The 116,321-nt window shown below is 38.8% G+C and overlaps 7 protein-coding genes, 1 long non-coding RNA gene and 1 other non-coding gene across 11 annotated transcripts; 4 read left to right on the top strand and 5 right to left on the bottom strand.

Moving 5' to 3' along the window:
- Window positions 1-13,446: 13,446 nt before the first annotated feature.
- Window positions 13,447-16,128, bottom strand: LOC110068156 (forkhead box protein I2-B-like). Its single transcript, XM_089298194.1, has 2 exons — window positions 15,307-16,128; window positions 13,447-14,674 (listed from the first exon to the last, which is right to left on the bottom strand). Exons 1-2 carry the CDS (start codon window positions 15,929-15,931, stop codon window positions 14,454-14,456), a joined length of 846 nt encoding a protein of 281 aa, XP_089154320.1. The 5' UTR covers window positions 15,932-16,128; the 3' UTR covers window positions 13,447-14,453.
- A 12,870-nt stretch (window positions 16,129-28,998) lies between these two features.
- LOC110068247 (forkhead box protein Q1-like) lies at window positions 28,999-35,481 on the bottom strand. The gene is made up of 2 exons (XM_020775626.2): window positions 34,291-35,481; window positions 28,999-31,489 (listed from the first exon to the last, which is right to left on the bottom strand). The coding sequence occupies exons 1-2, from the start codon at window positions 35,003-35,005 to the stop codon at window positions 31,290-31,292; spliced, it is 915 nt and encodes a 304-aa protein (XP_020631285.1). The 5' UTR covers window positions 35,006-35,481; the 3' UTR covers window positions 28,999-31,289.
- Window positions 35,482-41,271: 5,790 nt separating this feature from the next.
- On the top strand, window positions 41,272-48,336 carry LOC110068214 (uncharacterized). Its single transcript, XM_020775591.2, has 5 exons — window positions 41,272-42,037; window positions 44,337-44,525; window positions 46,228-46,360; window positions 46,750-46,994; window positions 47,557-48,336. Exons 1-5 carry the CDS (start codon window positions 41,531-41,533, stop codon window positions 47,878-47,880), a joined length of 1,398 nt encoding a protein of 465 aa, XP_020631250.1. The 5' UTR covers window positions 41,272-41,530; the 3' UTR covers window positions 47,881-48,336.
- Window positions 48,337-49,198: 862 nt separating this feature from the next.
- Window positions 49,199-66,664, bottom strand: LOC110068215 (GDP-mannose 4,6 dehydratase-like). Of its 2 annotated transcripts, none has more exons than XM_020775592.2 (14): window positions 66,517-66,664; window positions 60,021-60,065; window positions 59,753-59,840; window positions 58,765-58,826; window positions 57,294-57,341; window positions 56,385-56,495; window positions 55,712-55,793; window positions 54,899-55,003; window positions 54,711-54,778; window positions 53,872-53,931; window positions 53,077-53,195; window positions 52,303-52,399; window positions 51,093-51,161; window positions 49,199-49,840 (listed from the first exon to the last, which is right to left on the bottom strand). In XM_020775592.2, the coding sequence occupies exons 1-14, from the start codon at window positions 66,607-66,609 to the stop codon at window positions 49,778-49,780; spliced, it is 1,110 nt and encodes a 369-aa protein (XP_020631251.2). In that variant the 5' UTR covers window positions 66,610-66,664; the 3' UTR covers window positions 49,199-49,777. The 2 variants fall into 2 exon arrangements, with proteins under 2 accessions (XP_020631251.2, XP_020631252.2); XM_020775593.2 differs by lacking the exon at window positions 66,517-66,664 and adding an exon at window positions 64,280-64,482.
- Window positions 66,665-68,963: 2,299 nt separating this feature from the next.
- On the bottom strand, window positions 68,964-72,346 carry LOC149106188 (uncharacterized). Its single transcript, XR_016209952.1, has 2 exons — window positions 72,112-72,346; window positions 68,964-69,523 (listed from the first exon to the last, which is right to left on the bottom strand). It is a non-coding gene; the product is annotated as an uncharacterized LOC149106188 (long non-coding RNA).
- Window positions 72,347-72,425: 79 nt separating this feature from the next.
- On the top strand, window positions 72,426-78,296 carry LOC110068185 (uncharacterized). Its single transcript, XM_020775565.2, has 5 exons — window positions 72,426-72,667; window positions 72,931-73,119; window positions 75,324-75,467; window positions 76,780-76,973; window positions 77,602-78,296. The coding sequence occupies exons 1-5, from the start codon at window positions 72,490-72,492 to the stop codon at window positions 77,725-77,727; spliced, it is 831 nt and encodes a 276-aa protein (XP_020631224.1). The 5' UTR covers window positions 72,426-72,489; the 3' UTR covers window positions 77,728-78,296.
- A 114-nt stretch (window positions 78,297-78,410) lies between these two features.
- On the top strand, window positions 78,411-92,234 carry LOC110068184 (DNA replication licensing factor mcm4-A-like). Its single transcript, XM_089298518.1, has 21 exons — window positions 78,411-78,539; window positions 79,484-79,787; window positions 80,053-80,134; window positions 80,276-80,482; window positions 80,559-80,738; window positions 81,822-81,876; window positions 82,011-82,082; window positions 82,367-82,537; window positions 83,143-83,227; window positions 83,553-83,699; window positions 83,908-83,996; window positions 84,660-84,762; window positions 84,899-84,959; window positions 85,600-85,715; window positions 88,338-88,431; window positions 88,781-88,935; window positions 89,362-89,479; window positions 90,299-90,398; window positions 90,786-90,927; window positions 91,324-91,534; window positions 91,804-92,234. The coding sequence occupies exons 1-21, from the start codon at window positions 78,485-78,487 to the stop codon at window positions 91,897-91,899; spliced, it is 2,643 nt and encodes an 880-aa protein (XP_089154644.1). The 5' UTR covers window positions 78,411-78,484; the 3' UTR covers window positions 91,900-92,234.
- A 971-nt stretch (window positions 92,235-93,205) lies between these two features.
- On the bottom strand, window positions 93,206-93,278 carry Trnas-uga (transfer RNA serine (anticodon UGA)). The gene has a single exon. It is a non-coding gene; the product is annotated as a tRNA-Ser (tRNA).
- A 510-nt stretch (window positions 93,279-93,788) lies between these two features.
- On the top strand, window positions 93,789-109,846 carry LOC110068199 (uncharacterized). Of its 2 annotated transcripts, XM_089298519.1 has the most exons (12): window positions 93,789-93,937; window positions 101,942-102,002; window positions 103,387-103,525; window positions 103,947-104,034; window positions 104,140-104,227; window positions 104,791-104,888; window positions 105,604-105,700; window positions 106,278-106,380; window positions 107,025-107,071; window positions 107,669-107,782; window positions 108,592-108,709; window positions 109,376-109,846. In XM_089298519.1, the coding sequence occupies exons 1-12, from the start codon at window positions 93,844-93,846 to the stop codon at window positions 109,460-109,462; spliced, it is 1,134 nt and encodes a 377-aa protein (XP_089154645.1). In that variant the 5' UTR covers window positions 93,789-93,843; the 3' UTR covers window positions 109,463-109,846. The 2 variants fall into 2 exon arrangements, with proteins under 2 accessions (XP_089154645.1, XP_089154646.1); XM_089298520.1 differs by lacking the exon at window positions 101,942-102,002 and having other exon boundaries at window positions 93,796-93,937.
- Window positions 109,847-116,321: the final 6,475 nt, after the last annotated feature.

Raw genomic sequence — 116,321 nt, forward strand, 5'->3', positions numbered from 1 at the left:
GAGATAAATGACAGGAATCCATTAGAACGAGAGGATAATTTATATTAGGAAGGCTAGAAATCAGGACTACAGTATAAACATTCCACAAACTTTCTGACTCTCTTCACGAGATTAGATTTGGTTGAGTTGCAAACAAACTTAAACATGGCCGTCAAAAAACTGTGTCCTATCATTTAGTTATACGGAGAGATTTGATGCATAAAGTTCAGTTTTCCATAATTACGCGAACATTTCCTCTATTCATTACAGTTTCAAGGCAATGCCCGATGGCGTTTTTTCTCTCTTTAAAAGAGAAATGTTGTGACACTTTGATTCATCTTTGCTGAGCACAAAATTACTTTCGAAAAAAATAAAAGGAGCATTCAAAATTATACTGAATTTGCCACAGTAAAAAAAAAGTGAGCTCGAACAAGGATGGTCAAGATTGGGTGGGACAGATTGATATTGACTACAGCTAAGAACTTGATGAAATTTTCAAGATGGTCCAAAACGACCACCGACCTCACTTCTTGAAATATTTAGCCTAAATGTTTCAAGTTTCGTTTGCAATCCGTGTTCATCTTCTCCATCCTTAACCATCCTTGTACCTTAATGGTTTATTACTATCTCCTTGCTGTTTTTCTCTCGTAGTAACCTACTATTTTTAGGTGTCCTTCATTTTTAAGGTAATTTTGTACGTGGCCAAAATGTCATAATTGACCTCACTTAACGAGCGCCGCAACTTTGAAAGAGCTACGTCACGGACCGCACATCTTGAAAACAGTTGGCCAAGTTTTTCTTCAAATTTGGTGTTCGTAATCAGTCTAGATCGTTTTCAGTTGTGGCCATCCTTGTTTATTTTCGTTTTTTTTGTGACAGTTTTGGTGTTATTCTACCTTAGGAAATAATTATTTTGAGATTTTCTTCAATTTAAAAGTACTCAGAAACTCACTTGAAATATCGAGCCGCTTTCATCCAACTTTGCGGTCATGATTACTTAAAGATGGATGAAAAAACACCTCATCTAAAAACGCTCACGAACAGCGCTCGAAAACAAGTCCATCTGAAATATAACTTACAGGAGGTGATTAAGATCCCTGCTGGCTCCGTTTAACTAATTACGTTTGTTACAGTATCTTGAATTCCTTTATTTTCCTAAAACCAGTTACTTTTACTATGTAAACTTCCTTTCCTTCCCTTTTGTCTTTTCTTTATCAATAAACAGTCGCCTAAAGAATTCACTGAAGTAATCATTTCTCAGATGGGAACTGTAATTTGGCATTTTTAAACGTAAATTTGAGAACAGAAAATATCGACTAAAAGTAACACAAACCCTGCAAACAGACATTGTAAAACAGTTTCCGACAGTGATCTTTGAGAGAATAATACAATAACATTGCGAAAGAAAGAACCCTTTACCGTGAAATTGTGTGCTGTGCACGTGCTATTAGAACGTTTGAATTCCTTTCCAAATTTAGAATAAGCATTTCAGTATCATTGCACATTACTGACTCATTGCTGGTTATGTGTCTCTGCATGTTTGAAATTTGTTATGTTTATCAACTTCAATCATGACATATAAATGGCCTGGAAACGTGAAGAAAAATTATTTTTCTATGTAGAATGTTTCAATTGCTTTTTATGTTCGTGGGACATCATTGTTGAAAAACACATTTACTCCGTACCGGTCTCAGTTTACTAAGAAAAGACAGTTTAGATTAGAACTCGGTTTCGAAAAAAGAAGGGTCGGAAAATAAAGCTTTCATTGGATGGTCTGGTCCGGAAAAACTGTACCGCGAAAACTTAAAATCGTCTCAACATGATCAAGAGGATGATTGGCTACTAATTATATACACTCTTTTTTTAAGAGTGTAGGTAATAAGAATATCTAAGCTGAAATTTGCGAAATTTTAAGAATTTTTTAAGAGTAAACCTGAGGCTGAGATTTTGAAAGAATATAATTTTGTGTGTTGAAAATATAATTCTTCCTTTCTCTAAAAGGCAAAACAGACCAAAAACAGCACTACCGTATGTTCGATGCTAATACCATTTCTGCAAGAAGGTATGTGCTTCATATCAGGCTTGACTGCCTGCAGGTTGGCTCCAAAATTACTTTAACACCATCCAGACACAAAATACATTCGAAAACAGAAACGCCATACGCTATTAAGTGAGAATATTCACAAGAATATTTTCAGCCTAAAATCGGCAAAAAAAAAAGTATTCTGCGTCAGCCGGAAAAACAATATCAGTCTTATAAAAAGAGAGGGTATATAGAAACCTATAAACTGGAGAAGGTCGACCCTTGAATAGTCTAACTCAGTTTTAAAATCGATATTTTCATTTAATGTGTAACTGCTGGTTGTTGCTAAAGCAGTGAGATTGCACACTCGCGGTTTCTATCAACTTTAATAATTGACCCAGGTCTGAAGTCACTCGCCAGTTATCGGTCGAAAGATATGTATGTCGCCAATGGAAAGCTAAAAACGGAGCCAACCCTTTGCGTTTGTTTTTCGAAATGGTCTGACGTTAAACGTTGCTTATAGATCAGGAATCCTGGTGCGAAATTGAAGAACACTCATTCCTACTTTGGTCTTACCAAGAGAATATGATCATAATCTCTTGGTCTTACTTTGTGCATTGATTAGTTTAGTTTATTATTATTTTTGCCACATTATAGATATATTTTCGACCTATTAATCCATAAGGCCAAGAAGCCCAGGGAGGCCAATAAGGCTTATGTAAAGGACTACCTTTAGAGATACCTGATGCGTCATCGGCAGGCCAATTTATCTAAATTTGTGGATGCATGTATATTTTCTGACACACACAGGACACACAAAGTGATCATAATTTAGGATAAAAAATAGTTAAGCAAGCTAAACGCACAGATGCGCAAAAGCGATGGAAGAAATTAAAAGCAAAAAAAGCACACAAACACACTACGAAAAAGTAACATATGCTTGTACCAAGAAAGATGTCTTAAGTTTAGAAGTGAACACAGCAATGCTAGAGGTGTTTTGATGTATCTGTTACCTAAGGTTTTTACGTATCGTTTGCTCAGTTCGGTTGCTTAGTAACTACAAGATGTGCATTGCATGCTGGGGTGGAAGGATCGTCATTGCTTGGTTCTTCTTTTAGCTCTAACCTCACTTCTCAGATGGAAGCTGTAAATTAGCATTTTTAAACGTAGATTTCAGATCAGAATATATCAACTTCGAGCCACAAACTCTGATGTTGTAAAACAGTTACCAGGTTACCGTCGGAATTCTTTAAGAGAATAACAAAGTAACAATAAGAAAAAATAATCCTTCGGCGAGAAATTGTGTGCTGTGCATATGCTATTAGGACTTTCGAATTTAGAATTAGTATTTCAGTATCATGATACATTGCACATTATTAACTCATTGATGTGTATTTGTTTCTGCAGGTTTGAAATTTGTTGTATGTTTATGAACTTCAATTATGACTATTGCCAGTTGCTGTTGGAAGCATTTAATTTGTTAACCCGTCAATACAGTTAAACCCTTTAGTATCAGCTTCTTTGTTGTCATGGCTATTATTTTGAGCAATAGGATCACAGAACTGAAGAGATTAATAACCATGTTGGAGATCACTTATGTCCCATTTCTTTTGTGTTATTGTAAGACTTTGTATTATTTACTTTAACCAGGCCGCGAGTATTAATAAGTCGTCTCAATTTACACGTTGCCCTTCAAACACAAAAATGGTAGGCCCTGTCTCCTGCATCTTCAGTGTTACATGGTTAGCAGGGGACGTTTGAACCCACACACCTATCGCAAAGAGTAATGCACGGAGTTCACGGTGTTGTGATCTTGCCTTGTCTTAGGGGTTGGTGTTTCACATAGGGTTACCGTCATTGTGCTTTTGTCTGTGTCTATGCGTAGCGCTAGAGCTGACCCTTCAATAGAGAAAAAGACGAAATAACAGTGGGAAAGCCTAACGAGCTTCAGGGCTTAACATTCCTCTCGCCTCTCTTCTTTTCTCTCTTTTGCTGTTCTATTTACTCACCATCCTCGCCTGGAAGTTACACCGCTTCCCAGAATTAACTAACAGTAGTACCCTAATGCAGGGTTGTGTTCTCAGTGGCTGTGATATATCGAAAAATGTGAGATGCCGCTTGGTATCCTGGCTTCTAAGGCATACCTACCTTAAAATTTAACACAACCTGGAAACAGCCAAATGATTCTCCACTCGAAGAATCATCAGTAGATTTGACGATACATTTCTTGGCGTAAACCTGAGGCGTGGGAAATTTCACAGGATGAAATTAAGTTAAGAAAAGTTCCTTGATTTGCAAATCAAATGGTTATCAAAGATAACGGCGCGCCTTTAGAGTCACTTACAGTCCTTCCTGTCGTTAAATCAACCAACGATCGAGATAACTTAATCGGGACTGAAAAAAAAGGGCTTAATGAGCCAAATGGCTTCAAACAAGACCATGCAGCACTCGTACGGCGTCCAGGAGACTCCTGATAGATTGCAAACGACCTTCAATTTTCTCTTAATGTTCAGCTGTGCGGCCACCAGACATTTCGGCTACATCAAAGCTCCCTCCGTTTTTAGCTTTTTATTCCTTGTGATGAGCTTATAAATCTTTTAACATGCAAAGGTAACTTTGAGCCTGTTGAACAAGGCGACACGTTATGCTTTCTTTCCTTAACCCTCATTCATTTTCCTATACACCACAGGTAATTTATGTCCATACGTTCAGTTTATAACAAAGTGTTTGTTGCATCGCCAGTTTTCAAAAGTCAGTCGAAAAAACTGCAGGGGCGGTATTAATTTTGCATGAAAGAACTGAAACTAATACAAAAAATTGAAACTTGGTGATCTAGATTAGACAGATAAAAAACTAATATGTCCGGCTCCGTCCAGTCCGCCATACGAAATTAGGTAGATTTGTTTTAAAATCATTAGAAATCCAACTCTCCTTCGGTGTGCCTTTGATTTCAAAGAACTGAACTTATTTCCATCTGATTTTAAGACTTCAAAAGACTACGTAATGGAAGGTGTAACTGGATTCCCCACTTAGGGTTTGTTTCAATTTAGAATTAATCTTGTTGAATTCTTGTTTTTCAAAACAAACGCATGTTTTGAAAACACACGTTAATGAAGATGCTAAATGAACTAAACAAATTATAATCGCTTGCAGGTGTGCTGGAGTGTTTTTGAGCTTGTCAAATCTCTGGTTATCGATTTAACTTTATTTGCGTGATGGAGATACTATTTGGCGTTTTGAGCCATCACAATATGAGTTATTACTTTGGAGAAAAGAAGAATACGAATGTCAAAATTAGAAGCAGCTATTAAATCTCTAAGAAATGCTATACTTTGTTAGCTGTATTTTTTCCTTGTTGGTTGCAAAAATGTTGTAACTAAACAAAATCATGCCTTGTCAATGTAGGAGATTGGGTTCACGTTACAAGACAATGAAGGTATTAAACCACAAATACTAAGTTATCAACACTTCAGATACCGCTGCAGTCCATCCGCCTGTTCCTTTTCTCTCCCCGATCCCGCTGGTCGCTGATCCCGCTCGTCGTCCGCCCGCTTTTTCGATCGTCCCCACAGACTGAGAGCCTGGAACAGGCTACATTCAACGATAAATGCTTCTCTTAGAGCCAATATGTGTACAAATTTATATCTCTTATTCATCTATCTCTTCATCTATTTTCTTTTTTATTTGAGTGTCCTCGTTTAGGTATTTGAGCTAAATACTCCGACACTTAAATAAAGATCATACATTCAAGGCATTTTGTGTACTGATACGACAATAAACGCTCCTATCTTGTAGCAAGTAAATGTTCCGTTTTAATCGAACAGTTGTTTTTACAAAACACACAACCAACAAAAAGGTTCGAGAGAACAACTGTGTCGAGGAAGCGCGAGAAAGCGTTATGAGGAGTTTGAGCCTGCGTTTTCCGTTTCAGGGTCACATGACTTGTTGAAGCATGCGTGGCAAGCATGCCCGTACGAATGAGAAGTTTCCCCATTTTGGCCGAGCGAAAACTGGGCCGGGGTGAGGGCAAAGATATTGGCAGGAGGGTGAGGAAAGAGGAAGGAACAGTTTGCGTATTTTCTCATTTTTTAAAAGTGGTGCCGTTGTGAATTGTCTGAAAAAATTTATAATTTCGCGCCCGCTGATATATTGACAAGGTGATAGCTGAAATCGATGGGTGTTTTTCAGAAACGTGGAGTCCGCTGGCAAGAGTTCATTCTCTTCTTCGCCTCCCTCTGCCATTCTTTTTGTGAGTGTGCTCCCAAAATGCGGGAACGTTTTCTAAGCAGGCTAACCTTGTTACAGCCACATTTCCAATTCGTTTCAAGGAACTTGGAGATCGAAAAAAAGAAAAGCCCTGGAAGCGAGACTACCACATCTCCAATTTCTTTCGAATCGGAGAGCACGCATCTACTATTGACTTACTGTTGTTGGACGAAAAGAAACCAGAACAACATGAATTAACTGCATTAAATGGTAATTGTGGTATAAACTATTTAGGGCAACAACTGCAGACCCTTAACGTATTCAATAGGCTATTTCCGAGTTACCTTGTCCCTCTGTTTCAAAACAAGTCCTCGTGCAAAACCTTTCATATGAAAGTGAGTTTGATTTGCATAAAAAAGAACCTGTAGGGGGAACAGATTTTCATATGAATGGTTGCGCACGACGATTCGTCTTGACACAGGTAAAATGCAACTCGGAAATGGCCAATTAGAAACCGCTTTCTAATACATTTATGATAATAACAATAATCAGTGGAAACATATCACTTTTTTATTTCAATTGATATTAGGATTTTCGTTACAGGGATCAAACCTTCTTGTGCAAGTTACTCCGTTAGTGTTCCTCTCCTTGAAGTCGTATTCTCATTCTTATCGTGGCAAATATCTCATTTCAGTTTGAGAATAAATCTTTCGAGAGTAGCTATCACCATAGCCAACTTTGATTCTAACCACACTCCTACTACGCAATGCAGTTTAAAAAGTACTAAAACAAAAATATCACGAACGGCTTCGTCACAAAACAGGTCTAGTGTGACGTTAGCTTGTATTGAAGATTCTTGACATTGACCTTATTGTCGGCGTTTGTAAACCGTCATCTTTTGCTCAGCCTCATCCTTTTATCAGTTACTTAATAAGGTTTTACAATAACTGTAGAAATTCTCGCGCGCTCATTGGCTAATTTTCATTGTCGGTAAGCGGACAGACACATGAATTTCTAATTTATACGATGTTGTTATTGTAAAAAAAACAAATTGACGTCGGTTTTTCATGCATCTTTCCTGTTATTGATCATGAATTTCGTCATAACATTGTCAAATTAAGGACGGTGCCTACTAATTCCAAAGGTTTTTGCGCCAGGTTGGGACCACGCGGAAAAAGTAGATCTTTGCAAGGGCTATTGGAATCTACAAAGGAAAATGGGGATAGCCACGCATTTTTTCGAGATAATTAGTCTTGAATCTCAACAAAAATGCTGACATCGGCATTTTTCTGAAAAAAGAAGGAGAGGATATTTCTTCACAGATTTCCATAGAATTCGCCTTTACATACAGAAAAGCAAACACATTTAAAAAGATCTTTAAACTACATGGCAAATGGTAATAAAAAACATTTTTGATATGTTTTTAATGACAAAATCGTTGCAAAAGCGCTTTTAGCGTATCTGACAGCCTTCCTCTGGTTCAGCTAAAATACAGTCTAAATACCTTTTGCTCACAACCAGAAACTAATCACGTGTTGAATAGACTTGCCACTCCATTTCATAACATAAAATGTAGGGGTAACCACGCGTTTTTTAAAGTTGTTGATCTCTTTTGAAAACTTTTACGGTGTCCGTTACATTTTTTTCCTGTCACCTCCCCAGTAAGGAAGACATTTGCGTATCTCGCACTTGTCTTGCGTGCGCACTACGCCATCTGCAGGTACATGTTTACAGTTGGATTTCAGTATAATTTTCGACAGATAACAGTTAGGTTTTCAGCTGGAAGACTTAAACAGTTAGTGGTTAGCGATATGCTGCTATTCTGGTGTTCCTGGTTTAAGTACAGGTTCGTTAAACTTGATTTGGTCACAGTAGGAAATTTTTGCTTTCATTTTGTCGTGTACGTGATAGCGTAGTTGATTGCGTCGATGTCAGCCCCAGCGCGCGCGTGGAGCTAAACCATGGCTTGCGTGATGCGCAGAACGTGTGCGCACCAACAAAAGTAGGCACCGTCCTTTAGTAGTTTGCGGATCCACAACTTCTTTGACAATGTTATGACGAAGTTCATGATCAATAATCGGACAGACGCATGAAAAACTGACGTTAATTTGTTGAATGTTGGACTGAACTTGAGAAATTTGTCACACTCTTCTCAATCATCACAGAGGTGAGTATTTGGGCTTCCGCTGGTCACTGTGGGACCTGTGTCGCCGGTAGTTAACTGCTGCTAGCTGGTTGTTCGTCCGTTGCACAAAACAGCGTCCATTTAAGTGCGTGATAAAGCCGCGGGATAATTCGATTGACTTGATTCTAAATTTGATTTGCATCAAGCTTATGGACGTGCCAAGTTAAAAAACACATAGTTTTATTCAAGCCTAAAATCCATCTATTTGATTCGTTTTTCGTCCCGGGAAGCAATAGTTACTCAGCAGGTTAAAAAAGAGATGTGCTACATGTAGCGTTCTAGACCTATAGCCACCTAAATTCTCGGATAAAACAACCAATTTTTATTCTTCATTGATATCATGTTGACAAACAAGATTAAAAGCTGGCCCTGGTTGTCCCAGTAAAATTGCGATTGTGGACGTCCAGGCCCAAAATTTTCCCACGTATAGTTTTTTTAAAACTTGCCAAAAAATGGGGTTTCACCGTGCTCCTTTCGAGATAAGGCACATTAAATACCATTCGTGTTTACATGCTTTGGTTGTTTTAAGGCGATTTTACCTCACAACTGTCAGCAATAGAAGTATTTCGGCTAAACCAGAGTAGAGCTGTCAGGGGCAGTAAAAGTGCTGTTGTGACGATTTTGTTATCAAAAACATATCAAAATTGGTTTTTATGTTACCATTTGCCATGTAGTTTAAAGATCTTTATAAATGTGTTTGCATTTCTGAGTTTAAAGGCGAATTCTAAGGAAATCTGTGAAGAAATATGTTTTCCTTCTTTTTCAGAACTATGCTGACATCAGAATTTGTATTGAGATTCAGTGCTAATTATCTCAGAACAATGCGTGGCTACGCCGAGTTATCTTTGTGGATTCCAATAACCCTTGCTAAGATCTAAATTTTCCATATGGTCCTAATTTGGTAAAAAGACCTTTGTATTTAGTACGCACCGTCCTTAAGCTAATCTAGTGAAGGTTTCTGTGTATAGTCTGTGTCCTTCAGTTTTGACAAAGGAATCTCATACTCCATAACCTCCACTTCTCCAGGGCACATTAATTATGAGAAACACTTTCACAAAAGTAAAGTAAAATGTCGCTCACTTAGAGTTCCTGACTCAAAATGTCCCTATAACGTAATAGTTCGATCTAGCGCTCTCCTTGCAATAAGCGCCCCTCCCTCTAATATTAATAAACGCCCACTATTTGTGGGTGTTTCTTTAATACGTGACCCTATTCCAATAAACATCAGTTATTACGATAAGTGCATTTTAGTCGTACGGTCCTATCTATGTGTACCGACTTAAAGTCAGTTTTGAGCTGACAAAAATCGCTTTTTATAATTAAAAGTTAATTTAAACCAAGAGAGATTTGTATAAACCTATCAGAGCAGATTTTAAGGTCATCTCATGAAGTGTCTAATTTTGAGCTTTCGAAATGTAATACGTGCTCCGGGCGCTAAATTGAGTTTTGGAATAATAGTCGGTTTGCAAGTGGAACCTATGCTATTTTCAATGTTTCATACTTAATAAGATGACTGAAAAAAAAATTGCTTCATTGTGATTGGCGGACAGCAGGACAATTTATTGTTAATTTTGCAAATTGCAGTGCAAATAAATACGCGTGCGAGAAGTGTAGCTACAGATAAAAAATGTTTGGATATAGAGGACGACGCAACGATTGCATATATTCCTATTTTATCTGAATTGATTACATACTTCGATTTATAGTAGAGCGGTTTTCAATAGAGTATCTTAAAACCAAAACCAAAGTAATCACTCTAGCCAATCAGAAAGGACACAGGCAATCCAGCAAACCAATCAAAACTTCAAGTAATCATATGTAGCTGACGCAAAGCGCGGGAAAAAGCAAAATTCGAGCGAGTAAAGATTGATTTTGGTTTTGCGTGTTTTTTAAGCTAATGGTGTAGCGTAGTAAGTGCAAAACCAATTACTTTTCGACACTCAAATGAAAAACGCTATATTTTTTTTCTTTTTTAGTTTACCATTACTATTCGATATAGCTTTTGGCAATGTATGTATTTATCTTTTCACCCTACATCTACATGAAACGTTTACTAGTTACTGTAAACTTAGCTTAGAGCCGTTTTAAATACACTCTAACAGGCACCACACTAAATATAGTATTTAAGAAATAGAAAACATGTGCCGTGTTTCTATCGAGTTTTAGTGTAAATCTACTAGCGTTCTATCACGAATGCCTTTCGCTCTTGGCTACGCTACTCACTATCTATCTATCGACAGTTTTTCATGCGTCTGTCATGTTATTGATCATGAATTTCGTCATAACATTGTCAAAGTAACTGTGTATCCACGAGGCGATAGCCGAGTGGATCCGCAGACTACGTTGACAATGTCATGACGAAATTCATTGTCAATAACAGGACAGACGCATTAAAAGCTGATATCAATTTGTTTTTTGCGATAACAAATTGTCAAATTGTCCGCTCTCGCTCGTTGACGCATCGCATAAATTATAAATTCATGTGTCTGTCCGCTTATTGACAATAAAAATTAAACAACTGAGTGTTTCTGTCGAGGAACTATCGGCTGATAGTTGCCCCGCGGAAATTTGATGTTCTTAAAACAAATATGCTAGTTTTAAGAACATCAAATTTCCAAAGGCAACTATCAGACCGATAGTTCCGAGATTGTCTTTATTGTTCACCACTAAATTTTCTTCCGTGCGCCAGTTCAAAAATCAATTGAATTATTTCCAACTTTTTGAGATGAAAGCCGTGAAAGCCAAAGGTAAAATTTGAAAAAGAAAACAAACAAAAACCCTCTTAATACAAATTCAATTGTTTATTTTGTATAAGCCCGCTTGTTTACAGAAATATTTTCACGGACGAGTACTATCCATCCGGGTGTTTTCCTCGGACGGGCACTATGGGCTGATAGTGTCTCTCCGCAGATGAACACTATCGCGTCACGTGATCAATTTAATCCAATAAGAATCGGAGAATATTTAGTGGTGAACTATAATCTGTGATAGGTAGTGAGTAGTGCAGCAGTGTGCCCTTGTTAACAAAATGATGGCCGCTTGGCGTTTTCGAAGTGTCTGTGGAGAGGGGTTAGATAAATCTTTGAACGACTAGTAGATTTATACTAAAACAATTAGATTATTCGCTCGAGATTTCTATGCGTGATAGTTGACTCGGGCGCGATAGAAATCAACCTCGTTCCCAGGGTCTTTTCCCTGGCTTGGGGGTGGGGCGACCCCCAAGCCAGGGAAAAGACCCTGGGAACGAAGTTGGATAGAAATCTCGAGCGAATAATCTAATTGTTTAATGGAAACACGATTTTAAACCAATCAGCGTGCGTATATTCTTTGAGGTATTTTCTAATGTTGCTTTTGAATGTTGTGTTTTCCCATTTTCCCTTCACTCCTTGATTGGAACTAAAGGGCTGTACATTGCAGTTATATGGGCTGCCAAGACCGTTAAACCTAGGCCTCAGTCATCTACTTTCGTTTCTGTTGTTTATAGTCATCATAAGCACCCTAAAAATCTAAGAAGAGAATTTAACCGTGGACATTGCCTCAGTCATAGCGGAGCTCCGGCGGCCCGAAGGCCGCCAAGCGGAGCAACATACCCATACAGGAAAGAAAAGGGAACCCATGAATTGATTTTCTCATGGTTATCATGGTTAGCCGTGTTGCTCATGGGCACGTACGCACGACGACGACGGCGAAGGTGCCCAAGATGGCTGCCATACTCCCGGCTATTAGGTTAACAGAGGCATGCAGCCTTGGTTTATGGCGTCCTTCTTTGATATTGGACATCCATGTTATGGTCAATTGACACCTGTCAAAACAAGGCATCCGCTGGACAAGTATCACGACCATATCGCGGGCTCAAGTTTAGAGCTCATCGAGGTCTCGTGTCTGTTTTTTTCGCGTGCTCATGTCGGATGAACTTGTTGTAAACAGGGCTGGGTTGTTGGGACGCCGGTTAACGCTAACCCAGGATTAAAAGTTAACCAAAGTTAAATTTTTCTTGTAAAAAATGTTTAACTGGTTTTGTTTTTTGTAGTTTTTGATTATTCAAAGTCAAAATAGCCAATACACAGAAAACCTCACCGCAAAGTCACAAAACTCAAAATATCAAACTTCTCGCTTATCCTGGGTTAGCTTAATCGGGCTTTGAACAACCCGGCCCAGGAGCTCCGTTTTTAGGCTTGGCTAAATCTATATATTAATTTTTTCATGGACATTGCCTCAGTCATTATGTAATCTTTTTCTGGCTATGGCATTGGGCTCGCTGTCACCGGGGAATTGAAAGAATGCGGGCTCTCGGGCTAGGACAGGTAGTTGTTAGCTTACTGGCGGATCTGCACGGGCAACACGCAATCGTGTTGAGGTTTAGATAGTAGAACAGCTATTTTAGTCATTTACCTACGGTTTTCTACGTTTACGTTTACGCCCAGGACATATCAATATAATAAGGTTTAATTTATTTAGCATATGGGGATCAAACTGAAAACTTCAGGATTTCCTTTAACCTGACTTGCCACACACCTCGATAGTAAAGTTGAGGACCACCAAGGAATTCACAGTAATTAGCAGTAATTCCACCTCTTCCTTCTTGCAAACGAAGTATGGTAAATGGGAGTTGCTTCCTTATAAAGTTCTAATTTGATGGACTGTAGGCTTCTTTTATAATACGTGCGCAGAGAAAACGAAAACATCATTTATCTCTGAAGGTATTCGTATCTTCCAAATGGTTCTGAAAACACGGTTGGGAATGTAGAAGGCATCATTTGCACTGAAATACGTATCTTGCCCCCGGCGTTACAAATGTACTCTCTTAGTAATGAAAGGAAATTATCAAGAGCTAAATTAATTCTTAAACCACTTTTTCCGACCTTAACCACACCCAGGTGAAATTGACGTCACCCGCCGTCACCAGCACGATCCCAGTGAAACTATGACTTTTAATTATCATCGTGAAACGAAGAATTTCCCCTTACGAGGTTTAACGCTTTGTGCTTGAAAGAATAATGTACGACACTCTTGAAGTGGCACAGCACATTGTATTTTAGAAATGATGGTTGCACTTTGACAAGAGGACTAGGAAAGTATTTTTTGTGGTGGGATTAGTTCCATGTAAAATGTATTAAAATTCCACTATTGCGCAATAGCGATAGAGAGGTCTGCAGTGAAAAGCACTATTCGTTTCTTTTTCCGCTCTGTTGTAGATTAACAAGGAAAACGTCTTTAAATATAAAATTGATAATCTCCTTTTCGGATTGAAAATCAGAAACAACGTCGATTTAATTGTTTTTTTTTTTTAATTCTTAATGTCTTATAAAACGCAACATGGCAAATCTAGTTGATAAATAGGGGCAACATTGCGATTGCCTGAATGCAAAAAGGATATTTCTAATCTCCGGAAAAGTGCCTTTATTCCATTAAAAAAACGAGCCCACGATTTCCGACAGTGGTTACTAGGCAACACGATGAAGACAAGCTGCATTATGCAGCGACAACTGACGCCAGTTTTCGTTCCTAATTTGACTTCTTCCGCGACTTTTTCGGAAACGGCATTTTTACCCCCGACTATTTGTAACTAAACGTTTCTAAACGTTATTTTACAGTGACGAATTGGTTTCAGAGCTCAGAGTCTCTTGTCAGTGGTTTCCTGATCATGGACTTGAGCGTTTCCACATCGTCACAGCGACCATGTTGGTGTTCCCAGCAATGACATTTCTCTCCACTGGAAAACGAGTTTGTTCTAATGCCGCAAAAACTTCCTCTTGTTTTGGAACACCAACATGCCACCATGTAAACGCTTAATATCATGGCGCGTCGAGATCGAACGGAACAAAACACTATAAGAGAACAACTTCACCATCACTGTGATTGAGAGCTGCTTTAGCAGAACTCAAATTAATCTGAGGAAACTAATGAAATGATTACATATGGTTAGAATGACAAAGACCCAAAAACAGCTCGCAGTCAAATTTTGTTAGGATGAGGTACGTACTTTTCTAACACTTGAACAATTCAACAGTCCTAAAGTCATCCGACATCAAGCCATGCCGTAACACCAAGCAGATCGTGTCAAACATAATAAGTATGTGTGACAGCCTGACTCCTGGGAAGATAAGGAGAAAAGTTTTTGTTGTAATGAGGTGAGTCCATGCGAATCCAAGATGGCGGACCAAAGGGTGTGGTCTGTCCGTGCAAATGAGGCGGGTTGAGAAAGGGGCTGACTCTTCTTTCCCATACATCATGTTGAGTATCAAGAATGTTTTGGCAGTCAGATCCTAGCCGTGTGTTTCCTACAAATACAAAGGAAAATATTAATACCCCCGCTCTTGGATACAGCAATTGATGTTAATGAGGTTTGACATATAGTAAATTATAAATAAGGGACCAAGAGAAAATGGACAGTGTATAGCTGTTTAGTGTCTAGATTAAAGAACTAACGCAGAAATTTTAACTTACTGGCGAGGCATTTTAGGCCTTTTTGTGTTAGTACATCTTTTTTGTCTTCATAATTTTTCGAAAGATCAAGTGCTTATAGCTAGTGATTTCACTTCCTCAGAATGCACCTGTGCCGATTTTTTTCTCTCAGGAAGGGGTCAAAAGAGTTGAACGGGACATCAGACGATTGTTTAGTAGCTTTTAGTTTACAATACTTCGCCAGTTTTTGTGGCGCTTCAAACGTTTAGTGTCAGGAGATTTTGTTCCTATGATTTGCCGTCATATTATTTTATCTCCTGATAATACTATTTTCTCTTTTATCCATCGGTGCACAGTTTTGTTTTGCGCGCAGAGGTTGCTATCCACTCGCCCTGGCCCTTCAACACTAAGCCCCTGACACTCTAAAATAGTCTTTACCCTAACTACATAAAAGATAATTTAATTACTTGCTTTGCAGTTCAGATAATTGTCATTTCCCCCTTCATACCTTGAAATCTTGCGAGACCAGCAAACATGTGATGACTAAATTTCTCGGCGTCGTTTTGAGTTCCATCTTTATCCTTTAGCAATCTGTCAATGGAGAACCTGTTAAGATCAATATTTCCCTTGGCTAATACGTCTGAGCTGGACTTGACAAGAAGATCATTATCAACACCAGATCTTAAGTTCTTTCTGATTTCATCTGGTGTTGTAGGTAGCTTATCCTCGTGTCCCTTTACGGAAGAATTTTGAGAAAACTTCTTTCCTTTTGTTCGAGGTTGCCGCTTTCGTCTTCGCCTAAAATGACCGTCTTCACTGACATATTCCTTCAGCGAATCCAACAGAACTGTCCAGTAGTTATCCTTTCCCCATGGCCGCGACGGATCCTTCAATATTTTCACGAAGCACTTGTTAAACGAGAGGTTGTGTCGCACTGAGTTCTTCCAACCCTGGTACGTTCCGCGGAAGAACTCGTAGTTCTCCACGAGGTGTTTGTTTATCTCTGTTAGTGTGAGCTTCTTGTTAGGCGAGCTGAGGATAGCTGTTGTTATGAGCGCAATGTAGGAGTGTGGAGGCTTGGGTTGATCTGTCCGCCGGCGGCCCTTTCTGGTCTTCAGCAATCCCTCAGACATCTTTCCGTGGTGTTTTACTTGCGGATTATAGCTAACACGTCTTTAAGAGGCTCTTCACCGCCTTATATCAGGAACTGTGTACGCGTTATAAGTAAGCAGATCAAGCCGCTTGTTTACAGTTCTGTTTCAATACACAAATGACGCTTTTATGCTCATCGTGCTATTGCACAAACACAGGAAGCTGTCAAGCTTGCACACCACCCACAAAGTTTAATTAAAAACACGCTGCGTTTACACACTACTGTTTAGAAGAAATGCCGTAAGTGTCTGATGAAATTCTATACCTCTAAGCCGCTTAATTCATTCGCTAATGCAATTACATCTTCCTTAGTTTTCTTATCCCGTCTGCAATTTATTTATGCAGTGGTTTTAACCGTGCAACAGATAAATTGACAATTGTTGACCTGTTAGGTGGGTTGCCAGGAGAACGCTGACTTTAAAACTAACGATAGATTAAACATGATATTTTTGAATCATCAAATCATTTGTCATTTGGACTGAAAAAGCAACAGACCTTTTCATGAGCAAGTTTGAAAACAATTAACGCTAATCTCCAACAGCGATGTAAAGTTCCTTACTTCTCGTTGTATCTTTCTATAACAAGTTTAAATGATCATGAGGTAAGGTTTGAAAATGAACTTATCCAGACGGGCCTGATCATTTCCAACATGAAAACAAATACTATACGGTACTTCGAAACACAGAATCTCTGGTACAGTACAAAAAGAAAATGTGTGAACAGCGATTACAGAATTTCCGTCGTTATGGTGTGGAGGAAAAGCGGGCGTGTTTCCTGTCCTTGTTAATTACTTTCTTTAAAATAAATGAATCGATTATCGTTATCGAGTTATCGCAGACCATATCCCCCACGCCTTCTTAAAGATTTTGTTCTTAGAATGTTATAGCAACACACGTGATAGAAAAGGTTGAGAACCGATTCCATCCCGGACGGAAATCCTGCTCCGAAATTGTTAGGAATAAACTCACTTGATTACGTTTATAACTAATGTTTACAAGAGATTATGATCTGGATCATTGTCTCTTGGTGCTTACTATCGATATATATCTTCAAGAAATAAGCCAGGGTTGGCCAGGGATTTTAGATATATGACATACAGGGGGATTTTAAATCGTGTATTAGGTATTTGGAAGCCAAAATTGGGCCTTTCACTGGGTGTAGAGTATGTCTTGTCAGTTTTTGCAAATTTTGGTATTTCGCATGAATTTGAGGGGAAATTTTGGGTATAATGGGTTTCTCTTCAGGTATATTAGTATACCTCTACCCTCCATGACTGATCCTGATAAGTGCAATATCTTTCACTTGCACTGCTACTCGGGGTTTATGTGATTTTCAATGCTGTTCTATAACAGTTCTTGTTCAAATTCCTTACACGTAGAAAGAAACCTTTTTCATTTGAGCAACCATTATGCGATCGCATTTAGCTTATCCTTGGGCAAAGTCGTTTTTTCTCGTTCCGTTTTTCAGTATCAGCGATGTAACGAAAAATTGACGAAAAAAAAGATCGACTGTGTTCGGTTACCATTGGTCAACGGTTCTCCCTATTTTCAAAGAGGATGCTTTGAACTTTTCTTGTTATCTCTATTTTCTTTGTCTGGAGTATCAATTTATTGCATTACCTGGGACTATATATTTCAACACCAGTTTAACAATTCTAATCTTCAGTGAGTAGATTTGAAAAATATATTAGTTTTATTTCACTTTCTGGATTTCTAGATCTGTATATTGTAGGTAGGATAGGTTCTTGATTTTTCTCTTGCATTCTGTTTTCGTAAGCAGTATGCACTACAAAAGAATTGATATGAATGCGCGTTTTTGTTTGTAAACTTCTGCATTTCAGTATATGCTCTTGTAAATTCCAGCGAAAAAAGGAACCAAAGAAGAAATAATTTATCATGTTATGTCAAGGATAGGATGAGCTGTCGTTATTAATTAGAGGATACTAAAAAATCCGTTTAATGCTCAACATGACAAGTGTCGCGGGATCAGCCGGTATTTTAGAGGCCTTAGAGGCTGGCAACTTCTCCTTTAAATTACTATATGTTTTAGTGCCAGTCGTGTTGTTAGCTAACAGGAAAATATCTTGTACTATTCACTGAAGAAGGAGATGATGAATTCTTATTCTGGGATTAATCCTACCTGGTTAATCCTACTTAGAACGCAATATCAAGAGAAATACAAGGCAAAAACGTCGATTTAAACAAGCTTTAAACCATGTCTCGCTCTCTGGGACTCACAATGTGTTATGTAAATCTTTAGCGAAGCATTTCCAAAAATGTGCATTCGTTCCTTAATCGAAGGAATTCGATAATCAAGGTTCGTCATTTCAAACTTCAGTCACTATCAGTGAGAAAAGAACAAATGGCCACTCTCGTGCTAACTCGAAATGAAATTAAAGAAGAATTGTGAGACTTCGACAGGCTCGTTGAAAAAATTGCAGATTCCTCTGCAATCTATCAATTCTCTCGATAAGCGAATTTTTTATTGTTTTTGTGTGGGGAAATCTGGAAATATACTGCCGTTCTAAAGTATTAAATCATATTTAAACAGCACTGGTTTTAATTAATCTCTTATCCCGGGATATTCCTCGGAACTTTTGATGTCGGTTTGCTGCTAGGTCTCGGAAACCCTCATCCTGTTTCAGACCACAATGTCAAGACAGATAAGTAACATACAGTTGAGTGTAACCCCGTCAAATTGATGCAGCTCTAAAAACCAAACCCAGCCTTTTTGTGGTTAACATCGTAACTCGTACTTTATATACAGCTCACTCAAAAAGAGAGTTCTCTGGCTTGGAGAAGAGGTGCATGGGGAGTGGATCAGGCTCTCGTGTGTGATCGCAAAGGAGCTGAGCGGCGAGGTCAATCAGCGGATTTCCTTTTATCCCGTGTTAAGGATTTTTATCCAACGAATAGCTTTGAACAAGACAAACGTTTCCAGCAGATTAGATTTCTGTTTCCAAAGACAGTGATATACAGAAAAGGAGAAAGTTTCACGTGCGATTTGCAAACCTTTTTACCTTAGAATGCAACCCGAGTTGAAGTTTTTGAAGCACCAATTGAAAAACAAAAAATACTTGTGTGGTGATGGATTTCAGTAGAACGATATAACCGAACACCGGATGTGTTATTCCCTTGAAAACTCTGAAACCCTAGCGTCTACACCCTAATGACAAACCTTGTTTAAACCGGCCGGTCAGTTGTCATTGTGTAAAAACATTTGCCGAGCTACATTGACGACAACAACGCCGGGTTTATTACAATCTTTATTTGTGATTAACTACAAAGTTCTCACAGTGCACGGTGAAGGAAAACAAAGGTCATTAGGATCCAACACGCCAAAATCAGTTGAACGAAAACGCTTAACCTGGGCCGGGTTGTGCGAAAGCCAGTTAGCGCTAACCCAGGATTAGACGTATTAGACCGAAGTATCCATTTTCTTTATATTTCAAACTCAAACCTGAAGGAAAAACAATATAAACAGGAAACTGCACCCAAAAGTTGCAAACCTGAAATCAAAATTCTCGCTAATCCTGGGTTAGCTTAACCGGGCTTTGAACAACCCGGCCCTGGTTTCTAAAATTGTCAACGAAAAATTCGCTTCTTCCATTTAATTATAATGAAAATGTAGGCAAACAAAGTCAAAAATACTCAATGAAAATGAAGACAAAGTCAAAATACTCAAGTTTAAGTAAACATCTTAACTCGGCAAAAGACAGTCAAAGGCTCGAAGTAGGGTTTGGATTGTTCAGAATAATCTCCACATTGCCGAAACTTAAACGAAAGGAACTCGCACTAAACTCGACGGAAATGAAACTGCACACGTCATTTTATTGAGTACGGCCGTGCGGACGGCCGTGAATACATAAAGATTTTGTTCATGATGGCTCAATAGGAATTAGGTAGGACTAGCGCGCGCTATGTTATAAATGTGGCTGACGCATAGTGCGGGAAAAAGCGTTCGAGCGCGCGAGTCACGATCAGTTTTGGTTTTACTTCTGATCAAATGACAAGGTGACGTGAGTTTAATTTTCTAAGCCAGTCGCGTAGCGTTCTAAAGCAAAACAAAAGCAAACGCGAATTACTTTCGATAGTCAAGCAGGCACTGGTCTATAACGAACATCAGGTCAAACTTAACACATTTCTGGGACCTTAGACTAGCCATTGTATCTAGGTTGCTGTTGAATACCTTAAATTTTGAGCACTTGCTCCTTTTAGAAGAAGTTGAGGATATAACAACTTTGTTTATAGTATAAGGAGGGACTTAATAGGTTTTCGGGTCGACGAATTTGGCCTGAAAAAGCGCACGGATTGCGGATTTTTGCGGTATATCGAGCGGATTCGTGGATTTTGAAAACACAGTGGATCGTGGATCAGCTGTGAATTGTGGTGCGGATTCCGGATTGTGTCTGTCTTAATGTTCGGATCTTGGGTTCTAAACGAAATTTGGATCATAGATCTTTCTTCAGCCTTGGTCGGTGTGTTAAATTCATCCAAATTATTTATTCTTTACTCTTTGTGCGAAATTAACGGTGGCATTCACATTTACCAGTTTACTTTTGAATTTTTACATTTTGGTTTGCGGATGTGGTTGTGGTTTCGGATTTGAACAAAAATATTTGTGGATCGACGGATTTGGCAAAAAAAAAAAAGGCACGGATTGGCGGATTTGCATACCCCTATTCACCCCCCTCTTAAAGTCTCGTCGTATTTGATTTGCTGAGATAAAAATGCTGTTGAAATAAAAGAGTGATTGAATAAAAGAACTCTTGATAGTCGTCAAGCTTCGGTAGGCAAAAAAAGTTGCTAGCTGCTTGGTTTTTGTTGGAAAAGGGCGGTTTACTATAATTTTAATTGGGTGTCAAAAGTAATCCATATTTGCTTTAGATTTTACGTGTTTAAAGAACTAGTACTTGCTACTCAGCCAATCAGATGCCAAACTAAACCCTTCGCGCTTCGGCTGCAGGGATTTTCCCGTGCTTGCGCCGGTTACCTCTATCTGCTTCGTATTCTCATTGGGTTCATTTGTTTACTTAAGTCTTTGTGATTGACTGTTATGAACGCTTTGGTTTTAGTTTTATGCATACTTGATTGAACACAGCTCCGCCATAACGAGTTTTCTATGCATTGCCTCTTTTTGGAAAAATTTAGGTAACAACCACAACGTCATTTATAACAATGTTGCGACGCATGCGTTGAAAGGAGATTGACCCTGATCCCAAACCTAGAAAGAAAGGTTGTGGTTAGCAAGGTCTTTCGTTTTGAGCAAGGTGCAATTTTTATGTTTAGTACCTTATTTTTTTTTTTTTTCTTTTAGTTAAGTGTTAAGGTCGCAATGATTGCAACCGCTGTTGTTTAAATTGTATCGTCTTTCAGAAGTAAACAAGTCGCCCCCTATCTTAGGTATGTTTGTAAAATGAAATACCCTATATCCTGGATCATCTTATTCAAACGTCCTTACCCACCCACCTCCCGAAAGCTAAGCTTGTCGTCTGTGAACGTACCATAAATTTTGCAACTGAAACAAAATCATTCGCTCTTTATTAGCGGGGTCGTTGTTCCTTATTATATGTTCACAGTAATCATTACTGTTTTAGTTTTAGTTTACAAAAGGTTTTGCAACACTGTATGTCTTCATGGTCATGCAAATAAATCTATTTGTTGTTGCATACAACTGCAACAATTGTTCCTGTTCCAGAACAGTGTGCCCTCATGCTAAGTCCGGAAATTAAATTTTGAGAGAACTGAGAATTTTTTGGTCAACTCGTTGAAAGAAAAGGTCTGCGGTCGATCATTTTCCTCGATAGACAATGAAAATTGATCACACATTTGATAATCAACGATAAATGTAAAGCAGTATCTGAGGCAGTTGTAGTATCTGAATTCCCATTTAAGCAACGAACCATTTATTTTCCAATCTGGACAACTGCATAGTCCTGTTTTGTGTATAACATTGTTCTTATGCATGAAACTACATCCCGTCAAATTTGAATAGTAAATACCTTGGTAGCTGAAAATGTCTTTGATAGGTCAGTTGCCAATGGCCAATTCCCTCTATGGTCTGTGCCTGCAGGGAATCATGGTAGTTGGATATTTGATCTGCAGTAAATACAACTACCATGATTCCCTGCAGGGGTGTCTCATTGAGGGACTTGGCAGTTCTACATTTCGAAAACTTTTTGTTTATGATAGAAGTCTGATCCATCGTATGAGAATGATTTCACTCGATTTAGTCTTGTAGCCTTTGTTACATTTGGTTGTCTCTGGCAGAGAGGAGGGTCATATCAACGGTATAGTGTCAGCGTATTTCTTCTGTCACCTTCTTTTCTAGTGTTAAAAGAAGCTATGTCACGTTCTTTTACAGTGCCACTGCTTCAATCAAGGCCACTCTAGGAATTTTTTTTTTTTTTTTTGCAACTTGCTTTTGCGTGCTAAAACAATAAAATCGCCGCAGAATATTTACTAATATAGGATGCAGCTTGATTACATAGAAAACTTGTGGGGATTCAGGTTGCATGCATTGAGCGTCTCCCAGGGCTTTCGGGGGAAAAGGGAACATCATGTATTTCATGGGATTAGTGGGAATATTCTTGGATTAATTTTAGGGATGAAAGGACTGATCTCTCTACTATGTTAACCGACTTAACGCAAAATCTGGTGACAGTAGTCCCTCTTTCGCGAGAGAGGGACTACTCGTAGTCTATTTTCCAACGGATAAAGGGAACAACATGAATTCTTCCTGTGAGATCGTCTGAATTGAGACGAAAAAGCAAAACACGCTACTTGAAGTAAGCATTATTTTTTAATTGTTTGTTTCTTGTTTAATTATGTTTAAGCAATAGAGAACTTTTTCCGTGTTTACATAGCCTCATCTTAACACGAGGGGAGTTCGGAGAATTCGAGACAGTTATGCAAACCCCAGACGCAGTCCAGGGTTTACATAACTTTCGAGAATTCTCCTAACCCCTTAAGTGTCTAGATGAGGCTTTGTAAACACGGAAAAAGTTCTCCATCGCTTTTATGAATATCCTCAAGAATACGCGCGAATCTAAAACTTCACAACCATGTTTACATACTCTCATCTAAACACACCTATCGACCAATGAGAGCGCGCGTAGTATCTCAGTTATAATATGATTTACACAATTTTTCACGTGATTAAAAAGGCAGACATTAAAATTAGCATATTAGTATACAGTGCGAAGTGAATTACGGTACATACAAAGTGACAGATTTGACAGGAAATCTTTCGAACCTTGGCAAACCACATAGGAAATTGAAAGTTAGCAGTTCACTAAAATTTGACGTTTTAACGTACTGTTATATCCGCGTGGTAATTCCTATAAGGAAATGGTTCAATTATGTTTTCCTTTCAATGATCTTCACAAATCAAGTTGTTGTTTCGTCTGGAAATTGTTTTACCAGATGTGTACTTATGCAATGAGTCAATTTGTAAGCTGCTTGCTAAATCGAGCAATCGAATGAATCCACCACTATTCTTAACGACTGAATTATATTTCTAATTTTGTTGGGTTAACACTGCATTGTACCTTGCAAGACAGGGACCGGTCTGAGAACAATAAGACAAGCGAAATTCAATGGAGAGGAAACTTCCAGGGGTCATTTCCAACTTTAGTGGAATACACCCCTCTCCCAAGTAAACAAACTATAACAATGGACAGATCTTTTCCACACACGGAATTAAACAAAGAGTTAACTGTAAGTTCTCATATATGAAATGCTAAGTCAATTAATGAAGTCACGTTTATGTCCGAAACAGTTTACCCACAACTAGAAAATGTCGATGCTCTGACGCCGTTGACGGTGGCAGAATTTATAGATGATCTGAAAAATGTTTGCATTGCTATTTCTATCGATATTTCTAAGCTGACTAACCAGGTTTTAATTCTTGAGATTATCACAGCAGTCACTTCGATCCAAGGGGTAAAGTGTTTCAAAAGGAATTAATGAGCTGATAATTGCATCAACGTTTATCGTTCTCCAAAGGTGCTAAACTTAATTAAATAAAACTAAGAAAAGTATAACCCCATCCCTTTCCCTCCAGGTGTGTCTAATCGTTTGTTTTGTTTTGTTTTGTTTTTTTTTTTGCTATGCCTATCTGAGGTATATCATGCAGCTTGTGAATTTTGAACATGTGTTCATTTATAAAAGCTATAAGATTAATGCAAGGTGCTTTGGATGATTGCAGTTGCATCTAACCTGCTGGTTCTTCGGGTGACAGTACCTGCTTGATCTCAGAAATTTCAACCAATCGCAATGTTCAAAAGAGAATAACTGAAGCAAACGAGAGAACGGCGCTACAAAACAAAACTGCAGCACACTAAGATAAAAGCGTTCTGTTTTTCCAATCTTGTTAATCTCGTATTTCGGAAATACGATAATTTGATTAGCATTGCTCAGCTCTGCTAGATCACGAGCTGTTGTAGATCACAGAGCTCAAGGGGAAAACGCACGTTTGCTTAATAATCGAAAATGCTAAACTGTGAACATGTACGATTTGACAAATTATAAATAACTGATAAATTCAAACGTTTACTCGTAGTAAAGAGACAACCTCGTTCCCAGGGTCTCTCTCTGCCCCGCCCTCGAGAGAAACAACAACAGAAAAATAACAAGGCGACTGCAGTTGTAGCCTTATGCAAATAGCCAAGTGAACCAAGGGCGCCAGCTTTGGTAACGTTTTACTTTGTATCAGCAGTCCATAATGGCCTCCTGTTAAAGTGCACAAAAGATATGGGTGGAAAGGTTTTTGACATTGTAAAATAGTTACTACTGGGTAATATTGAAAATGTTAAATTCACCTGGTATTTGCTTGCAACCTCACATTTTTCTGCTCCTAAGTTTGTACTCGACGTTTTTAATCTATGGAAATATGACCAAATGCCAGCGAAAATCAGTTAGCGTTTTGTCCCAACAGCTCCCCCCCAGGTATCATCTCAGGAACGGCTTCCTGAATTGTTTTCAAAGAGTCCAGTGTGCTGTATTAAAACAGAACTGTCGAATCGATTAGTTTCGTGCAGTTCCTCCTTTTTTATCCCAGTCAAGTGCGCAAATCCAGCCAAGGAGCTTACTGAGTTGGCAGGCGTTGGGGTCCCGCGTGGAGTCCACACGCCTAACGTGTTCACAGCCGACACTGCGTGGGCCTCTCGCGGGAATTACTGGACTTAATGTCCACTGTAGGACAGGACTACTGGACCATTGCAAAGAACACAAGGATTTAGAATTATAGAAATCACAACTGACACGCGCATCTGTTTTACATTTAATTTTGACATCGCTAGGCTGACTGCTACTAAACTAGACTTGCACTGATTAAAACTAGCGAAACGTTACAATCTACGGAAGAGAAAGGTCATTGCGTGAGTTTCAGATTCGTTTATCATTGCCCGGCAGCAGCAAAAAGCACTCGACCTATATGTCCATAGAGAGGAAATTAGAAATGAAGAAATGCTCGAAGACGTGCCTAACAGACAGGATGCGCGTTTTAATATGATGCCAATCTTCTAAGCTCTCATTAAAGTTACATATAACGTTTTATCCGCCTGCAGTCGACCCCGTTGATCAGGATATGGCAATCTTTGGTATGCATCTCCGCTCGTAAGCGATGATAGCAATCTACCTTGTGTACGTTTTCCTATGGACGTGCCAAGTGATAGGCGCGGAACGTGACCAGCCAGCGGCGTTGCCTTAGCGTGTTGCACTCTTGACCGGCCCAGTGCTAATAATCAAGATTTCTGTGGGGCCTAAAGTCATTGGCAAAGACATTTCTGATGATTTCTCTCGATTTTTCAACATGGAACTTGAGGCCAGTAAGGGAATTGATACAACCTGCCACAGTCAACAACAATCGAGACAAACTTGAGCCAGTCGCAATTTTTCCTTGTAGCACGTCTCTGGTGCTTGCTTAGGAACTGGAGACTTTCGTACCGGTGACAAAAAAAGGTTTCAAATCAAAAGGCTGGCAATTTTTCCTGTATTAGGAACGAGACCTTCGTACTAGTAATTGACAAAAAAGAAGTTTTAAACCATTGATGCATGTATGAACTCTGTCCTGGATCAAAAGCATCTTTCTTCGTAGGCACGGAATCGTTATAAGAGTAGAAGGCACTAACGTATCTAAGAGGTACATTTGGTTACCATGCAAACGATATTCACAATAACACGGGCTCTACCTTACGGTTAAAGACGATAAGAGATGAGGGAAGGAAGGTATTTTGAGAAAACTGTGTAGAAATGTTCCAGAACAGCACAGTGCTTGCAACAATAGCCTGTACAGTCTCTTTCAGATAAATTGAGACAAGCGGAGAATTGCCATTGCCTGTTTAAGACTTAAATGCTCCATAACAGCTCAATAACAGCGGCATGTAACTATCAATTCAATGTATTTCAGTATTTTATTCCCCCACCTAACCTGTGATGGAGATGGGCAGGATTGCCGGTTACCCCGGCCCGGGACTTGACATCAGTGCCTACAGGGCCCTCATTGCTTTGCGCTATTGTTCGGCTCACTTGGATCATTCGCTCAGTCAAACTTAACTTGATTAGATCTAAGTAAACGGTAAATTTTTCGGTGTCTCCTTTATTACTTTAAGCAAGCGTGCGCGCGATCTATTCTCTATTCATCTTATGTCAAATCAAATTTTTATTGATCTCAAATATGATCAAACCGCGCTAAGGGTTAAATTTCTTTAGTGTGATGGCAATCAGATAGACTGGTCTAAACAACTACAAGGGTTCATAGATTGGTCTTTCTCCGCACTTCAGTTGCTTTTGTCGAATTTCTACCTAACGGGCCATTCTTAGCTAACGCCTGTCTGTGAAATCGTCCTTCTATTGTTCCTACAGAAAACAAGATTGGTTTTGGCTTTTTGGGAGTGGCTTTCTCAGCTTGTACAATTTTCAGCAGTATATTGTAGACTCGCTAGATCAGATTTGTACTTGGGCATGACAGTTTAGTCTTACAGTGCCTCTCTGCACCTAGGTGTATAAATCGGTACCGGCGAATTTAATGCTGAGGTTAGCCCTGCGCTGGACTAGCATCCCATCTAGCGGGGGCGGGGGGGGGGGGGGGGGAATAGATATACCCTTAGTCGCTTCATGCTACTGAAACCGGAGACAAGCGTCGGCTTGAGGTGCAAACTGGCTCGCATGCAGACTTTACCTTACTAGATCCGATCTCAACTGATACAAGAAAAGAGAAATCGTGATGCAAATCTGGACTCGAGTACAAGTAACCAGGTTCATGTCTTCATGGAAAACAATCTTGTCGGCGCAAAACATGGTAGTAGTCGATCGATATAAGCCGAGTACTGCTCTAAAGAGCTTTGTTTCTTGGATATCATCTAGGATACGATGTAATAATAAGCATATAGTTTAGTTTTACGTACTGAAACAACTAGCAGTCTATGACCGCGACTGAGATAGTCCAGGGTCCAGTAATCCAGTAGTCCACATTCCATTCGTCTGTCGAAAGGAAATTAGAGTTGATGTTTCGAACTTAATTCAGGGCATCATCCCAAATCAAGCCTTTTGAACCATTCTACAGATTCAGTCTTTCGATGCTGGCTATTTTAACAAACTCTATGACTCTAAAATGCCTTGAAAACATCACTTATCGTGCTATCAAACTATTTATCACTTGCGTCCAAGGCAAACTCGCATCAAACAATACCGGTGCTCTGAGCTTTTGACCTTTTGCTGTCAGAAAATTAATTTGTGTGATAACACTTTGATATCGAACGCTATTCAGGGAACGAGACCTAATGGAGCCTTCAAAAAGACTCTTTAAAAGATGTTATCTACGTGTTTAACATCTTTCGTGCCATATGTTTAGGAGAAAGTTTTTCCGGCATGTGTGAAGGTAATTTGTGTCTTGCATCGCATGCCAGTCGGAATTCGGCGTGTTTTCCGGTGAAAAGTCTTGGTTTCTGAGCTTAGTTTAGCGGTGAGACCACACACCATTTTGCATGAGTTCCGTGAAGCGTGGAGACGAGAGATAAAGGCAAGTTGCAGGATAATCCTCGCTGACAAGGAAGATGACATGTGCAAGCCATCTGCTCTCCCGGATCTCCGTCATATCTGTAATACTGGACAATACTAGTTCTTCTCGAGGATACAAAGAAAAGAGCCAGCACTTGATTTAAAAACGAAAAGAAAACAAATTTACCGTGCTGTGAGACTGTAAAAAAGTAACAGAAAAACTAGAAGCAATACTCTACCTGATGTTAATCATAAATTCTTAAAATTCTTTTGGTTGGTTTCAAACTGATTTTCTGAGACGATCACGTCTTTCTCTCTAGAGACTTGTATCCTCGAATTTGTTAGAAAAACATAAAAAGAGACTACTGCCAGAGGACAAGAGCAATACTTAGTTTTTCCCTCGATTTCCAGTGTGTCATACAAGTGTGATAGTCGTATCTAGGACTCCTTCGGTACAAAAGCAGTTATACCTATAATTTATGGACGGTTATCCCACCTTATCTCCAAAATTAATTACGAAGCTATCCCTAAAATTACGTCTCTTTGAAATTTGCCGATATATGTTGCAGATTTCATTGCTCTTGGGTTCAGAAATAGCTAATTTCTATATCTCTAAGTGTACTTCTAAGTGAGTACTTTGCTCCAAGTATGCTTTCTCATAAGAAAAAAAGATTAGGCTTCACATAATGGCTGTACTACATTTGAAATCATTAATCGTCTTCATACCTATCAGTTGTGCGACTAGAAACACCCAGGATTATTATAAAAAAAGCTAAACTGCTTATCACTTATACCTTTAATTCTGAGCCCAGTTATCCCTTATCCGTGTAATTATTTTCCTATCTATCCGTTTAACCCTTAAAAACCTCCGACCTGCATGTTGCTGGCGCACTCGGTGTGCGGTTAGCAGCGAACTGGTTAGTTGTCTCACCGCCAGCTAAAATATGTCCATAAGAGAATTAAGAGAAACTATCTGCGTGACCCAACTGTGAAGTTGTCACATATATATATTGCCGCATTTTTTTTTTTTTTTTTTTTTTTTTTTTCAAGCAACTCTCCTAATCAAAGTGCTTCGCTAGTTTGTGGAGCTGTTATTCTTATGATAAAATCAAAATTACCTAGTCTGAAGACCACATGGGACGTGTGCGTCTTATTTAGGTCTGGTAAAAGTCTTTTGTCCATGAACGGATCTTTATTTTTAGTGAAGCTCGTAATTTATAAATCCTTTGAGTATGACCTCCTAAGCAGCTAAGATCCTGTATAATATCGCATCCTGATAAGGTGGTTTACCAAATTGTGTCCTTAACGTTGTGCTTTTGTCAAGATAAAACAAATAACCCAGTAATCCTCTTAAAAACGAGAAATTGCTTTTTCTTTGATTCGTTCAAGAGGTGACTTATGAACATCGATTTCAAATCAAACTCAAGATTTCCCGATTGTTAAGGTTGAAGTTAAAAGTATTTCACTGCAAATATTAACTTTAGAGCAACGTCTCCAATGGATACAAGCTCGAATCATTACATGGGAAAGAAAATAACATGAAATAAGTGAATTATCGACAACTGGATGTGTTTATATTTGGACTCTAAATGAATTTCTCGCTATGGATTGACCTAACATGTCTCATCTTGATCAAAACCTCTAAACTCATCTTGTGCATATGTTTGTGTTGTGCTAAAAAATGACACCTTGTGCGCCAGTGAAACCACATTTTCTTTTGGTCTCATAAATTGTGTTCCACTCTCCTGAACTCTCCCTCGGGCCTAGCACAGGGTAGGGACGTGACTGGGGTGATATCAGGTCAGCTCACTGCTAGTCATGATATCGAGTCAGAATGAATTCAAAATTTGGCTAGCATGGCATCTCCAGTTTCTATCTAACCATAAAAAAAGTCTCTAATCCCTGAGTGTATGTTTGAAGAGTGAAGGCCAAGATAACTTTCGTCTAAGATCGATGCTCAGTCTTCGTTATTCTTTGCGCCCGTCTGCATGAAACTATAGACATTGTTTGGAAAATAGAGACTCTGATCACTGTTAAAAGGCATTATAAGTGAATTGTATCTGGGGAAATTGCAGTCATTCGACTAACTCTCACTTCTAAAGACAAACCTTAGTCAAGTATAATGAGTGTCTGTGATTGAGACCATACTACAATTTTGTTACCAATGTAAGAGAGCTGTTGTTGATCAAGGCTTTCGTGTGGTGCTGTTTGTTTTTCAGCATTTATTAAAACAATGTTTTTTTAAAATTTTGAACTTTGGCACTCTTTGAAGTGAAAAGGTTAAAATACAGAACATTTTTTATGTGGTTACGAAACCACCCAATGCTTCACAAAACACGAAAGATTCTTCCACCACACACTTTATTGTAAACCATGTGACAATTTATGAAATGGGGAAGAACTGTACAACTCGGTCTTGACACGAAAAATATAACTATATAATGATCTGTGAACTGTAACTTTTCAATCTGGAATTCTCAGGTAGGGCTATAAATCTTCTGTGATGTAATAAAGAATAGTTTAAATCCAACACATTCGTTGCGTGTATGGAAAGAAAGAATTCGAATAGGAAAATGTAAGGTATGCTAACAGATAAGAACATCGTCTGGCCTGCTCAACATATCGTTGACTGCTTGTCGTAGTTTAGAAATTCCGCCAAGTTTGTCTGGATCTTTGAGAACTATTATGAAATAGTTCAAAGACGAAAGTTACGTGATGCAAACACAAGAATTTTTTTCCTTATTTTTTTGGGCGTTGTCTCAAAGATTAGCTTTTCCATTCTAAAGTAAGTATCCCCATTTCGATAGCATTCAGCTAGGTCCACGAACATGCAAATTATCTTCTCCGTAGCCTTTCTATTTTGTTTCAAACAGAAATTCGTTACACCAATAAGCCTATCTATTAGAAGACAATACAGCCTGTCCGCGTACTTGTTTATTCATACTGTATAACTTGTTTACCATACCTCGATATTGTTTAGCAAATTCAAATTTTGACCTATTGTTACCGTACAAATGAAGCCTGTATTGGCAATGGTATTTATTGTGTTTTAAATTGTCATTAAGTTCTTTTAAACTTTTGTTACACCTCTTCATTGTTAGTAAAATTAAGGGTTAAACAAAACCTCATGAACTGAACATTTGTTGTGGAGTAGTTTAAAGTGAGTGCCCCCAGTTGAAACATTATTGACAAACATTTGGGCCTAGGAACCCTAGCTGCAGCCTATAACTCCTTTACTTTCAAATTGCACATAATTCCTTTACTGTCACTGCAAAGAACTAAACCTTAACCTCGTCTATAACGACAACCAAAATTCCTGAGAGCTTAGTTCTCTTTGTCATCAGTAACAAGCATGAAAGTGCGTCGTAGCAGCGCACGAATGAAAGCAATGACAAGCGTTCCACACCTCACAACCACTCGAGAAGCCTGCGTTGGGACTCATTGGTGAGCACAAGTGTTCCTGTCTCTGGAAGTGAAGCGGAACTTCCGGAGTTGGATGGCAACAGTGAACAATATTTCTTGGTCCTGGTAACTGAGAACCTTAATAAAAGAACAAAAGCAAGTAGTTAACATGATATTATAACACACATTCAGGCCCACTTGCTTGCTTCATACTTACTTTGCTCACTTGAGCAAGTGCGCAATAAAGGGATATACTCCAAGCGAACACGAATAATTTTTGTCTGTGAAAGAGGCAGGATTAATTTCATCCTTTGTATGTAGCAACTCTTTCACGCTTGTTAAAAGCTCAACGCGATCGTGTCATCGCTTCTTGGGAAAGATGTGTAAGGAGGTCTGATAAAAGGGATTCCCCTGTTTTAGGAACCAAACTGTCATCGCTTCTCAGTTCGGAGTGGAAGAACGGAGAGCTACAAAGCTTTCGTCGTTGCAGACAGAATTAGGGTCAAAATGTACAGGAGGTATCCCTTTCAGTGTGTCTTTAGCTTACAGCACTAGTCTATTGCGGGTTCCAAGTTAGATGAGCTTTGTATGAAAACCACTAATTTACATTACACTGATCAGTTGTGCTGTCCGTATAGGGTGCACTCCATTCAGTTGCATAAGTCACAACTTGTAATGAAGTCAGTCTGTCACCAGTTACTCATTTTGATTTATTTCATACTACTTTCATAGAATATTTACAGCTACAACTTAGATTTAAGCTGACAACTTTGAATGAAGCAAGTCATGCTTGCTGCTTGTTGTTACTGAACACTTCTTCGTGTTCATTTATCATGGTACGACCTACACATCAGGTGTTTGTTCTCAAATGTTCAACAGTAAACTTGATAGGTTTGCCAGTTGTATCTGATCCCGCAATACACGAATGCTTCACTTTGAAGGAACCTTACTTTAAGTCAAGAAAGCCTTAAAGAAATTTAGCTTTGTTTGCAAACACAACTCAGTTGTTTGGAAAGATTCATAATCGCAGTCCATAAATTGTTATCAATGGCTATGTACTCAGTGATATAAACGACTTTACATGATTGAAGCTCGAGGACCTCGAGAGAATTAAAAAGGTTTTATTATAATGGAATTCCATGGAACAATGATGGTCACCTTACTAAGACATAGTAAGTCAGTGTAAGAATAAAGCTGTTAGTTTAACATCAGCCGTGCAAAAAGTGAGTAATAATGTATAAAATTACAATGAAGTGAAAGAAATGGGATATAAAGTGCCAAGGATTCTTAGACAAAGAGGTATGTCTTGTGGAAAAAGTGCTTTCTTTCAGTCTTCTTGTTCACTTTTCGAAGTCTCGTAAGGCACGTTTTAAATACAAATGAATTTTGCCTAACATATCGAAAAGATTCTCGTTTGCATTGTAAATGTTACTTCAGTGTTTGCTGAATCAGCACACAATGAACTTTCAATGAACGTTTTATAAAACGCAAGTTGTTAACAACATTTAGTAAGTCTCATGCAAACCCCACAACTTACTTTCGAAACCTGCTGTGAGCGTTCAGTCAACAATGAGAAAACTAAAGTTTATTTTAGGTTAAAATGTTTAGTATAAAAGCATAAACTTTTCGCCCAGCTTGTGGTTAAATGTGCGGTTTACCCTTATTGCCTAAAAGTGAAAAGCTATTATGAATAATTTGGCATCATTTGACTTCTTTCTCAAGGATTTAGTTAAATTGCGTGCCCCGGGATTGATTTTTCATCAATTGCGCATATCTCGATAGATTACAGCTTGTGAAACTCCGCGTCTCACATTTCTCAAGACTTTTTTCCAAAATGCTGTCTGATTTTGGCAGCAAAACAGTCTGAAAGTTAGCTAAATGGAAATAAAATTACTTTCAAATATAAACAAAACTCAGTTACGAATTTGTGTTATCGCTGTGGAATTCAGTTTAGAACGGAAGTTCTCGATTTCTATTCTCTGGAATTTGAGATAGGTGCTGCAAGGTGAGTTGCAGTCGTACAAGTGTGCCTCAGCTAATTCGAGCCAAAACTAAGAGAGACTGATTTGCTGGACCGCAGTTTGATTTATAATACAACGAGCAGCTAATTTGACGACTGAAATATTTCATTGAGTAACGAAAACCGATGAAGGTATTGTCTCAATTTTTTCAGTGCTGCACTCGAAAACGCCTCGCGCATTCTTTCACTTCTTTCATCTTTCACTAAGAAGGGTGTCACTGGCTTAGGGAAGGGCTCTTCAAACATCAAGGCATTTAGCACGGTGGATATTGATATTACTTAAAGCGTGAAACGTAAACCAAAGTTCTCCTGAACTCTGAAAATCGGCGCTATAAGTGATTCCGCAAGCACAAAGTGGCTTCTTTAGAAGTGCAAGTAAAATTGTTTCTTTCACAATGTTTCAATCTCATTGACAAATAGGAGGATTAGCCCCAAGTACTCGAGCGCTCCACTCGAGTTTATAAGCGGAAAGCGAATATTTATTAAGGTCAAGTGTCCAAAACTCGATTCGACTTAAATTTTTCAATTCAAATCGGAGCAAATTCATCCGCTTTACGCCGAGTTTAGCTTCAAAACTCCTCTACTTCACGGTGATCCGTATGAGAGAGAAGTTGCGCTTTAATCTAGTGATGTAATTACTTGGACGATGCGACGTTAATGAAGTAATTTATTTTGTGATTTCAATAAGTTTACGATAAATCGCGATCATTTATTTCAAGCTTAAAAGGTGTTTATTCAGTGGGTGTTTGTGAACTGTGCCTAACAGGTTTACCGTTTGCACTGATCACGCGCACAGTTGGTTTGTTTGCGCTTCCTGTCTTCGACGCGTCCCGTACAATACACCTCATGAATTTGTACCCACAGGAACCTGGTAAATTTAAAGCAAACACCGGAAACTCCAAGTTGCTATTAAACTTACCTATGTTTGGATTAAGCACACTTCTCACAGGAAATGTCGTTTCACTCCTCCTTCTCGCGCCAATCGTGGTCTCCTTCGTCCGCGTCTTTCCTTCAGATAGAATGCTTTCGATAGAGAACGATCCACGGAACTGTTTGGGTGTTGGGGACTTGTTAGTGCTGTGTACGCTACTAGAAAGCGCCCTGTCTCCTCTGAACGACTCGTAAGAGGGAAGCATAAGAATGCTTCTGCGCGCAGCTTCGGGAACGCCAAACTCCCTCACGGCGTTGTTCGGCAGAATCTGCTCTGTGATAATGCTACGACTTAACTCTTCCCTCTCGTCCTTCCTCTTGGGTTTTCTTCTTCGCCTCCTCCTGAATGTTCCGTCCGCCAGCAGGTAATCGTGCAGCGAGCTAACTGTCCAGTAATTGTCCTTACCCCACGGTCGCGCAGGGTCGCGAAGAATCTTCACAAAGCACTTGTTGAACGACAGATTGTGGCGCACGGAGTTCTTCCATCCTTGGTACGGACCTCTGAAGAACGCGTAATGTTGCACTAAGTACTCGTTGATTTCTGTCAGTGTGAGCTTCTTTCCTGGCGAGTTTAAAATCGCGGTTGCGATGAGCGCAATGTAGGAGTGCGGAGGTTTTAGACGCTCTGTTTTGGACGATAGACACGACTCCTTTCTCTGTTTGCTCGCGGACAGGTCTAAATCTTCGCTGTTGAGTTGCTCCATTGTGTACGCCCTGGACCTCAATCTTTGGAGCTCTTGCAGATTGTTTCGCGCGTTCCTGTGGAACTCAAGTTTTAAGCAAATCTCAGCAATGCGCTTCTCTCGTTTCAGGCCTCGGAGAATGTAAATAATTCCTTTCTAATCTCGCTTCAGCAAATCGACCAGCAATGGCTCCGGCTTGCTAGCACCACCCACATAGGATCAATTAGTGTTTACAAACAGTCAGGCCCGATCAATTAGACAATCGATTAAATTTGTGTACCGTGTAAAGCGGATTTAAACGGGACACTTTAGCAAAGCTCTTGCATCAGTCAGCTGCTCATCCGAACGTGGCTGGCCGCGCTGTGTTCGTGTGCGGAGTGGCATTTTAAAAACCCTCTCAACAGACGCTATTGGCGTGCGCGCCTGGCGTTTGCATCTGTTCTATGTAAGTCAATCTTTTTCGAGGGTTGATTATTGAACATAAGCCGTGCTAAGTTTGGTTATCTCGTCAAGATCAATAGCTGTACGTTCTGATTTCGAGATAATTCGATCGGCGCCATGCAGTGAGACTTGTTCCTTTGTTTTTGGTGTTAAACTGATTCCGGTAACAATTTATCTTAATTAGTGTCATTAAGCGGATTGCAGGCGACAACGGCTTTCCTTAAAACGCTATATTTCACGTATTTCTCTCAGCTATTGGCAGTCGAGCCCTTGTACAGGATGTTTTATTACTCTAGTAACATATATTACACTCCCAATTCGAAACAAATTCACCGCACGATTAAGCACTTTCGCTTCTTTCCGAGCTGAATTCAATTGCGTGATTCTTTTAAATGGCAGCTGCGCAAATTAGCGAGTTCCATAACAAAAGCAGAAGGAAGGCGAAGAAGTGACGATCTCTTCAGAGAGCAGTTAGTTATAAGTGTAAAATACATATTCAATTTTGTTACCGTCCGAATGGGAAAGGTTGAAAGATGACGCACACAAGTTTTCTTCCTTTTAATGGAGCCGTCAATTGCTAGGTGATGGATACAACCTTTTCTTGGCAAGTTTAAACAACTGTGACATGCGCGCTATTAAGGAATATCATAAACTACACAACGTATAAAAGAACTGGAGATCTGTTTGTCTTTGTGTCGTCGGCTTGCCCGCGACTGAGAAAGAAGTCAAAATCGTTTTCTCTGGCGTATCGGCCCGCGCGTGTTGTTCTCGATTTGGGCCTCGCGTCATTAACGCTTGATAAGACTTAATGAATAAAGAGTAAACTTTCAACAGGGTCTATATGAGTAAAAGTTTGTTGTTTAGTCTCTTTGTTTGTTTAGCAAGCTTTTCACGTGGAATGCCTGGCAATGATAATCGTAGATCATGCCTTATCAACCAATTACAGTCAACCAACTTAGATGCCGCTTGGCAATCGACTGGCCATCCCAGCCAAGTCTGTTTACCTGAGAAGCTAAAATGTGGCAATTAAGAGCTTGTTCAAACGACTGTTTAGATTAAAACGTTCAACTTAGACCATCCTTGGCGAAATATACGGACATTCGAGAGTTGGTCGAGTGGTTGAAAACAACTGGTCATAAATTGTAAATTCCTGATGTGTCAGTACAAGAATACCTCCGAGCGCTGCTGTACGATTCTGCTATCTTTGGAAGATGGACAAAGATAAAACATGGAAACTTGAGAAGCGGGGGTTGAAAATTATCGCCATAAGAACAGCAATCCATCACTGTCAGTCATCCATACGGTCTGTTGGAATTTCTGCTTCGCCATGTCCCGCCAGCTGAGTTGATTTTGTGTCTAGTTTATAGTTCGAATAACGAAAATGTAAGCTTTTGAGGCATTATAGTAAGCAATGCAAAACGCTAGTTTGAAAAACGATTTGTTTTTGGTCGCGGAATAACTAGCCCTGGCAACACCCTTTAGTTTCTCGTCTCATTTCAAGAGTATTACCAGTATTCCTTTCCAATGTTTAGCCTCTTTTCATAAACTGTTTCTCTCAGAATTACTTGTTAATGATGATGACTCAAAAGTACACACTTCGCAATCCGTCAAGCTAATAAGCGTGCGCTGCAAACTAAAGAACACATCCACAATTTCGAACGCGGAAATTAAAGGTCAATGTCGGAAAATTGAAGAATTCTTAGGCAAAGAAAAAATTGTCGTTCTTACGACATGTAAAAATACTGTTATCTCAGTGCGCGATGACACACCGTGTACAGAAAAGGAAAGAAAGCCGACCAATTGACTTTTCCCGTTTTATTTCTGTTTTCTGACTCTTCTTTAGCTGTTTTATGACGAGAAATGGTTCTGTTGTTGTGAAGTTGTGCGTCATGTTATGTTTGCTCAAGGGTCAATCTTCACATACTGCATCCTCCTGTGTGCTTGCTTACTGTTTATTCGTCTTTTCATCGTAGATTATCCTCCCTCCTCCCATGTCATTACCCCGATGAATTTAATCACAGACAGCCTGTCTCCGAATCGAAGTTAATTTGAGAGGCCATTTAATTAAGTCCTGATATGTTAAACTTGCGGTCGATGTTATGTACCGAATACCTTTGAAGGAATCTGCCAAAACACGCGTATGCAAAACGAAAAATACTCCAATCTCGGATTCGAGGAACTGATCTCGCCGATCTTGTGCACTCAAGAGGAGCTTAAACCACTTTGCTCTCCGTAAAAAGTAGTGTTGTTTTTACAAGTGGTTCGCGAGTTTATCGCACACGAAAATAAAAACCAAAACACAGGTTGAAACGAGAGAATACATAGATCGTTAACTCTACTAATGAATTACCCAGGTGATCAATGTACTGCATTGAAACGCAACGAAAAAAATCTAGGAAAGTGGCTTTTATTTGCTTCCATAAAAGGACAGTTTTCTTTTTCATTTTTTCCATGTTAGTGGATGTGTTTAGCGAGTGCAAATACAGGATTATGGTACGTAACTGCTGTCATGTGTGTTTGCCTTACGTCATGAAGACACGTTCGTGCGTTTTTTGCTATCAGTAGACGCAGTAATTGAACTTGAGCCATGATGACTAAGTTAAAATCAGTTGGTCTTATCTTGATCACACGTTCGAAATATGTGCTAGGAACAAAAGATCGCAACTAAAATACCGCTCGCTTGGCCGCCATAAGTTACGGATGGGGGTAAAGTTCTTTGAATACTTTCGCATTGATTAGCAGAAACAATCGTTTGAAACTGACCGTCACCAATAATTTTTTTGATTTTCTTTAGTTTTCGAAATATATTCAAATGACTCTCTTATAGCGATGGGCATAATCACCTCATACACTCTAAGGTATTTACAGTTTGGGCAACATTATGATAAAAGTTGCCATAATAAAACTATATAAATCTTTGACTGTACTTCACGTTCTTGTAGCCTGCGTTCTGCTGTCTAGTAGACGTTTGCATGACGATATACTCTACTCTCCGCTTTCAACCTCGTCCCCAAGGCGCTTTTTCCTGGAAATGGAAGGGCATTTGACGGGAGTGGACTGGAGTGGGACGAGACTGATTTTTCCGTTTTAACAGAAGAAGTTGCGTACTCGTTCTCAGGACTTGAGAACTAATTAATTGTTCATAGAGTGGTTTTCGCTTGAGTGTCGAAAATTAACTGGTTTTACATTGCCACGCTATATGATTACCTTAAAATGCTCAAAATACTCGATCTCGCCGCGTTTTCATCCAATCAAAAGTGAAACCAAAACAAATCGTAACTCGTCCGCATGCTTTTTCCCGTGCTTTACTTAAGCTACATGTAATTACTTCGGGTTTTGATTGCCTTAGTGGATTATCTGTGTCCCTTGCTATTGGCCAGAGTGATTACGTTGGCCTTTATTTACGTCTCTCAATTAAAACCTGCTACAGTGTATAACACAATCATTCTCTCATTATTTGATTCCATCGCATGGAGTACTTTGCTACAACGAGACCAGGATAGACTACAGCGTCTGTCTGCCCGGATAATCTCATATTGGGCACGTTTCTCTGAGGCTCTCTCCTCCGCAGAGGCTCAGAGGAGCTCAGGGGATTTTTTTCGGGTGAGAAGAATCCGCCGAGCGATGTGAGTGCAGGTGCACTTTGATCAATTCGACTTTGCGTCTGCACTCACTTCGCGCAGCGGAGTTCTATAAAGAACGTTTAGACCCTCTGCGGAGGGTCCTGCGGAGGGAAGGAGAGACGCCATGAAGCAATGGGATATTTAAGCTTAGCATGTAGCAGGTGCTCCTACCGTAAAGCTAAACTTGTTTTACTCTGTCTTCATTCAATGGTTTCAGGCTACTTTATATCACATTTCACTACATTTTGCGACATTCATAAATACATTACACGTCAACTGAAGCATTCAGCTATCCCTACCAAAGGTTAAACTTAATTCTGAAAACAAAAAAACTTTCTTGGTGGCGCAAAAATTTTTAACAAATTCCCTGCAAATATAGTAACACACCAAAAAAAGTCTGTCTTTCTGCCCCCGAGGTAAACGTTTTTTCTTATCTTAACGTTCATTAACGTATTATATCGTATTTCAGTAATGCAACTGCATATTATAGTTTTCTTCTTATCATTATGTAATATATATTTTTTAGATGCACTGAGGGCCCCAACGGATTTCAACCTTTAAGCTCGAGCTGAATGGGGCACCGTGTTGAAATATAGTTTTACTTTACTACTCCATCTGATGAAATTAATTTAGCACATTCATTTCTGCTGCTGTAGTTTCTAATATTTCGGCGAAAAATTGAGAATCATATCCTAAGGTAAGATAGTAATAACGAGCAACGTACCCATGCGAACAACCTACTCGCCACTTCAAGAACAGCTTTCTCTGCTTGGCACATCGATGTTTATGTTCCGCCTCATTCTCACAGGTATCTTATCTGGTTAAGTTCTGTTTTGTTATGTTCTTGTATTTTTCTGCCTGTTTCTATCACTAAGTTTGTTTTTTCTTTTGGTCACTCCCTCTAATTCCCTTCCTCGGGGAACGAACAGTTGGCGGGCTCGTCCTTTCAACGAAACTCGCGGGGGAAGCACTCCGAAGCAGGCCGGTCAAAAATTAATAACTCTCCGCTATAATCATTGCAAGCGATGATGATCTGAAGAGGGTCTGTTTTCCAAACAGTTATTATTTTTTTATTTATACCAGTGACTGATGTCTGCACAAATGATGTTATCGCCAGGCTGCAGCTCTGTTGTCGTCGTAAATATAAAGCCCTGCAGATAGTAATTACGGTAACCAGATAAAATAACGAAGTACCAGGAGCCCATTACCCGCTGGTGTTTCTTATTGTTTCACTGCCGCTGGTGCTAGAAATTTACCCTCATTATCTGCCTTAAAGCATGATGTCTCTGGAGACTTTCATTAATTAATTTATTGTCCTTTCGGTTAGCCTTTTAATTTATTTATAACATTTTATTATCAGTAAATACACAGCTCTTAGTTTTATCCTTATCCGTAATCACTAAGAGTCTCACGAAGACCTTTTAAGTGAAGTTGGCTTCCTCAATTAAGAGTTGCCTGTTACCTGTTACCTAAATTGATGCTTCGCTTGCAAGTAAAGCTTCCTAAGGGCTGAAGGGTGCAGGTAGTTATAATGAATGCAATGAAGATAGACCAAGGTAATGCAGGTAGACAGGTGCTTTCTAGGGTTAGTTTACCCTCACTAAATTCTGGCCGGGTAGTCTCCTGTGAGGCTGTCGCGCATCATTTCGGCTCCCTTTTCTTTCGCCCGCCAGCTTTTTCGATCCTTCCCACTGACTGAAACACTTGTAGCTGGAGCCAGGTTGGTAAGGGCAAGGCGTACCCCTTTTCCTTACCAACCTGGCCCCAGCTACAACTTTTTGTTGCAGTCAGTGGGAAGGATCGAAAAAGTTGGTGGGCGAAAGAAAAGGGAGCCGAAATGATGGTCGACAGCCGCACAGGACACATTGTGAAACGTATGGTTTGTCAGGTTACCCAAACATTTTGCTGGCAGTCATTTATATACTCCTTAGCTTGGTTATTCAGAGGGTGGATAGCGAAGTTATTGTTCCTCGTAGTTATTCAATAGACCAATTTCGATATATTAAAATTCGGCTTAAAACAATAGACCTCATACGAGTCTCTGGGGAATAACTACAGAGTTTATGGCATTTATTCCCCAGGCCAGAGCCTCGTGCTGAGGTCTATTGTGTTAGGCTGAATTTTAATATATCGAAAAATTGGTCGATTATCAGTGATTTATCCAGTTGATGGCAGTTATACCCACACTTTGAACATGTTGAATTTGAACATTTTCGGCTCTGGGTGTTGAGAGTTCAGTACTATGAGAATACAGTACAAAGCTACCTTATCCGATGGCTTTTGTGTCATAATTTATTTCACGAAGCCAAATGAAGTCTTATTATGCAAATTGATTTTATGTAACGCGATTAGAAGAGAATTTGCATACAGAGGACAGTCGTGAATATTTTTCCGTCCGAGGGGTCGCTTGTGGTCATTGAACGTCGCTTTACTGTGCTGTTATTTACACCCTAAGCTCCAATCCTAAACTACAGTCGAAGAAATGTCAACACTATTTCCTCGAAACTTGTATTTGTTATTTATCTGTTGGGTTCATCTCCTCGATCAGTTCGCCGTGGAAGCCACAAGCGGAAGTGCTCTAAATCGCCTCGAAGACGTTGTTTTTCCACCGGAGTTTCTTCTATCTAGCGATCCTGACATCCCGGCCGGTCACTTACAAATGTTTGGCTTGCAAAGGCCGCCAAAAGCCCCCGTAGTGCAATACAACACGGTACTAAAACCTCAAGAGTTCTGGGAGAAACACGTCAGCAAATATGAACCTCTTGTGTTTCGCGGGGCCCTAGCGAACTCACCCGCGCTACAGAAATGGACAGACGAATATTTAAAGGAAAAATATGGCGACTTGGATGTATTAACGGAACTGAAAACGGAGAACAGAACTCATGGCATAACGGCGCGTATGTTGCTGGGTGATTTTATTGATGTATACAAGAAAAAAAATCTTTATGTGGTCACGGTGTTGCCTGATCCGATGAGACAAGATCTCCCGGTAAGTATTCATCATTGTTTGTTTTACGTTTGTTTGTAAAGTCAAACTGTAAGTTTTATTACCTTCTGCAATGGTAATCTTCAAATTTTTAACTGATTATCTTTTGTTTGTTGTAATGTATACTTAAACCGCAGCACCTGTCCCCATGCAGTCAAGTGTAAGAATCAACTGTTTCCTTCCCAGTCTTGCCCTCGTCCACCAAATAGCTGAAATGGTTTCCAGTCTTTAAACAAATGGAAAAATATATATACCTTTCCTAAGGGAAGGTATGTTTTTTCTTTGGGGGGGGGGGGGGGGGGAAGGGCTGGGGAATTTTGGTATTTTTTTCCAAAAAAAGTGTTGGCCCTCCCTTGCATTTTAATTAAAAAAAACTCCTGACCCCCCACCTTTAGGTGACTGATGAAAGTGTGACCCTCCCCTCACTACTTCATGGTATGTTCCACACCGACTAGAAACCTCAGAACATTTCGCTTGTGAAGGCAAAATGTTTGAATATATATTTATCTCAATACTGAATGTGTGCGAACTGAAACAAGAAAATGTGAACGATCAGTATGGGATATCTACGTTTTATTACTGAAGTTTGAATGTGGAAGTATAAACTTTGAGTATTATTAAAGTTTTGAACATATAGTATCAAAGGGAAAATACACAGGCTTCCTTCTCCGACTAGTCGGCATTACTGTTGGTTATTTTAATAAAAAGGTTTGTTTGTTTCATAGCACGCAAAATCTGACTCGCAAAAACAAATATTTCCTACATTTCCAAATTCTGTTAAAGGCAGGCAGGCTTCTGTTGGAAAAGGAAACTTCTTGCACATGATTGAAACATCATTAAGAACTTACCCATAAAGGCAGATATCTCGCTTGTAATGGCTGCCTACTTTGAGAACAATACTCATGATTCACCCTGGCTGGTCATTGTAAATATTACACCAGATATAAAATATTAAATTATTAAACCAGCGTATATCACATGATGTTTCTCACTTTCCAGGGAGGCTCTGCGTGATCTAGCTCAATTTCCCCTCTCTGAAAGTATTACACAAATCTTGTCGTACCATCATCGTGCGTTCTCAACCATGATCAGTAGTATGGGTATAGTAAGATTTTGACTTCTATTGTGCAGGACAGTCAGAACAACTTTCAGCTAGCCTCTGACTCAAATAAGAGTCTAACAGTGACAGCAACAGAGTAGAGCACATTGTTGGATTTAGTAGTAACTCTTGAGAACTAAATGACTCAGGAGATCAGGCAGCGGATAGTCAACAGGAGCAAGAAACTGAAGAAATGATACCTGAGTCTAGTACATCTCGATACAGACGGAAAAGGACATGAGTCCTCCGTGGAAACTATGTGCCATGGCATAATATACATGAACCTATAATAAAACACCAAATTAAATCAAAGTAGGTGAAAAGAAAAACTTAATCTGTAAGAAAAATGGAAAACATCACAAAACTCCTCGTTAAAAAAGTCTGGAAAAGATGTGTGACCCTCCCCTTGAATAGCTTACAAAGAGGTATGACCCTCCCCTTTTGGTGCTCACTTTCACTGATGACCCTCCCCTCTGAGACCCCAGCCCTCCCCCCCAAGAAAAAAACATACCTTCCCTAACAGTCTAGAATTGAATTTTCAAGAAACCAGGGCCAGACTTGAAATAATTAAAACAGAGTTTTGAAGGGGTAAAGTGGATAACCGTAGTTTACCATAATGTCTACCCTCCGGCTTGTGGTGAGCCTTGATTTAGCCAAAAACCTGTTTAGAATCTTAAAGACGATTTCCAGTCCGTACTGCGCAGTCTCAGCACCCTAATGTTTATAAACTTTATAAGTCTCACCTGATGGAATGTGAATCAGTGTTATTCATTACGAGCCACATCTTTGAGGCCTTTCAAATTCTTTTTCCAACAGCTTCATTGATTTGTACAGCTGCAAAGTTGTTTCATCTAGTGATATGAGAAAAAACGAAGCATAACGCTTTGTGTGATCTCATATCCATAATGGCAGTTGACATGAAACTTTGAATTTACTCCATGTAAATGGTTGCAAAATGTTTTTCATTTTGTGATGTCTTACATGAAACAAAACAAAAAATGTAAACAAATGCGAGAGTGCTCAGGAGTTATTTTCTCTCTCTTTTTGGTTGGGGGAGGAGGGGGTAGGCATTACACAAAATTATCTGTGAAATGAAAAAATATTTTCATCGGGTATTTATTCCTGTAGAAGTTGGTGGTACTATAACTAAGATTTGCAGATAAGACATGCTTTTTCAACTGTTCTCTCAAATTTCTGCCCCAGTTACTTCCTTGTCTCATGTGTGGTACATTCAAGGACTTCATACATGAGCTCAACTTCTGGATGAGCTCAGGGGGAACACGCTCTGTTATTCATTTCGATGCAGACCATAATATTCACTGCATTGTCGCAGGTCGCAAAGACTTCATGATGATCGACCCTGACTTTGCACCATTTCTGAATCTAACAAAGGTGAGTCTGTGGTAAATCCATTATGATATTGATTAATTTTTACCAAGTGTAAATTTTCCATTAAATCAAAAAAGCCTCAAGTATTAGTTTACTAAAGATGCTGAAAGGTTGATAACAGGACCAAGCATGGACAAAGTGCTTAATCTTGGGGAAGATTAAAATGGATTTCAACAGACTAGCTTGAAACAATCTCATTCCTTGGGTATCCATTCCTTGCTGCTCAAGCTTGACAACTTGAGCAACTCTTTAGTTACAGGATTGATTCTAATTGGTGTTAAGGAGCCTGGCAACAAATTTTCGTCACTTTTCCAACAGCTATATGCTTTGGCAGATGAATACTATTTCAGTTTATTAAGTGATGCTACAATATTGGTATCATGTAAATGCCCAGGGATGGTGAACCAATAATGGTAACCTTAATAGCAATCAGGTGACCATAACAACGGTACAACCCAAATTGCGATAAGCATGATAAGATGCATCATTGTGCAAATTTTAAAAAATTCTATTGTATATCATAATATGTTCAGCGCCAACTTAAATATTTGAACATTCAACGTGGCTCTGAATCCTCTGGATAGAAATTTTTAAAACTTTGCCAAATAATGCAAGTTATTCTTCAATAAAAAGTAATAAAAAATGGGGGTCACTGAGCTTGTTTTTGAATTATTAGCAGATAAAGCTAAATTAAGGGTGTTTTTAACAGGTATTACTGTTGCTATGGTAATCTATTGTGTCACAAAAGTGATAACAACATCTTCACCAATGATTGGGCAGTTTTTGGATACCATAATTCAAGCATCAACTGATAAAAAGTGGTTATAACGACCCATGAAAATCTAAGGCTTGGAAAGTGCTGGAAACTGTTACCAAACAATGGAAACGAGGGGAAATGAAACACCAGCATCTCGATTGAGCCATGTTTTTGTTAGTTTAATAGGCATGCACAATTCAACCGGAAGTCCAGTATTTTCAGACTTTCAGTCAGAACTTTCCAGGGTAGCTCATGTTCCACCGCTTGTCTGAGAGGAATGAAGACTCTGGGCAGGAGCGAGCCTGAGTAGCAAGCGTTCCCCTACAAAGAGCTTTCCCGCATTCTGACCAGCTAGAGCAAAACATCAACGAAGAAGGGGCTGGTGGGGCAAGAGAGGGAATCCCTCTCTCGCCCCACCACCCTCTGTTTCATTGATTTTTGCTCTCGCTCTTATTTACGCGCAGCCAGAATGCGGAGAGCTCTTCGTATGGGACCGCGTAGGAGGTTGAGCTTTTAAATCCACGTTGGATGAGCGGGCCATCAGTCAAGTGGCTCAGCTTGATTTCTAAAATTGCTACACCCAAATTCTCCTTACTTTACCACTGAAGATGATGAGGATAAAGGAAATCATCATTATGAGGATGCAGTCTTGATGTTCTACCATTGAATTCCTTCGAACAAACAGTTAAGGAGCGTCTAGTAATCAGTAAGGATAATTAATAATTGTAAGGCTGGAAATGAAACCGGGTTGAAATTCGAGCAGGTACATCTGTGTCCCTTAATTTCAGTGCGAAGCTTGCAGGAAGTTTTGAAAATAAATCTCTGTCTTGGCATTATAGCTGCAAGGCCAGACAGTATGTCATCAATACAGCAGTGTATTGCTTAAACCTAGCATGGTCAAACCCGTTATATTATTAAACAAGCGTCTTTTTTGACTTTGTCTTTCAGCCACCTCAGTTCGGTTCAGGGTTTTCAAGTATCAATCCAGATGTGGTTGATCTGAATCTGTATCCCGATGTTTCCAAAGTGGAATGGACTTACAGTACTCTTGAGCCGGGAGACTGTATTTTTATTCCTTCTGGTAAGGTGGTAAGCTTTATTCTACACTAAAGACCGCTTCGTCAAATGACTTTAACATGGCAAACTTTAAGCTTTGTGTTTGGCGATTGGTGTAAAAAAATCTCCAGAACTTTTTCCGGTCAGTTCCTTTTGCGATGTAACGATGTTTATCTTTCTTATTTGACGTCTGAGCAACGAGCCGGGAACACTATTCGCAATCGCTTTATAAAAATCTTTTTGCAGTTTTTTACAAGCGGATTCATTTTTCTCTAAGGTCACATACGCGAAGTGCGTCCATGTTAAGGCAACCGAATCGTCTCCGCAACAATGCCGTTCGCCCTCTCCCCCTACAAGCTGTTTGTATAAACATCTTTTTGCTGTAAATTACATATGGAGCTATTTTACTACCAGGTTACATACACCAGGTGCGTTCATACAAAGGCAACCGAACCATCTCCGCAACTATGCTGTTCACTGCGTCGTTAGACGACACGTTCGACAACTCCAGCTGTGAAAATGAGACGTACGAGTACCGAGCACTCAGCCAAGCCAAAGTGCATTGGACTTACAACAAGGGAGACAAAACGATCGATATGGGATATCAGAATGTAGAGAGATTCAGACAAACCTTACTGTCTGCATTTGAAGAACTGAAGGTATCAAAGTGTTTAGTGTAATATCTTGAGGTACTCTGTCTTCGTTTTCATTCCAACTAATATCCGTCGTCAGGACAATATGTAGCTATCACTCAAGTTAAGGTTAATGAAGGCAAATTAAACCCCGTAGAGAGTTTGTGAAGCTGACGTTTCACACACTGATTGACTGCCTGACTGACTGTCTGACCGACTGACAGACAGACAGACTGCCAAGAAGTCATTGATTGACTGAATGACACACTGACTGACTGACTGACTGACTGGCTGACTGACTGACAAACTGACTGATTATCTGACAGACTGCTTGACTGACTGACTGTCTGACACACAGACAGACAGACTGACTGACTGATTGAATGAATGACAGACAGACAGACTGTCAAGAAGTGATTGATTTACTGGATGACAGACACACTGACTGACTGACTGATCGACAAACTGACTGATTGTCTGACAGACTGATTGACTGACTGACTGTCTGACTAACTGAAGGTTACGAGTTGCAGATGATAGCAACGAATGGAAGCGAAACTAATGTAACGTTTTGTTTTCTTTCTTATAGGCTGATACCTTAACTGAGGAACAATTTTCCGTTATAATAGAAGATTTGTTTGAGCTCGATGAAGAGGATGTGGAAGATATGCAGAGAGACACCCTTGAAATTTTCCACGAGTTATTGGATCCAGAAGGAAAGGGCTTCATAACACGTGACGACATTAAAGCTCTTTCCCAGGACACTTTAAAGCAGATTGCGCGGCGCTCTGAGGCGCCTCATGGTCCTGTCGCCGGAGCACCAGGTGACCTAGGAGGCGCCTCCAAGTTAAGAATGGATAGCAAAGCTGAAACTGGGCAAGATACAGAGAACGAAAGAAGAGACGAGTTGTAAAACAACAAAAGCTGAGATTGAGCTAAAAAATTAAAACGCATGGGTTATTCAAACTACACTTTTGGAAGCCTTTTGAATACTCTTTCATAGCCGTTACTTGTATCGTCGCACAATGCAATGGAACTGAGTATTGCGTGACAAGCCAGCTTTGAAGCAGGAAACATTTAGAGATTGGCAACATATCTTAGTAGAAATTTTATTGCGAAAGATCGCTGTATATTTCTACGAATCTTACTGTACTTAGGTGAGCAAAACAGACAAAGAGATCAAATAATATATTTATTATTCTACGTTTCTTTCCCTAAAAGTCGAAACTGAAACTTGTTTTGCGTTCTTGACTATTCTGGTCTCCAACAGAGTATAAATTATTAATTCCAGAATCCAACCAGAGGGCTATTAAAGGGAAACCGTTGTAGAATGAGTAAAAGTAAAATAAAAGGATACACTACTACATCACCTGTTCGTATTAATTTTACTGGACTTTTGAACAGTTGTAAATCATGGTTGGCAAATCATGTTACTTTGTAAACAAACTATGAATGTCGCTTTAACCTTGAAGTTAATTATTTTAGTGGGTTTTACGCTAACAACACTTGGAAATGGTGAGTGATCGCATTACTTTGTGCAACCCTTTGGTGAAAATGGCTTCGGTGGGAGAGGGCGGTCATTCAGTAAAACGAGTCGAGAGGAATCTGGGAACTTACGTAGTCTCTTTCGTGTGCGGTGTTACATCGGGAGTGATCAAACATCGAGCTCTACTGACTGAAAGGTTTGACAGTTAAACTGGATTTCTGTGAAAACATGAAATCATCTTTCTTTAGTATGTAGTAGAGACTTCATCAGAAAGTAATATTTTCTTTTTATTTGCCAATTCTCTTACTCAAAAGCCCTGAAAAACTGAGAACATCAATCAATTTTTGTTCTTCATTAACTTGATGAAAGGCCGTCATTATCTCGGGAACAACCACCCTCCCACCCAACCCAAGCTAAATCATATTTCCCATTACTATACTATTTTCGAACAGTAAGTAGGGATCTCTAACGTCATCTGCCAGCCTTCACGAAAAGGTGCGGTGGCACCAAGGGGTAGCGTGACGGATCGCGCATGTCGAAAATCCGGCGCACATTTTTCAACCGTTTGTTCCCTGTTCTTGTGGTTCCATTGCACATGGAGGTAAGTTTTTTTACACCGCCCAGAAAACTACTTATATGGTGAAATAGCCTCTAATGTCTCCGCCCAATGACGTGATCAAGGTTGCTTCGAAAGTTATCGATTCAGTTGCCCTCCATAAAGCGGAAGCTAACACTAGGACAGCAGTTCTTTGTACAACCCCTTTTATTTAAATAGTCACAAGCGACTGTCTTAATGGTGTATAAATTAACCTCTCCAATGGCCTTCTACAAACAGAAATAGTATCCGTAAGTAAATATATCATACAACTCCTCGATGATTTTCAATTAAATAAACGTGCTGTGCTCTTATACAACAACATTGAACTTTCTTGGGTTGTGCTCATTACACAAACGGCAGACAAATTCTGACATCTGACTTAGAAAAATTGCTGGTTCTAGAGAATACTAAAAGGGGCGTGGGTGAACAAATTGAAAAATTACCCTCCTTTGAAAAACACCGGGCCCGAAATATATTCTGTGTCCAAAGCACCGACTTTAAGAATAAATAGTCCAGACAAGATCACAAAATTTATTTTAAAACTTTTTCGTTTTCGTTATGCCACCTCATTTTGCTAAATATATATTTGAAAATGTATCTTAACCTGTAATTTGTTACTATCTAAACAACAAACATATTGCTTGCATGGGCACATAGGAGTGTACTCAGGCTGGTTTCAGTTTCGTTACTAAGACAGATGATCTTGATTCTAATTTGAATCTGTAATTAAGCTGAAGGGTTGCTTTTCATCAGGGCTATGTCTCCTTCTACCATTTCCTTGACCAGTTCCTGAAAAAAAACAGAGTTAAAAACGTTTTATAAGAGTTTAAAAACTCTTATCAACTGTATATACCAACTTAGTGGTAATAGATAACTCCCAAAACTAATAAGGAACGCTATTGAAAACATTTAACAGAAGAAACCTCCCAGTTCACCACGCCAATCAGTCACTGCGCTAACTAGCGAGTCGCATGTATCATGTAGGGATTATTGAACTACTTTTAAACGTTTACCATGGACCGAGCCAAAGGCCTATAGAAACCAATACTCCCCTGTACCAACCAAATAAGCTAATTTGGTAAAGTATTATTATTAGAGCGGTTTTCAATTGAGCGTGGTAAAACCAAAACCAAACCAATCACAAACCAATTAGACTACTCAGCCAATCTCAAACAGCAGTAAAACCAAAACCAAAACCAAAACCAAGGTAATTGCCTGATAACTTTCGACACTCAGTTGGAAACCGCTCTAACTGTTCTTTTAAAACTTTGTTTGCAAGCATATATTTGTCTTTTCGACGTCGCTGTTCTGAACATATGCTGGAAATTGTCCGTGAGACGTGAAGGAAAAACGATTTCTACTTATCAACAAACTAACGTATTTTGTAGTATGTTTGAAACAGCAGTTAACCAAGACTAATTCGTGAGCGGGTACGTGTTAGCGGTAAACGGTCGTTTAGTCCCCAAACAGAAGTCGATTAGCCCCCATATTCAACCTTGAAGAACGAGAAATAGACAGTGTTTTCGACTTCTGGTTGGGGGCGAACCGGCTAGAGGCTAATCGACTTGGTGGGGGGGAGGGGGGGGGGGTGCTAAACGACCGTCGTAGTGGACCGTATTGCCAAAAAAAGTCGCTTAGGGAACCAATCAGAATTGTTCTTTTCATTGTGGATCAGTTTTCCATATAATAAAAACTATAAAAGGCTGGTTGGGTTTTCAAATATTTCTACCAAATGTTTATATTTAGGCTCGAAGACTCCAAGACAAAGAGAGATACTGTATCTTGTCTTCAAAGACCCTAATTCGTTTGGGCCCCTCCTTGCTGCAAAAGGTTTTTCACCAAATTCCTCCTCAGAAATCATCATTTCTTAAATTCAAATTCAATCTAAGGTGGGAGGACCACTGCCTCACAAGGTGGAAAAAGGCTTGGTGAGCGCCAGTCTCAATAAAAGGTCATCGCTAAACAAGGGAATTAACCTAATTATACCACTTCTAACAAGGGATACACGTCACCATGTGCATGTGTAACATAGAACAGGTACCTCAAAAGACACTTTAGGTTTCCAGCCAAGAAGTTTGTATGCTTTCTCTGATGATCCCTGCAGGTAATCCTGGTAAAATAATTAACATGTAAATAGTTTTTTCTTTTGCACAGATGGTCTTCGCCTCTCATTATTAAAAGTTATTTTCTGTCCTAAGTGATATATTCCAGTTTAACAAATTGCATTTTACTTTCCCAGGTTCCAGTTTGTTTTTGTCTCAAATTTGTAGTTTTGCCTCAACTAATTTGTAGATGCAACATGGCTGAGTGGTTAGAGCGCCGCACTTGAAATCTGGAGGTCGCGAGTTCAAGTACCGTTCTGACAACTAGCTGGTGTTGTCTTCAGTAGTCCCGAGTTCAACTCCTTGGCCAGGCTTGTAAATAGCCAACTGGTATGTCTCTTGCCAAGAGGGAGATTTAACCATGTTATGTTCATTTACATGATTTGTTTCATTGTTTGTTTCCTTTGGCTCTGAAAAGCCCCACTGGGGGAGTGGTCAATTAAGGTACATTGTATATATTTATTTAAATTGAATAGAACTAAATGTTTTGAACAGAGTAGCAATAGTTTTGAATAGTGACATTACCATTTGACTTCTAACAGTTTGGAAGCTAGGAGAGGTCTCCCAAAAGAGTGACAAAATTATTATCCTTCAAAATAGTGGTAGGATTACAACTACAATCGCCTCCATTTGGTGTGACAATATGCATAACTACACTTCATTATGGCTCATGATGTTACATGGTTACTAGTTGTTTTATGGTTTTTTCCATGTAATATAAGGTTAAGTCTGTGTCAGGCCAAGTGGTCCCTACAGTGGGAGCTTATCCCGGTTTTTGTAGAGCTAAGCAACTAGGAGTATCCCCTTGGGATGCTAGTCCTTGGCAGGGTTATCCCCAGCATCAAATGGTAGTGTCATAACCAGTGCCCATTTAATATACAACTGAATGGAGAGGGGCACTGTGAGGGTAAAGTGTCTTGCCCAAGAACACAACATGTTGACCCTGGCCACGGCTCGAACCCAATCCATCTGGAGTCCAGAACGGTAACCATTTGACCACTGTGCCTTTGTGTTCCAGGTGAGATGGTAAATTTTAATTTTGACATGAAAATGGAATTATTACATAATCCTAGTAAGAGAAATATGAAGTTCTGATTGGCTAACATTTATAGAATTAAATTACCAGTTTTATCATAACAATTAACTCACCACTTCTGTAGGTCTGTAGAACTTGGGGTTCACCTTCACAAGAACTTTTCCAGTCTCTTTGTCTTTTCCAACTTCTGTATCACCTTCTCCCTCCCATCTGGGAAAAAAGTCGAGCCTTTTATATTTTGCTGAAGTGTCTGCAGTGAACAAACTGCTACAATGTATGTCCCCCATTATTTCTTACTGTTATTATTTCTGAACTTGCTCTTTCCTCCCCAATATTCAAACTGGGATAAAACGGTCAGTTTTACCTTTATAATGATGTTAGCAACATCAAAACGTCAGACAACTACATGTACAGTTTTATTACTTCTAGTGAGGTTTTTCAGTAAACTGCTAAATATTGACTGGATGAGGAAAATATCTTGAGTTTATTGACCAACTGGGAGGGCTGGATGTGAAAATAGTTCGCTTGAGATCAAGGTGTGGCATGGGTATAATAAGTTCTATGCAAAATGATAGAGGACCAAACATTTTCAAGTCTGGCCAACCCTTAAGTGTCGTATTGTAAGTAGGGTAAGTACAATGTAAGTAATTATGTGTTTTGCAATAAAAAAAGAGTCTGGCCAGACCTTTCCCAGTTAATATGTATTCTATGATATCAACTTGATCAGGGTTGATTCTGTTTCAAAGTTGTGAAAATGTGTTTTGGTATCTGTTAAGAATTGTGCACACTACTGAATGAACTGTTGAGGAGAAACAAGAAAAGGCAACATTAAAGAGGGCTCCTGCATAGCTTGGGTGAAGAGGAGTTCACAATATTGATAGACTTACACAATGCTTATGCCAATTTGTTGGAAAGCTGCCACAACAAATTCTCTTACACTATGAACTTCTCCAGTTGCCACTACAAAGTCTTCTGGTTGTTCATGCTGTAAAACAAGCCACATGGCCTACAAAAGAAGGACACACCCACATACTTAATACAAGATAAGCCAACATAATATGGTGTAACCAAACTAACATGTGAAGCAAATTATCAGGGTGTTGCATTCTGTTGGGAAAAGTAAATTTGGGAAAAGTCCTCTGGATAAGATGCTAGTCAGACAAGCCCAGCACTTTTGTCTGGGTTCTCCCTGGGGCAGGAGACACCCGCATGGCAGGGATGGGGATGCTCAACATCATAATTAGGGTGTTGGTTTTGGTATCCCTAAGCATGTTCAGGACAGAACACCATCAAATTGAGAATGCTAGTACTAAAAATCACTTGCCGTCATAATGATGGCTGTAGGGAGACAGTATACATAAGGTATACAATGGCAGGTTAGAAATGCAAGTTAGCACAGGCAGTCAAGGTGTGATTCCAGGGAATATCCATACCCACCCCAAGGAATGTCATTGGAAATACTGTGAGGGAAGGGAGGGGGATTTTCAAAGCCAAAGCGTTTACAGGAAAGTATGAAGCTTAACTGGAACTTCCAGCAGGGCAGGTGGTAGGATCTTAAGCAAAAGAACTCTCTGTGAGAAGGGCATGGATACTTTCTGAAATGCACCTACATGTACAAAAAAGAAAATAAATCAACTTGCAGTATTAATTACATTACACGTATATTTTAAAATGATTTTTACCTCAACATAATCTCTGGCATGTCCCCAATCTCTTTTGGAGTCCAGATTTCCAAGTTCAAGCTATGAGAAAAAAAAAGATAAATATATGTTAAATAAAAAGTAGATTGATGCTACTTAAGTACCATTTATAACTGTTGATAAAAAATGTTTCACACTGGGGGACCTCAGAGTCCCAGCCAAAGTCATCCAAATGTCATGAAATTCTCGTGGTAAATAATGTCATTGATATTGTTTTCAACAGTTGTTTAATTGTTTTCTGTATGATTACACTTTGTTGTAGCATCATTCTGTTGAAATTTGGTAAGCTAAACTTGTTGATAATCATCTTTTATTGTGACTAAATGTAACTTAGGCTAAGTTGACTTTGAAACAGCTGCAGGGCAGAAGGTACTCCTTTTCTTGATGTGGGGTAGCCACACGGGTTCACAGCCCCCCCCCCCCCTGTGATCTTACAGGTTAGGTTATTTTGCTTCTGTTGCAGCACAATTATGTTCCATCCAAACTTCACTCTCGACCCTTCTGTCATCTTGTCATTGCAGGATTGAAAAGTTAAATTACTTTTGCTGAAAAGTCGCCAGGTTTTGATTAGGACCCTCCACTATTTTGAGGTCTGTAATATTACACAGCCACAGAAACATACAGGCTGCTGCCACAAAGACACTTGTCTTATAGCCCAGTAAAACATGGAAAAAGTTAGCAGATCCGACAAAACACAGGATGAAAAAACATTAACCTTTCTTTAAATTTGACAAGGTTTGACCCCTACCCATGCAGTATTACTGATGGTAAATTAATTGAAATCAATGTGATCAATATATTACCATGGAACTCTAGCTTACCTTATCTTGAAGTCCTAAATGAATTTTAGCCACTGCTCTTGTTATCTTCCTTGTTACAAAAGTTTCACCTGAGTTGAAAAATCATTTGGTATTACTCAGTGAACTCATGATAACTTGATCTAATCAACAGAGAAAGAAAAGAACCAACTGAAGATTTGAAATGCCAAAAATGATAAGAGAATCTGTACCTCTACGTGGACTTTCATGATTGAACAGGATTCCATTAGTAGCAAACATATTGTAGGCTTCTCTATAATTTACAACAATCCAGAAAGCATACACTTTGGCTGCCCCTGTTGACAAAAGATTAGAGCTGAGCATGAATATAAATTGTATGGGTTGTCTCACCAGTATATGCTTGTAACTTTGTGAGTAAACAAATTGCGAATGTTTCATCATACAATATGATTCCGCTCTTACTTGGTGTAGAAGACAGCTGATGTAAACAACAGGAAACAAAAGGACAAAAGAACGAGGAAAACAATGAAAATAATAGGTTTGTGGGGTGGTGTTCTTTTGTGATGTGTACTGTGTCTTCTAGACTAATAAGGAACCTATGATTCATATTACACTTCAGTATGTGCCACTTCATTGATTTCATTATTTGTTTTATAAAGCAAAGAACTAATTGGTTTCTGTTGTCTCTGTTTTGAATAAGGCAAAACAAAGGATGCCGAGAGCATTTTTCAGCCCATTTTTTTTTTCTTAAAAATGGAGTGGAAACTTGTGAGAAAAAACATCAGCTGGGCAATGTTGTTCAATTGATTTAAAGGCCACATGCAAAAATTCAGCTAATTTGTACCAAAAAGCCCCAAAATGGTCACTTTTCCCCTTTACCACTAGCTTCTTCATGTTCTAATTTTGTGCAATTAATTCCCAACATACATGTCAAGTTAAGAAAAGTTAAGATGGAAGGAAGTCTGCAGTACTAATAGTTTGAGGGAGAGCACTTATTACCTATTCATCCCTTTAAACCAGTGACAATAATAATCTATTCTTACCATAAGGAGACCTGGGATAAAATGGGGTCTTTTCAGTCTGTGGGATTTCTTGGACTTTTCCAAACATCTCACTGGTAGAAGCCTGGAAAATAATGAAACCAATATACTGAGTGCATGATAGACTGTTATAGTTAAAATATTTCTAGAATTACTGCAGCACTGCCCAGTCCATGTCACAAGGTTGTCACAAAGTTATTAAGAGGGTGGCTTTATTGCCAGACTCTGTACATTGTTGTGGAGGCGTGGTGCTCTCATGGTCTGTGGGTCTCAACTTCGGATTGAGCGGTCCAGGTTTGAGCCCTGGCTGGGGACATTGTGTTGTGTTCTTCATAGCCAAAATACTTTACTCTCACAGTACCTCTCTCTACCCAGGTGAACAAATGGGTACCAGCAAATTTAATGCTGGGGGTAACCCTGTGATGGACTAGCATCCCATCCAGGGGGGAGGGAGTAGAAATACTCCTAGTTGCTTCATGCTACTGAAAACAGAATATGTTCTGTTCTGTTCAGACTTAACTCACATTGTAGGTGGCTGATTTTGCCATCTTTTCAAAATATCTGATGAATATCCGGCAGAGGAGCCAGCTGAGATTTCACAGGATTCAGGTGACATAAGGGAAATATTTTTATTATTAAATATAATAACAATAATTATTTGTTTTGGTACATGTACCTGATAGAATCTAACAGTATTTTCCATTCCACAGGTTTTGATTGCATCCAAAAGTCTTAGTGTTCCAACGGCATCAACATTAGCAGTATATTCAGCTAAATCAAATGAAACCTGAAATATAAGGAAAACAGAAGAAGTAGTATATGTATTTCCTTTAAGAGAGAACCTGTGGTTACACCGACAGTCACAAAGTATGTCTGCCTTAAAATGTTGATTGTGGACCCTCTGTGAACTCGTCAAACCCAACATTTCAAAACACTTCTGCAAAGAGATTTCTGCCATGAAGTGCTGGTGTCTCCTATAAGGGGAACCTCAAAATTGTACTTTTACTGTAGTTGTTAACAGTCAAATTAAATTAATATGATCAAGTATTTAAAATAAGAATTAAATTAATATAATCAAGTGTGAAACAATGAAAGAAAATAGATTCGTGTAAATGAAAGCAGGCTTGGCCAATTCTTCGATTTTCAAGGGAAAAGTACTAGTAGCAAGACATATCTTAAAACTGGCAGGGGTGGACCCAGAATATTCAGAGGTAGCCAAAGAAATTGTGGTATAGCACAAGCCAGCCCCCTACCCCAATGGGTCAAATACAAGAAAAAGGGGTGTCATGGCCCTCTTGCCATCCACTAAATCCTCCACTGACTAGGACTGCCTAATATTCCAAACATCCTTAGAAATCCTTGGATGTCTTCAGGCATGCAGTTTGGTTGTCTTCAAAAATCCTGGAATTCCCTGGGTAAAATTCTCATACCTGTCACTTGAAAAAAGTTGGCAGGTATAGACTGACTGTAGCCAGCACAAAAAATCAACCATACCAGGTAACCTGAAATTTATTTATCAAGGTTTTCCAAAATAATGTCTAAAAGAGACACCATTGTAGTTTTATTTATTTGATAGAACATTCACCTTCACATGGCTTTGTGCTCCTAAATTATAAACCTCAGTTGGCTTGACCTAAAGTAAAAAAAACAACAACAACAATTATACCAGTAAAAATATTATAATAATTATATCAATGATTATAAAAATAATTATATTCTTTACTGTTACTGTCATACATTTCCTTTAATGTCAGCTCTCAGAATTTAGTGGCAAATCACAATATTATAATAATCTGCTAGTGATGTTGCTTATGGTAATGATGTTCTGTATTCTTGTCACCTGACTACTAGACAATTTATTGAGATTTATTGAAATCCAAATGATAGCTGCAATGTTGATTATGACATTGCTCATCATTGTAATACAAGATATTCTAACTTATGGCAATTAATAAGCAAAGTGCGATGCAAGAAGTCTGTTTTACAATCAGACCTGTACCAAATGGTTACCCTTGGGTATGGACTGTAGTTAACAAGTCTCTACCCACTGAACCCCAGGTGAATTTAATGGTTCACAGAAAACATTGAATACATTAACCCAAGTCATGTATCTCCAAATCAGCCACTCAGTGTCATGACTTTTTTAAAAATACAAGTCATCATTAGTGTAGTGTCGCTATATTGCATTACGGTCATGCGCACTAGGAGTCGGTCAAGTGAGTAGTATCGAAGATTACTGTAATTTACTGTAAGGGAATAAATAACAAGTATTCACAATCAAGGCAGAAGCAGTTGAACCAATTGAGACAGTTGAACCACCTACAGTTACACCAGTTGAATCACCTAGAAACGCACCAGTAGCACCACCTGGAAATGCATCAGTTGAACCACCTACAGTTACACCAGTTGAATTAACCCCACTTTGCAGATCAGAAAGAGCAAGACGAGTGCCTGATCATTTCAAAGACTATGTTACTTGAACATTGCTCAAATCAATGGTTTAGTGAAAAAAGAACATTATTGCGTGAACATTATCTGAACTTTTCAGACTGCGTTACTTGGACATTGCTTAGGTCAATTGCTTAAAGGAAATAACTTGTACGAACACGAACAGGACTGATAGATTTAGGAAGCAACATGTTGAGTTTCGTTTTTAAGCTTTACCTAGCTCATTATTCAGAGGAAAGGAGAGATGTAGTGTCGCTATATTGCGTTACGGTCATGCGCACTAGGAGTCGGTCAAGTGAGTAGTATTGAAGATTACTGTAATTTACTGTAAGGGAATAAATAACAAGTATTCACAATCAAGGACTCCATAATTAGCACAAAAATACCACACTTGATAAAGATACCTGATCCAGATAAAGGTAAATTTTCGGTGCTTGAATAATAGACACCAGAACAAATTTTGGGAAACTGAATGAATTATTAGGGTTGCATTTAGGTTGTGATGTTCAAGATTGCAGAATAGCAAATAAAGGTGCAAAAATTACAACTTACCCTCTCCATCCAAGTTAAGTTTATATACTGGTATGTTTAAATATAAAAAAGTTTACCTCGTTAATAATTTTTACTAGGTTTGTACTGTCAGTGAGGTCCCCATAATGTAGTTTCATGGCTGAAAATAAAAATAAATTTTAATCCCAGTATTAGAGGCAAAGATGACCCTTTAGAAAGCAAAATCAAAATTGTGTTGTTGTTTCAGGAACTGAGAAATAACACTTTTATTACATGACTAAGAAAATTATTTCAATGAGATTTGGTTGAGAGCAGGCCAATTTATGCACTGCGGTGCAAATTAACAAACAAGTGTTCCCAATTTTCTCAGTCATATAATTAATGAGTAGTCATACGAAAAATTAAGGATTTACACTACTTGTGATATTTGAAAATTCTTTCAAATTGCACTTGCCTAAAGGCTTGAGCAATTTTGAGTAAATTTTCAAATATCACTCATAGTGTAAATCGTTAATTGCACTTGCACTCATACAATCATCTATACACATAGGGTAAGGAATAAATTTTTAAAATATCATCAAACCACCAGGGCCTTGCCCTGCCAAATTACAATAGAGGCTATTTCTTCATTGAAAAGTAAGCATGATAGATCTATGTAAATATACAGTATGGACCAAGAACCCAAAAGAGAGAAATATTGTGGGTGTTAATTATGCATATGAAAGACCGTGTGTTTAGTCTGTTTAAGACTAAGGGAGGACATGGAAACACAAAACTTGAAATAGTGAGGAAGTGTTGATGTATTAAAAGAGGGGTATTCTTTGATCCTTTCTTGTACCATACAATGCTGATCAATATTAAGCACTTCTGGCATCAGTTCATTAACATGGTTATTAAAACTGGTACTTCATCAAGGAAATGCAATATTTAGAGTGGTTTAGAAAACGATAATATTCATTGTACTGTTTTTTCTAAGAAAGCAATGTTTCAAACAAATGTCTTATACTAATGACTATAAAATGCAATACTTATCACATAGCTATGGCATACATGTGTATCTGCGCACCACTAGTCAATGATACATACCTCCCATTTTATGAGACCTAGAATCAGCATATAAATGAGAAATTCTCCCAGTATTGAAAGAGCTAGATCGTCTTATAATTCCATGCACCTGGTAAGTAAAGTATATTGAAATAAATAAATACTGGTACACCTAAATGGCAAAAATTCAGGCACATATGGAAAATGCTTCAAAAGCAAATAATCCACTTTAAGTATAAATAATATGAGATGTGAATTATACTCAAACATTTAAATTTGCTACTATTAAACGTTAAAAGTTTGTGCTTACCTCATAACCTTTTGAGAGCAGCAACTCAGCGAGGTATGAACCATCCTTAAAAAAAAACCATTGACTTAATTGATTTAACAAAACAATTTTCAAAATTTAACCTGCATATAGTGGCAGAGCTTCAAAAGGGGTGGGGAGGAGAGAGTGGATTCCTTTCACAGCTCTGACATGCATTAAGTGAAGAAGTGCTGTCTGCACCAACCTGTCGACTGGTTGGAAATGGAAATCCGGAGAGTTTCAGCAAAGAGACCAAAACAATTAGAGGATCAAGTTCTGCTGAAAATTACACAACTAACTATACACCATAAAATCCCGTGTTAAAGCCTTCCCAGTTATAAGCCCCCCCCCCCCCCGAATATAAGCCCTTCTATTTGCTAACAAAGATGTTATTTGGGATATAAAGCCCCCCCCCCCCCCGCCCAGATATAAGTCCATCTAATGTATAAGTGCGTTCCTTTTGCATTTCTCTACAAAGATCAACATTTGTAATCAAAAGTTATAGGCTAATGGGGTAATATGGTAATAGGGCAATAAGGTAATAGCTCTAATTGTAATAGTATGTTAGCTTTAATTCGTTTCTCAGATATGTTTAATCTTGTTGTTCCAAAACATTTGTTTATTCCACTTATATGCCCCCCAGATATAAGGTCCCCTGTTTATGAGCCCATCCAAAACCCCTTATGAAGTTATGTAAGCCCAGGGCTTTAACATGGGACTTAATGGTTTTGTAACAAACCAAAGAACATCTGTGGTTTATGATGTTATTTTTCAGAGATATTGTCTCCTGATAATCATCATTCATAATAAAGGTCAGTCAGCAGTATACTCAGGTTTGCATGACCTGTCAACATGCAGTCAATGGAAATTGAGTGTGTGTTGGCAAAACCAAAAACATTCCAGTATCTCTATGGAAAACATACCAATTAAAATATTATTGCAACAAAACAAATCAAAGTACTGTACATTTGGACCCAATAGTTCAAAGGGTGGATAATACTGCTCACTGGATAAATTGCTCTCCAGTGGTTGAAAATCTTGACAAAACAAAGTATGTTATCTGCTTGTTTATCAAATGGATAGCATTATTCGCCTTTTGAACAGCCAAGGCCAGCCACTTTATTATATTAACTTTTGGTGAAAATGCCACAATTTACTTGGGAGGGGGGGGGGGGAGTGAAAATACCACAATCTACCGGTGGAGAGGTGGTGTTCAGTACAGTCATAACCTGTAACCTGTTACATAACCTGTAACTTGCTATGGCTGAGTATGCTTTATGGGCCTTTGATCTTATGGGACAAATTGCATGTTGCATGTAGAAATCTAATTAATTCACCCACAAAGCAACAATCATAAATATATTACTGGTGCAAAGATCAAGACAGTGGGTAAAGCCTGGTTCTCATATGCCACAGACATACCTGGGACATAGCCGCCAGCACAGCTTGGGACACCATTACGGCATAGGTGAACATTTATCACCGAATCATAATCTGTCCCAGGCATTGACCACTGGCTTGCCTGCGAAGTTGAGCTGAGTTCAACTTCGCAGGCAAGCTGGCGGTTGGTGGAGATTGTCGGTGATGAAAATATTTTATGTGAACATCACCTGCGGATGCAACATACCCCAGTAAGACGATTCAATCCATATTTACAGGTGGAATGGCTGAAAATTGTGCCAATTTGATTTTGCATTTCATGCCAATTTGAGAACGTGGGCAATCCATCACAGATGCGCTGGGGACCCACTGGAACAGATCGTCAAACATTGTCAGTTCCAACCAGCGACTACTTCGCAGGTAGGTCAGTGGGATATGACAACCAGGTTTAACCCAAACCTTAATGATAAGATGCTTGATAAGATTGGGGGAGCTTCACAATTCCACTAATCTATTTGAGACAGTGCAAATTGAGCTGATTAGAATCAAAATCACCCATTCATTTGTAGAACTGAAAGAGTTTGAACAATCATAATTTTCGTTGTAGTTTAGCATAAACCAGTGTCACAGTGATATGTGTATCCCCGCACACATATCACTAGTGATATGTGTATCCCCTCCAAAATGGCGGCCAGTGATATGTGTATCCCCCACCCCCCTCCCCTCTACTTTAAATAGCAATATCCTCCTTGAAAGCGCTCTCGTCGTCCGGTCGCTTACTGGACGAATGACAAACCAAAACAGACTTAAAACACAAATCTCAATTTTTGTGGTTGAAAAAGCTTACGTATCTGCTGCTGGAATTGTGTTCTTGATCCTCACTGGTTTTCTGCGAGCAGGAGATAATGAATTTAAAGTTGAACACCAAATGGATCTAGATATATTCCAATTTGACTTTCACGGCACGGGATTTCTAGGACGATATTAATTGCGCGGTGCATTCTCACCCCTTGAGTAACACATATTGTCCACTGTTCATCGCCTTGTTTGCATCTGAATTATTCGTGGAGTGAAACACATATCACTGTTTCGACCCGCTCCCCATAAAATGATTAGTGGCACTCGTGTATCCCCTGCACCCGCTTTTCAGTTCGACTTTTTGTAAGATATGTTAAGGCTCAAGCTGTATACATTGCTATACTGCGAATATTGCTAGCAAGTTTCATAATAATCGACGTTTATTCTTTGGTAGATAGCCTAGATAATGGCTGTCTTCAGGGGATACACATATCACTGCGCCATGTAATAATTAGTGATATGTGTATCCCCTGCATGCGGTCGTGTACAACCGAGGTCAGTGAAACTCCAGAAATCTCAAGATATGAATAAATGCTGGGTGTTAATATTGCTATTGAGTCAGTTTTGACATTGCAAATGTAATGAGCATTTTTCCTCTTGGGTAGACAGCCAATATAACAGCTGTGTCCATGGGGATACACATATCACTAGTTCATGAAATGATCAGTGATATGTGTATCCCTTATTATCCCGTGCATGTGTGCATGCGTTTTTAGTGAAATAATCGAGTTTCAAACTCCAGTAAACCCAAGCCGTGTAAAAACGTCGGGTGCTAATTTTGCCTGCAGTTCAGACAAGCTGATGCGCTATGTGATAATAGTTGTGTTTATGGGGATACACATATCACTGCGCCATGAAATAATATTAGTGATATGTGTATCCCCTGCATGCGATTTCAGTTTAGATATTTAGACATTCGAGTTGGAAACTCCGCAAACCTCAACCTGGGTATAAATGTCGTTGCGAGTAAGCAGCCAGCACGTTTCAGCAATAATTGGCCCATTTTTCGATCAGGTAGATAGCCAATCGGCTGTGTTTAGAGGATACACACTGAGATCACTGCGCCATGAAATAATTTGTTATATGTGTATCCGCTGCTCCAAGTTTTAGTCAGACATACAATCGAGTCGGTTGGAACTCAACCAAACTCAAGAAATCCTAAGCTGCTCCATTGGGCACGAATTAATTTCTGGTTTCTCCTACTCTTTACAGCGCTCGTTGGAACCTCGCAACCGAGTCCCCTTTTCGTTCGTTGAATGCCCAGGCGTGTATCAGTGTTTTGTGTATCCCCACGGGGGAGACACATATCACTAGTGATATATGTGCAGGGATACACATATCACGGGGATACACATATCACTGTGACACCGGCTAACCGATAATAATGTTTTCAAACAATGAAATGTCCAAGAAATCAAACTAAAGATTTCGTTTCAGCAATAAATAGTTTCCTGGTTGGCGCATAAATAACACTACGAGACGTTTACCGAAATCTTCGCTATATTAGCCTACAATTCAAAGACAAGTGTAAAGCTTGTGGATATCTGTAATCGCGGGTCTCAGTCCCGGGGTCTCACTAAAGCTTCAATCACACCCTTAAAGATTGTGAACGGATCAGTATATGTATATTAGCTCTATAACTTTGAAAGATCACGATCATCGAAAATTTGGGAAAATAAACAGATCTGCGTATTGCTACCCTTTGGCACTGGATTTCAATTTTGGAGTCAAGATTATTCCTTTTCAAAAATTTCGCACCTTATGGATAAGCTTACATAACCTTAGCCGTACATTTCTGCTACAGTACTGGACTACATGTGTCTTTGGACGATTACTACACCAATAGCTTTTGATGAGTCCGTTCATTGTAAACTTATCAGGATTTTAGTGTTCTGAGATGACCGTAAGACATTGTGGCCTCTCATGCCATGTCAGCACCGTTCAAGTTTATCAAATAAAGATAATTCAATCAAACACGGCCATGCTCTGCTATGTCCATGGGAAAATTGTCTGAAGATTCTTACCTGGCCAGTTATACCCGTAATTAAAGCTACTTTCCCTTTATCTGTCTTTGCCTCCGCCATATTCATATAGAATAAACGGAATGCTGTAATTATTTAGACTTTCTTGACTTCGTATTCTGCGTTTCTTCCACAGGTTTCAGTACTTGTTGTCAGGGTCTTCTGCCGGCGACCGTGACACGATTCCTGATACCAGCGTGACGCCACGTCTCAACCTCGTCCCCAGGGTCTTCTCCTCGACGATCGTTGGGTTATACTGTTGCGTGACGATCCGTTTTAGAAGATGGCATGAGGGCAGAGCATAAGGGCTAGTTAATTTTCGGTCAATTTTGTAACGAACGGCCACTGGAGAGAGACTTTAAAGTAATTCAATGCGGTGTCAGTTATTGTAAGGGTGGCGCTCATTTTCGAGTGTGAAAAAAACCACTTGTTACTTCCAGTCTGCCTGCATCGTCTTCAAGCAAGACATTTATGGTGTCACCGGCCTTTTAAGTGCCGTTCAAAAATCACCATTATTTCAGACCACAGGTAAAAAACAAAACCCCTACTTCAAGGTAACACCGGCAGAGTACGAAATTTTCAATGGCATAAAAAAAATAATAAATAACGCGGAAAGAAGTCTATGAGGAAGTGGCGGCAATTCCATGTTACCCCACCACCCCACTGTGGAGTGGGGGGTGGGTGGAAAAAAGATCACAAAAGATTGAAAATCATTATTATTTTAAAGCAGACCAAAGGGGAAAATCAACTCTTCAAAGAAACACGGTTTGCACCCCAGAATAAGAGATCTAAAATGCCAGAGAAAAATAACCAGCCAAAATAAGTCTGAGACCGACCGGAGACGAGAAATTGGCGGAAATTCATGTGCCACTTCTCAGGGGAAGAAAAAAGAGGAAACTGTGAGCGCTAGGCAATTAGGGAGTCACTGGATAGCCTATTGAATTGATAGTGCTCTCCTCCGAAGACCGATCATCCCTGACTGCGCTTGTTGATATTTGTTTGATGAACATTTCTCCACGTAGCCTGTCCACAGACTTTTTATTTCATACGAGTTTATGAGCGAAGCGAGCGATAACGAACTCTTAATCCATCGCTTGGGATCTCCACGCCTGGATTACATGTAAGGCAAGCAGGGAGCTTTCAATAAGTGGTCTATATACAATGTGCTTTAATTTTTTCGAGTCAGTCACCTATACTTCTAATGGTAGGTGTTAGAAAAGGTGGCGGTGAGAAAGCTTGCTCGCAGGCTAAAAGTTTTATAGCACGGCTGTTTTTGGATCTGATTCAGACGCGGAATTGTGGAACACCGGGAGGAACATCTGGGAGGTATTTGTCTCCTGCAGTTACCAACTGCATGTGGCACGCGGAACACATTTCCATATGAATGGTTTCGCACGAAGACTCGTTTTGACGCCGAGGCAAAAGGCAACTCGGAAGTGGCCTAAATTTCGGGAAGAACGCCGCTCAGAATCTCTTTTCCCGACACATACGTAATATAATGCTTTGTCGATACTGATAGTAAAAGCTATAAACTGGAATTAAACCTGGCGAAACTTTATGACCCTTGGTGACCGACACATGTTTTGTAAAGCTGCGAAAGTAAACCACCCTCCCGGTTTTTCCACAACTTTTCGCAACTTTCGGAGCTTTGCAACTTCCGGTTTAGCCGGTAGAGGTATAGAGTGGTCAAATCTTAGTACAAAAGATATATATGTAGAGACCTAAAGAATGCTGGGTAAGTTGTGGAAAAATAATTTATATTGATCTATATTACGTCAAAACAGAGTAAAATAGTGCCTTTGGGATACGTGTCATCTCAGACAAATATACATGATATCTCTGTGTTATTGCATCTTCTATTTTCATTGAAAACTGTTAACAGTCATGTGTGAGTTCGCAAATTTCAGTTGGTCGTTTCTCTTTGCAGCTCAGAGGGATTTATTACAACCGTGAAATTTTATCATTGCTTCGATACTTTCGAGGAGTCGTTTCTTTCGGCAACTTCACGGTAGCTTGTGTCAAAAGCCGACTCGTTCCACTGTGAAAGCGAAGGACTATGCCTGAAATTTCCTCGTTGACTGATTTTACACAAAACCATTTTTTGGCACGTATCATACAAATGATATACCTTATTGTTACCGATTTTGATCTGAAAATATTGAAGGAAACGGCAAAAACCGGATCCAATTAATCGAAATAATATATAACTTTAAGTTTGACCGAAATGTTACAGACTCTACCTGGCCAGTTACTCCCGTGATGAGCGCTACCTTAGAATTCTTGGATGTCACGGCATTCGCCCGTAAACCGTCGTTTTGCTCACAGAAAGGCATTGTAGCTTTATTTGTCCGAGGCTCTAAGTTCTACAGTAGCCACATGGACAAATAACTCATTACAAAGTGATAACCAAGTTTAAAAGCCGGTTGTCGCCCAGATACACGTTACTAATGGAAAGAATCTCACATGGAAAATAGCTTGATATGTATTTTTTCACATGTAAATAATCTTTTTGTTTTTTTGTTGTTTTTTTTTTTGTATCGTGTTGGTTTTCTTTGCAGTCCTCTTGAACAGTGTCCAAATTTTTCAGAAGACCATCCAAATACATGTAACTGAAATTTCTTCACAATTTTTTTAGTTTCGTCGGAGAAACTCCTGTGTATAATTTCGAGGTTTATTTTATGTGATCTCATTCAGCAAAAGGCTGACAGTTGCCATGGGGTAAGCTAGCCACAAAGAGCCTTCGCCCGTAAATTGTTGATGGCATGAATTTTCGAAGAAAATTTCAAATTTTGGACCAGTTTAGCTTGCGTTATCCCTGTTTAAAACATTAAAGCCACAAGTCTCGCTGTATCTTAGGAAAGTCAAATGGCAAATTACAAGTAAGATCGGCAGTCGTAAGTCATACTATTCAATTATAATGGGAGATCTATTTATATCTCTTATTTTCCAAAATGTAGAATTTAAACTGTGTTTGGGACTGCGAGCGGTCACAGATTACTCTTGGAGGATCCTCTATAATAAATAGTAATAAAGACAAAGCTGAAAAAATTGTCCGAAAAATAAATTTAATTCATGATTGGCCGAGTACAATTTGTGGTGATTTTCACGTGAAGATTGCGTGAACATCACATGCTACGCACGCGTGTCCTGTAGGCGTGTGCTACGTGAAGTTTACATATTTTATCCAATCATGGCCGCGAGAAAAAATTCCGAGGGATATCTGTACTCCTTTCTTTCGTTGTTTGTCCCCTACTGAGTAGAGTTAAATAATAATAGTAGTTTCTGTCTCTTTGTTAGAGCATTAAATGTCCCTGGAAAAGTGTACCTGGAATTGCATGCATATATTACCTTTATACCTGGGTTATTTTTCAAGGGAAAGAGGAGGGCATGAAATACAAAACATAGAAGAATTTTTCATTTAGAAGTAACAGTTTATCAGAAATAGAAATCGCCAGCAAATAGAACTCAGTTGGGCCAACTGAGCTCTGTTTACAGTAGTTTCCTGCAATGAAATTTGAATTCCCACTCCGGGAGGGGGAGGGTACAGAGTAACTTGCCTTATTATAAGTATAAATGGGTAACGGCAACCTGTTATAGAAACCTGGAAAAATGTGAGATGACCCCTACAGTAGACAAGCATCCCATTAGAGGAGGGTGGAGGGGGGACAATACCCCAACTCACATTAACTAATGGTAAGCCCAGACCATGATGAGCCAGTTATGCTCCACCAGTCTGGTTGACTTGAAAACGTTCCCCAAGCTGAAGTCCTCACTCAAGACTCATTTACCAAGAATTATGACAACTGGACAGTAAGAATTTATTTCTTTGTTTTGCCCTTAGTACACCCACTCTACATAATATTGCAAAATATGGGCACCTTGGTAAGATGCCAAAAAGTTCACTGTTATAACAATGATGCAATAAAACAATATTTCTAGTAGAATGGAAAACGTAAATAAAACAAAACAGGCAGCATGACCAACTTCATTTGCCGTTAATTCATTCAGGCCTCATTTGGCTAGAATATCTGCAAATTTGAATAAAAATTTATTACTTTATCAGTGATTTAACCTTTGAGCGAGGTCTCTTTGATCTTTCCTAGATAAGCAGGGGAAAGAGGAAGGCTGCTATCTAGCAAAGGTCGAAGTGACTCTGCTCACATAGTATCAGTAATTACAAGATCATTACAATATCTGACAAAATCTGCTTTCAAGCCTATCACAGGGTATGCATAGATGGTGATCATATAGTTAGAAACAAAACAGGCAGCACCTGTACCCAGACCTCCGCCATTTCTGAACACACGCACGAGACCGGCCACTATCCTATCTGGAGTGAGGTCAAGTTTATTGATCGAGATCCTCACTGGTACACATGTAGGGTCAAGGAAGCTATTCACATAAGACCTCACCCTAATAACATCAACAGGGATAGTGGAATTGAAATTCCTGAGGCATGGATGCCCATGATCAAAAAACACAACAACAGGAGAACGGTACAACAGTGGACCACTGAGGGAACAGCTACTCGTCGGAACAATGGAACAATAGGAGGATCAAAATGCACCAATCACAGCCGACCTTTGTGATATAAATGATACCGTGCAATCAGTCGACCTTATCGCCTGAAGAAGACTAGCAGTAAGCAGTCGAAACGTCGCGATCTACATCTCAAGTGACTACATCGTGAGACAAACGATAATACACTTTATTATTTCATCCACCACAATGAATAACAACAACCTTTTCCTCAATATAGTTAGATTATATTTTTTAGCAATTTCAAACTAACTTGGTAATCTTCATCTACAATATATATACTGTGTTTTCCATAAAAAAAAGTACTAGGTACTTTCTTTTAATTCTAATCTTAGAATTCAAGTATTTTGCTCCTAAACTAATTAAATTTGCCATAAATGATGGCTAGGGAAATGACAATGGTGACCCCCCTTTTTTATTAATTTTTGAATAGCCTAGACTTGATTGCTAATTGTGCAAAGTTTGGGAAAAGTTAAATACTTCTTTCTTTTCAAAGAAGTTACCTGAAATACCACATACACAAGCACAGTTAACATTAACTGTTTACTTATTGTTTTTAACCTCCTTTACATTGGAACTTGTCCAAATCATGAGTATCACAGACAGACAGCAATCTTCTTAGAAAAGGTTCTTCTGGTGCAAGTAATAAAATCTACACTTTCAAGAGAAAGCAAATGATTGACAGTCAGTCCTGTCTTCAATGAGGACCTGCAAAAGAAAAGAAAAAACATGAGCTTGAAAATTCAGTCTAAGAAAATTGGTATTCTTTACCTACATTTAAAAATCAGATCAAAAGGAGCCCACACATCTAGTAACTAAGATAGATGAACCTCAGAATTTTTCACAGTTTTTCAATTTTTTACACATTATTGTGCTAACAGCAATATACAGTCAAAGCTCTCCTTGTGACCACTCTCATAAGCAACCAGCTCTAGTTACAGCTACCTTTGTGAAAGCCTGTTTGAACTGTAACTTTGTAACGAAAAGCTCTCGTAAGCAACCACAACCACTTTTGAGATTACCCAGCTGGACTTTTCCTTTGTTTTTAAGCTCTTGTAAGCAACTACTCAGAGTCTTTTACATATAAATCAACACTTTAATGAAACTGCACATTGTGCTAATGGTTTGTTGATAAAGATCTTGTACAGTGCAGTATTGTAAAAATTGAATGTAAAGTTTAGCCGTGACTATATCAGATATCAAGATGCTTATTAAACATCGATTTCTTTTGTATTTTCTTTATGAATTATTAATGAGCTTCTGAAACTCTCGTAAGGGACCACCATCTATTGTATTACCATGTGGTCGCTTAAGAGATCTCATCCTTGTAAGCGACCAGCACTTGTTAGGACCACTTTTTCGAATATCCAAGGTCTCTTAGAAGTACTTAGTCAATTTCAGTCTCATTTATCACTAAGGTCAATTAGCAAACTCTCTAGTGCTGCTTCTTTGATGTCTGACAGCGTGACATCGGCAAATGGGTCAGTCGCCCGAGGACACTTTTTTTGGAGGGGGGAGGGGGTGGCACATATTTGAGGCTGGGTGCTTATTTAACTTTTCCTACCTACAAGGTGGGCGCTTATTCGAGCTGGTGCTTCTTCAAAGTTGGGTACTTAATTGAATAAATATGCAGTATTAGCATTGACACACCCTGTAGGAAAGCATGCACTAAAAGCTGTACTTCTATAAATTCATAAATACGCAGAGGAGCAATTATGCTGTTGATATCATGATGATGCAAGTAAAATAATTTATATGATTCATCTGATTTCTGTGATTTTCTAGCATTTTGTAAATGAAATGGAGAACATTAATTTTGCTGTCTTCCAACTAAGAAGAATACTCAAGTCAGACAAGAGAAAAAATAGTTTGTTCAGTTGCAGATCATTTTTGGCACTGTACAGTTAATGTCACAGCCATCAAATGAATTGAAATTAAGGTACAATTTAGATAAATGTTGCATTTGAGTTTGAGTTTGGAATGGCTTCATGCTTCATAACAACCTCTGATTCAAATAGAGTAGTTGAATTGAATTGAATTGAATTTGGGGAGACCATAATTTTGTGAACGATAATATTGAGAGAAAAGTAAATTCAGTCACAAGATTTTCTCTATTATATAGAATGCTTTTGTCATGTTAAATTAAATTTGCAAGAGCGAAATCTCACATCTCTTAAAAATTGGGCTATAATTATCAGGAAGAAAACAGTAAGTATCAATTACTGCTATTTACAACAACTCATTGCTGCAGTTACGTTTCTCATGGACTGAAAGCTAAAAGACATGCTTTTTATCTATGCCATCAACTGCCATGCTTGGCTGCAAGTGACTGAGAGGCGAAGTGAAGAATAATTCCCAGGCTATTACTCCCAGGGGGTCATGGGGGTAATAATAAAGATTATCTTATCTTATGGTGAAAGCGCAGACATGAAGGGACTTGTCCCTGTGACTGTTTGCACAGACTAGTTATAGGGACTTGTCCCCTCCCCCATGCCAGCCTTAACTTTATGCAACAAAGTGTGGTTTAAATCAATTTGTCAATTATTAGAGTAATACCGGCCAGAGTACTAAAATGAAAATGTGACAGACTTACAAGCATCAAAGCATTCACAAGACTTACAAGTACTTTCTTACAGTCACAGACATAATTTGCCCTTTTATATTATGACCATTTTGGGATCCAGGAGTTATTTAAAAGTGAATTTAAATAAATGATGTTATTTGTTGGTTGTCGGTATTAAGAGTACCTCTCTAGCTATCAACTAGTCAAGAATGCTTGTTTACATCAATATTTAATATTTCAATTATCATGAAAATAATTTTATGATTTTGCCTTCTGTGACTTTTCATATCTGTGAAAATTATAGCATTTTGCTCGAAAATGAATTTCAACTTTGCGCCCAAACTAAGCTTCTTAAGCCTGCAAGAATAGATTAATTATTTCCGACAAATCGGAAATAGTATTAAGACTACTAAAACCCACTAGTAGTATACATTTTGTACGGAGTACGGGAAGAAACATACCAAAGGCTTGCCTGCCAGTGTTAACGATGTAGCTTGTCAGGGTGTTTTTTGAGTAGTTTATGAGCTTAGTCGACGTTTTGCAACATTGGCAAGGCACAGGCAGGTATGTTACAATAATTGAAGCCCGTTTATTCCGGATCGATCACCATAATATTAACGCAGTGAAAAACAACTTGGTGCAACTCGCAAACAGACAAGGGAAAGGGGCAAATGAGCTTGGAAATCATCCATAAGAAAGGTTGACGCATAAAAAAATTCAGCAAAGAACTCACCAACGTCACTTGTAGAATTCCACCACGGATAACGGGGAAATAACCTGATGTAAACGCACGATCAGGCAAGTTTGAACAGAAACCGAAACCGTAATAGACGTAATACAGCCGCCATCTTAAAATTCAGTTTGTTGCTATGACGTCACCACTCAAGAACAAAAGATTTCCGAGTTTAGCTCAGGGCAAGTTCAGGCGAGAACAGCGTCCTCTGGACCTTCGTGACAAATATTTTCCCTCGCAGGAATATTCGATTCCGAACAGCCAATCATAAACAATTAGTTATGAAAACACACCAATCAACAGCTGAATAATTTTCCAGTCATAACGCGCTAGGAATCAAAGTGAATTTCAATTTAATTGTGTCTTGCGTCGAATGCGATGGCCTCTGAAAGTTCTGTGGAAATTTTTCTGGCCAAAATCGGCCTTCAAACCTACCACACAAGGTTTGAAAGTCAAGGATATGACACAGTTTTTGACTTGTGTCTCCTAGAAGAGGAGGACTTGGACCTTTTAAATATCAGGGAACCGAGTGACAGGTCTAAAATCTTAGAAGCTGGTAAGTATATTTTTTTCTTTAAGAAATTTGCCGACTTTGCTGCATGTCTGTATTGATAAATATTTACGGAACATTGCAAGTCCACTTTTTATACGGCGATTGCTCGATAATATGAACGGATGATCTCCGTCAACGATACAACTTGATCTACCCAAAGGTTAAGGCACAATTTTACCAATTTCAATGTAATTTCCGTCTTTAATGTCAAACTGTCATGATAAATAATTCAATTCATAATGTTGATTTTTCTTTCCTCCGTCCAGCTGCTGTGTTAGACATCGGAGAATGGTTAAAGCATCTTGGCCTCGAATCGGAAGGCTGTTATTTGGAAAGATTCAGAACCGAAGGAATTAACACAATCAGAGATCTAAAAAGCAGAGAATTCACTGATGAGCTTCTGGATTCTTTAGAAATAATGATTCCTGGGCACAGAAAAAGAGTAAAGTGGTCAGGTAATTGCGATTTAATTTAACTCAGTACTAACTCAACATATTGAAAATATTTTTAATTTGGGTTTAATTTAGCTCTTACTAGCAAACTCCTGAAAATAAAAATGTCTTCAGGAAATTTACGGTATTGTATTTTGAACTTCGATGTTTCCACTGCAAGTTTTATTGAGTTCAGCCACTGAAGTTCGAGAAGTTACGTTCAAGAATAATATTCGAGCAGTAAATGCCTCCGTAAACTCCAGTAATGGAACTAACGTATCAGTTTTGCAACAGTATTGCCAAGGAAAATGTTTGTTTTACTTAAAACTTGAGGGATATTACCCCAGTAACGCTTGATCGAAGACAAAATTCCCGTTCGCTAAATTCAAACGGGGACTACCCTAAATAAAGCTCGAATCTTTTCTAGCAAGTTGCGGCTTCATTTCGAACCATAAAGGTTTTATTTATGTTAAACATTAGTGCGAGAGTAAACCATTTCAATGCAAAAAGACAAGTGGTCCTTGGTTTCTCTCTATTACAGTCACGCTTTAACGATTTTAATGAACACAGCCTCTACAGCAGAAAATTTCTTGTCCCTCGGCCACATTAAACTATATCTTTGTAGACGATACCTTTACAGGAAAAAAAGAAATAACACAAACAGTTTGGAACTAATTTTTATTTACATCGTCAAGGCCCCTGATAAATTTGCGATTTCCTGTAGACCCCGTTTCACTAGCTATCCGGCATTCAATCTCGGCTTGCACTGCTAGTTCAACGTTGTTCTTTTAAACGTCGTGCGTTCTTGGGCTAAGAAAGAGTTCTGATTTGCAACTAAAGCGACGAATGTATATGTCAATTATAGGGAAATTATTTCTCTGACGAAACAAAAACAATACCGTCAAAGTTAACATTTATTTTTGTGTTCGAAGCACAACATGTGTGGAATACTGACTGAAAATCACAACCGTTTTCAATTTCGTGTGCATGTTTTTACTGTATTTACCCTTATTTTTCCTCGTAGATTAATAACATCATGGAAACTGATAACTTCGATAAGGATTTGGCTGTTTTGTGTCTTTAGAAAATTGCTAAGTTGTGGGAGAACGAAAATGGACGTTCGCGCATTATTTCGCCACTTTACTTGGAAGTTACGGGTTTTCTCATCTCGCGTGATTTTCCTACAAGTGTTTAGCCAGCTCATTTGATCACTTTTAGGGTTTGTTCTCCCTTATAATACTTGTCTCCTTCTAGATAGAGTTTCGTCAACCAATTTCTGGGTTAATTGCTGTCTGAAAAAATGAGTAAGGAACGCTTTCATGAATTTTTTCATGAAAGCTTATAAACCTTCTCAGCGGTTGTACCGTGCTTACTCGAACTCAAGAATCAAGATGATAACGTCACAATCAATTTGAGTTCTTCTTTCTGTGTATCTTCTTTGCTAACAAGTCATCGAAGACATTTGTCGTCTGATTAGCCTGGTAAATGACGAATTTCTGTCCTGAAAAAGACGAACTGAATTTTAAATTCTACAGTCCATGTTGCACATGTCGTCATGTGGAATTCTTTTAGTCTCTTCTATAGCTCAACTATATGAAAATTTATTTTCTCAGTTTTGATAATTTTAGAGTAAATTCCTGGGTCTGTTTTAACAATTGTCTTTTTTTTACAAATCTAAGGATTTTTTTTTCTAATTTGTGCTTTCTTATTCGAATCTTCTTTACGTTTTAAGATTGTATTCCTTTGTTCTTAATCACGTGTCATAAAAAAACTCTTTTCATTTTGGACCTTGTTCATACGGTTCCTCGCATGTTAACTGTAGTCACAAGTGTTCTGTTGTCTGTATACATCATAAGTTATTTCTTAATATGTAAGAAAAGTCTCTGTATTAGATATTCTTTCTGGTAATGATAGGCCAACTAGAGTAAAATGCTTAAGTGGCTTAGTTCATCTAAATATTCTAAATATACGTTGCAGAACTAGATATTGAAACGTCTTTGTATAAAACTTTAAGGTAAAAAGCTGTTAAAATTATGAGGCTACACGTTTTCGATCTGTTTGATCATCATCAGAGATCATCACTCTGATGATCACTCTGATGATGATCAAACAGATCGAAAACGTTTAGCCTCATAATTTTAACAGCTTTTTACCTTAAAGTTTTATATTTTACTTTTATCGGCGAAATGTGCATGTGAAACGTCTTTGTTTCTCTCATAACACTTCAGCAACGTTCCTCAAATGGCACTTGGCACAAGAACCGGACACCAGACAGGTGGTTCTTGGATACTGGGGGCAACCCCCAGAAATTGAAAATAACGAATACCCCTTCCTGTGCGTACCTGGGTATCTTAAATCTGACATTGGAGATGGTATGTATAAGTGTACTGTTGTGACTATATACCCTTTGGCCAGGGTTAAAAAGAAACCTTTACACAGCCACTGAGCCAGCCAACCAACCAGCCAGTCAATCAGTCAGTCAGTCAGTCATTCAGTGCAGTCAGTCAGTCAGTCAGTCAGTCATTCACTGCAGTCAGTCAGTCAGTCATTCAGTGCAGTCAGTCAGTCAGCCAGTCAGCCAGTCAGCCAGTCAGCCAGCCAGTCAGCCAGCCAGTCAGTCAGTCAGTCAGCCAGCCATTCATCCATGCATCCATGCATCCATGCATCCATCCATCCATCCATTCATTCATTCATTCATTCATTCATTCATTCATTCATTCACTTATTCGGTCAGTCAGTCAGTCACTCAGTCACTCAGTCAATCAGCCAGTCGGAGAGTCTGTCAGTCTTACAGTCAGTCAGTTAGTCACTCACTCAGCCAGTCAGCCAGTCAGTTAGTCAGATCACCATGCAGACGATCAGTTTATAGTTAGCCACTGTCAGGCAGTCAGGCAGTCTAACAATGAATAGTTTGAATCATTCAGTTCATTAGTCAGCTAAATTGCCAATTGACAGACGGGCAGAAGGTCAAACAGTCTGAATGTTGTTGAGCAAGTATTGTAATTTAGTAAGGCACTTAGATTCTGACAACCTGATCACATAAATGGTGCCATTCTGTCAAATGTAACTGGTCAGTATACCGTAATCACCTGCCAGCTGGTCAGGTGTTATTGTGGAGGGGCACTGGTCAAGACACTTTCTGTCTACTGGTGAACTGCCAGACTGATTAAGGTACTTAAAAACAATATTAGTGGAAGAAGGGGGCGGAAGTGATACTTCTATTTGCTTCATTTGACAAGAAAGTGAGTGTTATTTCGACGCAGATAATGTTGAAAAGCGCAAATTTTGCGAGACTATTGTCCCTTCATTAGTGGGAATATTCTTTACCTGATGAACCGGGAGTTAAAACTTGGGAGGTGGGTTACTTTGGTCCGAGCACATACTTGACCATTTTTTACTGTGATCGGTAATTTGTTACAATTTATGAGCAAATTATAAAATACAGCATTTCAGAGAACACTCAGCCTATGTGAACTCAATCTATTCATTGGCGCTATGACGACGTAACAACTTTCAAAGTACTCTATTTCTCAGGTTACGCTTTGATTGGCTGGTAAGAATCGGAAGCTGTTGATTAAGTGAGATTCGCTCGAGTACCGGCGGCGAAGATAAAATGATAAAAATACGGTACGAAAGTGTTCTTTTGTTAATCTTCACTGGTTGATGTTGGTTTCTGTTTTTCAGACGCTCGCTCATCAGAACTGATTCATTTTATTGTGGACTCTGGTAGTGACGTTGTAACTGTATCAGAAAGTCTAATAGCTGAGTTACAGCTGGAATATCTACGTAATATCGAGAGTAGGGGCGCTCACGCCGCTGTAGATAAGCCTCTCTACAATGGTGTTATCAAACTCGGAACAGAGGAGCTCCGTGTTGAGGTAGGATGATAAATAAATAAATAAATAAATAAATAAACTCTCCAGTTATGCCTTTTGTGTTATGTTCCGCTAAGTAACTCATTTCTCGCAGCGATTGTAAGTTAGACGGAATTTACAATGCAATATATTCCATTTTCGACTCCATATTCAGTGTCCGAAAGACCGGTTTAGGGTTCCACTGTTTAGGCTCCAGAGAAAGAGGCTCTATTCATCCCTTTGGGCTCAGAAGGAGCCGGCAACAATCAACCGGCCTAACGCTCCTGTTCTAAGAGGAGAAACGCCTAATACTCCGCGCGTTGGATGCCCCAAAGCAAAACCTTCAGTGCCCAAGAGTAATAAAAAGTGGCCCCTTCTTCAGTAGAAATAGGGGGAGAGAGAGAGAGAGAGAGAGAGAGAGAGAGAGAGAGAGAGAGAGAGAGAGAGAGAGAGAGAGAGATAGAGAGCTGGGAAAGCGAGAACACGCGCGAGGATTCCAACTCGTCCCCTATTTACTCAAGAACCTGCTCCTCAGGCTACCCCCATAGGGATGTTGACGAGAATCTTTCTCCCAAACTGAAATTAATTTTGATTTTCAGGAATCATTCTTCGGTAAAGGCTGATTGTACCTTCTGTTGTCTATTTTTCTCAGGTGATGCCCGAAGTGGTTAACTCTGTTGGCAATGTAGTGATGCGACAGTTCAAACATTATATCAGTCAAAAATGGCATCGGTGGCTGAAAGAGGAGAAATCACTTGAAGAAGAAGAAACAGATTGACTGCTATGAATACTGTGCAATTAATCAATGAATTATGATGTGACACACAATTGAATCTCGTCACTATCAGCATGGAATTTTTTAAAATAAGTGTACATAGTTTTTTTCAAACAAACAATGCCGCTGAAATTTTAATTTCAAAATGTATTTAAGTTGTTTTAGTTAAAGTTATTTCTAGAAAAAAAATCATAGGTATATTTTTTTATGGAGATATTGTTTATGAGGGCCCGCCCGAAGAATGTGAAGTGATAAAAGTTCATTGGTCGTTGACAAGGGTTGCACGAATTCGTGCAGTCAGACTGCATAATTTTGTCTCGTTCTGAAATTTCTGCCAATTTTCCTGCATTCCTGCATTAGACACTGCAATAAAAATACAGCATAAATATAATGGAGCAGAAAGAGTTAAAAATAACATTTATAATTTTTAATTTAAAATGATATCCGAAGTGCAGACATACAAATACTGTTCCATAATTTATTCCACAATGTTTATATTTTTAATTTTTTATTGCATAATTTATTCCACAAGTTTTTATTTATGTTGGTAAATAAAGTTTTGGTTTTCTATATTCTTGGCTTTATTTGTTTGGGGGTAATTTATGAGCATGCGATGACTATGTTAAATTCATGGGAGGGGTGGGATCGGATTTTTAGTGGGTACATCCAGGATCCCTTGCGAGTCTGTCGGTCACCTGATCTATTTCCCGCGCTTTTTGACACGTGAGTCTGCTGAACGTGCTTGAAGCGAAGAAGCAAAATGTCTGAACCTTCGATACCGAGAGGAAGAAAGCGCTCCAGAGCAAGCCCTCCGCGTAAGTATTTCACTATAATCTCCCATTTTGCAAGTTGTAATTACTGCCCTTTCAGTTATTTGTTTCATATTTTCGCTAAGGCAATTTTGAACACGACCATATGCCGATCTGTTTTGCACACGAGGCCATCGAATTGTTCGAACGATCTCAGACCAAACTTCATACATTAGTTCGCGAAAACGAACATTGCTGGAAGAATTGTGTGGATTGTTAAAAGTGGAACCAATTTTACAGTACGGAGTGTTGTACGTTAACGAAAAATAGGAGAAGGAAAGTACTGAAAGTACATTTCGTGTTGTGATATAATCTTATCCATAATTGTATGCAGTCAATATTTTGTAGAGCATCGCTTTTCATTTTCTACTCGTTTCTAAAGATGTTAAGGGAATTTGTCGATGAATACTTACCTTTATAGTTATTGTTATATTACCCCACGATCGAGAGGTAATGGCGGTCGTAACCCTAGTCACAAGGTCGATCGAAAAATTCTATATTATTTCTTGTTCCGATTCCTCCAACTTTTTGACTCCTTCCCCCCACTCGCCGGGTAGGTGTAGCCTCGGGAAGCCGACCCATTGGACGAGGTCAAAATTAGTAGCAGTAATTATTCACAAATAAGTGGATCCTATCTGTAATCATTTTCATGGTTTTTGGAAGCGGTGCACCACAGAAAGTAACAGAACTTGAAAAAATAATGCAACAACTGGCATTCCATTTTATTGGGGATATTATGCCCACATTTCTCTGTTTGACTGCCAGTGACAAGATATAAGATGGCTCTGTAATCAGTAAGTGCATTTGCAGAATCTGATAGTTCTTTCTTCCATCCTTGGTTTGCACAGGCAAGCAACATTGCAGATTTTTGGATATTTAGGGGCTTGGGTTTGCTTGCAAAGTGCAGTCTTCATGACTAAGTGTATGCGTACAATTCTCTGTTTGTCCAGCATCTGATGCTTCTACAACTAGCACTCGTAGTACCCGCAGCAGCCGCAGGGGTTCACATGCTACATCTCCATCAGCTGCTCCTGCAGTGTCACCCCCATCTCAACGTCGACGTGTAGATGAGCCATCCTCTCCGCTACCCTTAGCACCTACGTCACCAACCGAAGGGCCACAGGACCAAGATCGCTCACAGTTCTCATCACCCCAAACCAGAGGAGGGCTAGAGACAAGTGAAATAGACCTGAGTTCCCCTCTCAACTATGCAACACCTAGTTCAAGAGCTGCTGGAACTCCACACGGAAGTGTGTATCCTTTCTTGATGGAATTATTTTCAGTTCAGATGACCGACATACTGACTTACCATAATTATTATTATATCTGATCATATTAAGTAAACTAATTTCTTATGAACGGAGTTTTAAAACTGTAAGCCAGTTGCATTATTTATTTCATTCCTAACATTTTACAAATGCAAAACAATGTCTCTACCCGCCTGTCTGTCATCAACAGCCATCAGAAAAACAAAATAAAGCGTATACTTTTTCATGTTATTTCCTTAACAAAAATGTAGCTCTGGTACTCCTATTCGACATCGCAGTGACATTCGCAGTGATCGGCGCATGCGTCAAGTAAATCTGGGAGAGAATCAAGCAGTGAGTATCAATAAATGTTTACTTCGTGTAAGGTAGATAAGGACCCCTATTGCAGACCAATCATTGTTGAAATTCAATGAAACTTGTCTTAAAGAATTTCACTTGTTTGAACCAGGTAACAATCCCTTTTGTTCTTTTTAGCCTTCTGATACCACAGATCAACCAACAGGACCAACAAGTGATCCTGCCGCAGCACCTGCACTTGTCATTTGGGGAACTGATGTTGTCGTTAGTGTGACTAAGGAGAAATTTAAAAAATTTATCTCTGAATTTGTAGACGAAGATGCTGAAGACATGGGTGAGGGCTTTGACCCATTTTTGCCGGTCTACATGCAACGTCTGGATGAGGTAATTAAACATCTTCTCAATGTTATGCGTCAAAAGTTTAAGTGGCACTGTGTAATTGAATATTTGCTTTTCACAGATTCACGTCTTGGAGACACCATTCCTTAGCATCGACTGTGGTCATTTGAAGACATTTGATGCTGACTTGTACAGACAGCTTATCTGTTATCCACAAGAAGTGATTCCCACTTTTGACATGGCTGTCAATGAGGTGTTCTTTGAAAAATATCCTGATGCTCAACTGCAACATCAAATTCAGGTTCAAGGACATTTTTTTGTCTTTCAATAATTTGCAGATAATCAAATCACGATAAATACTACATTGTTAACAACTTCGGACGTTAACATAAGTACACAATAAAGTTGACAACCATTTGGCAGTAAATGGGACTAAGGTTGTAGGGTGCTCCTTGGCAAATCTAAGGGTGGCAGCAACACACCCTGTAAATAGGTACATGGTAATAGGGGTGGTAGCAACACACCCGGCAGGTGATGGATGAGCCAACAAGTGTGGCGTGTGCCACACCTGGAAATAAGGGATGAGCCAACGAGTGTGGCGCGTGCCACACCCGGATAGATATAAGCCTGAGGTGGGGTCAGGGTCCTACCCGGCCGGCCACGTGTAAAGCTAAGGGGCAGGTGTGCACCCAACCCTGTAGTCCAGCTGTTTATTGATAATGGGTGGGTGAGGCGGGGCAAATACAGACAAATCGCAAACTAGCTACATGCAGTAGTGAGAGTCACAACAACACAAGGCATTTTTTGGTATGAGAACAGGCGAGCAGTAATTATAAATGATAACTTGATATCATTTATCTTGTATCCATTACACATAATAACAGAGTTTTGTTTAGGCTGCCTGCCACCCGGGATCAAGCATGTAAGGCAAAGAAATGAATAGATCACAATTATTCTTGTTGAACTTAATTGTTATTGTAGTTCCAAGGATGAAGTAATGATTATCTCACACACATCAAAGAGCAATGTCTGCCTATGTAAATGTCTTTCATGACCTAACCACAAGTGTTGACAGTTCTTAAACCTAGTCAAACATTGAGTTGCAGTATAACGTGACTAAAGGAATGATACACATGTGTGATATCCATGCACTGCTTTAAGTTGTTAACTCTATTTTACAAGTAAAATTACCAATTACAATTATTTTTTGGTCTGAAAAACCTTTTGACCATTTTCATTTGAAGACTATCACAATCAAGTTTGCTCTCATAATTTTGCTTTTATGCCATCTGGAGTATTTTTTTAAAACCTTAGCTGCTTTTCATCACAGAATGCAAGAAACAGTAGTGTAAATACTAATACTGTATAGTGAATTTTGTTGTAGGTCAGAACCTTTAATGTGGACAAAACAAAGAATATGAGATCTCTTAACCCTGAAGGTAAGAATAAACTTAATCAATATCATCATCAAAATTTGTTACTGATCAATTTAGTTTATGCTCAGCATTTTTATTTTGGAATTCTTTTAACTTTCTTTTGTTGTATTAGTATTCATATGCACTTTTCTTTATAGACATTGATACTCTGATTACAATCAGTGGCATGGTAATCAGGACATCACAGGTTATACCAGAGATGAGAGAAGGTATTTCTACAGATACAGTAACATTTGCTAGTTACTCAAGAAAGCAGACTTGTTATGATGCACACTTATTTTCTTTTGGTACAAAAGAGCTGTGTGAGATTTCAGCATAATTCCATGCTGAATAATGCTGAAATTTGGAACTTGTTTATTTTGCCTTTTGCAGTACAAAATGAGGATAACTTAGTACTCATCTACTAGTTTTGCATAGTTTCAAAGGAGGAAGTCCTCTGTTGATTTATTAAGGAGTAACTTTTAACAGATGCATTTTGTGTTCTGATCCACAGCATTCTTCCAGTGTTATGTTTGCCATGCTTCAGTGACAGTGGAGATAGATCGTGGTCGCATTTCTGAACCTGCCCTGTGCCGTAACTGTAACACAAACCACAGCATGGTGTTGATTCACAACAGGTCACAGTACACAGACAAACAAATTACCAAGCTGCAGGAATCTCCAGGTAAATGTCACTTCCTTATATTATAGTTGTGAAAAGTGCAGTATATACATTAATGAGGAATATGACAGGGATGACCAAAATCAGCTCTTACACACAGAACGCCATTATTCTACTACTCAAGTGTGCAACAGCACTTTATTGACACCTGAACAGAACTTACAGAGTGAGCATACCAGAACTGTAGTCAATACTAACTTAGTTTTATTTATATGTTAAAAGGAAAAATTGCAACTGGCGAGAAGGGCTGGGTGGGTGGCAAAGCTGTTGCTTCATATGAGACAAGAAACAAAAACTGGATCACATGACAGAGTGTGATACCTGATATCCTAAATCAAACTCAACCCTCCTTTCCATGTGTGAGAAATTTATTTCATGCCTCTTTTGCAAGCTTGGCTGAAAAGTAAACCATTTCTAAGCAATGGTCTTGATTATTTGACCATAAGTCAAAAATATTGAAGACTCTAGAATGTGAAGGCTGGCTTGGGCAAATATTACACGTACCTCCTAGGTCATTTGGAAGACAACCTGTTAACCTTGTCAAAGTGTTGTGTGATTACTCACATTAATTACAGACTAACTATGATGTAACTTCCTCAACTTATTAGATGATATGCCTCCTGGACAGACCCCGCACACCATCATGTTGTTCTCCCACAATGACTTGGTAGATGCTGTGCAACCTGGAGACAGGTAAACATAAAAGTCAGGATATCAAAATGCTTTATATTGACATGAGTCAGTTTACTTAAAATTAGATAACTCAGGGCTAGAAAAAAAAATTGAATTCCTGGTTCCTCTTGGAAGTAATACAAGCAGCCCTCAAATCTTGCTTGCTCTGGACAAGTCTTAGTTTGCTCTTTGACTGATTTAGTTGGTGGACAAGTTGCCTGATATTTTGCCCAATGGGCAGAAAAAGTTACTTGCCTGGAAGGAAAATCTACTTGTCCCAGAACTGGACACCACTTTTTTCAAGCCCTGTAACTGAGTTGATACAAGTCATTATACTCTTTGTTAGGGTCACAGTGACAGGAATTTATAGAGCCACTCCCATGCGTGTAAATCCACGTCAAAGAAATGTGAAGGCTGTTTACAAGACATACATTGATGTTATTCATTTCAAGAAAACAGACAAGAAAAGGCTTTATTCCAAAGATCCTGATGGGTAAGAACTCTTTGTTCTTTTTATTAGTAAACCAAAAAAAAATTATTTATTAAACATTTACATTTGAGATGTTTTTACAACCATTATGTTCTCTCTGATCATTCTTGTCTTGACCTATAGGTACCACTGTTAAATCTGGAGTCCACAAGATAATAACAGGTTGATTTTAATAGACTGACCAATGTCCTTGCTCTCCAATGTTTTTCAGAGTTGTGTCATTCACTCAAGAAAGAGTTGAGCAACTACAACAGTTGTCAAAACAGCCTGACATTTATGAAAGACTTGCAAAAGCTCTGGGTAAGTAGTAATCAAGTGTGGAAAATGTTAATCGTCTGATGTAACTGTCAAAAATAACTCTTGTTTACTTTGGTTTGTGTTTGTGACATAGAAACTAGTTTTTACTCATGTAATAGAGTGATATCCCAACCAGCCAATGAGAAGGTGTAGTTTGAACAGCCAGTTAGCAGCTTTCTCCCTATTCCCACCAGACTGCATACATGTTTGTGATTCTATTACTGCTGTGATTTAATATAGTGCCCCTTAAGTAAGTTGGGGGATGCAGTGTACTATTTTAGTGCGATGGACTTGTGATCGAACTCCTGGGGTTCATGCACAGTTTTGAATTAATGTGTTGTACTGTTTGTGAACAAGACACTTGATTCTTTCACTGCCTTCCACTCCAGCCAGAACTATGAAACAGTGAAGGCTAAATTGCTGGGGGCTAACTGTGATAGACAAGCTCTCCATTCTGGAAAGGCAGCAATTCTCCAAGCTGCTTTGTGTTACAGAAAGCTAAAAGTAACAGCGTGGGCTTGTTCCCCAAATGGAACTGAAGCTTTCAATAAGCCCCTCCTTTCTAATAAACTCCCCTCAGGTTGTTCTTGCTTGGCGTTAGAAATGTGTGGCCTCATTGTTTTTGAAGGATGTGAACAGGGTTTTTTTCCTTTTTAAATCCTGTAGCCCCTAGCATCTATGAAAATGAAGATATTAAAAAAGGAATCCTCTGTCAACTGTTTGGAGGAGCAAACAAGGATTTTGCTGACACTGGAAGAGGAAAGTTTAGGTTTGTATGGCTTGCCTTGATAGTAATTATAACTTGATAAGGAAATTATTGTTATTCTCTTTGTTTCCTTAATAATTTCTTTGTTTTGGTAGGTATGGAAAATCTAATTCTTATTATTATGATGTTGTCATTTTAGATCAGAGGTGAATATTCTTCTTTGTGGTGATCCTGGAACAAGCAAGTCACAGTTGTTACAGGTAAATTAACAATATATTGAAAGCCAGTAGCTTTATAATTTAACTCTAATAGTTGGTACAGAAAGTGCAAATATTGTATAACAGGTGAATAAGTAAATTTATTATTTTAAAGGATTGTCTTTACACTCTCTGAGCATGGTCAATGTAAAATTTAAGTGCAGTCTTCTGTTCATGCTTTTTCGTGTAGTACTTTTGTACATTTGTATTTACTATTTGTTGAAAAGAAATGACACATCAAACGCAAAAGACTGTGTAAACCATATTATTTTCCCAAAAACCTAGGAGAGAGTTGAAAATACAACATGCAGAAGAATATTATTTTTGACTAGTTTGAGATGTTTGGAGATGTGTTGAAACAGTGTGGTGAATGTTTGATATATCAATCCAAACTAAAGCTAAGGAGAAATTAAAGGAATAAAATCGTATAAGTCTATGCTGTTTAAGATTGGATAACCAAATTAGCACCTTCATAGTTATGATTTCCTTTGTTTTAACTTCATGAATTGTTAATAAGTTTTTGAAGGATAAGGAGAGGTGTGCCATTTGGTTGGTTGGGTGTGGTAAAGAGTAATTTGAGAAACAAGCAAGTGATCATGTCTCTGAATGGTCAGCATTGATTTATCCTTTATTTTGTTTTTAGTATGTTCATAACCTTGTGCCTCGTGGTCAGTACACATCTGGCAAAGGTTCATCTGCAGTTGGTTTGACTGCTTATGTCACAAGAGACCCAGAGACAAGGCAGCTGGTGCTACAGACGTAAGTTCTCCAGGGCAAAACAAGCTGATGGAATTGGTACAGATTCCTAAACTAAATTTCGTTTGAAATGTTTAGTCCAGGAAATGATTAAGTCCTCATTATTATCCAGCTCATACGAAAACCCAGCTGGCTTTTCTCCTGTGGGGACTCCCATATAAAAAGGATGGGGGTACTGGTGGAAAATTGTGAAAAGAATCCCTAACAGGACTACCAAGATCCTGTTTTGTGGGTATTTTTACCCTTAAGAGGTACCAATTCTAAAACAACACATGATCTCTTGTCATTAAATCAGGTCAATATCTTAAAAGGTACCACAAAAGCTCCCACTGTGGACCTTTTGAGGCTGAACACCCTAAGAGGTAACAAAACTGCTTTACACCTTTTGCTGTTCATTTACAGAAAATATCCATTCATTTGAGTTCAAATTTGTTTCATTATGGTCAATATACTCTCATTAACACCAATACGACATTCATTTGCACGTAAGGAACGTTCAAGAATAACATTTGCATATGTATTAACATTCAAAATCATCAAAAGATAAACAATACCTTCCCTTGACATTCATTAGCTCTAAATGTATTTTCATTTTGGTCAAAAAAAAAATTCGTCATGAAACGACAATCATTTACACTTTTAAACAATGCTTTTTCAACAAAAGACTTTGAATAACAGAATTTGCATGAGCACTCACAATCAATTGCATTATTATACAACCATATTCGTGAAGGTGACAATCTTTAGTACGTTGAGACAGACATTACTGTGTTTTACCTAACGTTAAGAGAAAACAATAGCTCATTAGCATAATTCTTTTGAACAGAGATATCGTGCCCAATTTTCCTCAAAAAGTTTGATTATAGAACTGGGACCGTATGTACCTTCTTTTAATCTTATTTTCACAATCCTCCCCTTGCAGATATAAATTCAGCCCCTTATGAACCTTTTACGTACAACTCAGAGGGCGCACTACAGTATACATGTGATAAAGTGACAGTTGATTTCCCCACAAATGCCACGAAGAAATAGAATCCCATTTGAACACAGCGAAAGGATAATGTAAACTTTACTTGTAAAGTATAGTTAACCACAAGAGCTTATTATTACTGTCCATCGATATGTCTCAGCCACAGAGATGCTATTCTGTTATTGTGCAAGTGCATTACGAACTTGCCAAGGAACTTGATACCATAAACAATGGACACTACTAGCTATGTTGTCTCGGTATTCTTCTCAACAATTAGGGCTCATGTCAAAGGTATTAATCCTATCCATTACTACTGTATGATCATCTTACTTTATCAGTTGTACTATCTCCTACATATCTGATTTCAACAAACAGTACTCACGAACATGTTATGCTACACCACTCTTTGTACCAGTAGCACGCTAGGCACGTCAGCTATTTTTTCTCCGCTAGTGCTAGTGTCCACTCTCATTGCTATCCCAGGGAGCACCCAGTGTTCATGGTCCCATTTACTACCAGATTTGTCTTGTTATTTTTTGTCTATACAATATTATTAGAGAGCGAGTTGTTGTTAATCAGGGCCTAAATGTGGACAATGGTATCGTTTCATGCAAACATATTTGCCAAGATGTATGGGTTATTGACCAAGTGTGAGGTCAAGATGGCTGGATATTGGCCAAGTTCTTTTTTTGCCAGTTTATGGACCAAGACGGAGTCGAGGTCCATAAACTTGCAAAAATAGAACGAGGCCAATATCCAGCCATCTTGACCAAACAAGCTTGGTCAATAAAGGATTTATTATATGGCTTTTGGGGAAAATTTTCTTGCGGGACACGGCGGGTAGTCCCAAGTGGGCAAGATAGCTCCATCTTGCCCGCTCGGGTAGCCAATCACAGCACAGGATTTGATTCATCTTGCCCGCTCGCGGAGCTAGCCATATAATAAGCCTCAATAGTGAGGCAATTGAGGGATAAATTGTTCAGCAAATTTGATATTCTCTCTTCCAAAAATAAATGTTATTATGGCTGTAATGTTTGTCTCACCGCACTTAAGATTGTCACCTTCATGGATATGGTTGTATAATAATGCAATTGATTGTGAGTGCTCATGCAAATTGTGTTATTGAAAGTCTTTTGTTGAAAACGGATTGTCCAAAAGTGTAAATGATTGTCGTTTTGTGACAACGAAATTTTTTTCGACAAAAATGAAAATACATTTACAGCCAATGAATGTCAAAGGAATGTATTGTTTATCTTTTGATGATTTTGAATGTTAATACATCTGCAAGTGTTATTCTTGAACGTTCCTTATGCGCAAATGAAGGTCATATTGGTGTTAATGAGACTATATTGACCATAATGAAACAAATTTGGACTCAAATGAATGGATATTTTCTGTAAATGAACAGCAAAAGGTGTATTAACCCCTGATAGGTATGACAAGCACCCCCTTTTTTTATGGGAATTCCTCCTGGGGGGGGGGGGGGGGTCTGGCCTTGCACCTGAAAGAAAGGTCTTTGCTTACTTATGAAAATTCAGCTGGTGATGATCCCTGTATGTTGATAGCAGCAACATAGGAACATAACATTTTGTTCCATTTTATGTCTCTTGTACATAATTTCTCACAATAGTTCCACAAACTGTTCCTATCAATAGGGGTGCCCTTGTGTTGAGTGACAATGGTATCTGCTGCATTGATGAGTTTGACAAGATGAATGACAGCACCAGAGCAGTCCTTCACGAAGTTATGGTTAGTGTACTATATGACATGTTGCGCTGTACCTTTGAATCTGACTTCAGGAGTATTGTACTAATAGAGCTGTCCAGAAAGGATCTGTGAAGGAGAAAGACACTGTTCACATTGTGCAGTTCCAGAAAACATCCATACCCACCCCAGGAAAGGTTAACGGTCTCCCTTATTAGATAATCCAGAAGCATATCACCTAACTCTTAATCTCTCTTAACCTAAAAACAATATATGTCCATGTTGTACATTGATCTCCAGCAAATTTCTAAGTTTTGACCTCAACCACCCAACCCCTTTCTGGAACCAAAGAACTACGAAGAGTTATTGGTTTATGTAATTTTGTTTTTCCAAGGAACAACAAACATTGTCAATTGCCAAGGCTGGCATCATTTGTCAGTTGAATGCAAGGACGTCAATTCTGGCTGCTGCCAATCCTGTTAAATCTCAGTGGGATCCAAAGATGACAACAGTGGAAAACATCCAGCTACCACATACCTTGCTCTCTAGGTAAAGCTTAGTAAGAGTGTTGAGTGAACCTGTCCAGGATGCCTTGTTCTGTAATTTTAATGAAATAGGGCCAAGATGTTCTCTCCTAAGTGAAATTTCCAGGCTTCTGACAGGATAGAAAGTGTGGAAGTGTGAAAATTAGATAGTGTGATAGAAACTTATCCTTTGGTCTGTGAAATAATATTTTGGAGGGAACACTGAACCAAATTTTGAGCAGCTGGATTATACATAAAGAAAACCGTGTGGTAGAATAAATTGAGCAAAGTTTTGTGCTTTTTTAAATGGCCACTATTACTTCTGATTTCAATTGACAAGAATGGTGGAAATTATGAAAACTTTGATTGGAGGAAACTTGAAGAAGCAAAGGTTGTAATGGTTACACATCAATGAATACAGAGGTAATTAAATGTTTTTTTTTTACTGCAGATTTGATCTGATCTTCCTGATGCTTGATCCCCAAGATGAGTTGTACGATCGTCGTCTGGCAACTCATTTAGTGTCGTTATACCATCAGACACAGGAAGAAGAGGAGGAGGAGTATCTTGTAAGCTTGATAAACATTCCCCAGGGAGGGGAATCCCATTTGAAAAGTTAGGGGATGCTCATCATCTCATTTAGGGGTCAGAGTAAATTTAGAGAGATAAAAAAAAAACACTGTTCATTTCAAAGTGGTATCTTTTACACAACAAGGGTCAAGTAAAGCTCAAGGCACACCCAGTTTTGTTCTCTTTTATGATTAATCTGCCCCACTTAAAAACCTCTCTCTATTTTGTTTCTTTCTTGTTAATCTCCACTTTTGTTCCTAGGGCTAGAGGCGTTGTGTTCTTAATCTATTGTTTCATTTGGCCAATCATAAAGAACCATGCAAATGGTGCAGTTCCTCCACTCTCTTTGGAGTTTAAATCAGATTTTCTGACGAGCATCCCCAACCTTTTAACATAGTAGTCCCTCTCATAATAATCAACAAGCAATGTCTAATTTACCTTTGGTATCACCACCTTTGAGAGAGATTGTTTGGTCAAATCAAACATTCTAACTATTAACATGAATAAAATGAGTCAAGTCCAGGCCAAACAAAAGTGAGACTAACCACAAGTGGAAGGTGAAAGTTGCATGAGGTTTTCCTCATTCTCAGTGAGCATGGATCTAACAAGAGAATGCTCATGACAAAACAGTCAATAAAAGTGTGGACAGGGTCAATTTGATGAGACTGAATGAGAATCTCTATGAGTGCTTGAGAATTTCAGTCCAGCAAAAGTGATCTTGTCAACTCTTGTTTCTATTTGACTGAGCAGTAATAGGGGGTTAGTTGATACTAAGTTAATAATAAGTATTCACATGATTTCACTGGTTCTGTTGCCAGGATATGAGTATATTAAAGGACTACATTGCTTATGCTCGTTCTTATGTGAACCCTAAACTCAGTGAGGAGGCAGCTCAGTACCTCATTCAGGCTTATGTGGGTAAGGAAACTTTGGTTATTGATTGTCTCCCAAACAACATTTGTGTAAGATGAAACAGGTATAGTTGACTGAAAATCTTCAGACATTCTACACCTCAATGCAACGGATATGAAAAAAAGACATTTTGAAAACTGCTATTTTCAACCAGTGACCTTTTTCCTTTCTTGTCCTCTCTTCAGTCATCTTCCGGCCTCAGCCTATGCCCCGGGCTGGGAAAGGTTGAGGGTGGGAGATCTACTCCCTTCCTTCCATCTGCCACCAGGACGTTTGAGTGTTGGCCATTTAATCGAAGTAGTCCAGGTTACCAGTATGTTATCCTTGCTCTCTTGACTCCATGAAAAGGTGCAACCATGAAATTCATTCAGTTTTTTTTCCCTTTGTTGACAGAGATGCGTCAGGTTGGTAGTAGTCGTGGAGCAGTCACTGCTTATCCTCGTCAGCTTGAGTCATTGATTCGTCTGGCTGAGGCTCATGCTAGGATGAGGCTCTCATCTAAAGTTGAAAACGTGGATGTAGAGGAAGCCAGAAGGTATGTTAAAATTGGTCAAAATCATATTCAGGGGCAATTGGTTCTGGTGGGTGATATTTTTCACTTTATATTGGTGGCAAAGTGGTCAGTCTACTTCGCTCAGTTATTGGGATAACCTCTGATACAGATTCCTAGGTATTTTAGACTCAATTTCTCTGATACACAATCAATTTATTCTAAAGGCCAACAATCGATTTCTTATAAAGGCCCACAATCAATTTCCTATAAAGGCCCAACAGCCTTGAAAATTTCCATAATTATTTCCTGTGATAAGCCTTTTTGTCCCTGTAGTTATGGCATTGATGTATGTTTATAATAGAGTGTAAATTATGTTTTGAAGTAAAAATAATGTTTTTTTGGCAAAGGACTTAGCAATTTTTGATATCTTACCATCAGACTTCACCGTGAAGCTCTGAAACAGTCAGCCACTGACCCCAAGACTGGACTGATTGACATCAACATCCTGACAACTGGTTTGAGCGTGTCTGACAGGAAAAGGCGACTTGAGATTGCCAAGTCCCTGAAAGAACTGTTACAGAGTAAAGGCAAAGCTCCTAGTGTTAAGTATCAGCAGACTTTCGAGGAGCTCAAAGAAGCTTCTGATCTGGTAAGCAAAGAGCTAACTACTGTAGATAAGTTTAGTTTGCAGCCCGTTTGTATTTATTTCAAATCTATGACTATGACCTATGACCATGTTTTGGCCCTTTCTCCTCCAAATCATAGAGGTAAGAAAGTTTACTAAGAGATCGTATCTCTCTCTCCAGCTCCACTGTTTTCACTAAATATGTGAACTAAATATGTCTGCTATTGCATTCTGTTGTGTCTTCTGGCATTTGAAGAGTTCATCGATTCTAATTCCATTGTTTTTCATTCCAGCCAATTTCTCGAGAGCAGTTCGAAGATGCACTTAAGATCTTACGAGATGAAGATTTCTTAATTGTGACAGGAAGAACATCCATTCGCCTGATGTGAAAACAACATTCAAGAGAAAAATTCTTCTTTGATTCTTCAACAAAAAAGTCTATACGTGTGTATATTTAATTTTCGTCTGTTGTTGTAAGCAAAACCATGTCAACGTGTTGTGTTTGGCCGCCTATGCATGAATGCTGTTTCGCTTTGTGAAGTGCAGAAATTTCTAATGTAAAGGAAACAGTCAGTGGCCTGTGGCCCCATCATTGCTTCAACTGCTTTTATACATTGTAAACTTACTATCGGTATTGTGAAAGTGATCCCACAAATGGTAGTTTGATTATGTGATTGGTGTCGTTTGTTTTTCAAGAGAAATAAAGCCTTTTGCAAGATGTAAATTATTACTTCAGTCCTCTCTTTTGGGTCTTGGGTGTGTCTTAGTGATGGAGAGGAAGGGTGGGGAGAGTTAAATGTCGTAAATACAGGCTTAAAGCTGCATGATAAATGAGTTTTCGACCAACCAATAGAAATCGCTTTGCTCTCGGAATTTTTCTGTTTCGCGCTCGCCGAAATTTTTTTCCGTCCTCGCCGGGAGCCTGTTCGCAGGATAAGGAATGATAACTTTGTAGGACAAAACATTCTAAAAGAAATACAGTGAACTCTCTCAGGGTGATGGGCTCCTGACTCTCTGACGTGGACATACTCGGGATCAACTCCAGTTCTTGGCCTTTCAAGTGTTCACCTTATGGAGAGTTTATGTAACTTGACACTACAGGATGCATTAGCGTCAGAACTGAAATAAATTTTTAAATGTAAAAATGCGATTATTGCGTTTTTACAGTCTCAGAAGCTGATCTGGGAAAGGCACGATATTGTTCAAGAAACAAGACCTTTCATTGTAATCAGTTCGATCAGTTCGATATTTGCAGTATTCCCGGGGTAGGTCAATTTGAAATAATGTCCGGCCCACAAGCTCCTACAGAATCTTTGCATCTTATTGGAAAAAAAAAAATACTGCTAAATTTACCCCATTCTATTAACCACCGCAACATATGTAGGTTTTAGAAAATGGACCAGAAATCAAATACCTGGCCATCCTATTGGTTGTGTATGTGTCGATATTTTCTTAAAACATTTGTAAAATCCCATCGCGCAAGCCACAAACAAACAAATAAATAAATAAATATCTTAATTGACCACTCCCCCAATGGGGTTTTTCAGGGCCAATGAAATCAAATGATGAAACAAATAATGCAAATGAACATAACATGGTTAAAAATTCCAACTGGCGAGGGGCACACCAGTTGGCTATTTACAAGCATGACCGAGGAGTTGAACTAGGGTCTACCGAGAAACAACTCCAGCTAAGTGGTCAGAGCGGGACTTGAACCCGCGACCTCCGGATTTCAAGTCCGGCGCCCTAACCACTCGGCCACGCTGCCTCCAACAGCTGTTTGAAGCAGCTGATAAAGAGTACAATTAACAATTACAATTAAGTAAAAAACAAAAGTATATACAATCAAGTTCACCCAATGTAAGTTTGACCGGACTAAAAGGACTAAAGTTCAAAGAAAGATGTGTTTCTTTTTCTAAACGAGCAAGAAAGACAACACTGGGGGCAAATTGAAACAAAATTGTTTATACCTCGTTCGTTAACCCATTGGTCACGGAGCTAATAGTCTGGGCGAACCGACTATCAGTCGAACTGGCCCTCGGGCGAAAAAGAAAACCGCAACTCTGATAAACACATGCCCTCGACGCTCTACGTGTTGTTAATCACAAAAAAAAAAAAAAAAAAAAAAAAAACCAGTGAGAATTAAAGAATAGGGGAATAGTACAAGGTGCCAAGTACAAAATATAAATGTCGTACCTTGAGTAGTCAACGAAATAAGGGGGCGCGATATTTTCGCACGCGTACCCTCACCCATTGGGTGTGGTCTCACCATTTCCCTCTCGACCCAGGCCTTCCGAGTTAGCGTTGCAGGAAGGCTGAACGTGCGCTCGATCATGGTTGTGCATCTGTGGCTTCGAGCAGAGAAGAAACCGAATGAAAGACGTACTCATATTACTCCAGAGAGGTGCAAAGATCTGGTTAAGGCAGGTTAGGATTCTCGAGTTTATATTTTTCGTCCTTTTTTTGTGGGGAACAATTCACCGTGGTGGATTTTAGACCTAGGTAACGTGTAGGTAAACAAAAGTTTCTTTAATTTTCTATGAAAGCTAAAGGTTCAGCATTGGGATTAATTTTTGGTCGACGTCACCCGAGTCATTCTGAAGTTTCCTTAAAGTTTTTTTTTTTATTTGTAATAACACAAGGGGAAATAATGCTTACTTACAACACTAGCTCTATTTACATTGTATTGCTCTAATTTACACTATTTATAAATTACAACATCTAAACGACTTACACTATTAACAAATACAGTTACACGACTTACACTACTAACAAATACAGTGACGACAGGGGCAAAGAAAAAAGAAGAAAAATAGATAGTTATCATTACAGTATGGGGCCCTGTTCTCGGCCACAAAAAACGTAAACTTGTAATTCTTACTTTGGAATAGCCGTAAGGACTTAAAATTTCACGTATAACTACAATCTTGGACAAAATAAATGGAACATCTGGACCACCCCTCCCCCCATTTCAATGATGCCAAAATGGCGTGCTTTTGCTCCTTCGCGCCTTCATCATTGCTTTGGGGGGGATGGGGGATAATTGTTCCATTTTATTCTGTCCAAGATTGTCTGAGGACCACACTGGCGTTACAAGAAGCTATCTTTGCTATGCAGATCACATCTGATCTGTTGTCGCACGTTCGATAACCAAGGGAAAAGAACGTTAGCCGAAATAAAATCTGATGATCTCTGTGAGCGATTGAAGCAGAATTGAAATAAAATCACGACATGGTTTATTTTTGGTGTGTCATGTACTTTATTAACATGAAAATTGAATATGCATAAGTGCGTGTTGAAGCGTTGGCCAAAAGCAAAGTTATTTCTTTAGCCAAGCCGAATATATTTTTATTGTTGGTACTGCGCGCGCGGGAAATAAAAATATTAAACGTTGCACATCTCTGATTAAGTTCGCTTTCTTAGTTTTTCAGAATTTAATTTTGAATTGCGATCCTTAAAAGTACCTTATCGATACCTTCACAAGTTGATTTTTTTTTTTGGCACCTCTGACGTGGTGGCAATATGTGGATGGTAATGGTGCACGTGGAGGGAGGGTTCATTGATGTGAGGGAGACAGAGTGAACTGATAGCAGTGCATTGGCGCTGTTTGCCAGCAGATTTTACAACAACAAAAAAATAGATTTCAACTTACCCGCACAAAGAAAAAAAAGAAAGAAAGAAAGAAAGAAAAACAGCAGACGAGGAGAACGGTCTCGAACCCGGGAGAGTTCTCACACTCCACCTTGACCCGCGATTTACGCGCTACTCCAGTGCGCCACGTAAGCCCTCACACTTTCGTTCCATTATTTTTCTGAAAGCCTTAACTTTTCAGGCAGTTATTGGATATTTTCCTATTGAAGTATTTTCTTTCTGTAGAATAGTTTTCTTTATAAAAAAGAGTCTTGCACGATTTTTATATACGTTGAAATCAAATTCAACGATTTACAAGTTTTTATTGACGATTTTTTACGGTTTAGCACAGTTTTGTAGCAGGGCAGTAAAATAATATTCTTAGCTTAGTTTCTATTTTATTGATCGCTTAAATCGTCAAAAACCGTTTTAAACCGTCCAAAAACCAACCTAAATCGTAGGAAATATGTCGTAAACCGTCACTTAAACGTGTAAGCATCGTTTTAACATGGTGCAAGTGCCTATAGAGAACGGTAGTTTTATTGACTTCAGTCTTCCGTCATTACTTCGTATTATGGCAGTGATACGACTATTCACAGACTCGATAGTTTTATTGGTCAACTCCTGTGAAATACGACAGACTGTTCTGTATTAAACATCTCGCTTAATGTGAAATTCGAAGTTGTCTTCAGGAATTTGTACTGAAACTCAGTGTTTCGTTCGGTATTCTTTTTTTTCAATGGCATGTTTGTAGTGAGCTTTTCGAGCACTAATATGATTCGTTATTAATCGCAGTACTACTCTGGAAAGTTGGGGTTAGAATGACGCTTTTATTTATTCATTGTTATCAAAATACACTCTACTTGTAGTGCCTAAACTTAGGCTATGAGCGTTACCATTGAGCTCTGACGCGCGTGACTGCGACAGACACCACTTCCTTGTACTGCCGATAAATGTGTTGACATATTAGTTCCTAATTACTGGCTCCCTTTGTCTTGTCACGTTGAAACCTTAAATACAATCTTGGACAAAATAAATGGAACATCTGGACCACCCCTCCCCCCATTTCAATGATGCCAAAATGGCGTGCTTTTGCTCCTTCGCGCCTTCATCATTGCTTTGGGGGGGATGGGGGATAATTGTTCCATTTTATTCTGTCCAAGATTGTAGCTTCAGCATTCAGTTTACACATGTAGAGCTATCGACTGCTCAACGCTGTTTTCTCCCAAGTAATAACGAAAATCGAGGCTTCGTTCGTGGGCACAGTTATCGGACAGCGGGCCCAGTTCTCGGCCACAAAAGAGTGCACGTGATTCCTCAGAATAAACAACGCTTTATTACCATTTTTTGTTGTTAAATCACTTATAAGGCTTCTGTTTTGATATTTCGATCACAAATTATCCCTAAAGAGCTTTGTTTCATGTTAGAAAAGGAAGTTTTTTGCACACCTAGTTTTTCTCTTAAGTGCAGTCAAGCGAGGCTAAAAAAGAGTTGGGTATTTAAAACGGGGTTAAGTCAGAACTCATAGTTTTCAGCATGCCACCCCATTACAGCTTTATTTTTACAACTGACTTGACACAAATACTCCACACAAAACTATGATACATACATACATACATACATTTTATTTGTTATCAAATTAAAATTACAATTGTAACATGCCCGCGGATAGCTGAGCTAATCTAGGCGGGTCATGTTTGGACGAGTTATTAATATACAACTAGGTACAACTAAATACAACTGAAGGTAACAAGAGAACTAAAGAGACTAGAATTGACAACGATGACTAAAGACAACTAATAAACTAACGATATTACAAATAATAATTAACAACAGTTACGACGAGAGACTACAGATACACTAAAGCGAAATTATTGAGTATTAATGAATACATACTAGGAGGAAAATAAATTCAGCTTTACTTTTTGAATGATTTCTGTAAGATCAATATAACAGTCTTCTGAAGCTAGAATTTCAAAAAGTATTTGTTTTATTCTCTTCTTAAAGAGGAGCGCTTTTTGAGCGCTTTTAGTGTTGAAGGCGAGCAGGGTGGCCGAGAATAGGTAAATATGCAAAAGTAATAAGGAAATATTGAGGAGTGAATTTAGGTCAAAGAATTAAAGGCCAGGAAAAGTTTATATTTAACAGATAGCTTTATCACTCTACATCCTTTATGCCAAGAATTGGCTCATTTGGGCTTTCTAGACGGACAAAATATAAACTTGAATTAAACCATGTAATTCGAGTAGCCGTAAACAAACACGTTTTCGGGGAAACCAGATTCACCTACCTTCGCATCACCTCGACGTGCTAACAGAAAAACTTGGCAGGATGAAACAAAACTCGGCAGAACGGAAGACAAGGAATCAAGCTACCTTTGGAAACAATTGCTTTTTATTCAGATTCGTCTGTGGCACGAAAAATAAACGCTGAACGAAAAGTGGCCGAGAACTGGGCCCCACACTGTACAGCTTGAGGTTGTACTATAGAAACATACAAAACAGACCAGAGGCATGTGGTACATTAAAGGTAAAATGAGTTACTGGTATGCATCTGACAGGAGATTAGAAATACACTAACGGGTAGGAGATAGATACCGATAGGTACAGAAAATATAATCTAAAATATTAATTGAGTCCTCATATATCCTGATAGAGGTTTCCATTTCTTTGTGTCTCCACTCTATTTCTATTTCATATTGTGATTTTAGTGTGCATGTGAAATGCGTAAGATTTGGATGATCATCTTTTGTTTTAGCAAGCCATATGTGATATCGTGCTAAGAGAAAGCAGTAATTGATAAGAAGTGCAAATTGAGAGATATCTGGCCTCAGACCAAAGCAGTAATATTTGTGAAAGCATAATCTCTAGGAAGTAAATTTAACTTTTTCAGCCATTCAGTAAGTTCATTCCAAAAGTGAGATGTTTGGCAGCATGACCAAATAAACGGCATGCAATGCATGCAGAAACGATGACGTGTACATACTACATGTATTTCTAAATTTGTTCCAAGAAAATTGGAACATAAACATACAGGCTGATGGTTAAACTTAATTAAAAGTAAAAGTAAGGTACAACCTGTGTGGGAAGTAGCTGTATTGTAAGTAGCTTTGCAAAGTTGGGTTTTGAGAGTCCAAGTGATCGATCACATCGCAAGCTTACTTGTTCCCTTTGTTCAATTGTTCCTCTTTGAACTGAATAATGCAATTCACCTTCCTCCCTTTTGTTTACGAAATGACAGGCAGTGAGACTTATGAATTAACACATAAATGTGAAAGAATATTATGATAGATGTCCCCAAGAGAAATCCAATGGCAGCTCTAGACTTTCACCAATACAGTTATTTCAATTCACAGATAAGTTTAGTTCAGATATTTCAGTGCTCATACACTGCTCTGACAGTGCTCATTCAATTGAATTCATCTCAAGACAGCAAAAAGTCCGGTGCTCAACAATAAGTAAATTTAATGTTGACCCTTGACCTATCGCGTGTGCAACTTGCTTGTAGATCTAAAGTTGTATGTATAGACGATGTGTTCGTATTATCAGTTTGCCCGTGAGTGCAAATTTATCTGATATTGCATAAAGTACAATCCACAATAAAAATCTTCTTTTAAACGCTGAAATTAAAGACACTCCGCAGATCCTACGTCGTACCCTAACTTCATTATCACTACTGTAAACTGTATATCTCAGTGCTCATACAATGCTCATACAGTGCTCTCACAGTGCTCATTCAATTCAGACAATGCTCATTCAATTCACTTCAAGACTGACAAAAGTACAACTGCGCTACCAATCCGTAAATGTAGACCCTTCAGCTATCGCGTGTGCGACTTGCTTGTCTATCTAAATTTGTATGTATGGACGATATGTTCTTATTACAAGTTTGGCAGTGAGCGCAAATTTATCCAACACTATATAAACTAAAATCAAACCCCAAATCTTAGTTTAAAAGCTGAAATTAAAAGCACTCCGCTGATCCTACAAATAGCAAAGGAAAGCTGCAAAGAAAACCGGCCAAGGAAAGTTACTCTCTCTGAAATCAACACCTTATTATCTTTAAAAATATTTGGCAACACCAATTACGTCACCAGAAATTAGTTTGTTGTTTTAAACAGTACACTTTTCATATCGATTAATAGCAGTCTGCTGATCCTACAAACAGCAAAGGAAAGCCGCAAAGCCTTCACCTATCGCCTGTGCAACTTACTTGTCTATCTAAACTTGTATGTATGGAGGATATGTTCTTATGAGTTTGCCTGTGAACGCAAATTTATCCGATACTGTATAAGCTGAAATCCACCCCTAAATCTTCTTTTAAAAGCTACAATTAAATGCACTCCGCTGAACCTACAAACAGCAAATGAAAGCAGCAAAGGAACTCCCACTTCGCACTTCACTTCCACAGGGGGATAAATCGTGCGTGACATAAGCGCACAGACGTAAGTGCAACGAAACTGTGCGAAATCACTATCCAAAGGAATGTATGCACGCCAGCAGGAAGCGATGACATCACACAATATGTCATCACTTAAAAAGTCATTCGAAGTTGTTATTGTTGATAAGGTGTCTCTAATGTTGTTTCTTTAAGGTGCCTATGAAGTAAAAAATAATTGCTGCTTATTTGAAAGGCTTTTCAAAGTAAAGAAGATTGGCCTTTCCCTTTTTGGAATATCTTTTTTCATTCTAGAGATATTTACGTTTTTGTATTATGCAAATGAGGAAAGTGATGACGTCATAGGTGGTTTCACTTGAACAGTAAAACACTGATTCAAGAATATCTCTAGAAATATTGGAGCAGTGTTCTTCAAACTTGGCACCACAAATGTGCATCACAAAAGAAACAGAATGACACCTTCTGTGTTGTTGCCATGGCAACTCTTCTGGCTCAGGTCTCTTTCTGTGAAAAACCAAATATGCCAATTTGCAACCCTTTGAAAAGGGACAGAGGGTCTTGCTCGGAACACACATGATTCCCATACTGTCTTAACTCTCCCCATTAGATTGTTGGGAGTGGATGATCCTTGTTTAAGATAAAATCTGGTAATGTTAGTTTTAATTAAAACAGGACCAGCGGCATAACTGTTGTCATGGCAACGGCATGACGGGTGTCATTTTGTTTCTTTTGTGATATACATTTCTGGTGCCAAGTTTAAAGAACACCGCTTTAATATTTCTAGAGATATTCTTGATTGAGTGTTGAACTGTTTCAGTGGAACCACCTATGACGTCATCACTTATGATACAAAAACGTGAATATCTCTAAAACAAAAAAAGGTATTCCAAAAAGGAAAACGCCATTCTTCTTTACTTTGAAAAGCCTTTCAAATCAGCAGCAATTATTTTTTACTTCATAGGCACTTTAAAGTTGAGCTAGAAAACCTAACGAAACATGAAAGAACTGGCGTATATGTTTTTTCACATGCATGGTTATAAATTCATTCCGCGAAAAAACATGTAATGGAAACCGAGTGCCTGTCGCCACAGTAGGGGGTTGTGGTACCATTGGGGTATGGAGGGGAGGGGCTCTAGAAGCCGAAATGTTTTTGCAGTGGAGTAATGGCATTATTTATTTAATAAGAAAAAAATATATTGGTAAGGGGTTGTTAATTGTGTGGAATGAAACTGTATGCTGAATAGACACGGCCATAATAGAGGGTCCCCAATACCCTGGGGGACACTTTGCACATGAAATGGTGGGGATGCTTGTTGGAAGTTTTTAATTAAACCCCTAAAGGAGACCAATCATGGTGTGGCACAGGATGTTTTCACTCCTAAAAGAGGCCATATTTCAAATATATTAAATATATATTTTTACATTTTTTTGCGTGAAACCCTGAACAAGACATTCACAGCTACATATAAGCTACACATGATGGTGTTTAGCCCAGAACACCCTAAGTGAGACCAAAATCTGAAATTTACACCCCTAAGCAAGACGACGAGCATCCCCACCCCTTTCATGTGCAATTGCGCCCCCCACCCTCCCCCCCACCCCCCCGGGCCCAACAACAGTACTAGGCTTCTTCAATCCGACTATCTCGACCAGAGTTTTCCCTTGATCCTGTAATCCCTATGATTTCTGTTGGCTAATCCTGATCCCAATCATGATTTCTTTTTACAGAAAAGATCCTTTTCAACAATCAAGTTCCAGATTCCCTTAAAGCAAACCCGAGCACTGACTATTAGGTTCAATTATCTGTCAGTATCTCTCCCCACCAAAATGATTTCATTGTTCATTGGGTATTGTGTGGTAACAACCGCCTTCCCGATCATTTTGATCACTGAAAAACTTGTCAGTCAGCGAGGGTAGCAAACAAAGAAGAACATTAAGGCTGGTTTTCATATGATCGCAGCGCTTGTGGCAGTCATATAGGAACCAGCCTTTACAATTAACTAGATATCATTAAGTGCCACAGCAATCTCCCCTCGCAGTTCATTACACATAACAGGATGGTATCCAAAAGTTTTCATAGATAAGTTCTGTAATTCATCTAAGTCACTGTTTGGCTATTTCTGATGTTCGGTTTGGTTCACTTTTCCTTCATGTTGAGAAATTCACAATCAATTTCCCGAGTGGTGTTATGTAAAATCACCAGTCCCTCTCCCTTTCATAATTTCAATTCGGGATTTTGCCCCTTTTCCTTCAAAATCCCAAATCCTGGCCTTCAAATAGGCCAAATCCCGGATCCTGAAAAACCTGTTGGGGACCCCCATAATAAAGTATACAGGACACATATGCATTTTAATCTTGAAATGGAGAGAAAACAAAAGTTTCTTTTATTTACTATCACAAAAGGTTTTAAATTGACTGTAGAACACTCAGAGCAGTGTATCTTCAAGGATGAAGAATATTCAAGGTAAATAATAGAATGACCACCATATTTGTTAATTTCTTTCATTATATGACTGTGTGAGAAAATTACTGTATAATTTGTGATTGGCTGAGTGCAGGCCAATTATTGTTAATATTTTTAATTTGCACTGCAGTACATTATTTCCCCAGTCATACAATAAATGAGTAATCCTTTGAAAGCTAAAGCAATGAATGATTCCAAAAAATATCCATACCTATATCGCAGGCAGCTGATTGGAATTCTGAGGGCAAGGGGGGTTCTTTGAACTGGAAATCCAAAGGCACGGGTGCTACTTATGATTGGAATTCCAAGGGCATGGGGGGATTTCTAGAGAGGACAGACAAGAGTGTGAAAGTGCAAACAAACTGACCACACTGCTGACTATTGTGGAAAGCAAGATACAAGACAAGCATTTATTGATCATGCATGTGTTCACATTCACTTACAGAAGAAAGCGGGCGGTACATTGGGCTCCAGAGGCCTTAAGTTGATGAATTTCTTATCAGATAATTGTTTGTGACAAACGTTGACCCGCCCTGCTTGTTAATACTACGTGTGATATTGACAGTTCTTTGAAATTGCACTTGCCTGAAGGTTGGTGTCTGCAGAGAGAATTTTCAAAATCACAACTGGCAAAAATCATGAATTGCACTCATATTCATATGATTACCTATACTTATCATAACATCATTCACATCAATGATAAATAAAAAGAAAATAATTTTAAACTGATAGGATGTTGTAATGTAGTTACTGTAACAGATTCTGCAACTAACATCAATTTTAAACATATATGGAGCTTGCTAAATCTCTGATTAGTAATTTCCTGAAGTGCTGGGGTGGTTAAATTTTATGCAGCGGGTTACGGCAAACATCTTTGACATAGTGTTTTGTCTTTTTTGACTACAGTGGAACCTCGATATAATGAAGGGCCATTAGGGACTGGCAAAATATGTTCGCTATAACAGGTTTCTTTGTATTGATGTTTTTTTCCATACATTTTACTAGAATTACTGGGGAGAAGAATATCGTTCGTTATACCAAGGACTTTGTTATATAGAGGCTCGTCAAATCGAGGTTCCACTGCATTGAAATCCTTTAAAATTTAACATAATTTTCAGTGTGTCTCAGCTTCACATGAAAATTCACTTTGGCCAAAATGTCAAGCCTATTAATTTCTTAATGTATGTATTCATGTACAGTACGAGAGGTGAGACCACAAGAGCTCTATCTGTTGAGTGACAGACCTGTAGTCTTGTAACCATGAATTAATATACATGTATCCGTAAAACCAAAGTGCTTGACTGCTTCCTAAAGACTCATGTGTTTAGTCTGTTTAATACATAAGTGTATGAATAACCTTTTTTTCTTGTTCTATAATGAATAGTATTCCAGGTGTAGAAATGGCCTCTTCTGGTTCATGGACAAGGGCTCCCAAAGAGGCCTTTATTGTTGGACTGAAAGAACTCCCCGAGAGTGATGATCCTGTCACCCACAGGCACATCTTTTATGCCCATGCTTATAAGGTGAGCTTTGAATTTAGGTTTTACTTTATTGAGTTTGCTTTGCCAAGTACAATGAAAGCAGTTTGATGTAGATAACAGTGTGTGGATTGGAAAATACTTTCCTAGCCTATGGATTCCTTTTGAACATATCAGTTTGTCTCATGATTTGCCTGCAAAATCATTTAACTTACATACATGTACATGTGCAAGTGATGCAAACACATACAAGTGCAGGCAATGTGATAAACACTCTCAACATTTTACTAGTCAACTCCAGTCATTTCTTGTATCCAGACTCCTTGATCTAGAGGTCCAGTGCACTTGCAATATTCAAACCAATATTAGGCCAACTCACCCCCTGTATTATACCTCAGTGTTACATGTCTTCATAAATGAAATTCTTTAGCTGTCATGCTGTTAATTCTTTTTTCCTTTATTGAAGAACCAAACAGGATGGGCAGAGCTACTTTACAGGTTTGTTAAAGGAGGAGGAAGCATCTACGACATTGAGTTTATGACTGATGACAATGGTGAGATATACATTACACAAGTCAGTCAGACAGTACATGCACATAGCTGTACCAGCAAAAACCATTGAACAAAAAATAACTATACTTCCTATTTTTTGGTACTAGGTAAGTGTGTGGTTCCTGTTTTCTCTACCATGGCAGGCGTTTGTGGAATGGCTGTTGGTGTTATTGCATGGTGTCACCAGCAGTTAAAGTGAGTTAACTCTAAGCGTAGATGTTGATTCAGGTTTTAACTTGACGATTCACTTATTTCAAAGGTGGGTTAGCACTGCAGCCCAAGGGGGCTACTACCTATAATGCCCTATGTGGGGAGGCTCTGCCCAAAAGGGGTACATGCTTCAGGAGTATAAAAGGGTAGGGATTTCACAAGTTGAGGTATATGAAAGGGTAGGGAAATCTCTCATTTAGGTATATAGTAAGTATTGATACATGCAATGTCAAATTCTCCTTGTTTTTCACAAAGAGAAACAAGGCTGTCTGGAGGGAGAATCTAGCAATTTATTGTAAGTCACTAAGAGGGCTTGGAGCTTTTTTCCAGGCTCCCCGTCAATATTGTTTTTACAAGGAGGCAAAATGTTTTGAACAGTTTATTATCAAACTTCTTCATAAGAAGACATTTCCTCAAGATAGTCACACTGGGTATGCAAAATCATCCTCACAGGTGGTCAATTTGCCTAGTGCCTGGCCCATAAGTGCCCGGCCCTTGATGAGACCCTTGAGTGAGATATGGAAGATTTTCCTGTTTTTATTTTTTAGCCCTGATGTTGCTCTCCCATCAGTTTCTGCTTATGGCAATGAAGATCAAATGTTAACGTTTGTAAAATCCCAGTTAAAAGAAATTGCTAAAAGAAAAGGTATTTAAAAGTAATTTAATTAATGTTTGATCACTGTGTCATTGAATTACCATGATGTACTTTGTAGTGATTTGATTGACATTAGCACTCTGTATGTAATATTGTAATAAGAGTCTGGGATAATGTGTACTAAAGGCATCTGCACTCGAATGTCGATTGATACCCTTGATCCACCCCCATCAACATCTTGATCAACATCTCAATTGATAGTTGGTCAACACTAGATTGGCGCTCGATCAACATCTCGATTGACACTCGATCCATACTTACAGTCGGCCGAAAGTTGGCTGTGTCGTCCGTCTCGTATGTATTGATCAACACTTGATGGTGTGTCTGCAAGAATTAGTAGACTCTCAACCGACTGTCAATCAAGTGTTGATCAAGATGTTGATTGAATTTCGATCGACAGTATCAATTGACACTTGACCATGGATCCCTTTAGTACACATGATCCAGAGTCTCAATCTGTCAATAAACCACTCTTGATTCCTCATGCAACATGCCCCCCCCCCCCACCCACTTTCAATTATAGCGTGACAGTGGTTGCATGAAAGCCATTTAGAGATATATGTGATAAAATAGTTTTATATCCTAAACAACAACCCCTTCCTCCAATAACCAGTTTCACTGAGCACCTGAAATTTATCAGTTCCCTAAAGTACTAGATATAATGATCACATAATTTTTAATAAGTTAATTATGAATTAATTCGTAGGTGTTCCTGAAGTGATCCCTCGGATCTTTGTGATTGGTGCCCTGGGTCGCTGTGGTAAAGGAGCTGTGGAGATGGCACATAAACTGGGTGTTCCAAAGTATGCTAATTTTTTTTTTTAATATTGTTTTGTTCGGGATTTGAGGATGTTTTAGGGTACAAATTTTCTGGTGGACCCTTTTTGGGTAGAAAGATTTCTGCAGGACATTTTTAGGGTCGGTAAAAGTGCACTGTAAGTGTGCAAAAGAGGTGCCATTTTCTCTGGACAGTATATGAAATGGTTACCTTCTCTGTTAAAAATGGTTTATGTAAGGGTAAGGGTTTAAACCTTGGGATAGGGTCTCCCTGTATAAAACTTGTTGAGTACTTTCCCTGTGGGTGGAATTCTCCTCTCAAACCCTTCATTCAAAAATCAAGCAACCTATGTTTTTTTGATTCTTGGTAATACTTTTAAGGGTGCCAACTTTGTACAACTCATGTTAACTAAATTCATCTGGAAATATTACACTCTTATTCTTAATAATATTATTTCCTTCATTTGAATGATTTTCTCCTTTAAATGGTGTCAATTTACACTGATCACAAATTATTTTAAAAATGTGTAAATTAACCCAAGTGCTAATGTCCATAACAGAGTATTCTTACCAATATGTTTGTTCTACATATGCTGTTCAAAGGTCACACATAACAGAGTGGGACATTGCAGAAACACAAGGAAAAGGACCGTTCCCAGAGATTTTGAAGTACGACATCTTTGTGAACTGCATTCTTCTCAATGAGGTACTGGTCGTAAAACATGATTGTTAATTCTCTTGGCTGTGTTATATCAAGCAAAGTATTAAGTAAAAGCAAAATTCTCCAAGACAATTTAAGGGTTTCCCCTGCCCTAATAACATGGGAGCCTTCCCCTGCCCCACCATCCACCAGCATTGGCACCCAAAGGACTTGTACGAAAGAAGCATAACAGTTGCTCAAGGCATAGTGCCAACCGTCCCCCCCCCCCCCCATCGGGAGGGGAACTCCCATATGAAAAGGTTAGGGATGCTTGTCGTCTCACTCAGGGGTGTAAATCAAGGATTCTGGTCTCACTTAGGGTGTTGATGATGAAACGCTACTATTTTTAGCTGTCAAAGTATCTCTTAGGGTGCAGTCAAAGAAATGACACTAAAAGAAACGATCTTATTTCCGCTTTTAGGCATCGCCAAGAGCAACTCTGGCTTCTGATTCAGATAAAATCATGTACACTACTAATTCTTTTGTAGATTAGTGACACTCACAGAGATCGAGAATAAGCGAGAAAGATTGTCATATTTGTAGTAAAGATAAACCAACTCTGCTTCATTTTCATCGTGAACTATCGTGATATTTTTTTTTTTTGAGAATTTCAAACAGTTTTCATTTATTTGATCCATGAATTTCTTTAGAAAATTCCACCATTCATAATCAAAGAAATGTTGGACACAGATGAAAGGTACTATTACTTTCAGTTACTTATTTAAAGCACTACTTCACGTAATAGTTTTTATCAATTTTCTTGGAATAGTTCAAGTTTCTTAAGGTACTTTGGGTGTCAAAGGCTCCTTGCGCTGGTAGAAAAAGTATAATAATTATTTATTAATCACAGTATATAATTCTCTGGTGCAGTGCCATTTTGGTTACTGTTAGAGCCCCATTGTGGACAATGTCGAGAAAAACATTGTCTGAAAAGCTACAGAGATTACAAAATTGGATTGTCAAGATCATCACCAAATCGTTGCATTATGATAATGCATGTACTGTCTCAGTCCCTCCGTCAGACGCTATAGACAGATGACCTTCAAACCCGACGAAATATATTAATACACTATAGGTCCACCATAGGTTGTCTCCTGAATGTGACTGAAGTGTTCACTAAGTGTCTGAAACTACTTATCACGGTCCAAGGAGTGCAAACCGAGAATATTTTGAAAAAGCTTCAGTTATAAGGGGGCAAAGGTATGGGATGAACAACCAAATGAAAATTAAGAGCTCTTCCTCTCTGTAATTGCCAGACAGACCTGGGAAATGTTTTTTTTCATTATGTTTACAGATCGTTGAGTATTGTAGTGGATGTCAGCTGTGATCCAAACAGTCCTAACAATCCTTTACCATTTTACGACACCTGCACATCGTTCAAAGATCCTACTTACAGAGTTAACCTGTCGTAAGTGAAACTAATGTAATATTTAGTGTGTCAATCTACCCGAGCCAAAATCTTCCATACCTAGCAGAAATCTGTGAAGTGTGTCTTGTTGGTTTGTGCTTGGGTGTGTTACGAACTCATTAGAGCACTGCACTGGTATCACAGAGGTCATGGGTTTGAATCCGGCCCGTTCAAGCCTGAGTTTTTTTTTTTTTTTAGATTCACAATTGCGTATGTTGCACACAAGACAGCAATGATCTCTCATAAGAGAGACATATCCGGGTGTGGAATTTGTGGAGTTCCATTACATACCTTTCTCTGACTTGCGATCAGGTGTTCATTTTTTCGGCCCTCAAATAAGAATACTAGAAACTCGTGGTCGCAACTTCCTCATCCTCTTCGAAGATTTAGTGAGCGCGAGTTTAGGCCAATCGGATCAACTAAGAAATTAAGGCAAAACCCATAACAAGTCAAAGCGCGCGAAAAAACAAGCAATACGACACGCCATTTGTTTACTTATTTACAGTGTCCCCAATTAGCACATTAGTGCTAAATACACCGACACTTAAATAAAGTGATTATTATTACGCAACACGCTGGACTCGGCAACACGTTGTAATGGATAATTTGATTGTCCCAAAACATCAAGTCCTCGCTCAGCTGTTGTAGACAGTTGTAGACAAGAGAAAATGTTAAATTGCGCATGACCAATGTTTGTCACTCAAAAGTATGCCTGATTTCGTTCCTTACATTGAAGGCTTAGTTTAATTCGTTGACCTGCAACCTGTATGACTGATGCAAAAATTAAGTTAACTTTTCTTGCATCACAGGAAGTCTTCCAAGCCATTAGACGTTGTTGCTATTGATCACTTTCCTTCCCTGCTACCAAGAGAGAGCAGCACAAGATTTGCAAATGATTCTACGCCACATTTGCTCAAGTTAGATCAGGTAAACTAGTGAAACATTGGGTTTTATACAACTGTATAATCCATTGGTGTGACAAGTGCTTAATGTTTCACTGTAGTAAGATTTGAAGACTTTGTAATTCTTGTTACTTAGAGACCTAAATGACCCAAATTCTCGCTCCAAATCGATTTAGGTTCCGTCCACGCTACGCCCGAGAAATTTGAAATTGCAGCTTTATTCCAATGGTAAGGCCTAGCGTCCACACTAATCCGTCACGAAGACCAAGAGTTTCTTAAACGCCCTTCAAACCGGGGGAATTTTGAAAATGCCGGCTTTGCGTTTTAGTGGGAACGGAAATCATTTTGAAAACGGAGCTTTTCCAAAACAATGACGTTAAGATAATCATGTGCCATAGACAAATCCAAAATAGCCGGTGATTGTTGCATTTTCAAATTTCTTCGGAGTAGTGTGGACGGAAAACTTTTAATGCGTTTTCAGAGTGAAAACGCCGTTTTCAAACTTCTCCGGAGTAGTGTGGACGGGGCCTTGAACTCAGTTTAAAACGATGCATAGAGAACGGACAATGATGAAAGCGGCCAGACTAAACTTCAGTTTCTTTTTTATAATCACACCATTTATACCGCAGAGCTTAATCGACCTGTTACTGGACACCACGAACTGACTCCATCACCTTGTTTCTGTTGACAGGTCGATACTTACTGTGTGTGGGTTAATGCCAAGAAAATGTTTGACCAGAAAGCAGCCGAGGCAGAAAAAGTTTTCTCTAAACAATAATAATAACAACGACAACAGTATTGCAGAATGATTTTACATTCAATCTATTAATAGAATAGAATAATATGTACTTATTGTATGAATGGGAGGGCCGCACGGGAGAATATTTGGCTCTCGGTCAGGACGTAAAGTACATAAAATGGCCGCGGAGGTGAATACAAGAAACTGCAAAGTAACTGTGACAGTACGAAGACTGAAATTATTCCTCTGAAATGTCAGTCGTCTTGTTATGTCGTTTTGCAGAAATTTTGAGATGTGATTTTTTAACACGAATGAGGCAAACTACAGTTTTTGTCTTAGTCTTTATACAAATGCTACGTTTGCAAGTAATAACAAAGCAAACGCGAAACATTAAATTAATAAATAAAAAGAAATACCGCGGAACGTTGGGGTTTGTTGTTTGTTTGTTTGTTTGTTTGTTTGTGTTTGTGTTTTTTTTCAAAATGGTTCTTTTACTTTACTTCAAAAATTGGGTCTATCGAGCAATGGAAAACGAAACATTTTATTGCGATGGCCTTAATGTAGATTGAAGTACTCTTAAACATCAAAAGCTATCGTGTTTGCATATCCGTTGATCAATCAGGTATCACCGACGTTCTCAAATAGTTTCCGGTTCTTATTATCCAATCAGAATAGCACGACATTGAAAGACAGTAGTGTCGGCTAACTAGTCAAATGACGGTTTCTCTGTTATTATGACTGAGAAAATTACTTCACTGTGATAGGCTGAGAACTGGCCAATTCGTCATTAATTTTCAATTTGCACTTCAAATTTGGAAAACTTGCTGAAAATAAACTACTTACAATTTACACTCTCCTCAACAATTTACCTTACTATCTTCATCTTGGGGCTGTACGAGTAGTTCATGCACGAGTGAAGGTGGCCAGTCTTCATTTTAGCACTACTTTGAACCTAAATTCAGAAGAATTGCTGTGAGTGTCCCTTTGATCTTGAAGACGGCCAGCCCATGCCGGAGTTTTTTATGGTCAAGGTTTGTACGTTCATACCCTTGTTAAAGTTCTTCACGCCTAGTAAGTATTGTATTCTATACGATCCCATTGAAAATACAGCCAATCAGGATAAAAGAAAGGCGTTGCATTTTCGGCAATATTACACGCAACCGTATGTCGCATTGAATATGTTGGCCAGGAATAAAATAGTTATTATGCAACGCTCTCTCGTGGTATATACCATGGAATATCTGACCCTGTATATCGCATTTTCTTTGTTTACACACTTGGCTTTGAGAAAATGCAAGTGATTCCGTGTAACAACCCCTTACCAACCGAGAGCTGTGGAATATTTCCATGTGTTGCCATCAGCTCCTCCAATGCACGGCTCGGAAAAAACCTGTGACTCGATGTGATAAAACCGGGGTTAAACAGGGGGTCGATAGAGTCGATCTTACAGTCTCTATTTGCGACCAAAAGTCAAGAATGCAGTTATCTTTTCAGCATGTAAAGTGTAAATAACACCTAATTGATGTTCTACACATTAACTTGTTACTAGGTGGCAGACGGTGTTTATATACTCTCATCTAAACACACCTATCGATCAATGAGAGCGCGCGTAGTATCTCACTAAGACCTCTGTAAGTCTGTGATTGGCCCAGGATCCTTTGAGGACTTCACAACTCCTCATGGCCGACAGACTGTGATTCTCGAGGAAACGAAGGTATTTTTTCGTTTTAAAATCATTCCTTTTTCCTTAGTTTTAATTTCGGAAAATATTTTAAATGCGATAAGCAACGGTAATGCTTCTGTTTTTCTGTTCTTCGGTCCTAAATGAGTGGATGTGTCTGAATATAATAACATAGGCCTTGAGACTAAAGTAAGATTTTTGATTTTGATTTTGGCAGAAAGCACTTTGACACTTAATTCGAAAAGCGATAAACGTGGTGCTTAGTGTGTTTCCCTTTGCCCAGACGTTAAATGAGCTGTGTTCAGTTGGTGTATTCAGCATCAACTCACCAAAGAAGGTTGTAAGACTTTATCAGAGCATCTGAGCTTACAGGAAATTCAACATCGCAAACTAAAATTAAGTTTCAATTAAGCTTAAAATTAAGCTTAAGTTAAGCTTATGATTTATATATTCCACGAGGAAAAGCTTGGATCAAAATTTTTGTGGCTAGAAAAAGCATGTTTTATGGTTTTCGCATGTAATATCTATATCATAAAGCAAATGAAAAAGCCTAAGCTGTGTATTACACTGTGATAAAACACTCCGGACGTTTGAGAACACTCGAGAAATGTAGAAAACACTCGCCTATGGCACGTATTTTCTACATTTCCCTCGTGTTCTCAAATGCCCGTTGTGTTTTATCACAGTGTAATACACGGCTTATGCTTCTTTATTTGTTAAATATATTAGAACTTGGTTTTAGTGGACACCCTGTATTAAGCGGACACTAGTGAGTGTCCCAAGGGTGTCTCCTTAATACAGGTTTCACTGTACCACAAATTCTTGATACTATTGTTCAGTTATCTTGCAATTGATACCTTCTTATAGAGCATAACTCTCATATTTCTTTACCCTATTGTTTTGAAACATCTCTGTCTGCTCAAACCTGGACAGGATCATTGTAAAGATTGTGAAATAAAAGTTCTTATAATGATCTTTGGAAGGACCCTCCTATCTTTGAAGGTCCTTAAGGGCCCATTAACTGACTCGCATGTGTTGCTAAGAAGGTGAAATTTCACTTGCGTCAGCCTGAGCGTGGAAATTTAAACAATTCAATAACAGAATTATTCAGTTACATTTTAGAGGTTTTTTCTTTGTGTTTCACAAAATTCAAGGTAAAAAAAAAGTACAAGCAAAAACAAACCAAGTTAAAAACAGAAAAAAGCTTTTGTGTGCTTTGTTTGATCTTATCAAGCTGCTGGTAGACTGTAAACTGTGCAGGCACTGAGAGGGTAACTTCTGATAGATATCGTGGGCACTTGTGGTTTCTTTAAATGCTAAAGAAAATGCATTTATTATTAAATCCAGCTTTTTCCGCTGAGTTACAATTTAACCCAACGTTGGAAACATAGCTATGCATTCCTTTTGTAAACTCTTACTTTTTCCAGAAAATTACGAATTTTTCAATTATATTTTGAAACTCTCTCAAAATCTGACCTTTTAGAAATGTGACAACATCTATGCATAGCATAATAAAGATTAAATTTAAAATATATAATCAAGGGAAAAAATCCAGATAAAGTAGTATGCTTGGGAGCATTAACATTTTTTCAGAGTGACTCATATGACCATGGGCGTGGCCTGATGACATCATCACTAGTGTTACTGATCATGAAAAAGTTAAAACACATGAAATAACTCTGAACAAACTACAAACGACAAGGTTATATGAGAATAAATTTTCCCAAGCTACGGCTTAAAAAGATCAGTTGATGGCAAGGAAGTTTTTAAAGGATTCTTTAAGAGTCTAAAGTGTCTTGATCAGGACCTCTCACGATCTTGATTAAGATCCTTGACAACATCCTCATGAAAATAGGCCCTTTGCAGCTGGGTTTACGTGACCACATTTTTTCTTAAAAAAATTTCTATTATGGGCTATAATTTAAAGAATGCCAGAAATGGAAAGAGCATACTGAAAATACCAAAATGGCCAAGTTTGAGGCCCCCGTCTATAAAGAATGAGATTTTACGACGGTCTGAATTTTAAAAAAATAAGATTTGTATGGAAAAAGTTGTTGGAGAGCAAGACCTTACTCTCCAGCAACAATTTCCATACAAATCCTCTAAATTTTCTGAAAATTCAAACTGTCGTATAAACTTACTCTTTAATGCAAGGGACCTCAAACTTGGCCATTCTAGTATTTTTAATATGCTCTTTCCATTTCTGGCATTCTTTAAGTTATAGCCCATAATAGAAATTTTTAAAAGAAAAAATGTGGTCACGTGACCCCAGCTGCAAAGAACCTATTTGCAAGGATACTTGAAGATCCTTGAAAGTTTTTCACCCCAGGATGAAAGCTGGGTAAAGAGAACTCATCCAGTCACAGTACAACACATTACAGGAAAGCTGGTGCATATTAAACTATGTTAAGGGTGTGTTAATTATTCATGGGTTGGGGTTGGGGGAGGGGGGGGGAATTGGTAAAATCATGGAAGGGGAGGCAAGAAAGTTTTAGATTTGGGAATAGGGAGGTCATGAGAGCTTTGGGGGTGTTGCAGGGAGGGGAGGGGGTCATAAATGTGCTCCTAGTTTAGACAGAAAAACAATCTACCTTTTAGGACACTGATAAAGATTGTTTAAGTTTTGTTTTTCTCTGTTAATTCTAAAAACTTGTTTTCTCTTTGCATGTTAAGTAACGTAGCCAATTTCATTCATCAGAGACTATGGCTAAGTCAACAGAGTGAGCGTAAAATGTGTTCCATCATCATCTCCACATTTCCTGTCATTCAAGACGTAAGTGTCAATGTAGTCATGATTGTGGCTGATAAATCCATGGGAGGGTGGGTTGGGACTTTTTTATCATTGACAAAGATGCTGATTATACCTTTCGGGGAACTTAAGAAGTGGATTTTTTTTTGTCATTAATGTGAATGTCTTTTTTTTGGGAGGGGGCGGGGGCAGGGAGATATGGCTCTTAACAACCACTCACCAGTAAATGAGTATTCATTGGGAGCTTGGTAACGCTCTACCTCTCTCTCGGTATATATTGGTAAATTGTAACAAAGGTATGGATCGCACTTGGGAAATCTTTGCCAGAATTTGTGTACTTTGCGGTGAAAATCTGTCATCGAGGGCCTATGCCTAGTGCGACCGTAGGTTTTCCGCTTTGGCAAAAACTTTGCGAATCGGCAAACCATCAAAGACGCCGTAGTGCTTGGGTGGGGCAGGCAGATTTTCGAAAAGTCGAGCCAAACAATGGGAATCACAGCGGTAACTGTCAACGCTTGTCAGCGTAACATGAAAAACGATACGCGCGGGAAGTTCAGTTCTAGTTCGCGGTCTTTCATCATGAACGGACGTGGCTATTATTATAATCCCGCACAATTTCAAAGTTTTCAAGGTTTTTACGGCGATAGCATGGAATACCCGCAGTATGCTCCCGTCTACCATGATATGACTGGAAGGGGAACGCAACCGAGAATTTCACATGCGAGCATTATGCAGGAAAGAACTCTACCGACCAGGTCCATGCAAGCAAGCGCTTCACAAGCGTCGTCGTCTTCATCCCCCCAATCGTCTCCTGATCCTGAACCCGTAGATACTGGAAAACGATCTTATGAAAGATGGTCAGATGACGAAGAAAAAAATGCCATTCAACCTGTAAGCCGAGAATTTCGATCGCATCAACAGCAGTCAAGCCCGCAAAGCTTGGGATGACATTGCCAAACAAATAAATATGAAATTTGGTACTGACAATTATCTCCCACTAGTGCGACCCTCCGTTTCTGTCTAAAAGTTTTCCTTTCCGGTTGCGGTTTCAAATTTTTGTGGTTTTTTAGCCGGCAAAGATGAAAACTTTTCCCAAGTGCGACCCATGCCAAAGCAACAAAAAGATATCAGCTGACTGATATCTCCCACCTGAACTTACATCATTTAGCCTTCTGATTGAGGAGTCTACCCTTGAGCCCTGGCTGGTTTGGTTTTTGCATCATTTTCTTGGTCAAGATATGTTACTTGGAACAAAGCACAGGTTTTACCATTAGGGTCTGTTGAAGACGGATTTATGTTTGTTATTGCTTTCCCATTTGCTTCAGTATAGAGAGTGGGAGGGGTGGGTCAGTAGTGGAGAAGTCATTTAACTTTTGACTTCCAAACCTGTTGATGTTGTGTCTTTCAAAAGTTTCTGGAGAGTGGAGTAGACTTCAAGATTTCATAGATTGACATTGCGTACAACTGGCTAAATTGAAGTGCTCAGAAACCATTGGCTCACAAAGTGTCTTTTGTACATTCTTTTTTTTTGTACATAGGGTTCAAAGCCACCTCGAAGTCTCCAAAATTTATGGTGGCTCTGAATTCTATGTACAGATTTTTTTAAAACTTTGCCAAAAGTTGTGTCTTATTATGCTTATTAGAACTGGTGATATGAAAAAATTTCACCATGCCATTTTTGAATTATAATCCCCTAAAGCTGTTATTAAGGGTGTTTTTAGCAGGTCATATTATTGCTATGGTAACTTATGTCACGAAAATGATAACATGTTTACTAATGATTGGGCAGTTTTTTTGATACCATGATTGTAGCATCAAGTGATAAAGAGTGGTTATAATGACCATCAAAATCTAACTGCTGGAAACTGTTTTGAGCCACCTCAAATATGGTCACAAAACAAACATACTTGCCTTTCACAGTCGAGCCTCTTTTAAGCCACCTTTTGGTCATCCACGTAGTTTGGCTTTGTTTTGGAAAAGACGATTACAGATAAGAGTCCAAAATAGAAAGTGGGAGCTGATAAAAATATTCAAACGTACGTTTATTATGATTGTCTGTAATATGTGATTCCACGTTCACAAAGCAATTAACTCAATGGTAAAAAATATCCAAAGTACATTAACCTCAGTGTAGAGCACATCAAAATGTTGTCTCTGAAGACACAGTAAATAAATTGACGTTTCTACTAAGGACTATTAAGCGGCCTGGCTGCTTAATAGGAGTTCGACTGTAGTTACATAACGAAAATACTTGTTGTCCCATCTTTGAAATCACTTAAAGCCCGATCTGAGTGGACTTTAAAACAATTAGTCCACTTATCTAATTTCCAGGCTTTTTTGATTTCTATTTTTTTTTTCTTCTGAAATAAGTTTCGAATCAGAAAGATTTTGTGGAAGTGGCAGTTTAAAGAACAAAACTAATAGAGGAGAGAAACTCTCTTCTAAAGCTCTTACTAAGGATTGCGTTT

This window comes from Orbicella faveolata, unplaced genomic scaffold (assembly GCF_042242905.1).
Source record: "Orbicella faveolata isolate gen_17 unplaced genomic scaffold, um_ofav_v1 contig_3, whole genome shotgun sequence".
Lineage (NCBI taxonomy): Eukaryota > Metazoa > Cnidaria > Anthozoa > Scleractinia > Merulinidae > Orbicella > Orbicella faveolata.

Coding starts and splice junctions, on each gene's coding strand:
- LOC110068156 (XM_089298194.1), bottom strand. CDS start 15,931: ATGTCTGAGGGATTGCTGAAGACCAGAAAGGGCCGCCGGCGGACAGAT. Junction 14,675..15,306: donor TGGTCTCGCAAGATTTCAAG/GTATGAAGGGGG, acceptor TTGTATTTGTAG/GAAACACACGGCTAGGATCT.
- LOC110068247 (XM_020775626.2), bottom strand. CDS start 35,005: ATGGAGCAACTCAACAGCGAAGATTTAGACCTGTCCGCGAGCAAACAG. Junction 31,490..34,290: donor TGTGCTTAATCCAAACATAG/GTAAGTTTAATA, acceptor TCTTTTATTAAG/GTTCTCAGTTACCAGGACCA.
- LOC110068214 (XM_020775591.2), top strand. CDS start 41,531: ATGTCAACACTATTTCCTCGAAACTTGTATTTGTTATTTATCTGTTGG. Junction 42,038..44,336: donor CGATGAGACAAGATCTCCCG/GTAAGTATTCAT, acceptor TTTCTGCCCCAG/TTACTTCCTTGTCTCATGTG. Junction 46,361..46,749: donor CTGTATTTTTATTCCTTCTG/GTAAGGTGGTAA, acceptor TTTTACTACCAG/GTTACATACACCAGGTGCGT.
- LOC110068215 (XM_020775592.2), bottom strand. CDS start 66,609: ATGCCTTTCTGTGAGCAAAACGACGGTTTACGGGCGAATGCCGTGACA. Junction 59,841..60,020: donor TGCTCTCAAAAGGTTATGAG/GTAAGCACAAAC, acceptor TTTACTTACCAG/GTGCATGGAATTATAAGACG. Junction 56,496..57,293: donor GAGCACAAAGCCATGTGAAG/GTGAATGTTCTA, acceptor CTTATATTTCAG/GTTTCATTTGATTTAGCTGA.
- LOC110068185 (XM_020775565.2), top strand. CDS start 72,490: ATGGCCTCTGAAAGTTCTGTGGAAATTTTTCTGGCCAAAATCGGCCTT. Junction 73,120..75,323: donor AAAAAGAGTAAAGTGGTCAG/GTAATTGCGATT, acceptor ATAACACTTCAG/CAACGTTCCTCAAATGGCAC. Junction 76,974..77,601: donor CAGAGGAGCTCCGTGTTGAG/GTAGGATGATAA, acceptor TATTTTTCTCAG/GTGATGCCCGAAGTGGTTAA.
- LOC110068184 (XM_089298518.1), top strand. CDS start 78,485: ATGTCTGAACCTTCGATACCGAGAGGAAGAAAGCGCTCCAGAGCAAGC. Junction 81,877..82,010: donor GAGATCTCTTAACCCTGAAG/GTAAGAATAAAC, acceptor TTTTCTTTATAG/ACATTGATACTCTGATTACA. Junction 82,083..82,366: donor TATACCAGAGATGAGAGAAG/GTATTTCTACAG, acceptor TCTGATCCACAG/CATTCTTCCAGTGTTATGTT.
- LOC110068199 (XM_089298519.1), top strand. CDS start 93,844: ATGGTTGTGCATCTGTGGCTTCGAGCAGAGAAGAAACCGAATGAAAGA. Junction 104,228..104,790: donor TGGTGTCACCAGCAGTTAAA/GTGAGTTAACTC, acceptor TTTATTTTTTAG/CCCTGATGTTGCTCTCCCAT. Junction 107,783..108,591: donor ACTTACAGAGTTAACCTGTC/GTAAGTGAAACT, acceptor CTTGCATCACAG/GAAGTCTTCCAAGCCATTAG.